The sequence below is a fragment of the Phocoena sinus genome, chromosome 6, assembly GCF_008692025.1.
Source record: "Phocoena sinus isolate mPhoSin1 chromosome 6, mPhoSin1.pri, whole genome shotgun sequence".
Lineage (NCBI taxonomy): Eukaryota > Metazoa > Chordata > Mammalia > Artiodactyla > Phocoenidae > Phocoena > Phocoena sinus.
The window spans coordinates 2,122,286-2,259,492 of NC_045768.1; the positions used below are offsets into that span (position 1 = coordinate 2,122,286).

At 59.8% G+C, this 137,207-nt stretch overlaps 5 protein-coding genes across 13 annotated transcripts in view; 2 read left to right on the forward strand and 3 right to left on the reverse strand.

The window, feature by feature from the left end:
- Positions 1–5,511: 5,511 nt before the first annotated feature.
- Positions 5,512–14,491, reverse strand: MYMK (myomaker, myoblast fusion factor). The gene is made up of 5 exons (XM_032634035.1): positions 14,246–14,491; positions 10,534–10,648; positions 9,529–9,677; positions 6,897–7,013; positions 5,512–6,269 (listed from the first exon to the last, which is right to left on the reverse strand). The coding sequence occupies exons 1-5, from the start codon at positions 14,378–14,380 to the stop codon at positions 6,120–6,122; spliced, it is 666 nt and encodes a 221-aa protein (XP_032489926.1). The 5' UTR covers positions 14,381–14,491; the 3' UTR covers positions 5,512–6,119.
- A 7,990-nt stretch (positions 14,492–22,481) lies between these two features.
- Positions 22,482–56,911, forward strand: ADAMTSL2 (ADAMTS like 2). 9 transcript variants are annotated; one of them, XM_032633992.1, is made up of 21 exons: positions 22,482–22,671; positions 24,401–24,491; positions 25,036–25,178; positions 25,986–26,061; positions 27,217–27,319; positions 27,544–27,702; positions 27,837–27,982; positions 28,116–28,239; positions 30,918–30,998; positions 33,315–33,490; positions 38,302–38,650; positions 40,077–40,449; positions 45,288–45,385; positions 49,292–49,418; positions 50,677–50,850; positions 51,120–51,333; positions 51,472–51,627; positions 52,046–52,216; positions 52,922–53,098; positions 55,369–55,513; positions 56,283–56,911. In XM_032633992.1, exons 2-21 carry the CDS (start codon positions 24,402–24,404, stop codon positions 56,399–56,401), a joined length of 3,201 nt encoding a protein of 1,066 aa, XP_032489883.1. In that variant the 5' UTR covers positions 22,482–22,671; position 24,401; the 3' UTR covers positions 56,402–56,911. The 9 variants fall into 9 exon arrangements, with proteins under 9 accessions (XP_032489883.1, XP_032489889.1, XP_032489882.1 ...); XM_032633998.1 differs by lacking the exons at positions 27,544–27,702; positions 50,677–50,850; XM_032633991.1 differs by lacking the exons at positions 22,482–22,671; positions 24,401–24,491 and having other exon boundaries at positions 24,624–25,178.
- Positions 56,912–58,594: 1,683 nt separating this feature from the next.
- Positions 58,595–89,226, reverse strand: FAM163B (family with sequence similarity 163 member B). Its single transcript, XM_032634042.1, has 3 exons — positions 89,143–89,226; positions 61,245–61,360; positions 58,595–60,533 (listed from the first exon to the last, which is right to left on the reverse strand). Exons 2-3 carry the CDS (start codon positions 61,335–61,337, stop codon positions 60,138–60,140), a joined length of 489 nt encoding a protein of 162 aa, XP_032489933.1. The 5' UTR covers positions 61,338–61,360; positions 89,143–89,226; the 3' UTR covers positions 58,595–60,137.
- A 19,720-nt stretch (positions 89,227–108,946) lies between these two features.
- Positions 108,947–129,875, forward strand: DBH (dopamine beta-hydroxylase). The gene is made up of 12 exons (XM_032634015.1): positions 108,947–109,265; positions 111,444–111,590; positions 112,902–113,159; positions 114,129–114,305; positions 114,913–115,015; positions 119,026–119,192; positions 122,368–122,511; positions 122,973–123,011; positions 123,549–123,608; positions 127,510–127,637; positions 128,108–128,267; positions 129,270–129,875. Exons 1-12 carry the CDS (start codon positions 108,948–108,950, stop codon positions 129,399–129,401), a joined length of 1,833 nt encoding a protein of 610 aa, XP_032489906.1. The 5' UTR covers position 108,947; the 3' UTR covers positions 129,402–129,875.
- A 5,217-nt stretch (positions 129,876–135,092) lies between these two features.
- The window catches only part of SARDH (sarcosine dehydrogenase), a 64,068-nt gene continuing 61,953 nt past the window's right edge, over positions 135,093–137,207 (reverse strand). The window contains exon 22 of the mRNA XM_032634003.1: positions 135,093–136,438. Coding sequence (XP_032489894.1) covers positions 136,313–136,438 — 126 coding nt within the window. The 3' untranslated portion in view covers positions 135,093–136,312. The remainder of the gene's footprint in view (positions 136,439–137,207) is intronic.

Sequence of the window (137,207 nt, forward strand, 5' to 3'; positions counted from 1 at the left end):
CTCCCCAAATTCTCCCACAGCAGCGATAGCTTTCTGGACCGTGGGCACCCAGGCCACCCACTCTCCACCTAGCCCCGCCCGGAGCCGTCCATGGGCACTCGGGCCCTGCAGTTCCCAGACGGACCCTGTTTGAGCTTTCACCCTCCCCCTGGACCGCCGCCCCTTTCTCCTTCAGGTCAGTGAACGGCACCCCCATTGCAGAGACTTTCCTGACCCCCGTCCCTCACTGCTCATCCCTGTCTCTGTGGCCCCCGCTAGACTGTGGGAGCTGGAAGGGCTGCCTGGTCCCGGGTGTATCTGAGGGGCTGAGAAGGCTGCTTGGTGACCAGCCAGGAAGGAGGTGACATTTAACCTGGGCCCAGGGCAGCCGGCTTCTTCCTCCACCTCTGGACCTTGAAGTCACCAGGCCAAATCGTCTCTCTTGTCCTGGTGAGAGAGACATGGTGAAGGGACAAAGTAGCTGATTAAATAGATAATCCCACTGGGGGATTGTACGGAAAGAAGAAAAGCACAGGAGACCCTGTAAGTTAATGATCGCTCAAGAAAGCAGGTTTGCTTAACCACAAAACCAAGCAGACTTGCTTAGTGACGAAACCATGCAACAGAAGCACGAGACGTGCCCGCAAACAATAAAACAGTGGTGGAATGAGACCCACCTCCTGTACAGTGAGGTCAGTACGTTACCGATTCCCAGGACATGCTCCTCTGCCCACGTGAAAAAAAAAATATAAGGAAAGGGTGACATTATACTGAAACCGGAGACGATTTTCCATTTTTAGTATGCGTTACTGCCTTTTCGGTCATTTCCATTGTGCCACGACAGTCCCGGCTTGACCACGTAGGGCCAAGAAAACTCCTCCGCGTGACGTGGAAGAGGAGGTGATAATGGAAGCTTGACGTCTACTCAACAGTGAGGCAGCAGGTGGTCTTCTCCCGCTCCCCGTTCTTCCTTTGGTTGTAAAACCGTAGCCCACCAAACTCTCGGGGGGAGCACCCTCTTGCCTGCCCACTTGTAAGCCTCACAAGTGTTTCTGCACTGAGACATAGAGAACCGGAGCTCCTTGGAGCCCCCTGAGAGGCACTTCAGCCGTTTTTAGAGGCACTCATGCCAGCAGTGGAAGCAGGGACGGCCCAGCCGTTGGCATCATCTCTCCATCGGGCCAGCGGTGGTTTTCTTGCTGCTGTCGGGAAAGGTGCAGGAGCTCAGGGAGATGGTCAGTACACAGGGGACGGTCAGGCTCAGAGCACGCCTCACAGGCGAGAACAGAGAGCCACGTGTCTGCAGCCTCACACAGTTCCGTCCACTTGGCTTTTCTAGTTTCAGTCTCAAACCTGCCTCTTCCAGGCAGCCTGCCTTGCTTAATTCCTTCACCCATAATAAACACTTGGTTTGAAGCATTCTGTTTCCTTGTCAAATGGGGGCGTTTGAGGGTGAAGTTCCCCGAGGGTAAGGATCCGTCTACTACATTCTAGAGACTCCCTTGCTTGCCCATAACCACTGATAATGAAAGTAACAATGATGCCATTAAAAAAAACTGCCATTTAAAAAATACTCTGCTGGGGACTGCCCTGGTGGTGCAGTGGAGAATAATCCATCTGCTAATGCAGGGGACACGGGTTTGAGCCCTGCCCTGGGAAGATCCCACATGCCACGGAGCAACTAAGTCCGCGAACCACAACTACTGAGTCCACGCGCCTAGAGCCCGTGCTCCGCAACAAGAGAGGCCACCGCAAGAAGCCCATGCACCGCAAGGAAGAGTAGCCCCCGCTCGAGGGCTTTCCCTAGGCAACGAAGACGCAACCCAACCAAAAATAAAATTAAAGCTTTAAAAGAAAAACAACTCTGCTAGTGCTCTGTATTCAATTATCTCATTTAATCTTGGCAAAACCCATGCGAAGTGGGCTCTACTACAAACGGACAAACTGAGGCATAGAGGACTAGGGGAACGCAGCGAACGTGCCTAGGGCCGGAGTGGGGAAACTAAAGCCGGGGCCCTGAGCACCCCACTCCTCCCAGCCCCGCCTCTCGCCTCCTGTTTCTGCCTTTATCACTTTCCCAGGATCTTTCCAGTCCAGCCAGCCTCTGACTTAATTCACCCTAACGGGCCCGAGTGCCTGGCGGGGAGAGGCAGCCACTCCCAGTCAAAGGTGGGGGATCCGGGTGCAGAGATGGGAAGAGCCAGGCCCCAGGGCACAGAGCCTCTGGGAGGTGGCCGGGACAGCAGCCAGGTCCCCAGGTGGCACGTGCCCTGGGTTGCTGCTAACCAGGGTGTTCAGCTTGCTTTGCTAACCAGCTAAGCAGCAAACCCCGGGGCTTCCAGCTGACTCTGCAGAATCGGGCTTGCCCACATACCTGGCCCTCCTCCCTGCAGCTCCTCCCGCCAAGACCCTGCGGCTGAGACCAGGACGAATTCCTAACACGGTGCCCAGCACCCAGCGTGCCTCGCTAATTACAATCACAGCAGCTCTGAGAGCGGACCAGGATGAGGCAGATGGGGAGCTGTAAAGCCTTTTTTAAAGGGGCAATAAAAGTTTTGGGTTTCAGATGGTCTTACTGGGGAAGAGAATAACAGAGACAGGAAATTTCAGTAGCAGACACGACAAAGGCCACAGCACGCAGACTGCCCTCAGATGAAAACACCTCCGCTTGTGCAAACAGAGGACGTCCTGGCGGGGGCCCAAGTATTCCCCCCACCGTGCCAACCTCACCCCAGCTCCTAGGGGAGGCGGAGGGGTCGCTACAATAGACTGTTTTGTCTACTTGTTGTAAATGTTTATAATACTTCTCCACTGGGGCCGCTGGAGGTGTGGGGCCCCCCTCCCCCTCCCCCTCGGGGCTCGGAGTGTGTGGGCGCCGGGAGGGGGCGCGTGTGCCTGGGCCTGGGGCTCCTGTGTGCTTGGGCCAGGGAATGAGCTGCTTCTTCTTCTTGCCCTGCAGGGTCTGGAAGCCAGGCCCAGGCCCAGGGAGAGTATTGCAGGGCTCCAGCGTGCCCCCCGCCCCCCCGCCCCTGTCCCCCACCAACCATGCCGAGGCCACAGCGTCAACCGGGAGCTGCAGCCGCTCTGCCTGTGTCGCTTGGTTTAACCCAGGGTGCCCAGACCCACATGTCCAGGGAGCTGCCCATCCTTTTGTGTTCTGTAGATGTGCTGCCCCATGGGCAGCTGCTAGCCACAGGGGCTAGGTGCCCCATAAAATACCGGACGCTGGGTTACATTTGAATTTCTGAGGAATAGTGAGTCATTTTTTAGTCTGTCTCCTTAAGTATATCCCAAATTTAAGACATACCGAGGCAAAATAATGATCTCTTGTTTATCTGAAATTCAAACATAACCAGGCATCCTGTATCTCATCTACGACCCTACACGTGTGGCTATTGACATTTCAGTTAATTAAACGCAACTGACATTTAAGGACTCAGCTCCGCCAGCCACATTTCAAGCGCTCACCAGCCTGTGCGTCAGGCGACCGCCGTACGGGACGGGTGAGCCTCTCCACTATTAAAGCAAGCTCTGTTGTACACACTGCTCTAGGCTTCCAGTAACATCTAGGACTACGTCTTCAGGCTCTCAGCCTCAGAAATCTCAGGACTCAGGGACCCCTGGTCCTTCCCCCATCGGGGCTCGGTGGGAAGGGCAGTCCTGTCTGGAGCCCAGGATGGCCCAGGATGGCCTCAGAGGTGCTTCCCGGAACCAGGTGCCTGAGTCTCAGATTCCAGGGACAGGAAGACCCCAGGGCTCGATGACACCGGGACTCGGAGGTGTTTGAGCCTGAAGACCGTGACCCTTGGCCCTTGTTAGTCTTGAGGTGTCGGGGTGACCGTTCGGGGTGGCTGCCTCCCTTTCCGTTCCCTTTCCTGGGCACTCCCCTCCTGGCCCTTGGGTAGAGCCCCCAAGATACCAAGTGGGCCTTTGAGCCAGAGGAAATGCCTCTGGGATGATTGGCAAGACCCTGGGCATGGCCACCAACTCAGTGGTTGGTGTCCAAGGGACGAAGGCCAGCTGCCAGCATCCCTGGGCCTCAGCGTCCTCCTCTGCAAAGTGGGCTCAGGACCTGTACCTGGACCCGCCAAGGGGTCTCTGTGGGGGCCAGCCCTGCTCAGGAGGGGCGCAGTCGGGCCCGGAGCCCGAGAGGCAGACAGGGCTGAGGGCTGGAGCGCGTCTCCTAACTGTCCATGACTTACAGACTTGGCCAGGCTCCCAGACAGCCGCATAAATCAGCGCGGCCACAGCCTGCTGGTGCGGCCCTTACGGCTTGGCGGGCCCCTTGCCTCTCCCTGCTCGGGAGCATCTGCGGCCTCCAACTTTCCATGTGCCGCCACAGAGCCGGAGGGGGGGGGATGGGAGGGGGGCAAGAGGGAGGTGGTGGGCGGGGAGGGGGGGTTGGGGGAGGGAGGTGGCGGGCGGAGGGGCGTTGGGGGAGGGAGGTGGTGGGAGGAGACCAGCCACCTCGCAGATGCCGTTTCTGGAGTAATGCCCCCTGGCTCCCGCCATCCCACCGTGGCCCCAGAGTCTGCCCCTTGCCTTACCACCTGCTGCTGAGACAGGAGTCTCCTCCCGTGGGTATGGGAGACGGGACCGGGGGGGACGTCCCTGGTACAGGGCCCCGGTCTCTTCATGTGTACACGTGCGTGGCGTGCACATGTGCGTCTGTGTGCGCATGTGTGTGCTCACGCCCCAACAAGAAGACCAGAAGCCAATCGAGGCAGCACCTGCACCCCCTTCGCCGGGCACAGAGCTGCTCGGTGGAGAGGCCCTTCCGCGCCCCGTGCCCTCCCGTGGGGACAGGTCTGGGTGATGGCCCTGAAGCTGTGAAGTCTTAGCTCCCGCTCTGCACCGCCCGCCCCCCATGGCTTGGTGAGGACCCTGATTGCTGGTGGGCTGCTCTGTCATTAACAGGCTGTGGGGACAGAAAGGGGCTGAGCCGGGGCGGGGCTGCCGGTGTCCAGGGCCCTAAGACATGGGACGGCTGCACACTCAGGGAGGCCGACAGACGCCGCCCCAGTCGACGGGTCCGCCTTGTCCCCAGCCCTTGGTGCTGGAGCCAGCTCCCTCCCGGCCCCCGAGGTGTGGAGGAGGTGACTTCAGGACAAATCCTGGGCCGTCCCACGCGGTGGGTGCGGATGTGGGTAACTGCACCGTCTGGCAACACGAAGAGGCCCCACACAGGTGTAGGGAACTTCTCGCCTGACGGATGTGCCCAGACCATTCGGCAGGCAGGAGGCTAGTGTCTGTGAGGTGATGTCTGGGAGGCCCGCTCCCGCCCGCACCCCCGGGCCGGTGCAGACAGGCCCTGGGTGGGAGCAGGCTGACCTCTGCCCTCGGCGGAAGGCGAGCCCTGCCCCGTGAGGCCAGCCCAGGGGTCCGCTGGCCTCCGCTCAAGGTCCTGGCACCCAGGCCCACCTTCCCACGCTGGGCCGGAGCTCAAAGGCTCTGAGGGCACTCCCACCTCTTGCTTGGATAACTCCATAGCGAAGTGGTTGCTGTGGTGTCAGACCGGGGACAGTGGGCTGGGGTCCAGCTCTGCACTCTCCAGCTCCGGGCCTCGAATATGCCATCATCCCTGACTTGTTTTGAGAATCAGATGAAATGACGAGTGCGAAGAGCTTGGACGTTCAGTACATGGAAATGCTTGATTCAGGGACCTGGCTGGAGGGACGCCAAGGGGCAGGCAGGCCTGGGCCGGGGACAGAGTGGCCCCGCTGGCCCTGGCGCGCTGAGCCTGAGGGCATAGGTCAGGGGTGGGAATCCCTGTTTCCAAGGGAAGACAGACGGCGTGGGGAGCACACGGGACTTGGGTGGCGGCAGACCCCCTTGGGGTTGGGACTGGGCGAAGAGGCGGGGAGGACAGACGCTGGCTCCAGGGTTCTGCAGACATACCCACTCGTCAGGACCTCGGCCTAGGAGAAGGGAGAAAGTTCTTTTCTTTCCAGCATGGTGCTTTGTACCCAGTAGAAACCTAAGAAGTGGATTCTCAAGAAGGCACTCAGTGGGGTGCTTCCCACAGCCCTGGAGACTTCTCAGGATCTGAGGAGGGGCGTTTCTCCAGGTCGGGAAGGACGGAGGCCTCTCGCCAGGCCTGGGATGGGGCAGGGCAGGGGCCTGGAGCCGGGGCTGCACAGTTAGATACAAGCACAGCAGAGGGTGGAGCAGTGCAGCTTGGCGGGGGGCCCCGCGCTTCCAGCCTTCTTGTTGACCTTGGGCAGCAGCAGGACGAAGGCCATGGCCAGGGCACAGTGGTAGAAGCTGTGGACGTAGGTGTAATCCCAGTCCTGCAGGGGAGACGGAGGACCGGTCTGCGGCCTCAGCCCCCGCCCTGAAGCCCAGCTTCCCTCCCACGGCCCCTGCCCCACCCTGGGTCCTCAGCTCTGTGCCTCGGCTGCAGGCCTGGCGTGACATGGCACCTGCCAGTAACAGGGGCTCCTCCCCAACCCCCTGGCTTGTCCTCGGGAGTCTGGCCAAGTCCCCTCCTCCAAGAAGCCTCCCTTCACCATCCCGCCCGTGGTGGCCTTTCCCTCCACCAAACCCCTAGATCACCGAAGGTCTGCGCCGATTCACTGGGCCTTTGATGATGCGGCTGGGGCTCCTCCCTCCCCCCTCCCCCAGCACATCCCTCCTCCCCGTCTCCCCTCTCCCTCCCTCCTCCAGGTGTGCCCCCTTCCGGGCTGTGCACCTCATCAGATGCAAGCCCTCTGTACTGACCCCCCCGACACAGCCCCGCGATGCCAGGGGTGCCAGGGAAGGACCAGACCGTGACTGGAGGGAGGTGCACCAGTGGGGCGCTGCTGGAGCCCCCGGGAGGGGCGCGGCCCCGTTCGGCACCCGGCCAAGCAGGCTGGTGCTGACCTGCTGACCGGAGCCCTCGTGGGTGGGCTGCTTCCCAGTCCCCCGCCAGGTACCTCAAAGAAGAAGCGCAGCATGAGAGCCAGGGCCCCAAAGCAGAGGCCGGGGCCTATCTGCTGGGTGTACACGCTCTTGTCAGGATACAGGCGCCTCGTCTCCTTCATCTGCTGCAGCTGCGGGGAGAGGGGCCAGAGGAACACTCTCAGTCCACAGCCTTGGGCACCTGCACCCTGGCATCCTCAGGTGGGAGATGGGGCTCAGGGAGAGGCCTGGACGCATCTGGCCCAACAGCTGCAGGACCCAAGGGAGACCCCGCCTGGGTGATCGGGCCGTGGACGCCCTGGGCATTTTGACCCCACAAGGACCCCCTGCCCCGTCTGCCTCTTGGGGTGAAAGAAGGCCACCCTTTCCAGCCAGAGGAGAACCCGAGGGGACCAGACACGTGGTTATCTACAGCAAAGGGGTATTGGCGGTGTGGGACCTGCCCGCCGGCGTGGCTGTGGCGGGTGGGAGATGAGTGCGGCCAACCCTGCGAGACCTCCAGTCACTTTCAGAGTCGACAGACTCATCGTAGCATTTACTAGACACACCCGACCGGCGTGTGGAACCTGCCATTCCTCATATGCTGATACCTAGAGTAAGGCTCAAGTAGGAGTGGAAACGCGTGGGTTCACATACACTAAAAAGGTGAAGTAAGTGCGGGTCCACATCCTGAAAACCCAAACCTTCGGGGCCAAGGCCTTTCAGCACACAGGATGTTTTGGATTTCAGCAAGGTAAACGGTCGCACACATCGTGGACGGTGGATGCCCAGGCGGGTGGGGCAGCTCCCCACAATTGCACTGCCCCCCCCGCTCCCCCCCTGCCAGCGGATCACACAGAGACCACGAGTGGCTTCATGCTGGGTCAGGGCAGGTTTTGTCACCGAATGAATTCTGAAACGATGCCTGATTTTTCAGTTTTCTGATATTTCCCATTGCTGGTGAGGAATCAGGACCTGCAATGTCACGGGTGGTGTGTGGGTGCAGCTAAGGGAGCGTGACTCTGGGGGCAGCCGGCTGAGGCCCGGAAGCTGTCCTCCAGCCAATCCTGCCCCAGGTGGCACCCGGGCCCTGCTCCGCAGCCCCTTCACCCATCTCTCTCCACTTCCTGTCCCTGAGAGTTGCTCAAGAAGGGGCAGGCCTCCGCGAGAAAAACTCAGCCCTCATTCCAGGAAACAACTGTCCTTGAAAAGCCAAAATCAACTCCACATTTAATGGTCTAGAAAACACCATTTGAGCCCCAGATGCAGGCAGCCAGGAAGCCCTCTCGGTTCCTGTGGTGCTTCGTGGGGACACTGGCGAGTGACCGCTCTTCTGGCTAATTAGAATCCAGCCCAGATTCAGCCCCGGCCAAGGTCTGCTGGAGGAGCGGCCTTCCAGGGCACAACTCGGGAGCCTTTATCCCACTTCCTGCCAGGGAGGGAGTGAATTATCAGCACGGAGAGCGCTCTGTGTTTACGCATTCCAGAATGTTAATTAACGTGGCCCTTCCTGGTCCAGACAAGTCAGACCCCAGCACACTTCCGCCCCTCTCCGAGGGGCCTCCTGGGTCAGCGCAGGGCCAGCTTGGCTTCCCCAAGATGTGGTGAGAAAAAGGCTCCTTCCCTTCTGCTTGGAGTCAGGACCTGGCCTCACGCTTGTCCTGCCGTTACATCTTGTTAAATTGCTGACCTCTGAGCCTTGGTCTCTTCACCAACCAACTGGCAGACTAAATCCTCCGCTCTCTGGGCGGAGAGAGGAGTGGGGCGAGTTTGGAACGCTCGCCACCAGAGCTTTATTTTCCCTCCCCGGTCTGCACCTTCTGCACCAGCTGCCCAGCCCCGACCTCTTTCCCCTGAGAACCGCCCTCCTGCTTCCCAGGGCTTTGTTCTGGTCCCCGCGAGGCTCAGCTCCTTCCCTGCCCTGGGGGCCCAGGAAGTACGCCTGGGAGCACCCTGCCCGAGCATCCCTCTTTCACTTGGGCTGGTCTGAGTGGGTTTCAGTCCTTGCAGCCAGGAGGGCCTTGTTATGACAGAGGGTGCAGGGAGGCCTGAGGACCACGTGTAGAAGTCCTCGTGGTGCCAGGCCCCTGGGTGCCCAGCCAAGGGCCATCAGTCTGGCTCAGCCTGCTTCCATGCCCACGAGCAGCTCCACCTTCCGGTCGGCCTCACACACGTCCTCCCTCTTCATCTGAACCGGGCTCAAGCCTCAGCCCCTCCAGGACATCTTCCCAGATTAACCCAGGCCACTTCCGATTGATACTGCTTCTCTAAACCAGCCATTCTCTTCAATAATAATAATCATGGCAATAATAAATAGCTCGGCACATTAGAAGCCAGGTTCCGTGCCAGTCCTTAAGTGCATTACCTCAGTTAGTCTAAGAACCAGCCCTATGAGGTCAGTACTGGACTGTAACACCCACTTTACAGATACGGAAACTGAGGCAGAGAGGTGAAGTAACTGGGGTCAGGTCCAGAGCTAGTGAGTACAGACGTAAAACAAGCCAGGTTTGCATGGCTGGGGCACCCGACGGTCATTTTCTATGTGTCAGCTGAGGCCCCGTGTCCAGCCTGCCAACCCACGTGGCGGGAGGTAGATGGAGACCCCAAGGGGGAGGAGTCACCGTCAGGGGAGGGTGCCCCTGACCGTAGGGCTCGCACAGTACGTACCCACTTGGCCGCGATGATGAGGACGGCTGTGCCGATGGGGCCCGAGTACACCCCGTAGCCCCAGCGGTCATGGTAGATCCGCACAGCGATGGTCAGGACGCCAAACATCACTAAAGCCGACCGCTTGGGCTCATCGAAGTCGGCCAGTGCTGCCAGGTAGAGAGCCGGGTGAGGTGAGGGGCCTCCCGTGCCCCTCCTGGCCGCTGCTCTCCCAGAGGCCCTCCCTTTGGGGTCCGGGTGTGGTGTCCCCTCCGCCAGGGAGACCCCGTGGCCCAGCCTGGGCCCCCCCAGGTCTGAATCGCAGCTGGTTTTAAAGGACAAGCTGACTGCTGCCTTCCCGTGGACAGAGCAGCCCGGGTTAGGCTGGCAGGAAGCTGCTCTAACACAGAGATCAACGGGTGGTGTCCGGGAAGGAATCTCTCCCACGGGACCACTGGGACGAAGACACGAAGACCACAGCTAGGACACGAGAAAGATTTGGGTCCTTCACGGGCCTGCGCCCGTAGCAGGAAGTCCCGCCGTCTAATGGGGACCGTGCGTCCCGACGTCGCCGCGAGTCCACAGTAAGTGAAGAACGGTCTCAGAACCACGTGGTTTTGAATGGTCCCATCTTCATGAAGACCTGAGCTAAAAATTGTGTGCGAGCCTCGAGAACAGTCTTGGGGGCGCAGACCCTGAACTACAAGTGGCTGCTCTCCGGGGGCAAAGGAGGGGGCCGAGCGCTTCCTTTTTTCCTCTGTACGCCTCTGCTCAGCCTGTCAAAACGAGCCTTTACTAAATGTGCGATTTTAAAAGGTTACGGAAAGTGGGAATCAAGGCACTTAAGTGCTGCGTCTACCTTTTCACAGACTGAGCACCACTCTGAACCTCCGGGTAAGGAAGGAGGTTCTCAGAGATGAGAGGTGGCTGGGAGGCGGTCGGCGGGCTCGGCTGGCTGAGTGCAGGGCGGGTGGCGGGGCCCCAGGTCCCCGGCGCGGGGCTGGGCTACCGGGGGCGGCCACTCACCCATCAGTGACACCCACATGCTCAGGGCCGTCCCGTAGACGCTGAAGTACTCCAGGATGTCGTGGCGCAGGAAACAGAGAACCGACAGGCCGGGCCCATTGCAGGCGTGGTAGAGCTGCCGGGAAACCCACAGACGGTCGCTCAGCAGGGAGAGGAGAGCTCTGGAGCCCCGGGGCCGTGCCTGGGCCCCGAGCCACAGCCCCATGAGCTGGGACCTCGGGCAAGTCACTGAATGGCCCCACGGCTCTCTTCCCATCTGAAACATGGGGACGCAGTGGACTACTCCCCCACAGGGTCTTGCGGATGAAGCCCGCCGAGGTGAGGACCCTCCCGTGTGATCTACATATTCCCTCAACATCCAGGTCTGCTGAGGCTGGAGCCTTTTTCCTTGGGTACTGCTCTGCCCTGCACGGGCCAGTGGGGCCTTCTCTCCCACAATTTACCCCTCTGACCACCAGGCATCTGAAGCCCTGGGGGGCTTGCGAAGACTCAGGTGCCTGAGCCTGCCCTGTGGGTTGCCCCCTCAGCAGGTCGGGGTTGGGGGTCGGAGGTTTGTTTCTTTAAGAGGGTCTCGGGCTGATCTCGGGATGCCGCCAGAAGGGAGCCCGCTTTGAGAACCACCGGCCGGCAGCCCTCAGTTTTTTTCTCTAAAGTGAGGACAGATCGCAGAGACACCACCCCCACCGCCCCCCCGGCCCCGGGCAGGTGCTGAAAGCAGCATCCTCCTTGCCCTCCTTCCTCCCCCACACTCCTATAGTTGTCTGCCAGATACCTAATTTAATAGCAATTTTAAAGCAAAATGTCTGTATTTTCAAAGCTGTCAACTTATTTCTGGACAACCGTCTCCTTTCGCTTACACATTTCATCATTTTAAGTAATATTTAATGACATGATGTAATTATTTTGACAAGCTCAAGGGCATAAACAAGCTTGGAGCCCAGCACAGTCGACGCTTGGTTAGCCCAGCTCAGCTGGATGGAGAGGCGTGCAGGACAGCAGCCCACATCTGGAGGTGCCAGGGATGCTACGGTGAGAGCAGGGGTGGTGAGAGCCCTGGGTCATCTGGTGAGTTGAGCAAGTTGAGGTCGATTTAGAGCTTCCACTGGCTGCAACTTCATGTGAACTAAAGCTAAGGTGCATCGAGGAGGCATTAACAGAGATGTAGCGTCCAGAACAGGGGAGGACACGGTACTGCTCCTCTCTGTCTGGTCAGACCCCCGCCCCCCCCCCCCCCCCCCCCCCCCCGCAGAGAGCTGTGCTGAGCTTCGGAAGCTGCACCCTTTGAAGTGCCACTGGCAAAGAACAGGTTGGAGGGAAGGAATCAGGCGGTGGACATGACTGTTTAGCTCAGCAAAGAGAAGCTTCAGGTGGGGCATGATCAAGGTGCTCACATCTCCAGGATAGAGGAGGGAGAAGAACACTTGTTCCCCATGGCTCCGGCAGGCAGAGCCAGGCCCTGTGAGTGACATGGATTCTCTTCTCCTGCCCTCCGGCTCCTTCCAGAACTACTTCTCCTCCACCCCCAGCTGAGCCCTGCTGTCTCTGTACCCATTGTCTCTCTTGCATAGCACAGATCACAATGTACGATTAAAGGCTTAATCACTCTGAGATTCTGGACGCGGTCTGTGCCCTGTCACCCGCCTCGTCCCAGCCTAGAGCTGGCTTACAATCGGCCAAGTGTTTGCCTGTGAATGCAGCGTCAGGGAGGCTTTGGAGCGGTTTGAAGGAGAGCTGGCCCAGGAGGGGCTTTTCCCCCCAGGCCCTCGGTTCACCCCTGCTGGAGACTCAGGGGGGAACCACCTGCCAAGGATCAGGGCGAAGCAGCAGTGGGCCCTCAGCCTCTGTGCCCGCGAGGTCTCCCTCCCTCTTCCGACCGAGCAGACCTGGCTCTGCGCGGCGCTGGTCGGGGGCACGGGGGGCAGGTGGCTGGATGCCTGGCAGGAGAGGGTGCGGCTTCCGCAGGCCGGCCTGGCAGGTCCCGGCCGTGAGCTCTGACAAGCGGCGGACTGCCCCTAGGGCTGGGGTGGAGGGCCCCTGTCAAACGGGGACGAGAGCCCCTGCTCCGTGGGGTGGGCCAGGGGACTCCATGCGACACGACACGCAGCACGGGTCCAGCAGCTGTCACAGGACGGTCCCGGTGGGAACACAGAAGACTCCACACAGGAGGCAGAAGTGGCGATGATGCCGCTGGGGGCTCTGGGAGAAGGGGCCTGATTGTGTCTTTAGGCCGGGGACACTTGTCGCCGGACGCAGCTGTCCCTGCCACTCTGGCTGGGCGGGGCAGGGCGGGGTGGGCCTCTGAGGCCAGCCGCAGAGGCAGCTGTGGGGTCAGCTCAGTCCCGGTGGGGAGGGGTGGCCTGGCGGTGACTGTGGTTTCGGGGGCGGGGTCCAACATGGGCCTGGAGGACAAGACCCCGGCTCCTCTCCCCGGCCCTGGGCCCTTGTACCCACAGAGAAGCCCCCTGTCTGCCCGGCTCTGGTTCCTCATCTGCCGGGCAGACCTCCTGGCCCTCACCCAAGCTGGGGTCCCGTGAGCAGCAAATGAAATGGCTTTCGACAAGATTCCTTGAAGGAGCCGGGAGGCCCTGCTGCCCGGGGAGGCCCTGCTGCCCGGGGTTGAGGGGGGCCCACGCACGGCTGGCACTGCCACACGGAGTCCGGGAACCCTCACCTTCCCCGAGCACGCTTCATCAGGGAGTTGGGTTTAAACCAAGGCTGGGTCTGATGGAAGATGATGGAGGAAAAGAGAGTGGGGCCCCTCTGGGGGTCCAGCAGCAAGGGTGGGTGGAAGGAGCCTCAGAGGCTCACAGACAGGGAGGCAGGAAGGCACTAAGATGTAGAGAGATGGTGGATGGCTGGCTAATGAGGCAGGTAGGGAGGTGATTGATTAGATATAGGTATAGATGACGGATTAGAGAGATAGGTCATAGATAGGTAGGTAGACAGACAGACAGAAGCTAGAGGGATGGATAGACAGGGCCAGAGAGACACACGAGGGCAACAAAGCTAGGGACGGACACCAAGAAATTTACAAAGAGAGTAAATTCCGTGAGGATATGGCTCCAGAAATCCAGAGAGAACCAGACACAGAGCGAGCCAGTATGAGAAACACAGAGGGAAAGAGACCCACAGGGAGACGGGGGAGGGGGACAGAGAGAGAGAGAGAGACAGACAGCCAGACATATAAATAGAAAGAGAAAGAAGGACTCAGAGAGAGACGTAGGCCCCAAGAAGGAGAGACAAGCCGACGTGAGCAGGCCCTGCTGAACTGAGGCCAGCTGCAGAATCCTGGAACCAGATTCCCCCGGCCCTACACGTTCCCTGAGCCCTGCGAGCCCCCTCCTGGGCCTGGAGTACCAGGGAGAGTCGTGTTGGGGGGCGGGGGTGAAGAGGGGAGCTGGAGCCAGGAGGAGCCTTGGGTGGTTGGCAAGAAAAGGGGGATCTTGGAGGGGCTTGTCCCTGGCACACTGTGGGCTTGGTCTCGCACACACCAATCCCAGAGTGACTTCCTGCCACAGCTGGGGAAACTGAGGTCCAGGAAGGTGAAGGGGGGCCCACAGCCCTCTCTCCTGGTCTCTGGGCTCTTTCCTCCACCTCCCCATCATCACTTTTCTTCATCACCCGATACAGCAAAGTGGTGGAAAGACAGCCCCTGTCCTCCGTCTCTGGGAGGGCCCCCGGGTGGGTCCTATCCCCAGGGCCCCGGACTTACCGCCACAAAGAACATGGTGAAGAGGTAGACCATGGCCTCCATGTGGAACTGCCTCTTGGCAGCAATGCTGACCGTGGGGAGGAAGACCAGGCTGCTGAGTGTGGGTAGGAGCAGTTTGGCCACCAGAGTCCCCATGGGCTGGGGGGGAGAGGTAGGTGCAGGCCTCCCGGGTCTCCAGGGCAGAAAAGCGAAAGGGAGAAGGCCCGCTCCTTGCACCAGGGGCTCCGGTGGCAGCTGTGGTTTAAATGCCCTGAAGAGAGGCAGGGGTGTGCGCACACGTGTCCAGCAGCACGTGGAGAGGGTTCAACAGCTGATGTACCATGTGATCAGCACTTGTCTCTGATTTTTTTTTTTTTTTTGGATAGGTCAGAGTTGTCCAGTCAAGGAGACCGTCCTTCTTTTCTCCGAGGCAGCAACTTCGGAGAAGAGTCCGTCCCCACGAGCACGATCGCCGATGTCCAGCCACTTTCCATCCTGGCCCCGGGCCCCTCCCCGAGGTGCTCCGGAGTCCAGAATTAGAGCGGACTCTGCCGCCTGAGTCAGGCTCCACAGGAGGCAAGAGGTCAGAGAACACAAGGTTCAGCAGATTCTAATCACTAAAAGGACCCTGTAGATAGGTCTCCCAATTTACCAGCCCACAGGCATGTCTGACTCCCCCGCTGTTGCCCCAAACAGGCTTCCTTGGTAACTAAACAGATGAAACTAACATTCTTTTCTATTTGGTTACATAGTTTCAAACCTGAAGTACACAGAACGGGACGATCTCTACCGGTGTCCCCAGCGCAAGGGGGATGCTAGCCCTCTCAGCATTCCTTGGCCTTCGGGAAATTACCTTCCTGTGTTGAAGAGGCCTGGGGGAACTGGCCAGCAGGGTCCCCCCTACACCGCCCCGTTATCCTCTGGCCAAGGAACGATGGGAGTGTGTGAGCTACCCAGGCCAATTCTCTCTCCCTGGAGGGACTGCTTGATTCATTGCTTGACTGATTAATTCTTTTGTTTATTTGTTGCCAGCAAAAGGACAGCTTTTATTCCGTTTTGTTTTTCATCACGATATAATGGTGTCGCCTACAACAAGATGCACAGATTTATCATGTACGGTTCGATGAGTTTTGACATGTGCTCTGTGACCACCCCTGCGTCCCCGTGACTCCAGGACAGCCCTCGAGGCCCCAGCAGGGGCAGCCACTGTTCAGGTTTCTGCCACACGCTTGACTTTGCCTGTATAAATGGACTCACGCGGTGTGCACTCTTTCGGGCTGGCTTCTTTCACTGCCCCGGAATGTCCCTGAGATTCAGTCACGTTGTGTCCAGTGGCTTGTTCCTGTGGTCGCTGGGTGGCTACGCGGGATTTTGTTCTCCTGGGAATTGGAATCTGGAGTATGGGAACAGCGGGGGCGAGGCCAGGAGGTGCCCACGCATGTCGGCGCCTCGAGGAGAGGCTGCCGGCTTGTCCCACGCCCCCTGGGCCCGCTTGACCCACCTTTCCTTCCATCTGGGAGCTCCCTCACACCTTTCCAGAAGTCTCTTTTTTTTATCATACGTTGGCTGGGGGCCATATCTGCTGTTTGCCATGAAAAGTCCCATTCAGGACGCGTGGTCACGTCATTCTTCTGCTCAAGCGCCTTCCAAGGCACCCTCAGCCCTCAGCGTGAAGTCCAAGTTCTCCGGGGATCGTGGGGCCACCCCCGCCCAGCCCTGTCCCCCACAGCGCACCCCAGCCTCCACGGTACGCTCGGACCCCGCCCCTCCTCCCGGCCTCACCCCCTCCTCCTCTGACATCTGTGGGGACGGGTCCCCACCCGGCTCAGGCAAGCTGGGGTGCTCTGCGCTGGCCCCCAGCACGCCACTCGTTCCCGTCCGGGCCTCCAGCTCTCTGTGTCGTGCGGTTGGTGCGGGGCTGCTTGGGGTGTGTGCCCACTGCTCGACTGGTCAGCTCACCACCCAAGTCCGGGGCCAGGCCTGGCACGTGGTGGGTGGTCAGCAGACACTGGCTGAATGAATGACTCTGTGAAAAGAATGAATGAAAGGCCAGGGAGGCGGGGCTGCAGGGCATTTCAGTCTGGCACTTAGGAGCCCCGTTCCCTCTCCAAATGGGAAAACGAGATCGTGCCGTGTGTGCAGCTCTGGGTAAGAGGCAGGCGACCCCCTGCAAGCTGGTCATGGGGGCCCCGATCATCCCGGCCCGCCTCTCCACACCCCGCTTCTGCCCAGCCCCAGCCCCCAGCCCCAGCTTCCAGGAGGGGTAGAAATCGTGTGGCGAGGAGATGGATTAGAGGTCAGGTGCTAGGAGAGAACTGTCTGGAGCGGTAACCCCGCTCAGGAGCAGGAAAACATTCCACAGTTGGTTTTGTGCATGACTCTGTGTGCGCGTGCGCGTGTGCGCACGTGTGTGTGCGCGCGCGCGTGTGCGTGCGCACGTGTGTGTGCGCGCGCGTGTGCGTGCGTGTGTGCGCACGTGTGTGTGCGCGCGTGTGCGCGTGTGCGCGCGCGCGTGTGTGCGCGCGCGTGTGTGTGTGTGTTTTGCAGCTGTAAACTCCAGGGCTGGGGCTGCAAGCTTGGGGAGGGGAAAAAGAGAAGGGGGAGGTGATGGAGGAAGCAGGAGGGGAGCCGCACATGTGTTGTAACCATTAAGGACCAAGGTGGCCGAGAGGGGCTGCCCCAAAGCGGGGAGACAGGTGGCCAGCCTGGGGGCGGGGGTGGCCCAAGGACCCCCCCACTGAAAGGCTGGGACTTGAGCAGCGCTTTGGGGGAGGGCGGAGCGTAGAATGGGGGTCGGGGTGCAGCCTGTGTGTGGCTCCCGTCGCAGACCTGGCCGCCTGGAGACAGGCCAACTGGCTCGGGGGAAGGCGTCCAGCTCTGAACAGGACTTAAAGGACCCTCGGTCCTCACTGGGACCAGGGAAGCGATTGGCCTGGGGAGCTGGGTGGGGCAGAGTAGAAGAAGCAGGCCGGTTGCTGTGGGGGTGCTGTGCCCCCAGGCACAGGGTAGGGGGAGCCGGATCGGGCTGCGCTGGGAGGCAGCAGAGACGTGCTCTGGCCTCCCCGTCTTCTGGGCTCCGGTGGTCCCGCCAGCCGACCGGCCGGCCTCCGATACCCGACTCCACCCCACCCACACCGGCTGGTGCTTGGGCCAAAGGGGATGCCACAGGCGGTGCGCCCTCCTTCTGCCAGGATGCCCTTGCCGGGCTTGCCTCCGCGTTAATATTAGCCCTGGGCCTCTCCTGCCCCCTGGTGCGGGGGAGCTCTCCATTCGAACCCCTGTGTGTGTCTGAAAACCATTTACACACACAGACATTCATTCAGGGCCAGCATGTGCCGAGCTCTCTTCCTACTTTGTCCCTTTGGGCCGTGCCAGCAGCTGGAGGCGGGGGGTGGACGTCTCTCTCTCCCCATTTTACAGAGGAGGAGGCTGAGGCCGGGAGAGGAGGGAGACTGGCCCCTGGCGTATGCTCCTCGCCAAGGCCCCCAGGCGCATCCCTCCTCTCCCCAGCAGGTGGCGCTGGTCCCAACGGGACCTGGCAGGGCCTGTCCCGGGCAGGGTGGGGGCCGCCGGCGGGGCAGCCACAGCCTGGGGAGCAGGGAGTGGGAGCCGTCCCGCCCACCCTCCCCTCCCTCGGGCCCCTCGGCGTGGAGAAGGCTGGTTTTATAGAGGTGCTGAAATGCCCGGAATGCCACACGGCTCCCACCTCCCGGACAGCTGTCTGTCTGCTCAGCCGGCCCAGCAGAGCGGGGCCAGCTGCTGCGTTTGCGTCCTCCACGTTTTGAACACCCGACCCGCAGCGCCAGAGTGCGGCACAGCAGCCCTTGGCTCTCTGTGTAGCGACCCACTGAGGCCCTCCTGCCCCTGGTGGGAGGGGGTCTGGGTATCGATGCTCCTGATTCCTCCCGTGGGGGTCCCAGGCAGCTGGAGTACCATCCGGGGCCTCTGCAACTGAGGTTGTGACAACATTCGTGTTGTCCTCAGCTAATGACTGGAAATGAGCAGCTCCAGCTGCCTCTGGTGAGCCGGGCAAGGGCCCCGCCCCTTCTTAGCTCTGGAGCACCTCGTCTCTGTCTCATAGTGTCGCGGAGGGCATAGGGACAGGCCCTGCGGCAGCGGAGGGGCTGTCCCGGCAGGAGGTGACCCCCCGCACAGCCGGGCTCGGCCTGCGCGCCTCGGCAGGCAGTGAAATTCAGGAGCTCAAGGACGCAGCTCCCGCCAGCCCCACTGCCCCTTGCCCGGCAGTGGTCTGTCCCTGGAGCGCCAGTGGCAGGCTTACTTCCCAGCCCTGACAGGGCCTCCCGGGGCCCTGTCCTTGCTCCAGATTTGGGGACAAAGGAGGCTCTTTCTAAATACCCCAAGTCCCCCCACTCGAACCTCGAGACTTGGCCTAATAGAAAATGCCAGTGCTGACAAAGAGGGAGGGGGAGGACTCTGTTTTGTGGTCTGGCCTGCTGAGCTCCAGTGGTCTGTGGGGGTGGGTCCTCCCTAACGGCCAGCCCAGGCCCAGAGCATCAGCCCGGAGAGTTCACAGGGAGGGACTGGCTGCTGGGCCTCCCTCTGGAGCCTGGGTCTCCTCCAGTCCTGGCCAACCACCTCCAGACGGGCCACATGGTCCCGCAGTGGCCCAGTCCCTGTTGGGTACAAGAGCTCTGCTGTCAGAAGGTGCCCAGGGTTGCCCCAGGCTCTGGGTGGGCAGCAGGACGTCGGGGGACAGGGTAGAGGTCGTCACCCTCCAGGCCGTGCTGGCCGGCCTCTGGGTGCCAGGGTTGAGGACCCACTTCACAGGGGCTCTGGCTCTGGTCCCCGTCTTTCTGAGCTCTGTTTCAGACACTTGGCTGTGCAGGACAGGGCCCAGCTCCCGGCGTGACTGTCCAACCACCGGGACCACCCAAACTGGTCATCCCATGGCCCGCTGCGCCCCTCCCCCACCCCATCCCTTCCCTTCCCCAAGTGGGCTCTTCCCCTTCCGCCTTGTTTTCCCACGCTTCACCTCGCTTCCCCTCAGAAATGTGCCCAATTTCCTGTTTGCAAGCTCTTCAGACATCCAGAAAGCTCCGGTGGAAAGATAATCTCCTTCTGAAAAAACAGGTGTCCACAGCATCTCTAGCCAGGGTCACACAGAGAGTGGCGGGGACACCTCACCGTCACCCTGAAGGACTGCCGGACAAATCCACCCTTCCATGCACTGAGCACCTGGCTAGAGATGCTGGGCCCTGGCAGGTGCTAAGATACAGTGTGAACCAGGAGTAGCCCCCGCTCTGTGGGGTCACAGCCACAGGCCGGGGAAGATCCCGCTCAGTGCGAGAAGCCAGGTCGAAGTGCTGGGCCACCTGGTGGGCTTCCTGGAGGAGGTGTCCTCAGAAAATCATCTGGAGGGCCAAGCACGTCCAGAAGGGTGTGAAAGAAGGGCTCCAGAGAGGGGACAGTGGGAACCAAGATGGGGGCTCCGAGCCATTTCTTTCAGTGACTCTCCAGGGAGCCCCGGGCATCATCAGGGCTGGCAGGCAGCCATTCCGAGGGCCGCTGGGTGACCTGTGGAGCTCAGTGCAAAACGGGGAGCCCCTTGTTCACCAAGCGGGACAAAACTTTCTCATTCCTCCAAGGGCCTCTCCCGAACAATAGGAGTGTTCTTATTTGCTGTTAATGTCGTGCTCCTTTGGGCGTGGGGAGCTTGTGGAGTGAGTGCCTGGGATCCCACCGGAGACTCCGTCAGATCCTGGCTCCCCAGAGGGCAGAGGGCAGTCCTGAGAGGTGCAGGGGGTAGGAGGTCCCCCAGCAGAAGTCTCTCCATCACTCCATCACCCCATCCAGTGTCGCTCCGAGAACACGAATTCTAAGATAACACGATTAAACCTTCAACACGGTGACGGCAGAGCCCGGACCCCAGGCATGGCCTCTTCGGAGCCTAGGCTGCTCTTCTGGTCACCCACTGTGCTGCTGGTTAGAAGCTTCTTAGATACTCTGGGTTCTGCCGTCCAGGCCTGGCTGCGACCCCGTGAGGTGGGTCCCGAGGGCATCTAAGTCCCCTCCCGGAGGCCCAGCCTGACCAGTTCTCCAGAACTGACGGTGGCTCCGCGCTTGGCACTTGATGAGGCCTTCAGAGGCACCTCCTGCCTGTGCTTGAATCTCTATCACCAGCCACCCCCCGCAATTCCTAGGGTCTTCACGGGCCCTGGGGCCTTCCCTGACCCCTGACGTCTCCCTCCGAAACCCCCAGACCACCAGTGGACCAAGCAGTGGTCACAGCTCCCTGCGGCTCTGGAGTCTGGGGGCTCGCTGGAGTCCTTCGGGGTGGGGGAGCACTGGCCGGCTTCTGGAGGTAGAGGGTGGGGTGAGGGTGGACGTGTGGCCCTCCCAGGTCACACACCTGCTAGAGGTCCCAGAGCTGGGGGTGGCAGCCCGCCTCCCAGGCACTGTCCCGTCGGGCTACGCAAATGCGCTGGGGTGTTTGCGTCAGCTGGCTGTAGGGTCCCTCCCACGGGAAACCGTTAGTCACCCTGGTGCTGGCTGGACGTGGATCCAGCAGTCCCCGGAGAGCTCGGGAGCGTGCCCGGGGATCAGAGCCCTGGCGCTTGGGGGGCGGGGCAGGGGTGGGGGCAGAGGCCCCAGAGTGCGAGTGATCAGCAGTGTGCCTGTGAGGGGTCGGTGAGTGTGTGTGCCTGTGTGTGCATTAGCGTGTGCCCCTGTGTGTGCCCGTGAGGTCGTGTGCGTGCGTGCACCAGTGCCGCGTGACGGGTTCCATCGTGTCTGCGCTTCAGCATGCTGACCCCAGGGGGCAGCGTGGACCTGGGTTTGAGTCTTGGTTCCACCCAGCCACCCAGGGGCCCCAGGGGGAAAATGAGACGGATGAGACCTGCCTCCCAGTGGGTCTGGGAAGGATGAACATGATACGAGAACCTGCCAGATGGAGAGGATGTGCTCAGTAAGGACGCTGGGGTCCCTGACGTGCCGCCCCAGACGTACGAGCCCGGGCGCCGCCCAGCGGTCTCCGGGCCTTAGTTCCTCCATCTGTAAAATGGGGAGAGCAAAGATGCTGACCTCCTAGCTCTCAGCACAGAGGGAGAGCTCGACGCAGGGCAGCAGGCCTTGTTGGTTTCAGGACCATCTCTGGTTGCTCTCCTCCCCGACCATTCCTGTTGGTGGCAGAACCTTCCCAGGGGTGGAATGATTCTCGGTCGCCCAGGGAGGCAACTGGAGGAGCTCACCACAGTTCCTTCCGGCAGGGAGGGTGCGGGGAGGGGGAGGGCTTTCCAGGCGCCACTGGGAGCCATCTGCAGCGCAGAGGCAGGGGGATGGATGAAATGGCTCAGGGCCGCCCCGCTTCCACCCCCACCGCGTGGAGGTGCCGGGAGGGTGGGCTCCAGGGAGCCTGGCGTGCGGGGCGGGTGCCTGGCGTTGTTTCCGGGGCAACTTGCAATGTCTGGGGTCCTCCCCGGGTGACTGGGGGCCGAAGTGCGTGCCGCTGGCTCCGTGCTCTGCTCCACACTCTGACTCAGCAGGAACACAGGCTGGAGCCCCACGCCGGCCTGCCAGGGGCTGCCCAGCTGGCCCGCGCCCAGCCAGGCCGCTGTGCCCTGCCAAGCTGGTGCTGAACATCTGCAGAGTTCCGCGCACCTCCCCCCCGACTGGCTCTGGCCATCCTAGCCGTCTGGTCCGCAGGCTGTGGGCACTTCTGTCCCTTCCCCAGAACCCTCGGCTGAGCCTTGCTGAGTCTCCCTCAGTCCCTCCGGCTGCTCAGGCCTCCGTTTCTCAGGAGAATCTCTCCAAGGCTGGCTGGATGACCTCAGAGCATGGTGTCCCCTCTCGACCTCAGTCTTTCCGTCCGTAAAACGGAGCTATTGGATCGGATGCCTCATACACCCCAGACTCCATTCTGGGGAGTGGCAGAGACTGGGCCCCCTCTGGAAGCAGAAATCCGACGGACCAAGCCTGGGGCTCGGCTTGGCCGCCGCCAACCTCCCCCGTGACCCCGGGCCAGTGGGCACTCCGTCTGGACACCCGGACACGCAGTCCCGTGTTCCGGACCTGGGAAGGCGGCCTCCCTGCTCGTGGCCGCGGCAGCAGTCAGCAGGCAGCTGGGCCGGCCTGGCCGGGCTCCAGAGGCGCGGAGCGGGTTAAAGTGTGCGCCAGGCCGGCCGGCGGGCGGCGGGAGGGGGGAGCAGCCTGGTGGGAAGTGTGAGTTCCTCCCTGTCTGCCTGACAGCTATAAAGGCCGCCGCGCCGCGGAGCTGCCACTGGGCTGCGCGCCTCCCGGGAACCCCCTCTCGTGGGTGCTCTTTGAAGTGGAGGAGGGAGGCGGCGAGAGGGAGGAGAAGGAAGGGAGAGAGGCCCAGCCCGCAGCCCTCTGCGCCCCGAGGCTCCCCCGCACCGCGCACCTGGCACCGCCTGCCCGCAGCAGAGGCTCGGCCCCTTTCTTCCGAGGACAACCTGCCGACCCCCGGCCAGGTAGGCCTCCTCCCCGCCATCCCGCTTCCCACCGCAGCCCTGCCAGGGCACGAGATGCAGCCCCAAGTGCATGCATGGCATCCCCGGGCCCCTCGGGGGAGCCGTTATGTAACAGGAGCAGGGCTGGTGGGGAGGGGTCCAGACCCTCCGAGCGCGGGCGCGGGGGGCCCCTCAGCTCCTAGCCTACCGCGCCCGAAGCCCTTGTTTGCACGGCAAGTCTCTCCCGCCGGCCGGTGGCTGTTTTTGGACCCCAGGGAGGGATGGGTCCCGCGTGAGCCGGGCCTGGCCTGCAGCCAGCGGTGTCTGGGAGCCTTAATGAAAACCAAGTGTGCAGCCGCTCAGCACCTGTCTTCAGCCTGCAGGCAGGAGCCGGGGCACAGACTAGCCAATGGGACGCCGAGGGGCCTCCGTGCCTGCGGGAGGCTGGGGGGTGTAGATGGAGGCCTGCGGGGGAGGGGCGGCAGCCGGCTGGAGCTGTGGCAGGCTGGCGGCCGGGAGGTGCGGATCTCAAGGGCTCTGGCTCCAGGCTCTGGGGTGTACTGCCGCCTTGCCTGGGGCAGAGAGAGGGCAGAGACATTCTTGGGGTGTGAGGGTGTCATTGGCGTAACTCTTGAAAATTTGCAGGTGCTTGAGCTGTGCGGAAACGAGGGTTTGAAGGAGGAGAGAAGGGGGCAGATGTGGACTTAGTTTCAGGGCTTGCAGGCATGGGGGAGGGGGGCTCTCCTGCCTACTTTCCCTGGAATTAGTCCCTGAGTTTGCTCTGGGGTCTGGGGGCTGGTCGGCCACCTGGCTGTGTTGCTTTGGGCGAGTTGGCTCCCCTCTCTGGTTCCAGGCTCTAGGGGGATGGGCTTGATGGCTTCGGAAACTCCTCCAACCCTCTGGCAAGTGACACTCAGGACCTGAGACAAACCCTGGACAGAGGCCACTGTAGGCCCCACTCCTCCGTCTCAGGGGCAGATAGGGGAGGCTGAGGGCCCAGGAGGCTGCAGGCGCCCCTTGATTTGACCCCTGGCGCGGAGGTCCAGTAGTGTTCTGGGCTGACTTCTCGGGAGACAGCCCCGTGGTCCTAGGCCACCCGCACTCCGACACTCCAGAGGCGCGAGCTGTGTGTCTTCTCTTGGGAAGGAGGGGGCACAGATGCCTGGGCTCTGCCCAGCGTGGGGTCCCTCAGGGCAGGGGGAAGCTGTGTCCAGGGAGGGAGAGGGCCTGGCAGAGTCTGTGGCGTCCACGGCCCCCTCCAGCAGCTCCATGTAGCCGCTGGAAAGGATCATTCTCCCGCGTGGCCAGGAAGTGCCGAACAGATAAAAATCCCAAGGCGCTCTTGCTTGGGTCGGGTCTACCGGCCAAGGTAATGGATCGACCCTCAGCTCCTTCATCCGATGGATGCAGCCTGGGCCTATAGGTGTCCCTGGGTTTCTCCCCAGGCGTTCTCCAGGCAGCTCAGTTATACAGAGGCAAAGCGTGGCCTGTGTCCCCAGATGCCCTCAGGTCAGGTGGTACAGGCTTAGCGTGTACACCACCACCCTGGTGTCTCAGGCCCGTGCAGGCATCTCTAGTCATTCATTGAGCCCTCCCAACAGGGCCACCAGACCGCCACTACCAACCAATCCCAGGCAACCTCAGGCCTCAGCACTGGGTGGGCTCCGGGAGCTTTTCCCCAAAGCGGACTCCGGCCAGCTGCAAGAGGAGCTGGACCTGGCCTGGCAGTGACTGTGCCCTTGCTTCCTAGGATGGATGGCAGATGGCAGCCTTCACGCTGGGCCTGGTCCCTGCTGGCTGTGGCACTTGTGGCTGGGGGTGCATCGTCCACGGGGGCCGTGGTGAGTGGGGAGCACGATCCTTCGCCCAGGTCGGCTGACGCTGAGGGCTGGGTGGCAGACAAGGGGCAGGGGTCCGGGGGTCCTGGAGTGCCTTCCCAGATCCCCTCCCGCTCCTGGGAACGTGCCTTACAAGCCAGTGAGGCCAGCCCCTGAGTGCGGGGCTCCGGCCACTCCGGAGTCCTTGCTGATTCGACAGGACAGGGGCTGGCTGCTCCCCTTCTGAGAGAAGCCCCGGAGTGTGGCGTGTAGACGGGCGGGGTCGGGTCCTGCAGAACCCAGGCTGCTCGGGGGAAAAGAAAGGATGGTTAGGGTCAGCCTCAGGATCCCGCCAAGCTCCCAGGATGTTCCAGATCCCCAGATGGGGCAGGACCTGAGGCCCACAGCTCCCTGGGAGGTCCCCCAGAGACCGCCCTGGAGATCTGAGCCTAGGCTTCGAGCAACCCACCCAGGGGGCTGTGTCCTCCTGTCCAGGGCACGGGGACGGCAGGCCCGTCCGGCCAGGTGCTCCAGCCTCCTTCTAACTGTCGTGGGGCCTCTCACCCAGGACAACAGCCCAACGTCCAACAGCCTGGAGGCGGGCACCGATGCCACCGCCTACTGGTGGGGAGAGTGGACCAAGTGGACGGCATGTTCCCGCAGCTGCGGGGCTGGGGTGACGTCCCAGGAGCGGCATTGCCTGCAGCAGAGGTGCGGGGCTTGAGCACATGGCCCCGAGGGGCTGGCGTGAAAGTGGGGCCGTCTGCACGGGAAAGGGAGGCCTGGGAGGTGGGGGGGTCTCGGGCTGGGACAGGGGTCTGCGGTTTGAGGCTGCACAGGCCAGGTGAGCAGGTCAGTCTTTTCACTGGCCTCCGTTGGGGACGTGGCTTCTGTTGGGTCCCAGGCAACAGTGTCCTGGGGTTCGTCCTGCTCCATTTCTAGGGCTCTTTCAGTGAGGGGTCAGGCCCACCCTGGGTTTCTCTTCTGAAGACCTGAGTTGAATAAACATGGGGAAAGCGTACGGTGCAGTGGTTACTGTTGGCCAGACCTGGGTTCAAATCTTGCCTCGCCTACTTCCTAGCTGTGTAACCTTGGGCAAGTCACTTAACCTCTCTGAGCATCAGTTTCCACATTTGTGGCGTGGAGATTATGCTCGAGCCCACCTGACATTTCTGAGAATACAAGAGACAGTGTGTGTGTATGCACTGCATACATGGTAAATGTTGTTATTTTATTACTAACTCTGTGTCCTAAGACCCTCTGCTGTGTGCTGGGGATAGAGAGGTGAATTGGATCTCACCACCGCCCCCCAATAAGGGACTAAGAAGCACCCTCTAACTACCTGAATACCTGTGACGTGAGAGGGCTCTGGTGCAGCAGCGGGGCTTGAGTGGGGAGGAAGGAGGCCTCGGTCAGAGGAATCAGAGCAGGCTCGGGGGCAGCATGGTGGAGGAGTAGCCCAGAGGCCGCCCAGGAGCAGAAGCAGGGTCAGGGCTGCAGCCCATGTCCTCCCGCCAGGAGGACGTCTGTCATGGGCACTGGGAACCGGACCTGCACGGGCACGTCCAAGAGGTACCAGCTCTGCAGAGTACAGGTGAGGCTCCGCCAGACGGGACCCCCTCCCTCCTCCCCCTTCTCTGGCGGGTCTCAGGTCAGCTTCCCGGTGGCCCTGGGCCCTCTGGACACTCTGTCCAGGACCTGCCACTTACACCCTGTTGAAGAGAAGGGTGGTGAGGGCCCCCGGGCTCAGAATACCCCCTTCCGGCATCAAATCAAATCTGTGGTGCCCACCACGGGCTGCGGGCACCTGAGGGGAAAAGAACCCACTTCTGCTGGCGGAACTCCAGCACGACCTCAAGGTCTGGGGTCTAGGGGTGCACGCGGCCCCTGCGCTCAGCGTGAACCCTGCTCACCGGTCTCCCCGGGGGACTGGAGTCACCGGCATCCCCCCTGTGCGCCCACCTCTGCTCTCTGCGCCCTCAGCACCCAAACCTTCTTTGTCAGTCGCGTGCCGCACCGAGGTGGCTGGGTCTGGGCAGGAGGTGCTGACTCTGGCTCACCCTCCCGTCACCTCTCGATGGGGCCAAAGCCAGTCTGAACCGGACCCCCGGGACGGGGGGCGGGGCAGAGAGATGATGCTGTGCGTGTCCCCATGTCCCTGCGTCCACGTGTCTGTGTGTCTGTGTGGGCACGCGGGGGGAGTTAGGGGCTGGAGGGAGGCGAGCGGCCACGACCTCTGTGCTGGCCTCACCAGTCAGCTGCCCTCCTGACGTGAGCTCGGGAGGGAGCCCTGGCCCAGTTCGGCTTCTGGCCGCGGCGTGAGCAGCTGGGCCCCGCACAGGCCCCTCCCCTCTGCCCCACGGGCTCCTCTTCTACGAAGTCAGGCCCACGCGGTCAGTGCCCGTGTCCCAGGCACTGTGGCTACGGCTGCGGACACGTAGATGGGCCCCTGCCCGAGGACGCGGGGCGAGTGGGGACCCCGCGCGAGCACCGCCGAGGCCGGTGTCCCTGCCGCTCCATGTGCAGCCTGGGAGAAGGCCGGGGCGGTGGGGCTGAAAGGATCCAGCCCAGAGCACAGGGAGGGCCAGCACACGTGGGTGCTGGAGGCCTGGTCCTCCCTCCCTCCTTCCAGAGAGCCCGAGAGACGGAGAATAAGGAGGAGAGCCACTTCCTGCTCTGCCTGGACAAAAATGCTTTTGTCGGGCCGAGTCCCTCCCAGAGCCTCCCGCCCTGTCTTCCCGCTTCCCAGGAGTGTCCGCCGGACGGGAGGAGCTTCCGCGAGGAGCAGTGCATCTCCTTCAACTCCCGTGTGTACAACGGGCGGACGCACCAGTGGAAGCCGCTCTATCCCGGTACTGTGGCCCTGGGCCACCCAGCAGGGAATTCTCTGGCAGGATCTATACCTGATGGTCACTTCCTGGGGCCTGTGGGAGGGAATGTCCTCGTCCAGTGGGTAGGCAGGTGGGGAAACAGGCCCAGAGGTGGCGGGGGTGGGGGGGGGTCTTGTCCAAGGTCATGAGTAGTTCAGGCGGCAGTGTAAATGACTTGGCCTCTCCCGCTCACCGGGTAAGTGCAGGGTCCCCAGGACCGGCAGTCCAGGGCCATCAAGTCGGCTCAGACCTCCTGCAGAGGGGACACTGCCCCCCACTCACAGGGCGGCAGAGGCTGGACTTCCAGAGCCTGGGCTGGGCCAGATCACCTGCATCTTGGTCCGTTTCTGCCACTGAGACCCCAGGCAAGTTCTTTCCATTCTCCAGGCCTCCGTTTCCCCATCTGTGCCATGAAAGAAGTGCCGTCTCAGTGCGGGGGAGGGGAGGTCCCTGACTCTGGCCCCCGCCAGCCGCCCTGAGACCCTGTCTCCCCCATCAGATGACTATGTGCACATCTCCAGCAAGCCGTGCGACCTGCACTGCACCACTGTGGACGGCCAGCGCCAACTCATGGTCCCCGCCCGCGACGGCACGTCCTGCAAGCTTGCCGACCTGCGAGGGGTCTGCGTGTCTGGAAAATGTGAGGTTGTTCAACATTGTAGCAGAAGTACCACCGGTCTCCTTGCGCCAGCCGCCCACGTGTCCACCCAGGCAGTGGCAGCCCCGGGGCCCGGGCCTCAGCACCCTCCCAGCAGCCTCTCCACCTCCCTTCCTGCAGCCCATCGGCTGTGACGGGGTGCTCTTCTCCACCCACACGCTGGACAAGTGTGGCGTCTGCCAGGGAGACGGAAGCAGCTGCACCCACGTGACAGGCAACTACCGCAAGGGGAACACCCACCTGGGTAAGAGCCCCTGCCGCTCTGGGTCCAGGGCCCGTGGGATCCTGCCGCCGGCTGCTAAGTGACAGTGCAGGGTCCTTCCCCTCCTGGGCCCCCCGATCCTCCACCCAGGCCCAGCAGGGCTGGCCAGTGGCTCTGTAAGGCCCCCATTGGCTACAGGAAGAGCAGCAGCTCTGTGTTGAGCACCTGCTGGATACCAGGTGCCGCGGTGCTCACGGGGATTGGGGACCGCATCTGACCCAAGCGCAGCCTTCAGGGAGATGTTAACACCGTCCTTAAAAGGGGGAAACTGAGGCACGCGTTCCGTCCTCACCGCTGATATGAGATTGAGGTCTGGGCGCACAGATTCTGGGGCCTAAGCTCTCAAACCCGAGTTTCGAGGGCTGTAGGGGTCCAGGCTCCCGCCAGCTCCGCGCCGGCCGCAGCGCAGAGCCGGCCCTCCTGGGGGTTGGGGGAGGGGCGGGCAGGGGGTCTGTGCCTGTGACAGGATTTTGCACTTTTGGAAGGATATTGCTTATAATACTCAGTCTTGAACTGAATACATTCCTGGGTCTCAGTTAATGCCTGTGGGATTAAACTGGGTTATCACAGCCTCCGGACTGGGAAAGGTAGGGCAGCTCAAAACCCATTTGACAGATGGGGAAATTGAGGCCCAAGGTAGGAATTGCCGGCTCGAGGTCCCTCAGAGAGGCCAGGTGCGTCTGGACTAGAGCCAACCCCTTGAGAGACCCCAAGGACCTGGCTGTCAGGACCCCCACGTGTCCTGGAGGTGGAGGGGACAGACAATTTCGGAGTTAGAGTTATAGGGCTTGGACGAGAGACCCAGGGATGGGCATGCCGACTGAGGAGAGGCAGGGTAAGGAAAGGAGGGGTGTCTTTAGCGGAAGCCCAGCCGGGCAGGGGTCTGAATAAGGCAGGGCGAGCACAGTGGGCAGAGGCCGCTTTCTTCAGAGGCCTCGCTGTGGGCGGGGCGCGGGCAAAGACATCGCGCCTTTCCTCCCTTCCTTTCACAAACCTGCTTTTGGGACCTTCCACCAGATCCCGGGGCGTGGAGCTGGCAGAGGCAGGGTTCAGAGGGTGCGTCTCTTTCTGAGCGCCTCCTGGGTGCAAGGTGCGGCAGTAAGGTTCATGCCCGCGTGGAGCTCTCAGCTTGGGGGCCCGGGGCTGACCCTTAACCAAGCCCACCTGTAACTCTACCAAGAGCACTGCACGGAGCTAAGTGCAGCACGGTTAACTCGCTCCCAGAGCTTGACTCCGGGCGGGGACTACCACTGCTGTCATTTTACAGATGTGGAAACAGAGGGTTAAGAAACTGGGTTAAAGTCACATAGCCAGAAGAGGCAGAGGTGGGCGTGAACGCAGACAGCCTGCTCCCGGGTCTGTGGTCCTAAGCACTGGCCCACATCCTCCCCCGGTGGATGTGTGCGAGGTAGCTATGGTGAAGAATCTCGGAGCTGTGTGCTAATTTAAAAACGAACACATATAAACCTTCATTTAAGCAAAGTCATCATTTCCTAATCGTTTTACCTCTATAACTCTTGTGTCTGTCGGCTGGAAATACTAGGGCAGCAGGTAAACGACTGTGTCCCTTTTCTCGACTCTGCGCCCAGCGACACAAGCTGGCAGCTTGACATCGGCCACAGTGGGTGGAAGTGCTTGTCCTCTGGAAATCGGCCGATACTGCAGGTCACAGCTGCTCCTGTCCTCCTGCCAAGAGAGCCAGTGGTTAGGCGTTTAGGGGCTCCCCGCGGGCCGGAAGGACCAGCTCAGGGTCTTCAGGGGGCTGTAAAGGGGGCGGCCGGCAGGAGCGGCTCACCTGGCTGTCGGGCCCACGTGCCCCTCGGGTGACTTGGGCATCGGCCCAGCAAACCTGATTCAAGAAGCCCCTCGTCACCTTCTCCCGGACGGCTTTTCATTCTGAGGGCTTTAAAAAAATCTCCCTCCTTCTCCCAGCAAACCCTCTACCACCTGCTGGCAGCACGGTCCCTTCCTCAGACCTCTGCCCCCCAAGACCCTTGGTCCCTTTGTGGGGAGCTCTGTGAGGGTCTCCGTGGCTGCCGCCCCACCTGACTGGGGCCTTCGATGACAGGCCCTGAGCTGGGGCCTCGTACTTCCTCATTTACACCTCTGAATGTAACAAGCCTTTAAAATCACCGTGATGGTATGACAACGTGGGTTTCTAAAATAGCACTGGTGATGACGTCCTCGGGGCCGGGCTCTGTGCTACCCAGACTCTCTTCCGTCACCTAGAGTGGGGGCCGTCATCCCTGTACAGGCAAGAAAACTGCTCAGGGTCACCTTGGTGGTAGTGGCAGAGCAGGACCCAAGTATGTTGACTCCAGCAGACTTACGGTCCCTGTGGCCTGTGGTGTGCCTCGGAAGGAACAGGGCAGGTACCAGGGAGCATCTCCCACAGCCTTGGTAGGAAAGTGTCTCGGAAGTGGGGAACGCTGGGGCCATGCCGGAGCGGTGGGTCAGCTCTCCCGTGGCGGGGCGTGTTCTGCCAGGTCCTGGACTTGCCTCTCGGGCCCCAGGTGCACAGCTCTGGCAGCGGGGAGGGGCTGCCCTTAGACGCTGCCCCTCACACGCCAGGAGTGCAGGAGGGTGGTGACTGCCATCCTGCAGTCGAGAGGCAGTGGCCACAGCCGGCCTGCCGCTCACCGTTGTTCCGTGTCCCCCAGGTTACTCTCTGGTGACCCACATCCCGGCCGGCGCCCGAGACATCCAGATTGTGGAGCGGAAGAAGTCTGCGGACGTCCTAGGTGTGTATGTGGGGCCTGGGTGGCTTCACAGGGGCTTATGGTTTTGCATGGGGTGAAATGTGTGGGTTATGAGTGGACAGGGGACACTTGACCTTGGGTCCCTTCTTGCAGGAGAGGGATGGCCCCAGAAGCCAGAGCTTGACCTGAGTGGGTGCCTGTGTGTAGCACGTGGTGGCGGTGGGGGGGGGGGGTCGTAGGGAAGCTGACCTCACCCCCATGTGTGCAGAGGTCTTGCACTCAGAGTTGCTTAATAATGGAGGGGGTCATGACTCAGGTAGTGAGTTCCCTGTCCCCGGAGGGCGAGGCACAGGCAAAAGCTGGAGGTGCTGGCGGCGGCCTCTCTGCTCCCCCCGCTGCCCCCCCAGGTCCGAGGAGTGAGACTCTGGGGCTGAGAAGGTTGAGGCAGAGCGAGAAGGAGTAGATGGCCAGTCTGAGGCCAAGGGTGACGAGAAGCAGGGGTGGGATTCAAGCTCCCATCTGGGGCCCTCGAGTTGATGTTTTGGCTACCGGACTGTCTCTGGTGGGAAGCTGGATTCAGTAGGGGTCCTTGAGGATCGTGGCGTCATTTGCATGGTGGCTGAGGAGGTGAGGCCCCACGTTGGTGACAATTTCTGGAAGGGCTCCCTGTGTAGTGGGAAGTTGGCAGGGCAAGGCACCTTGTCTGCACCCCCGGGGGAGCCCCTTCTGGCCGAGGAGGGCAGATACTGCCATCTGTGAGCCGATCTGCACAGGGCAGGTGGGGGACCCGGGCAGGGCTCACCTCCCTCCCTCTCAGGGCAGCTTCTCGGGGCCCAGGGCTGGTGGGGCGCGACCACCCTTCTAAGGGAACGCTGGGGTGGAGGGTGGGTCTTTGCTAAAGGTCCTCAAGGTTGAACTCAGCACGGGCTCTCAGCCCTTCAGGCCCCGGGGCCCCAGTGCCCCCAGCCGGCGGGTCTGCACGCTCCAGGCCCCAGCCCCTGCGGCCCAAGCACGGGGGCCAGGCCTCTGCCAGGCCGGTTGCTCTGTGGCCCGCTGGGAGGGTGGTGAGGCCAGGAAACACCGTGTTCCCAGAGCTGGCTGCAAAGCCATCGTTCTTGAAACAGACGCGTGGAAATACCAAGGGCCGCCTCAGAGCACTGGGAAAGCCGCAGGAAGGAAGGTCGTTACTGTCAGGAAACAGGTTTGGACTCGGGCCGGGGATTTAACCCTGTGCACAGGCCCAGCCCGTCCGCGTCCTCCTCGCCCAGCTCCCGCTCTTATCCCCGTTAGTTTTCAACGCTGCCACATGGAGGGTGTTTTTCCAGCAGACGCGTCCTGCTTGATAATAAATGAACCGCCCGTCTCCTCTGCTTGGAGTTGCATCAGAAGCTTTGGAAGCTGAACTCTTCCCCACCTTCGGGCCAGTTCCTGGCACGGGCTCTAAAGAAACCCTCTGGAAGACACACTGTCCCCGAGGTGGAGCCCCGCCCCACGGCCCCGGGGCTCCCAGGGAGGGCCAGCCGTCCCGCCTCTGGACAGATGTCCCAGCCCATTGCGGGGGGCCGCACGTGCGTTCCCGCTGTCTGGGCGTCATCGCGCTCCAGTTCTGGGAGTGGATGTCCTTCTGAAGTCCTTGGTTCCAAGTGTCCACCGGCACCCTGCCTCAGAGAGAGGCTGACTGGGAGCCACACCGGGGGGAATGGGCCGATCCGGCCAACGGTCAGCCGGGTCCCCCGGTCTGGGCGGCAGAATGTCATGCTCCCAGCGAGAGCACGGAACTGGTCAGCTTGGGGTCAGGTAGGGCCTGCTGGGGCCGCTGGGACAGGGCTGCAGTGTTGCTCGGCCTGGGCCCTGGTGGGGCACTACGGTCCCCTCCCCGTGTCACGGGAGGGGAAGCTGGGGGTGCCAAGTCAGTCCGGCTCACATGGGGAAGTCTGCAGTAGAGCCAGGCAGGGTGGCCCTGCCCCAACCCGGCGGACACCTGCTGTCCAGCGTGTGTCTCGACCTGGTCGCTTGGTCCCTATGCTCTACATCACCTCTCAGCCCCAGCCCCTTTGGAGGCGGCTGGAACGGCAGGACCAAGTGGGCCCTGGGCCAGCCACCCTCAGTCGTCCAGACAAGCCCTTGTTTATTTTAGGCTGATAGGAAGGAGGACCCACACCTCCCTGGTCAGGGCCACATGCCGTGTGCAAACAGAGCGTCCCACTCCCACGACGTGGTGTTTCCTGTCTTTGGGTGCTTGGGGAGGGTCACAGGGATCCACAGGTTGGCCAGAGGTCCCGAGTGCGAGGTCCTGCCCCCCCCCATCCCCACTCCGGCCGCTCCGGCTCAGGTGACCAGGCAGCTGTGCCCTTTCAGCTCTTGCAGATGAAGCCGGCTACTACTTCTTCAATGGCAACTTCAAGGTGGACAGCCCCAAGAACTTCAACATCGCCGGCACCGTGGTCAAGTACCGGCGGCCCATGGACGTGTACGAGACGGGAATCGAGTACATCGTGGCGCAGGGGCCCACCAACCAGGGCCTGAACGTCATGGTGCGTGGGCCGCGGCTCCGGGGCTTCCCCAGAAGCCGGCAGCAGGTGGGGGGCTTCCGGGCCAGCGCCTCCACGCATCTCGGGGTGGGCCTCATTCCTTCAGTCCCTCGTTCACTCACTGAGTCACTCCCTCAACCCAGCCCTCGCTCAGATTTTCATTCCTTCACTAGTCTCCCATTTACTCATTAATTCATTTACCTGTTCACTTGTTCACCCAAGCACCTGCTGACTCACACTCTCACTTGTGTGACCCTCCTCTCCCCTCCCTCCCTCCCTCCCTCCCTCCCTCCCTCCCTCCTTCCTTCCTTCCCTCCTTCCTTCCTTCCTTCCCTCTGTTAGCACCCCTGGAGGATGTGCACAGCAGGAGGTTCTGTGCAGGACATCAGGAACTGTGTGGGGAGATGAGGACAGAAGGCTGGATGGGGTACAGGGATGCAGGACCCACTCCCCACTCCCCAGGTTGGGGTTCAAGCCCCCCATGGAGTTCCCTAGCCTCGGCCCCATGGACACTGTGGCAGTCCTGCCAGGTCCTTGATGCTGAGGGACCATGGCAGTGCCTGTCACGGCTGTCCCCCTGGTGCTGCATCCAGGATGCTCATGGCCCCTGGGGGGAGTGCACGGGGCGCGAGCAGAGGGCAAGAGAGTTTGGCTTGTTATGGCCAGCTTGCCGGGACTTTTCCCGTGGCTACTGTCTAGAAGCGAATGGCATTGCCGCTTGGTGCCCCAGATCTGAAAATGCAGAGGAATTACCACTGAAATCAGGTGATGTCAAGCGGCTCTTGGAGGCCTGCCGGCTTTCATGGAGGCTGAGGGATACGGTGGGGACACAGCCCACCCACCTGACCAATGCCAGAGGCTGGCCCACGGCAGGTGGCAAAGACGTTCTATCTCTCACCCGTTTGTTTCGTGCCCCTCCCAGGGTGGGCGCCCTGTAGTGTGCGTTCACAGGTGATCCAGAGACCTTCACGTGTTACGTCTCCGCCACTGATCCAGCTGCGCGTGTCTTCTCCAGACCTCCTCGTGCCCGATCTTAAAGCCTTTTCCATCCAGGCTCCCGACCAACCGGCCAAGCCAAGTGCCCTGTCCACGAGTCAGTATTTATTCTTACTTAGGGCCACTCTGCCTTCCAAACAAGTTGGGTGGCCGCCTTACCTGCACGGCCTGAAGCCCTCTGGGAGGACTTTCCTTCACAGCAACTCTTCAGGGCTATCCCATGTTCAGCGCGCACCCCCAGACCCAGCTGACGCTGCTCAGAGCCAAGTCTTGCCATTTCGCTCCTCTCTGTCTTCACCCTAAGGGTACTCCGTGCAGCCGTAGCTGTGAGCTGAGAGAGGGATGCTGGCACCAGAGTCCCGGATGCTGGGAGGCTGGGTCACCCGCTTTTCTGTCCCTCTAGCCCCGGATTGCTGCTGGGCCCTCCTGACCCCGTAACTTAACGGAGCTGAGAGGCCTCATGTTATAATGTTCGGCTCTGGCTGTGTGGGTCACTTGATGTCCTGCGGTCAAAGGGTCATCTCTAGTAGGGTCTGATAGCACACCAGGGGTTTTTTTCAAATAACGTCTATTTATTTTAGGTGATATGGCCTTCCTCTAGGATACTAGGGGTCTACGTTATCATTTTCTTAGCAAAGTTTGCCAGAAACTCCACAGTCCATCTTTCCCCACCACAGACACCTTTATTACTGCAGGGGCTGCTGGGGATTACAGCCCAGGTGGTGGGCTGCTTGCATCACAGCCTGGGCCTCCTGCAGAGCCCTTTCTCCTCAGGACCCCACTCAAGGCAAATCCAGTATATGGATTGGACCAATATTCCCTGCTGCGGAATATGTTGTGTCCTAAATTCTTCACGACTGGGGGCATGAGATATGCTAAGTTTCCCTTTATTTTCAAGGAGAGGTCTTGTGCCGCCCTCGAGTACCGGACCCTGAGATTTTCACTGATGTGGGGCCAGTCTTCACAGGGGTTAATCTCCGATCCTCTGGAATACGTATGTTTTACCAAGGCCTCCAGTGCCCCGTCCTGCTCATCAGGTCTGCTAAGCATGATGTCGTCAATGTAGAGGACCGATGTCACGTTCTGTAGGACGGCCCAGACCCGTCTGTACCGCGTGTTATGACGGGAAGCGGGAGAATCAAGCATAGCCCTGGGTCAGAACTCTAAATGTGTGAAACAGAGCTCTTCTGCTTCTCCTTCCTGATGGGGGTAGAAAAGAATTTGCCAGACGGTCAACTTGAGGGCAGGTTAATCCGCTCTAGAAAGGATGCCGTATCTGTCCCAGAGCTGCCACTGGGGCTGCTGCTCGGCTGAGCTTGCAGGAATCCACTGTCACCCTCCTGGATCTGTCTTGCTTTTGTAGGGGCCAAACTGTGGAATGAAATGGGGGCTATGATGGGGTCAGCACCCTTGCATCCTCTAGGCCCTTGAGCGGCGCTAGTCTCTGTGCTTCCCCCCAGGATGCAATATGGTTTCTGATTTGCTCCCCGCCCGGGTCAAGGAGCCAACAGGAAAGTTCTGCTCTCTCCCAGTTATGCGTCTGGGGGCTGGGTGAGCCTTGGATCCAGCGGATAGACTGTCAACCAGACCTGGGCCTTGTTTGGGCCGTTACTTGTCATCCACATGCTCTCACCGTAAAGGGGACAGCAATGATGCTTTGGGTCCCTGGTTAACAATGACAACTCGAACCCTGGTCCTACAATGTCTACCCGTTTCTCCACTGAGCAGCTCACCAAGTAAATAGCTGTGGGCTCTCTGGTGGAAGAACTGGGGGGAGCATGACCATATCAACCAACTGGGGATCCTTCTTCCCGGGGACCTGGCTGTTCCATCCTCCAGCAGATTCTGGGTCTAAAACGTGGTCCAGGAAACTGGGCAGGGACTGTGACGTTTATGTGGCAGCTGCCGTCTGCTTTGCGATCATCCACCCGCGATTTCTTCTGATCATACAGATTGAGAAGAACCTTTGCTGGGCCCATGCATTTGTCCCCTAGGAGTCCTTTGTTCTGTCAGCTCTGTCCAAAGGCTCAAGCTCCCTGGCTACCGTGTCAACCTCATTGCTCGTTACGGTACCTGAGCCCCCTTGTCTGATTACCACGGGCAGTTCAGCTCCGTACTGGCATCTCCTGCCACCGGCCCTGGCCTAGGAGGACACCCAACACCATCCCTCTAGGTGTCCCTCTGAGTGACGTGGGTGACTCTTCACCACCACGCTTCATTTCACTGCGGCGGCCGGGACGTCCTCCGGGTGATTCTGAAGAAAATAGTCACCTGGCGGCTTTTCCAGCCTTTTCCTCCCTCTTCCGTCATCTGCTGTGGTGGTGCCAGCACGGGTCCTCCCCTTAGTGTGTTGGCCTCACCTTCCCCGGGGTGCTTGCGAGCGTGGTCCCTCCTCCGTCCTGAGCCGGGGCTCCCACAGGAGAGACTTCCCCCCATCCAGGCTCAGCTTCTGCCGTCTGCCGCGGCTGGTTCTGCAGGGTCGTTGCCGATGGCCCCGTCTCCCCCGAGCAGCCCCAGGGCTCCCCTGAGTAGGTGAAGAGGGCGCTTAGCGTGAGCCATCAGCCAGGTGGCCCGGGGAGGAGGTGGACAAGGCCCTCAGGGAGGCAGAGGTCTCCGTACGATCTTCAGGCGAGGGCCAGGTGCTGGCCTTAACAGTGAGGAATGGCCACTTTTTAGGCTCAAAGATTCAGGGGAATCTGAGATTTCAAAATTTTTAAGCAGATTGACTCAGACCCCCACGCCCCAAGTCTCCTCCCGGTCGGGCTCTTGGCGAGGTGGAGAAGCCAACATACCCCGGCTCTCTGACGTTCTTCTACCTTTTCTGGCCCTGCTGGAGGACATGTGAGTCTCTGTGTAACACCTAGGAGGTAACACTCTGGCTTGGCCTCAGGTTGGAGGTTTGGTGGTGATGTCACCCTAGCCTTTCACTGTCTATCTCCAAAGCGCCACGTTCCGAAGACCTTTCTCCTTTCTCAAGGTACACCCCAAGCCCAGCCAACTCCCAACACTTGAGACATGGCGCCCAAAGCACATTTTCTTCCTCTGGTGTCTCATTCCGGCCTGACACCTGGGGGGATCTCAGGGGTCCATGCACCGCCAGGGAGGGCTCGCGTCACCCCTGCTGGCAGGGGATCCCGCTCCAAACTCCCATTTGAGAGCTGCTTCCTGGGGCTTCGGACACCAGCTGACTTAAGCGGCGTCCCTCGAAAGACCCGCGAGCACTCAGTCAGGGGAGCCGGACAGTCAGGGGGGAAAGCTGGGGGGCGACGCAGTCTCGACAGAAACCTCAGCCCATCCCCCAGTCAGCTCTGATGCTGGGACGGTCCTCAGGGGCCTGGGCCCTGGTACTTGCGCTTGGCTGGCAGTGGGGGGGCTCCGGGGGGAAGGTGGTGGGGACGGTGCACTCTTATAACTTGGGATTGCTGGCACGTGGTGATAGTAAAATGCAGGTTGGGTTTTAATTGGTTTTATTACCTTTAAAACATTCTCTGCACCCCGCGCACCCTTCACTCCCTGTGCCTGGGGCGGACGGCTCCCTCTGCCCCTTCCCTGGCCGTGTTCGCCCGTCTGTGGACACGGACTGCCCCTGGGGCCACGCGTAGCCTTGGGTGGGCGTGGCAGCGTTCTTCGGTCAAGGGTGAGTCCCTGGGAAGGACGCGGCTGCAGGCCGCAGCAGGAAAGCCTTCTGCAGCTCAGGGACAAGAGTCTTCTGTCCTCAAGGGGCTTGTGGGCAGTGGGCCTCGGCAGCCACTCCAGGCTGGTGGGGAAGGGGCTGGGGTGAGGCAGGGCTTGGGGTCCCACTTCTCCTCCTCCCCCAGGTGTGGAACCAGAACGGCAAAAGCCCCTCCATCACCTTTGAGTACACGTTGCTGCAGCCGCCGCGTGCGCACCGCATCCAGCCCGTCTACTACGGCTTCTCGGAGCCCGCCTCAGACAGCGCGGAGAGCCAGGAGCTGGACGGCGCGGGGCTGGTGGGCTTCCTCCAGCACAACGGCTCCCTCTACGGCCAGGCCTCCTCGGAGCAGCTGGGCCTGGACAACCGGCTGTTCGGCCACCGGGGCCCGGGGATCGAGCTGGGTCTGAGCAAAGGCCAGGAGACCAACGAGGTGTGCGCGCAGGCCAGCGGCAGGGCCTGCGAGGGGCCCCCCAGGGGCAAGGGCTTCCGAGGTAACCAGGAGGAGGGGCGGGGTGGGGCGGGGCTTCCCAGGGAGAGGGGCCTCGGGTGAAGGGTCTTCAGAACCCGGCACCTGCAGAAGAGGGTGACAGAGGTGCCGGTTCCGTGCAGGCTGACCGGGCAGGCCCAGGGCCGGCCCTTAGCAGACATCCTCTGCACATACCTTCCTCCAGGTGGGTATGGTTATCCCCATTTGACAGGTGGGGAGACTGAGGCTTAGAGGGAGGGGTCTTGCCTGCGTCACACAGTCCACCACGGAGGAGCTGGGGGCAAATCCAGGATGGTCCGGCCCCATAGCCCGTGCTCTCACTCATTCGGTGGAGACAGACAGACAGACAGCATAGCGCACGAGGTGTGACCAGAGCTCTGGGAGGGAATGACGGGCAGCTGAGGGGCACAGAGAGGACCTCGAGTTCTTGGAGAGGGTGACCCCTGACCTGAGGGCTCCAGAGCAAGTATGGGTTAGCCAGGGGAGGGCACAGGAGAGGGGCGGGGGTGAGGGGCCCAGCAAGGGCCAGCCTGGCGGGACAGGCTCCAGGGGAAGCCGCAGGAGGTGCAGCTGAAGACGCAGCGGTGGGTCACAGTCCCTGACCCCATGCTGACAGCTTGGCTGTGCTCCTGAGGGCCGTGGAGTGACACGTCGGGGCTGGGCTGGACCATCAGCCCTGCTGAGGGGTGGAGGGTAGAGCAGACTTGAGAAGGCTCCCCTCACTGACTTGGGGGCAAGTTTCCAAGACCCTGAGAGTCTTCAAGTAGGAAACACTTTAGAGGCGGTATTTGTTCCCTGGGGCTCCAGCAGCAAACTCCCACCAACCGGGCGGCTTAAAACCTCAGAAACGTATTCTCTCCCCGCTCTGGCGGCCAGAAGTCTGTGGAATAAAATCAAGGTGTCGGCAGGGCTGTGCTCCCTCTGGAGGCTCCAGGGGAGGGTCCTTCCCGCCGCTTCCAGCTCCCGGTGGCGCAGGCGTCCCTTGGCTTGTGGCCGCATCGCTGCAGACTCTGCTCTGTCTTCACACGGCTTCTCCTCTGCGTCCGTGTGTCTCTGCGTGTTCTCTTCTTAAAAGGACAGCAGGCGTTGCAGGTATAGGGTCCGTGACGATCTCATCTGGAGATCTGTATGTCTGTGAAGGTCTTATTTCCACATAAGCTCGCATTCTGAGGTTCGGGGCAGATGTGAATTTCGGGGAAACCCTATCCAACCCACGGCAGAGGTCAAGCAGGCTCCCCAACAAGAGGTTGTCCAGGCCGGCTCGCGAGCCTCCGCCAGGCGATCTGTGTCCGCTCATCGGGCAGAAACCTGCCTCTGGACGCTTCCCGGTTCAGGTCTTTGGGGCAGCACCCCTGCTCCGCCCCTGCCCAGGGCAGCCCTTGCCCCGCCATGAGGGGGCACCGGAGGTTGAGCCACCCATCTCCCCGTAGACGGCAACGCCACCGGGACGGCTCTCGCGGGACACCAGGATGACCAGGAGGCCGGCGCCCGTTTTACCTCCCAGGAGCTCCTCTCAGCCAACGCCATCTCCGACCAGCTCCTGGACACGGGCTCCGACTCCAAGGAGGTCCCCCTCAATGAGACCAGCAACAGCATCTTTGCACAGGGCGCCCCGAGGGGCTCCCCGGCCGACAGCCTCTATGTCGAGTACGAGGAGAACGAGGGAGCCGGTGCTTACCTGCTCAACGGGTCCTACCTGGAGCTGAGCACTGACAGAGTGGCCAACACCTCCTCCGAGGCCCCATTCCCCAACGCCAGTGCCAGCCTCCCTGCCTTGGCTGGGAACAGGACGCAGAAAGCCAGGTAGGAGGCAACTCCCCAGTCCTGTCTGGGGGCTGCTGGGTGAGGGCCGGGACGGAGGTAGGTGGGAGAGAGCCGCCCCCGCCCAGGGCCCCCCCGCCTCACCCCGCGGATCTGAGCAGGGGGTCAGAGGCCTGGGTTTTAGCATCTTTCCCACAAGTTAGGTCCACGGGCTAAAGCTGGTGCCGAGTGCCCACGTGTGATGTGATTCCGGGAACTGGGGGGCAGAGGGGGGGAAGAGGTGGACAGTTCTGAGCACTTGGGGCTAAGTGTTCCATGTGCACAGAGACATGTTCTCATCACAACCAGCCTTAGCTTTAGGGAGGGGTATTGGGCTCAGAGAGGTAGGTAAGCGACGTCCTTAGGGCTCAGAGACTGGAGGCTTGGGGTCCTTACGTTCTCGGTCTGGATGTTCATTACACACGTGGTCGCTGTGCGTAAGGTGGGACAGCTCTTGCGGGAGACCGTAACGTTCCCCGAAGGTGGGGTGGCTCAGGACAACCTTCCCTGCTGGCCACGGAGGAGACTGGGGGACGGTTCAGTGGGGTCCCCAGACAGGGTCCAGGCCCCGAGTCAGGCACTAGGAACAAGGCCTCCTGCAGTGGGGCTGGAGCTGCCCTGGGACGGGCCGTGGGAGAGAGTCCAGAGCGAAGGACACGCGGGGGAGGCCTGGACAGTCACACTTGGGGACACCTGAGTCATGGCTGGCCCTGGAAGAGTCTGAGGCCAGGAGCCTCCCTGGGTTGGGGTCAGCTGGGATCAGGGTGGCTCCAGGCCTCCACTATCCCTACTAGAGGACAATTCCCTGGGCCAATGATGACTCCCCTGTTCTCTAGGCTAACAGGACAGAGAGGCTGGTTTAAACAGACTGAGCCAGGCTCAGCACCCCTGGTGGCGAGCGGGGACTAGAGGCAGGAACAAGCCCACTGTGTTTTGCCTTTTTTTTTAATTAATTAATTAATTAATTTTTAAACTTTTGGCTGCGTTGGGTCTTCGTTGCTGCACATGGACTTTCTCTAGCTGCGGCGAGCGGGGGCTACTCTTCCTTGCGGTGCGCGGGCTTCTCACTGCGGTGGCTTTTCTTGTTGCGGAGCACGGGCTCTAGGCGCGCGGGCTTCAGACGTTGTGGCACGCGGGCTCTAGAGCGCAGGCTCGGGTGTTGTGGCACGTGTACTTAGTTGCCCTGTGGCACGTGGGCTCTTCCTGGACCAGGGATCGAACCCGTGTCCCCTGAATTGGCAGGCGGATTCTTAACCACTGTGTCACCGGGGAAGTCCAAGTGTACTGGGTTTTATTTTATCTTGTTTTCTGAGGACCCACCCAAACCCCTTGGCTTTAGACACCAAGCCCGTGGAACCCTAGCCAGGGCTGAGGGTGCAGAGGCGGGCGTCCTCGGGGAATTGAGTTTGATGGAAGATTTGGGGTTCACTCTTGAGGTGAGGCAAGTGGAGATGACTCTCTCACCCTTCCCCGGGGACGAGAGCAGGGAAGCTGGACCCCTGAGCCCACAGGAGGTGCCCCCCTCTTTTCTCAAGCTGTTTTCCGAGGCCCCATGAGATACCCAGGGCACATCCGGGGCCATTCTGAGGCTCTGGGTGGAATTCTTTGCACATGTGGCCAGAGTGGGAGGTCTGGAGCCTCCTGCGGCTGCCCTTCTTCCCGTAGGGTCCATCTAGGCCATCTGCTTGCCTGGCCCGGGTTCAGAATGCAGGGAGTGGGCCTTGGGGGTGTGTGGCATCCAGCGGCCGGAAGGGCGAGACAGGCTCTGAGTCTGAGAGGGGGGTTCAGAATCAGCCGGCATGTGCTGTTGTGATCCGGGGCCAGTTACTCAGGGCTCTTCTCAGCCCCAGGGCCGGCCGGAGGATTGAGCTCCATCCGGTACTGAAGCGCTGAAGGCACCTGGTGAGGGCCCAGTAAACGGGAAAGATCATAAGCCTCCGGGGTGGGGGAGGAGCCCTTCTGGGACCACGGCCCCGTGCGAGGAAGGCCACCTATCTCATGGTCAGGAGCCCTCTATGAACGGGTTTACCAGGGGGGCACACAGGCTGCTGTTTAATTTGGCTTCAGGCACGGAAAGTGCCAGTGGGTCTCCATCTCAACTCTCTTCTCCCCGCCCCGTTCCCCTGGGACCCGGACCCGTCGGTGACCCTCTCTGGTCCTCAGTTCCCCGTCCCTGAGCGAGGGGCTTGTCAGACGATGCTTCAGGGCCTGCCGGTCGGGCACTCAAGGATTCTTAAGCCAGGTCATGGCACAGGCTTTTGGGTCCTTAGGTCACATTACAAAGAACATCTCCTGCCCCATCCCAGTTGACTCCCACCCCACCCCTGAGCCCTAAGGGGAATGATTGGGTTTCCGTTGCCATGTGGGATGCAGGAACTAATACAATGATGGTCATTACTCAGAAAGTCCTGACGTGGTGAGATGGGCGGCTCCCCCACCAGCTGCTTCAAAGTACACCGCGGACCAGAGACCAAAGATGGTCTTTGGAGATAAAGGGCTGAGGGAGGTGGCGGGGGAACCGCCAGGACAAAATAGCCCTGTCACAGCTAGTTGTCCAAACACAGGAAGTCGCGTCTGCTCAGAGAGGGCGAAATCAAAGGGGCAGCCCAGAAAGGAAAGGTTATTTTCACCTTCTCAGAACAGCCCCGAACAATCAAGGGACGCCCCGACACCAGACGCTGGCGTTGGGAACAAGCGTCCGAGACACAGAGACACAGGGTCCCTGTCTCAGCCTGGATCGGGGGTGGCGGGGAAGCAAAGCACTTTATGAGCCTTTTATAAACAAGCGTGGCGGTCCTGGGGAAAGGGTCCAGACGCGGGATCTGAGGCATCCCAGGGCTGAGGTGGTCCGAGCCTTTCGGATCAGAGGGCACTATCTTCCTTCCAGATGGAGGCGGGTGGAGGGTTGGTGGTTTCAGCGATTTCCTGGGTGTTTTCCTCCCCAGGGCCCCACTTCCGAGAACAGGGTCTTTTAGGCATTGCATTGCTGTGCAAATACACGTTTCGAGAGGCGGGACAGGCGCCTATGCGGTGCTCCCACGAGCAGTGCCATGTGGGCAGCCCCCCCCCCCCAAAAAAATACCTTTGGTGCTTAAAACCCGAAGGGTTATTTTGAACCGTTTGCTGTCTCTCCAGAATGAGTCACGCTGCCTGCTGGCCCAGGAGGGTGTAATTAGATAAAGATGGCTTCTCCATGGGTGGGGTGGCCGGGCAGGGGCTGGATCTTTTCATCCCCTTTTGTTCTTGGGGAGAATTTAAAGCTGTGGAAAGGAGGGTGGGGGACCCAATCAGCACATTTCAGAATCAGGCTCTTCCTCCCCGGGGAGGTTCCGCGGGTCCCGTGTTCTGAGATGCTTGGGTCTTGGGTGGGTGGAGCGCCCCATCTTAAAGTTCCCGCTCACTTTTAAGGAGGAAAGAGGGAGGACCTTCCCCTTCCCCCGTATGTGTGGAAAGGCTGGGGCAGGCTCCCGGTGGGGATGCCACCAGGTGAGGGGTCCCAGCCGCCCGCCTGTGGCCGGCTGCCCTCGGCTTTCCCCTCCCTCTCCTCACTCTCCCTCCTTCCTGGGTTAACGTAGCCGCATCAGTAAATTCGTTATTTAAGGTCCGTGGGTAGACTATTTCCTGGTTCTCAGAGCGTGATGTGTCTTCAGGGCAAAATTTATGCAAAAGTAAAGTGGAAGAGCCGTTCTCATCCACTTGTGAAATTCCAGAAGTTGGAAGACAAACAGTAAACTCCCAGTTGAATCCAAACCAACGTCTCTATCACAGAATCGACTGGAAGGCCTTTTAGAATGGATGCCCTGCAACCCTCATCTAAGCCTGACCTCCGGGGTGACAGAAAGCCCCAAGGAAAGGACCTGCGAGTGTGCTCTGTGAGAGGGTCTGAGCTTAGGGTGGTCTTCAGTCAGCCCCTCTGGGCAGGAAGGGAAGTGGAGCTGGGCGGTGGGGTCTCAGGGATGTGCCGTCCCCCGGGCCGTGGCACCACGTCCCCTTTGCCGGCTCTGGGGGTGGCAGGGTTCCACGGGCCGCATTCAGACTCAGCCGTCTGCATCTCAGAGCAGATGCCCGGGCTCTGGGAGCTGCCGCCACCTCCCTCTGCCCCTGCCGAGTCCAAAACGAGCCTGCACGTTGGATACGGAGGTTGGGCCCCAGCACACCGACTGGTTCAAAGAAGCAAACAGTCCTAACAATAGTTGGCTGGGCCGTCTGAGTTCCGGCCAAGAATCCGAGCCCGTCGCTGGCGGGGACCCAGCCCGGCGTTCCCTGGCACAGCAGCCGTTGCAGACCTGGGCAGAGGCGTCTGGAGGGGACGCGGCCACTCCCCCGTCTGCAGCTGAGCTTTTCTATTTTGATCATTGGAGGCCCAATGGCTAGTGTGCCCCATTCAGTCAGAATCCCAGCTGAGGGAGGCTGTGGGAGAGAATTCTTGTACCTTCTCAGCACACCAGGTGCTTCTCCGGTCCCTTCCCGGGGACAGGGCAGGAGGAATCTGCACGACCCTGCTAGAAGGTGACAGCGAGAAGGCTGTGTGTGTGGAAGGAGCAACTGCGATGTTGGGGAGCCCCAGATTCTTCACCCCCAGCCCCCGAAGGTGCTCTGATGGCTGCAGGCCAGTGAGCTCAGACAGTCATTGAGATGGAAAATGCCAACGTCCGTTCCTTCCTACAACCTGCCGCCCCGTGGGCGCTGCTTCCCTTGTCTCTGTTCTAGACGGTGGGCACTGGGACCCCGACAGGTGGCGATTCTGCCTGGAGCTCAGGACAGGTACACAACCACGCCCCATGGATGAGAACACATCCTCCCGTGAAACTCACCCCCTTCTCTGCTTCACCTGCTTTCAGGACCAGGCCCAAGACGCGCAAGCATGGCGTGAGTCCCGCGGACATGTACCGGTGGAAGCTCTCGTCCCACGAGCCCTGCAGCTCCACCTGCACCACAGGTACCCGTGACGGGTGCCGAAGGGCGGCACCTCCCCGGTGGGCGCGAGTCCGGGCTTCGGGGCCCATGCACCTGCTTGTAGCCCCAAATTGCCCACACGGAGCTTATCTAGCAGTTTCCTGACCCACGAGGCAGTGCGATGAGGTGGGAGTTTGGATGTCCTTGTGCTTACGACGTGCTGGACCACGGTAAGGCCCAGCCGCTTGGGGGTTAGGCAGCCCCCCAGAGGCTCCCTCATCATTCTTCGTATCACACCTTGTTAGAACAAACATCCTTCTGGTTAAAAAGTAAGAAATCTCAGGTGGTCAGGATCTTACTTTTGCTTACAGCAAACGTAGGAGGGGGAAATAGACCCACGTGGTCTGTGGCAGAGGGAACCGTTCGGATTCTAGGACCTCGTCCAGGGAGGAAGCAGGAGGGGAACAGAGACCCCCGGGGTTGCCTGGGGTTAGTAAGTGTCTGAACCTATGTCTGCTCACGTGGCTGGATGCCACCACAGCGAGCTTCTGGCTTACAGCCCAGGGCCTGGGGATCCATCTGCCGCCAGCTCTGGTCCCCTCCCCCTGGGGACTGCTGCAAGGTCAGACGCCAGGCCCAGGTCCGGGACCTGTGGCAAATGTGGGGAGACCCCGGGTGCCGCCTTATCTATACCTGCGACTTCGTGTGTGGGTTTGGGCAAGACGAGTTACTGCCACGCAAAATGTATGATGCCCCCGACCCTGCCCTTGCACTCCCACCCCCAGCTGGCCAGAGCTCTGGATGTCCCCTGCGTGCTCTGGCCAGTGTGGAAGAATTAGCAAGCCACCGACCGGAGCCTGGCCAACCGATGGTCTGGGCGTGGTCACACCTCCTGCAGCCCTGGTTGGCATCTCAGGAGGAGGGCCCGAGGGAGGAGCTGGGGAGGTGGCCCTGCAGGGCTCTGAATGGACCACAGGCTCTCCATCTTGGGCTGGAATCTGGGGCCCCTCCTTTTACATGCCCCTCCTCCCCCAGCAGGGCACGGGATAGACTGAGTTTGGCCCCCTGACATTCTGGAGGGCACGCGGTGGGCTTTGTGGGGTATGTGGTGAACGCTTGGGATGCGCTATTTGGTCTACCACACCCCATGCCCTTGGCAAATGCTTAATCTCTCCACGACTCAACTTTCTACCTGTAAAACGGGATGTCCGCCTTTCCAAACATGGTTACAGGGCTAGACACGAAACGAGAAGTAAGTTGTCATGGCCAAAGCTGAACAAGCGGGCGCCACGGCCAGCACTGCTGCTGCTGGTCTTGGGAGAGGACAGGGTTGAGCGCTGGGATGGGTGCTGGAGGAGCCTGCTTTGAGAGCCTGCTCCCCAAGGGCAGGGTCCTGTTCTGAATCGGGAGCCCCGATGTCGTCCCCACGCACGCCGGGATTGTCACAGACCACGTGACTGGGAGCGTCTCCTGTTCCTCCCGGACACATCGCTGCCCGGGGAGGCGGCGTCGCCTGAGATCCCTCCAGGACGAAGCAGCCTCTGTGGCGAGGGGCCTGAGCCTGGCCCTGGGTGAAAGATGGTCCCCAGGGAGGTCACAGCACCATCTCTCAATACCCACAGAGTGGCCAGGCAGGGTATGGGCAGACGTGCCCTGGGTGGCCCGAGGCGCAAAGTAGGACGAAAGAAGAAAGGAAGTGAGAAAGACAGATTTGGGCTCTGCTGAAAGGAAGCGCTCTCCTTTAGACGAGCCTGTCTGGGACTGGCATGAACGGCCCTGACGCGGAGTGGGCCTCCCGTCCCCGCAGAGGCACCAAGCTGCGCACAGGTGGCGCTCGGCAGAAGTGGTGGAGTCGGATCCCTGCTGAACGGGACCCCTGTGGCCGGCTCTCCTCCAAATCCCACTGTACCGGGGCGCCGAGGCCGGGCTGGCGTTGGGGGCAGGGGTGGTTTACAGACCTTCCGTGGCCCACGGTGTCTGTGCAAACCTCCACAGTGTCGCTGGCACATAGCAGTTCTCCTGTGTCTTTGAACTTCAGCCATGGCAGCAAGCAATCTCTCCTTTCCTGAAAGACGCTCCTGGGAGCGGTAGAAATGTAGGTGAATCGGTTTGGACTCTGAGCTTGAGCCTCAAGTGATGATTTCCAGCTGTTCTTGGCACCTCCTGGACGCGGGCTGAGGGGAATGGAGCGGGCGGGCCCCGAGCTCACGCACCTCGGGCAGAGCAAGCCCACCCGGCTGAGTGTCGGGCTTCTCTGCGCCTTTTATCTAGAGGAAGGGCTCGGTCTGAAAGGGCTCAGTAAGAAGGTTTGAAAAGCACCGCGTGCAAGACTGCTGTAGGGAGGTGGGTGTCCAGACGACTGGCGCTCTGATTGCCCTGCATCCCCGGGGGGCTCCTCTGAGCAGCACGCTGAGGCCCAGAACGTCTGACAGCGCTCACGTCACCCCCACCCCACCAGCGAGAGACTGGGCTGGGACCAGCATTCCCGTCTCTCTTGATCAGGACCTGCTGTGTTTCCACTCGATGATGAGGAGGGAATGAATAATCAGGCACTTGCTGAGGGTCTGCAAGTCCCTAAACTTGGACCTCCCTGGGCCCCAGAGCTGGTGTCTCTGAGGCCTGGAACACTCTGAACAGACCTGGCCAGGAAGCCAGTCTCCCCCTCAGCGACGGCGAAAGACGACACAGCCCAGCGCTGGCGGAGAGGCACCAGTGATTGCAACCTGGCTCGGCCCTTACGGAAAAAAGAAAAAATCCCCATGTGGGCTGCTTCCCAGGCTGTTTCATTCCGTCCAGGGCTGGGGCTTGGAGAGGCAGGAGCCGCCGGCTTTCAGACACGCGCTGCTGGGAAGGGAGCGCAAGGTGGCTGGGGCCCTTGGTTTACGGGGAAATCGACTTCCCTCTGGGGGAAGGGTGACCCCAGTGAGGAGGGTTCCATTCCCTCCATCATTCAGGAAGGCTGGGTCCCTCTCTCTCTCTCTCTCTCTCACACACACACACACACGCACACACACCAGTAATAACAACCACCACAAACCCTAACCTCACCTGGGCATTTCACCAATGTTAACCCCATGTTAACACTCTCCCTGAGCCATCCTGGCTCTTTGGCAGGGACCCACCCACTGTGTAGTGACTTTGGCCCACGTGCCAGCTCGGTACCGAGCACGGGTTGCAGGGGAGGAAGACCAGAGAAGCAGAAGGTGGAGCTGGGGCTCAAGGAATTAATAATTTTAGTTGAGGGCTGGCCCTTTACGTACTGTCCCCCGATGGGATTTATAGAGTACCAGGTATTTAATCACAATAATGATTAAAGAAAGTTTAAGAGGGAGTTTGAAAGGACTAGGGCATGCCACGGAAGGGCAGGGAGGATCTGAAGATCTAATATAACATCTGAGGAGTCTGCAAAGGGCTGGAATGGTTAGATTATCCATCCATCCATCCATCCACCCATCCATCCATCCATCCATCCATCCATCCGTCCATCCATCCATCCACTCATCCATCCATCCATCCACCCATCCACCCACCCATCCATCCATCCACCCACCCATCCATCCATCCATGGATGGGTAGTTGTTGAATGAATGAAAATGAGCGACGCTTGGCTGGCTTTGCCTCTGGGCCTCTGTAAGGGCCAATCTGAGTTTATTTAAAACCCAGGGTTTGTGACACATAAACTGGGTGCCCAGCCTGGGCTGGATGGGGTGAGGGTGCAAAAAGAAGAGGTCAGGCTACGGGACATGGACGGGGAGAGAGTTCAGATCCACAAAGCCGTCCTCGCTGGGCTCCACCTGCAGACCTGTCAGCTGGTAACTGTCACTATCCCCGATTTAAACCGGGAAGTGCTGAGTGGTCGGGTGACTCGCCCATGGTCACATGGCCTGTCTGCCGGTCACCAAGGTGCTCACAGTTGGCTCACCTGGCCCCTCCCTTGTCCTGAACCCAGGTGTCATGTCGACGTACGCCATGTGCGTCCGCTATGATGGCATCGAGGTGGACGACAGCTACTGTGACGCCCTGACCCGGCCTGAGCCTGTCCAGGAGTTCTGTGCAGGGAGGGAGTGCCAGCCCAGGTACCTGCCACCCAGGCCCCGAGCAGGGTGTGTGTGGGGGGCGGGAGGCGGGGGCCTGGGGCTCTGCTTTGCCCCTGCCTGCGGGAGGGGCGGGAGTCTGCACCTTGCTCCGTCACCCAGGCGGGCCGCAGGCCTGCGTGGGGGGCTGCACCGGCCTACTGTCGGTCCCTGCGTCATTTCCCACGTTTTGCGGTAAAATCTGTCACTATGCCTTGCACACAGTGGGCGTTCAATCAATGACTCCCACTGCAGGTTGAGAACCATTCTGAACATGACTCTTTGCTCCTGCCGCCCCCAGGTCTACTCGGTGCATCTAGAATTTTGAGAAGCCCAAAGGGATTATTCCCGAAATTCCAGGCTGATGGGTGTCTGGGCTGTGGGGGAGCCCCTATCTTCCTAGGCCCCAGGCCTCCTGTCCTGCCTCACAGATGGTCCGAGGCTGAGCCCCAAGCATGTCCTCTTTCTGGTCATGACCATGGTGGTCCCAAGATGAGCCCAAGGGTGCCCGGCCTTGGAGGCCAAGTGCATCCCGCTCTCTGACGCAGCTTCACACCCTCTTTTCTTCTGGCCTGCTGCATCCCGGGGCCTCTGCTGCATCCCGGGGCCTCTGCTGCATCCCGGGGCCTCTGCTCCATCCCGGGGCCTCTGCTGCATCCCGGGGCCTCTGCTGCATCCCGGGGCCTCTGCTCCATCCCGGGGCCTCTGCTGCATCCCGGGGCCTCTGCTCCATCCCGGGGCCTCTGCGCCATCCCGGGGCCTCTGCTCCATCCCGGAGCCTCTGCTCCATCCTGGGGCCTCTGGGGCCTCTGCTGCATCCCGGGGCCTCTGCTGCATCCCGGGGCCTCTGCTCCATCCCGGGGCCTCTGCTGCATCCCGGGGCCTCTGCTGCATCCCGGGGCCTCTGCTCCATCCCGGGGCCTCTGCTGCATCCCGGGGCCTCTGCTCCATCCCGGGGCCTCTGCTGCATCCCGGGGCCTCTGCTCCATCCCGGGGCCTCTGCTGCATCCCGGGGCCTCTGCTCCATCCCGGGGCCTCTGCTGCATCCCGGGGCCTCTGCTGCATCCCGGGGCCTCTGCTCCATCCCGGGGCCTCTGCTCCATCCCGGGGCCTCTGCTGCATCCCGGGGCCTCTGCTCCATCCCGGGGCCTCTGCTGCATCCCGGGGCCTCTGCTCCATCCCGGGGCCTCTGCTCTCTGTGCGTTTGCTCCTTTGTGAGAAGCTGAGTGGTCAGCCATGGGGGGTCTGCTCTTCCCCTCAGAGAGAGCCCCCATGGTGGGGCTCGGGGCTCCAGGACACTGAGGCAGGATCCCCAGTTGGAGGAAGAAGGGCAGCAGTGGCAGGAGGGGAAGGCACTCTGGGAGGAGGGAACAGCGTCAGCAAAGCAACAAGGCCGGGACTTTGTTTCCCTGAAGTGGCTGGAGGTGGTCTGGAGGTGAGAGCAGGTGGAGGCTACAAGGGCTCCTGGGCAAGCCGGCCAAGTGCAGGCTCGGGTGCCCACTCACCACCCTACCCAGGTGTTTCCTACAGCGGGGGAGGCGGGGGTCGTCACGGCAACAGCTTCCCTGTGGGGCCTGGCCAGCTTCCTGTCTGACAGCCCGTGGTGGATTTGGACCCCACGCGGGAAGGAGGAGCTGGGCCGTGGGGTCCCGGCCAGCGGGAGGAGGGTGGGGGTCGCTGAAGGCCGTGCCCGTCCCGAGGCAGGTGGGAGACTAGCAGCTGGAGCGAGTGCTCGCGCACCTGCGGCGAGGGCTACCAGTTCCGCATCGTGCGCTGCTGGAAGATGCTCTCGCCCGGCTTCGACAGCTCCGTGTACAGCGACCTGTGCGAGGCGGCCGAAGCCGTGCGGCCCGAGGAGCGCAAGACGTGCCGGAACCCGGCCTGCGGGCCGCAGTGGGAGATGTCTGAGTGGTCAGAGGTGCGCATGCGCAGAGAGGGCCGGGCCAGGCTGGGAGGTGGGGGAGTCGGGGGGTTGGGGGGCTGGGGGCCTGGCGCAGGGCCCTTACGCCGCGGCTCGGGCAGCTGCGGCCCCGCCCTCACCCCGGCTTCCCCGCAGTGCACGGCCAAGTGTGGGGAACGCAGCGTGGTGACCAGGGACATCCGCTGCTCGGAGGATGAGACCCTGTGTGACCCCAACACCAGGCCTGTGGGGGAGAAGGACTGCACGGGCCCTCCTTGCGACCGCCAGTGGACAGTCTCCGACTGGGGGCCGGTGAGGGCGGGCGGGCTGTGGGGGGCGGCGCTCAGAGGGTGTCCCCGCGCGATTACGAGGAATCAGAACCTTTATCCCGAAACAAGTGGTCACGTCCCGATGCCCTTTTATAAGCTCCCTGCCTGTCTGTGTGTCTGTCTCTCTTGCCTCTTACCTGGATGAGCCATTCAGATGCTCACTGGGGTCCCCTCTGAGTGCGGGGTGTACAGATGAGCTTTTCAGGTGTCTTAGGCGTGCTTTTCTCTGTGTGTCTTTCAATGAGCATCAGTCTTTCTGTAATTAGAACAGAAACTGTTATTTAAAACATGGTTACCATGGCAACCCCTCCCCCTCCCCCCAGCTGTTCTTCTCTCTTGGGAACGATGTCTGGGGGACCTGGGAGGGGGCTCTGCCTCTAACTCCGGGTGTCCCCTTGCAGTGCAGTGGAAGCTGCGGGCAGGGCCGTATGATCAGACACGTGTACTGCAAGACCAGCGACGGACGGGTGGTGCCCGAGTCTCAGTGCCAGATGGAGACCAAGCCTCTGGCCATCCACCCCTGTGGGGACAAGAACTGCCCCGCCCACTGGCTGGCCCAGGACTGGGAACGGGTGAGTGCCCCGAGCCCGAGCCGGGTGGCAGGGCCCCCTCCGTCTGGGAGAGCATTTGGCCGAGAGCCAGGCGGCCAGAATGACGGACTGGCCAAACGAGGAACTAATTGGAAATTAGGACGACACAATTCACTAACCATCAATTTGAAACAGAAAAAAACAAAAAAGTAAGAAAACCTCTTAAAACTTCCCAAATCCAAATAGCAAATGTTCAACGAGGCATGCAGGGCTGGTATAGTTCCCATGACCCCATGTTCCCGAAAGATGGAAACCCGGGGTTGGGGGTCCTTCTGCTGTACTTGCTCTTGGCTCGTGGGCCCTGTACATCCCTTTGTTCTCACGACCCCTAGACCTGCCAAGGTCACCAACTTACAATTTCAGACGAATTGTTCTCGACCACACTGCTTTCAACTACTTGTCTCAGGCAGATAACTTGGAGCTAAATCATCTGACGTCAAATTGCCGTTGACCATTTTGTTTCACAACAGATGGTTTTATGCTAAATTACTTGTCATCAGATCTGTCTGGGGCCACATGGTTATCGACCGGAGAGTTCTCAGCCAACTTGCCATTGATCTAAGCGTTTTCACCCACTCGCTATTGACTGAGACATTACCACTGGCCTGGCTCGGGGCTCTGTGCTCTGGTCCTCCTGGCCTCTGGCCCTTGACCCCTGACCCGGCCCCGTCTGTCACCCTGCCTCAGTGCAACACCACCTGTGGCCGAGGTGTGAAAAAGAGGCTGGTACTGTGCATGGAGCTGGCCAACGGGAAGCCGCAGACGCGCAATGGCCCCGAGTGCGGCCTGGCCAAGAAGCCCCCGGAGGAGAGCACGTGCTTCGAGAGGCCCTGCTTCAAGTGGTACACCAGCCCCTGGTCTGAGGTAAGCGCCTGGCTGGCCCCCCGCTGAGGTCACCTGAGGCCAGGCCTGAGTTCTGGTCCTGCCAAAGTACCTCCTCTCCTGCCCCAAGTGCCCCTCATGTCCCCCTCTCAGCCTCCGTCAGGGCTTTTCATCCCTGGAAAGATTGTCAGTGCTACCAAGTCAGCTGGTGCAAGAGCCACCTCCTCCAGGAAGTCCTCTCGGATCTCACCTCTGGGATCCCTGCCATGCTCGTCCTGGGCCTTCTTTGGGCCCAGGTCACTTCCGGCCTTGCACTGTAGCCTTTCAGTCGTGCATTTGACAGCACGTGTGCCTGACACCCAACACGGGGCAGACAGATCCCAGGTGGGTACCGGGACTGTGTGGGGCTGACTCAGATATGGCCTCGGTCCCGGGAGCCAGAGTCAAGGCAGGAGGGACACAGGATAGGAGAGGCAGAGGGGATGGCAGGACATGTGCTCTGTGGGCAGAGGGAAGCCAGAGGAATGGCCGCCGCTGCCCTGACACAGGCCTGGCCCCTCCGCGGCCCTGCGGCCTCCTCGGCCTCAGGCTGGTGGGTGGCTTGGAGTCGAGATCTCCCTGCTCTCTACAGCCGGGAGCAGAACCCTCACCTCCCAGGCCCCGAGGCCCCTGTGGGTGGGCCGGTCCCAGCACTTTGCCAGATGGGCTCCTTTCCTCCGCCCAACAACACCCCGGGAGGGGGCTCCTCTTCCCATCCCACCGGGGAATAAACCCAAGTTCAGAGAGAGAGCTGACCCCCAGCTCCTGGGGCGTGAGCAGACATTGGACGGGCCGAGAGATGTGCTCCGGGCGGGCCGAGAGACGTGCAGAGTGAAGGGAGGCCCTGAACCGGCCCATCCTAATGAGAGCAGGGCAGGGCGGGCCCTGAGGCGCGTGGGGCTGGGCTGAGCCGGGACAGCAGCCCTGGTCCGCAGACCCCACCCCGCCCCAGTTCCCTGGCCGAGCAAAGGGGGTCCTTTAACTTCTGCTTTTTCTCTCCTGGCCCCTTTCCTTTCCTGTGGAGGCCTCCCGGCGGGATCCCAGGGCACCCGGGGGCTTGTTAGCATCCTTCAAGCCTTTCTTACAGCACAGGGGCGGCTATGTCTAGACTTGGGTTTTTACTGATTCATACCGTCTCCCTGATGTCTCCTTATAGCAGCATCACCGGTCCTGGGCCCCAAGTCCCCTCTGCACTTGGTGGTGCTGTAGCTCCCAGGAGGCCGCAAGTAGGGAGGCCCACAGTGGTCTTTGCACAGGAGCCTGGGAGCTTTGGGGGAGGGGCGCCCCTGTGTTGCCCTGATGATGGTGGGTGGGCAAGGGGTGAGCGGCCCGTGGGGATGTGGACCTCTGTCATTTTGTCCCTGGTTGGGGTGGTGTCTGCTTCCCCTGTGGCTGCCCCCTCCCGGGATAGGGGCTTAGAAAGAGTGCATCCTCCCAGCTGTCCCATCTACTCAGGTGCAGAGCTGTGTTCTCACTGGGGCCGAGGGACAGCCAGAGGTTCCTCAGGGCACCCATCCAAGGCTGACTGTTGTCTGTGCTTGGTGCCTCCAGACTGGGCCAGCCCCGACCAGGCTGGGAGCGGGCATTGGGCAGGCAGCCCTCCCTGTGCCTCTGCAAACAGAACCAGAGGGTGGGCCCAGGGCCAGGGCCTCCCACCCCAGACCCCACTCAGGAGACCGAGGGCTCGGGTCCCAGATGTGCCTGGGTGACGTGGGGTCACGCACATCAGGGGCAGCCAGAGGGAGCCACCGCCTGTAGGATCTTGGCAGGAGGACGGCGGGGTAACTGGGGTCAGCAGATGGCCCTGGCGTTTTGGGTAGCTCAGCGGGGTTTTCCAAGGGGAACATCTGGACTCTGGGAGCCGGTGAGGCGGTGGCTTTGGAAGATACATTTAACTGGTCCACTACAAACACAGCTTGTTATTGGAGTGGGAAACCAGCACTCTCCCTGGGCCGTGGCCCTGTGTGTCCTGAGCATTCGGTAGCACAGGACCCAGGAAAGCTAGAGCGGAAGGACCCACCCGGCGGGGGGTGGGGGTGGGATAGCTGAGAGAGGAGACGGCCACACCCTCACGGTGCAGACGGGGAAACTCAGCAGCCCCGGGGAGGGGGGACGAGTATTAGCGTCTCCTGGCTGCCAGCCAGTGCCCTTCCACGTGTCCCGTGTCGGGTGAGACTCGGCAACCAGGTGACAGGGGTGGGATCCCCCCACCTCTGGCCAGAGCCCTCGCCTCGCCGGTGGGGGCTTTGGCCATGCCCTCTCTCCCCGATCAGTGCACCAAGACCTGCGGGGTGGGAGTACGGATGCGAGACGTGAAGTGCTACCAAGGGACCGACATCGTCCGAGGCTGCGACCCGCTGGTGAAGCCCGTTGGCAGACAGGCCTGTGACCTGCAGCCTTGCCCCACGGAGCCCCCAGGTGAGGGGGAAGTGGCTGAGGGCGGGGCAGGGGCTTTCCCGGGAGAGCAGAGGCTGGGCTGAGCCAGGGCCTGCAGGATGGGCAGGCATCGGTCAGGGTGACCGGGAGGGCCCAGTGGCTACAGGGACCAATGCATGTCGGGGAGTGAAGGTTCCTCCTGGAGTGGCTGAGCCCAGGCTGGGAGGTGAGGGTGGGAAGGGCGGCAGGTGAGAGCTGACTGGAGCTTGGGGTCCCCAGGAGCCATGCCAAGACCTGCACTTTGGAGAGAGTGTCCGGCTTCAGAAGATGGGAGGGCAGCTGTGGGGCAGGGGACCAGGGATCCAGGAAGACTCAGCCAGAGCACGCTCGAGCTGGGCACGCAGGAGCCGGGAGGCGAGGGGCTGAAGCAGGGTCTCTGCTCGGGCACCTGGAGGGCGCATGAGGGTACTAGGCTCCGAGGGGGCACCAGGGCCAGGTGATGAGCTCTGCTTTGGACCTACTGAGTGGAGGGGGCAACTGTGGGCCTCCCGGGGATGTTCAGGCCTCCAGGGGTGAGATCGGTGGCTCTTCCAAATCCTGGGCCCTGGGCATTACCCTTCCCTGTGCACCGTTCACGTCACTCGGTGGGGTCTGTGACATCCCTGGAGTGGGACGGAGGCAGGGAAGCAGTGGCAGAGAGGTAGAACTCAAGGAGAGGAGGCGGTGGGGTGGGGCAGGCGGGGGTCCTGTTGAGTCGTCACCCCTGACCGCCTCCTGATGCCCTGCGCCCCCCGCCGTGTCCCTTCCCCAGACGACAGCTGCCAGGACCAGCCGGGCACCAACTGCGCCCTGGCCATCAAGGTGAACCTCTGCGGCCACTGGTACTACAGCAAGGCATGCTGTCGCTCCTGCCGGCCCCCCAACTCCTAGGCCCGGCAGCCGCTCCTCAGAGACCGAGCACCCCATCCCTGGGGCCGCAGCAGCCCCTCCACGGACACCCTCCCTGCAGGGCGCCCCGGCTGTGAAGACGTGACACTGAGCCCCTGCTCTCTCCCTGGGCAGGAGAGCCCCTCCCCTGCCCCCCAACCCCTGAGAATGCCCGTCGGCCCTCCCAGGACAGAGCCGGGAGGACTGGCGTGTTTGTGGCTCCCACCGGGGGGCCTGGGAACATCCTCTATCCCTCCAGGGCTGTGGGGGTGAGGAGAGGGGGATGGGCAGCCAGGGAGACGGGGCGCCTGGGATCCTGATGCTGTCTAGGTGACTCTTTCCGGAGGAATTTTAATCTCACGATGTAGCATCACTCGCCTCCCTGATATGAAGCTCTTGGCACGGAGGGACCCACCGCACTTTACACCTGGGAAGAGGCATTTTTCTCATGGCACCATGGCTGTGCTGTCGTCCGTCAGTACTCTCTGTATGTTAATAAAGTGGTCCTATTTATGGCGGCATCACGGGGTCTCCGGGGTCTGCCAGGCAGGGTGGGGTGGCCGTGAGGCTTCAGGAGCTGGGGTCGCTGTCTAGCTTGCCCATTCGGAAGGATCTGCTGTGGCCTCAGGTCTGGGACCAGGTGGGGCTGGGGGCCGGGCTGCAGCGTCTCCCTGAGGGGATGACAGGGGAGAGTGGACAGAAGGTGACAAAAAGAGTGGGTGGCCTGCGGGGAGGGGTCTCAGGGGCATCAGGACTCGGGCGCTGGAGTCAGAACCGAGCCAATCTCGCACCTCCCAACTGCTGTGGGGCTTGGGGGACAGCGGAGCCCAAGGGAACTCCCTCACCCGAACCGCGGGAGGAAGAGGTGAGGCAGGCAGGGTGGGAGGCGTGGTGTGGGCCCACATGGAGTGCTCAGGAAATAGCCATCACTACTGTTCCTGGGCCTCTTAAAAGGGCTACTTAATCTAGACTTGTGGGTGCCGGGACACAGGAGGGCTTCCTGGAGGAGGTGATGTTTAGGCTGGTCCAGCCGCGGGAGTTCTTCCAGATGAAAGCGAGGTGTGGGGGGCCGGGTGGAGTGTAGAAACGGAAAACTTCCAGGGACGATGCTGGAAGCACCTTGGTTTGGCTGCAGTGGAGAAGGGACAATGGGGATGTCCACCCGCCGAGGGACAGCGAGATGGCACAGGGCCGAGGATGCCGCAGGGAGGGTCTTTGGGGACAGGGGGCAGGGAGGCGAGGGGCTACCTGACTGCTTCCCCGGGATGCAGGGCCAGCCTGTCCCCAAACTGGGACCAGAGCGGGGTCCACCACAGTGTTTAGGATGGCATCAGGGGGCTGCAGGTGGGTGAGTGGGGCCTGTGGGGTGAGCTCCCTCAAGGTCAGCGGCTCAGTTCTGGCAGAGGTGGGTGGCCGCACTGCAGGGTCTGGGGCTCCCTGACACACCGCACCGTTGTGCCCTGTCATTTCCCCCCACCCCCATCTTTTCTCTCCTTATGACCTTCCTCCCCCATCCTCCTTTCCACCAGCACTTTTTGTGCGCATCCTGTACGCCAAGGTCTGTGCCCAGTGCGTTACCAGCACTGCCTCTTTAACCCTAAGAGCCCCGTGGAGTCGGTATCATTGTCACCCATTGTGTTGATGCTGAGACCCGGGCCCAGAGAGGTCAGTCACTTGCCCCAGGTGGCTCAGCCTGTCACCCCCCACCCACCCTCCAGGAGCTCAGGCTTTAGGCCAGTGGCTGCCAATTACGGAAGACTGACACATCCACCCCGGGAAAATCTAAACCAGACATGGCTGCGGCCGGGCGCCTTTGGGCAGTGCCTTGACCCCCGGGGCTGGATGGGAGAGGAAGGCCAACTCTGCCCGGTGCTGGGCTGGATACGGCCCCACCCAGGAAGTGCCGGAGAGGGGTCTGGGCTGGCCTGGAATGTCAGGCAGACCAAAGACAGCACATGGTGTCAGGAGTTTTATTGGCTCTCGAACCTGTCGGAGAGCAGGCGCTCCCGGCAGGTCTCCGTGGTGGAGCCGGGGGAGTTCGGATGGATGGGTGCATGTTGATGTCAGATGGATCTAGGAATCTACACAGCGGCCAGAGACCAGAAAAGGAAATAGGAAACCGAACAGAACAGCCGCAGGAAGTGCCACCTCCTGACCCTCACCCCCCTCCCCACCCCCACCCCCCACCCCCGCCCACCCTGCCAAGCTAATGCATCAGAAACAAACTCATGGGCTTTGACAAAGGAAGGGGAAGCTTGGGGATGAATTCCATTAGCAAGTCCAAACTGAGGCAGGAGAAAGGAAGAAGGTGGGGGGTGGGGGTGGGGAAATCGACGATGCCAAAAATAGTAAGCCTTCCTAACTCTGCTGATGTCCGGAGTCACGGCTCAGCAGCACTTTGGAGAAAGAGCTGAAGTGCGGTGCTGCGGCCGCCCACAGCTCGGGGACAGCCACGTGCCCCGAAGGTTTGTCTGTCAGGAAGGTGGCTTAGCTGGGGGGCCTGGTCCGTCTTCCTGGGCAGACGGGGCTGCCCTCCCAGGGTGGGGGCTGGCTCTATGGCTGGGCCCAGAGGCAGAGAGAGCCCGGGAGAGGGCAGGGGACTCTGGGGGCCATGCTGCCGAGAGGAAACGGTGCCTCTGCGTGGACGGGGCTGCGTGCCCCGCGGGCGGTGCCCCTGGGTTTGGGGCATTTCTTGAGCTGGACGGCGGGGGAGGCCCCTAGCCCTGCTGGGAGCGTGCGCACGGGGCCGGAGCAGGGAAAGGGCAGCCTGGGGCCTTGCTCCCAGGTCCTCCTGAGAAACTGGGCAGGTGGCAGAGCTCAGGGGTCTATGCCCCGGGTCATGAAAGCAGGAGGGCTCCGGGGGCGGGGGGGGGGGGGGCTGAGGCCCAGGAGTGGGGGGGCTGAGGCCCAGGAGTGGGAGGGTCCGTCCCAGGTCTCACGGGGAGTCAGTGGGTCATTTAGCCCCTGGTCCATGGCTGCGTCCGCCCTACCGCATCGGGGCTGAGGACCGGACTGGGTATTTTAGTGTGGACACTGCCGACGCCGGGGGAGCAGCACATGGCCTCCTCCCCACTCCATTTTCACCAAAAAGCCAGTCGGGGCTGTGCATCCCAAGGGAGCTCCCCCTTCTAGGGAGATCTGCCCAGCTGGGGGCCCAGCTCAATCAACCAGTGTCTCAGCCTCCTGGCGCTTAAAGCCAGGGTGTGTGTGGGAGGGGTGGGGGGAGGCCCTGTTCTGGGACGAGGTGCCTGGTCCCCAAGTCGCCAGGCGACGCTTGTGCTGCAGGGCCCCTAGCATCGCGGCTACCACCCCTTCTTTGAACAAGTAGGTAGACTGAGGCCCAGGGAGGGAGGGACACGGCCAGGCGGTGAAGCCAGAGATGCCGACTCGCTGGGGCTGAGACGGAGGCCACCTTCCACGGCCCCCTCCCTAACGACAGCATTGGTAGCGACAGCCTGGCGTCTATGCTCTGGAGCCCTACCTCACCCTGCAGCCTGCCACCCGGATGCTACCGCACACCTGTGCCCACATCCTGCCCGCCGCCCTTCCGGACCCAGGCCCCGGGGGCCACCACCCAGGGCGGCCACACTACTTTCACTGGGTCTGACCACCGCAGCGAGCCCCGGAGCTCCCCAACGGGCCCCCGCGAGGACGCGGTTGTGAGGCAAGCTGGGCCGAGGCTGGGACGCCGTGGGGCCCCCACCGTGGTCTCAGGGCCCGTCGGCGGCCGGGGGCGCCCTCAGACGTCGGTGCTGATGCTGCGGCTCCGGGAGAAGGCCTCCCGCATGGCCGAGAGGCGGCTGGGGTTGAGGGCCTGCAGGGCCCCGAAGCTCCCAGGCGGCAGCGCCACGTCCTCCCCGCTGACGCTCTTGCGGGCGACGCGCTCCCCGCCGTTGCGCACGCCCTCGTCCTCCTGTAGGAAGAAGGTGGGCGGCTCGTAGTGGGAGCAGCTGCGGCAGAGGGCGCGGGCCTGCGGGGACTTCTGGCCGAAGGAGGCGGCGGCGGCCGGGTGGAGCGCCGGCCCGTTGGTCAGCACGAGGCTGCGGTGCGAGTGCGGTGGGGGCAGGTGCGAGTGCACGGCGAAGTCGGGCTCCTCCTCGTCTTCCTCGGACTCCTCCTTCTTGCAGCAGTAGTACTGCGGGCAGAGGGCCACTGTGACCGCCGGCTCCCCGGCTCCCCTCGCTGCACGTGTGCGGCACCCAGCTCAGACACCCGCGTCCCTGTCACCACCACTCACGGGAGCTCGTAATCCAGGCACCCCGCACTCCCGGGATCCCTAAGTGAGGGATTCGCTCGTTTCAGCCCACGGCAACTGGGGGCAGGTGCAACGGCCAACTCCATTTTGCAGGTGGGGAAACTGAGGCACAGGGGGTGCAGGCAGCCTGAAAGCGGCAGAGCTGGGATTCGAGCCCAGGCAGTCTGGTCCCAGTCTAGTTCCAGGGCACCAAGCCGTGCTGCCTTGCCCTATGCACGTGGCTTCCTGTCCTCCCTCGGGAAGAAAGATGCGGGGGACCTAGGACAGCCCTAGAGTGTGGGTGGGGCAGGGAGTGCACAGGTCGTGGAGTAGCACCGCCCAAGGGCTCACCCCTGCTCTCCGCTTGGCAGCTGTGTGACATCTGCAAAGGCCCTTACCCTCTCTGAGCCTCAGCGGACTCACCTCGCAGGGAGTCTGGGGAGCCGTCATCACCGAGCCCTCACAGGTGAAGTCCGGGGGTGCCATCTGCCTTGCACCTTCTCGGAGACCTGACTCTTCCGCCTTCCTGGGCCCTGCCTCCCTCCCTCTGCAGGGCCCCCTCCGGGCTTCCCTCCCACCCCCCCCCACCCGCCGCCCCAGCTCCCAGAGTACCTGGAGCCGGCAGTAGCACAGAACCGCGATGATGCAGAGCAGAATCACAGTCGCCAAGATGCCCCCGGTGATGACCACAGTTCCGGCTGTCATCCGCCCCCTTCTCCATCAACAGCCTGCAATGCACAGCACCAGCTTCACCGCGTTGTCAGCTTGTTGCAGAGGGAAGCCGTTCTAGGTTAGGAGGTTGAGGAAGCGCTCCGAAAGGGAAAACAAAAAACCCGACTGCATGCGGGAGGCAGCGGCTGGGCCTGAGGGTCAGGGGGGACATCCCCCTCTGCCTCTGCCTCTGCCAGCAGTTTCCACATCTGTAGGAGAGGATGCTAACAGCACACCCCCTCGCTCTCGGGGTTCCCTGTAGGTTTCTTGAGCACGTACGTGAGCGCTCAGCCTAGCACACTTTCAGCCTGGGCGACGAGCTCACGCATTTAAAAATTTATCCAAACGCAGTCAGGCTGAACGTATGGTTTTGTAACCTGCTGTGTCACTTCACCAGCTCATCCTTATTTCTCCTTACCATTAGGTTTTCTTCTGTAACATAATTTCGAACCATATTCCATTTTATAACATAACTGATCCCTTTTTTAAAAACTTCAAATCACCAGTAAAATACACGACATAAAATGTACCATCTTGACCATTTTTAAGTGTACAAGTCAGTAGTGCTAAGCATATTCCCTTTGCTTGCAACCGACTTCCAGAACTTTCTCATGTTTCGAAACTGAAAACCAAACTCCTTTTTGGGGTTCAGGCTGTTGACATTAAAAAATAAATCTTAAGCCAACGTTTCCATACGTGCTTGTGTAGCTAAAAACGGAAGCCACTTGAATCGCAGGACCGACTTCAATTCCCCGTCCAGGATAAGTTCTCAGAAGTGGGATTTCTAGGCCTAAGGATGTGCCCCTCGTAAACTACTGTGGAAAATTTCAAACACACACAAAGTAGAGAGGACGCACAATGTGGGTCACCAGCGGCGCTCTTGTGAGCGCTGTCCGGCCGGGTGCTGATAAACTCGTTCTCGGAGTGAAAGCACCCTGACCTGCGGCATTTGCTCATGCTTGTGCCGTAAATATTCTCACTGTGGCCCATTTCAAGGGACCAGGCTTTAATAGCCGGCTTGCCTATCCCTGGACGGTTAACAGCTCTGAGGTACCAGCTGCTGCTGAGTACACCCTGCCTCAATTTCCACCCCCTACCTTTTTTTTTCTCTTCCGCCAGGGGAATAGCATGGCGCGGGCGATTGAGTTCCCTAAAGAAATCCCAGAGTGTCTTAGTTTACTCATAAATACTTCAGTGCGGAATCCGACAGGTGAGGACCTTTAAAAAGCCTCCAGTCATCTCCACAGTGTCTTCTTACAGTTGCTTTTGCTCAAAGCGGGATCCAGTTTGCCTCTTTTGACTGTAGAAGAGTCCCCATCCACTCTCGCCCCTCCCCGCCCCATGCTGTTTATAGAAGAAACTGGGTCGTTTATCTTACAGAATTTTCCATGTACTAGAACTGGCTGCATTTCTCCCAGCACCATTTCATATGTCCCTCCATCATGGTTTTGCCCTCTAAACTGGCTTCCTGTCGCTTCACCTTCAGGGCCCCCCACGCTGTCCTTGTCGTGATGTTGAGACTTGCCGGTGGGTTCAGCTACCGTCAGCCCAATCCTCCCACCGTAAAATTCCCCGTCAGCCTTCCACCTCGTCCTTTCAGCAGCCGCTGGAAATCATAGCCTACGTCTGTTATTTCATTAGGAGCTGCAAATAGCGACTTTTCAGATGCTATCATCTCTTCTGCGTGTATCAGCTCTGGTTCTTCTCTAAAGAACCTTCCCCATTACCTATCCGGTAATATTAAAAGACAGTCTGCAGAGGAAAGGCGTAGACACTCAGATCGTAACTTTTTCAATTTTCAGAATAAGTTGGTGCCCCATGAGGTCCGTGGTTGCTTTACAGTATCATTGTGACCTCACTGACTTGTATATACGTCTGATGTGTTTCAAGCCACTGCAGTCATTATTCTTTTTGATGTTCAGATGATCCCACTGGGACCGTGGGTTTGGAAGCACCTCCAGGTTGACTCCGGTGTCATTTTGGTGGGGCCCCGCTAACCCTTGGTGGCATGTTGCTTTTAGGCATAAGATGTCCCAGCTTATCTCCTGGGACACCCTGGTTCTCTTGCTGGGAAGTGGTTCTAGAGAACACAGTCTGGGCCCTAGGGGTGCTAGCTGCTCCTGGGTTTCCAGGTTTTTCCGGTGGCCAGAGCTCGGAAAGACTTTTTTTTTTTAAGGAACAGAAAAATGAACATGAGTTTATACTGATATTTCCATTTAAAAGTAGAGATGAAAGGGTTTTTACATGTTGAAACGCGATGTCTATGTGACTTTTACAGGGCAAATTTTATTTCCTAATAAAACATGCACTTCATTATTTGCTTTTTCCCATCATATATAATAATTTAAAAGTAGTGTTACCGATGTTTTTACTAACAAGTCTACTGAACGGAATTGGATATCTGTTATTTTTTTTGTTCTTGGCCCCTTAGGGATGTGTAGTAGAAAGATTGTTTCAAAGTCACTTGAAATAATTCTTAGTACGGTTTTCTTTCCACCACCTCGATATTCAGGTTCATTTATTCTAGTTAGTTTTTACTTTCTTTAAAAAAAAACTGATTTAGCTTTGCTCTCTAATTGTAGAAGACATTTGGTTCCAAAGTCAAAAGCGTAAAACCAGGTGCATTCAGAGAGGTCTTGCATGCCCAGCCCCTCCTCCCCCGAGCCACCGCCCACCCTGCTCTGTCCAGAAGTAACCATTTCACTTAGTTCTGGGTTTATCCTTCCGTTGCTTCTCTCTAAAAATATAAGCAAGTATAGATTTCCTTCTCCTAAGCGAAAGCGGCATTCTAGCTACACCCTCCATACCTTCCCTTTTCACCCAGTAGTCTCTCCCCAGATACACCACGTTTCCCTAGGGGCGGGATCATCCCCAGGGGCCCCTAGAGCTCGCCCCGCTGCGTGAAGGGGCCCCACTCACTCAGTCAGGCCCTGCGGGCCGGGATCTGCGTTACCTCCCACGTCTTGCGATTACAGGAACGTGCCGTGAAGCACTCTGTGCTGTGCACGTTTCTAAAGCTGTTGATACGCTTTGCCAAAGACTTGATGGAATTTGGGCCGATTTGTTCTCTTCCAGGAATGCGTGAGAACTGACAGACGGGGTTTTCGTTGGGAGACTCGGGGGGTCTGGGCGGTCGGTGGGTCAGGAGTGAGGGAGGCTGTGCCCCGCCTGGTGAGGCTGGCTGCTCAGTGGTTCCCCACAGGCTCGTCTGCAGGGTCAAGTGGCCTGGCAGGGAGTGGCCGGGCAGGGACGCCGGGGACGCTGGTCTATAGGTGGAGGAGGACATGGACGTGTGCTCACAAGGGGGGGCGGGGAGCGTCTTGTGTCAGAGGCACAGCTGGGATGGGAACCCAGACCCTGAGCAGACAGAGAGATGGACTGAAAGGTAGATCCTGACAGGCCCAAAGCGACGAGACAACGAGACCCAGACTCACAGACAGCTCCAAATTCAGACACACAGATCCAGACAGCTGGACCAATAGGGCCCGGTCAGGAAGACACAGTGCAGGCCACACAGACAGAGCAGCAGCCCCAGGGACCCCTGCATTTCTGGGCACCCTGCCGGGCAGCTCCGACCTTCCTCGGCCCCCAGGGTGGCTGAGGCCAGCTGGCCCACCAGCCCTGCCAAAGGTGCAGGCCGACCGGGGCCGGATCCAGGGAGCTGGGTGTGCAGAGGAAGCAACCAGCGGGGGACGCTGGGCAGGGCCAGCCCTGCTGTCCAGATGCGTTTCACGCTCTTCACAGAGGTGAGGCAAAGCAAAGCACGCAGCTGCTGGCGGAGCGCTGCGCCCCACGCCCCCAAACCCTTCCCTCCTGGGGGCTCACAGGGACACCCCGGCTTGTCTCAGCCTGACCCTGGAGTGGCCAGAAAGCGGGCAGTGGAATGGACCCCTGACAGCTCTCCCTGGTCTTTGTGGCAGCTGTGGGAGGGCAGAGCAGGCACTGGGACCCCAGATTTGCAGATGAAGAGACCAAGGTTCGGAGAAGGCCAGGGTCACTCCTGGTGATCCAGCCAAAGCCCAGCCCCCCATTCAGGGCCACTGATCCACGTGTGTCATTCTGGCTAATGGCCCCATCGCAGCTGAAAGCCACGTGTGACCCACCGCCTGCCACGGGAAATCCAGGGCCTCCCAGGCCCAGAGGGCTTCGGCAGCCTCCGTACTCCCTGCCGCTCCGCTGGCCACAGCTTGCTGGGGCTGGGATGGAAAGGCACCAGCCCCCCCAAGCTGGGCCAGCCCTCTTCTCTCTCCAGGGAAGTGGAACCAGGACCTGGAGACTGGCCGGTCCCTGCTGGTCCCTTGACCTTGGGTAGAGACATGGGCACTCAGGCTGCAGCCAGGGCGGCATATGTGTGGAGGCAGGGGAGTTGGTCCAGGAGGGAAGAGAGGAAGGACACAGGTGCCCAGAGAGAGCCAGGCTGTGGTCCCAATTCACGGGATTCCATTTCCCTCCCTGAGATCCGCAGAGTGACTCTTGCCGTGAACACATCAACCTTGAGTGTGGTTCTGCCATTTGTACCCGCAAAAAGATCATTATGGCCCTACTTCATGGATGAGGGAACTCACTAGGCTTGGGAAAGGTCAAGGAGGAGGTCAAAGTGCAGGAGTTAAACTCAGCGCCCCCAACAGCCCAGCCGGACGGACTCCTGGGAGCCAGCCTGGCTCTGCCCCCAGTTAGCTGCAAGCGTGGGGCTTCGAATACCTCCATTTCTCTGTGCCTCAGTTTCCCCCTCTGTAAAACGGAAGAACATGGAGGATTCCACCCCGCGGCAGGTGTGCTGTGCTCACTTTCCTATTGTTACTGTCTCCCTCTCTGCCTCTCAACCCTCTATCAGGTCCCTGAGGGCGTGGCCACGGAGCCTCTCCCCGGGTCTGAGACACAGATGGCCCCTCGCTCTGCCCGGCTCTGGGTGGGCGGCCTCCAGCCACAGGCAGCCTGGCGGCGCGATGGGAAGGACCCCGGCACCGGCCGGGCGCCCAGGACTGTCAGCAGGCACAGCTCCAACGCTCTTGCCCCGTCCAGCTGGAGCGTCTCAGCCTCACTCTGCAGATACACGCACGCCGACGGGCAGCAACGCCCGAGCCGGGCGCCGCTCCCGGGACCAGGCCCGGGCAGCAGACGTGCACGCACACCACTGGCAGCTTCGCTTAGGCCCCAGCCTGACATCAGTCCACGGTCAACTCCGAACTGCCCCCGAGAGTGTGACATGGCCTCCCTCACCCCACCCTCCAGCCACCCCTATGCCCTTACTGTGCCCCACCCCAGGGTTGCTCTTCCCTCTGCCTCTCCAGGCCTTCCCCTGCCATCAGTGCTCAGAACATGCCTTCTCCTCCAAGAAGCCTTCCTGGACTTCTTTAATGCAACTCACAGAACCTTGAAGTGCCAGTGCTGGGAGGGACTACGTCCCCCCCGTCTGTTTAATGGGGGGTGTAGGGGGAAGCTGAGGCCAGTGCAGGGGTGGTGACCGTCGCGGGGGAGACATTCGTGACTTCACACAGCAAGTCAGTGGAAGAACAGCGGCCAGAGGACCCTTTCCCCAAGTCCCACACCTTGCTGCCCTCGCTGAGCTGTCGCCTCTCAGACCTCCTTCCTGTGCCTGGGACGCTGTCCAGCTGGACACTGAGGTAACCAGGCCTGAGGGGCCCTGGTCCTGCCCTGGAGGGTGGGCTGGAGGGGGAGTGTCCCGCCATACACTTGCCGGTAACCCTGGGTCTCAGGCCACTCTCTGGGTGGGCCTCAGTTTCCTTCTCTGTAATATGGGTATGGGAGGATTTAGAAAACCAAGTCCTGCCAGCTCTGGACTTGAAGGATCTAGGTCTGTATCTTTAACCAGCCCTGCCTGTGAGGGGTCCGGATAACTGAGATGCATGACAAAGTTTCAGAATCACGAATGTGAAAAGAATGCCAGCTGCTGGTCCAAGCGATAGGTCAGGATGGCATCCCGCAGGGGGGCAGAGAAGGGGAAGGACTGCAAACGCTCCGATAAACTTGCCTGGGAGCTTAGAGGGAAACCGGGCTGATCCGGTGTCCCCTGGACACTTGTGTCCCGGGAATGGCTACGCCGAGTGCCCAGAGACCAACGGAGGGCTTCGGGGCTCAGGGGACAGTGTCGCGTCAGGGAAACCGTGGGGGGCTTCCTGGAGGAGAAGGCTTCTGAGCCGTCCTGGAAGGATGGCCATCTGATGGGCCGGGCCGGGTCGGGCCGGGAGAGGAAGGAGAGGGGCAGCGAGGTGCCGGCAGGTCCAGTGCCAGCCTGGTGGAGGCTGCCGCCGCCGTCCCTCCTCCAGCTCCCTGGCCCCAGCCCCCGCCCCAAGTCTCCACGCACCGCCAGCCAAGACGAGTTGGCGAGGATTGAGCTGAATTGTTAATCTGCCCCCCGGGACCATAAACGGTTTTAAAGCTTTATAAGCGGCTTTGCTTCCCCGTCCCCACCCCCGATTTTTACAGGGACAGGCTGTGAGATGGGGCCTCCCTGGGCACCCCCGGCCCCAGAGTCTGCGGAGGGGGGCTGGGCGGGCCACGGCCCCTTCCGAGACCCCTGCATCTCACGGGGAGCCGCCGCTTTACGAGCTCCGGTTGCCTCCTGCGGCGAGGAGATCCAGTGGGGTGGGGGGGGGCAGGAAACACCTGGCAGCGGGGCAGACGCCGGCCCACCTGCCTCCCCCTTGCCCTCACGGAGCCCCTCCCCTGGCAGAGGACCCCCACATGGCTGCCATCTGGACCACGTGTCCTGCACTGTTTCAGACTCTCCTCTGTTCCTGTTGCTCCATCCCACCCCACCCTGCCTTGCAGACCAAGGATTGAGTCTCCTCAGTCTGCCTGTCTTACGCCGCTCCAGCACCCCCCACCCCTTCGCCCGTTCACCTGAGATGCCCGGCGCCCCTTCTAGGAGCCAAGGAGAAGCCCAGCCCTGCACCCTCCACACTGGCCGGGCCTCAGGCTCAACCAGCCCAGCGACTCCTAAACCCTCCAGGGACGGGAAGCCGGGAAATATGCAGAGGCCCAGGCCTCAGTGGGTCTGCGTGGGGCCCTGGAATCCGCTTGCTTCACAAGCAGCCCTTCCAACCGGGCGAAGATGGTGCCGTTCATTTCCAGACAGGGAGACCGAGCCTGGGGCAGCAGAGGTCAGAGCTGGGCTTGGGACCCAGGTTTGCCGCCTCGCTGCCAGGCCTTTCCACATCCCGGTGCCTCGTCGAGGCTTATGGAGAGCCAGCACGCTTTTCCTCCACAGACGTCTGTCTGGTTACCAGAGCGCTCCTGCTACCTGGGAGCCCAAGGGCCCCGTCGTCCTCGAGCGGGAGTGGCCCGGAGTTCCTGTCTAGACCTCCTCCACATTTGGTCCTAATTTCACGCTCCGCGGGCTCCCAGATTCCTGCGTTTGGTAATAAGTAGACGGCGAAGTGCTCCGCATCGCTGGGGCTGGCCTCGGAGATGTTATCCAGAGCCTGGCTGGGGGTGGGGTGGCGGAGTTGGGGCCTGGGGCCCGGAGAGGCAGCTCCCAACACCACCTGGAGTGTCCTCCCGCCAAGCTCCATCTTCAGCCCGGATCAGCTCAGCCCTGAGAGCGCTCGGGCCAACCAGGTGCGGGGGACCCAGTAAGCCAGGCGTGTGCCCGCCTAGGGTTCCAAGGCCGGAGGACGCCTGCAGCAGAGGGCTTGGCGCCGCCAGGTGGGCTGGGTTGCTAATGTTTAGGCAATGTTGTGGATGCCTCTGGCCGGCCGGCTTTGTGGTCTGGACTCCTCGAGGACCCCCAGAAAGAGCACAGGGGCTGTGCCATTTTGCCAGCCGTTTCTGGGGTTCACAGTATTCCAGAAGCTCTCCCCATAGCCCTGCTGAAGAGCCCCTTGGGATGAACAATGCGAGAGCAGGGCCCTACCTGGGGTCCACTGCTCTGTTCCTGAAGCCCAGCCCAGAGCAGGGCCCACGGTAGGGACTCAGCGCCGACTGGGAATGAATGACCTGCCGGGGTCCTTGAGCTCTTGAAGGGTGAACCGGAATTTCCTAGTGGGACCCTGGCAGAGCTCTCGGGGGGCGGGGAGGAAGGCTGGGGGTGTGATGGGGAACGGCAGGTCCCTCCTTTCTCTGGGCCTCAGTTCAGCAACATCAGGGTTAATGAGAACAGCGTCAGCGCATTGATCTCATTTCTCCCTGTGGCCGCCCCAGGGTGGAGGGTGGGACACACCCACTCTCCCAGGCCACGTGGGAAGCAGGGCTCAGACGCATCTCTTTGCTCGATTACCCCACTCACGTTTTCTAGGGGTGCACTGAGGCTGGAGGAGTGAGTCAACCCACCGAGTAAGCAGAAAACCCGACTGGATGGACACCCCATCTTTGTGGACCTGCCCGGCCCACCGTGGATATGGCTGGAGCTGAGGAAAGGAGCTTGCAGCTCTGTGGTCCAGGAGGGGAGGATCCAGGGCAGACCCCAGGGCCTGGTGGCTGGGCCGTGGCCAGGAAACTGGAGGGAGCAGGGCTTTGCCCCACCTGGGTGCGCCAGGGGGCTCCGGGCACCTCCAGCTGGGTGGCCTTCCTGCCCCCTCTGGCACGGTCCCCAGGGAGTAGCAGGAGGAACCCCTCCTGGCCTCCATCAGAAGCTGTGCCAAAGCCGCCCGGGGCCTCCCTGGTCCTCTGGGGCAGCGGGTGGCACCTGGGAGGGCCCTGGTCATCCTGGGGGGGAGGCCCGGCCCAGAGGGGCCTTTCGTGAGGCAGGCCCGTGGAACCGGCTCCAAAATTAAACCCTCAGTTGTGGCTGCTGCTGTCTGGCCCGGAGCCCCTGCCCTGCTCATCCAGATGGGCAGAAACTCGGGGTGCACTGGGGTGTGTGGCCACACGAAGTTGGATCCCCCAGCTCCGTGGGGGCATGGCCGGTGGTGCGGAAGTCCGCGAGCATGTCTCTGCCCCTTCGCGTGCAGACGGGCAGCTGTGCCCCAGAGAGGGAGCCTTGCCCAGGGTCACCCCGACCTCTGCCACAGAGCGAGAGCTGGGCACAGGCTAGCGACCCTGGACCGCCTCCCTGGGTCCCAAGGTGGTGGCGGGAGGAGGGGAGGGGTGGGAGGAGGGCGAGGCCCCCCGCTGCCGGACGTTGAGCTCAGCAGCTCCCAGACCTCTCCTGTCCACCCTCCTCGTGGTCTGAAGTAGTACACACGGCTGTGGAGAAGCTCACGGTTCACGCCCATCTCTCCGGCTGGCCCTCCAGCTGTTGACCCCAGCACGGCACAGAGGCTGCCGGGGTATCCCAGGACCTGGGGTTCCTGCCCCGCCCTCCTGCCCATGCTGCGCCACGGGGGTTCCTGAACCCAAGTCTGGACCAGTCACCGCCTCCCTCTAACACCTTGCGTGGCTCCCCAGTGCCTCACAACAGCAACAAGCGCATCGTCCCGTCCTGAGCACCTCCTCTGTGCCAGGCAGGGCACAGCACCCTTGACCAACATCTTTAATCCCTAGGAGAGCCTGAGCAGGGTCACCATGACCCCATTTTAACTGGCAAGGAAACGGGCAGAGAGCTAAACGTGGCTCACACGATTAGGCGTGGGGACCAGGGGGTGAACCTGGGTGCGCCTCCCAAAGTGAGCGTCTTGTCTTCTCCCTCCTTCTCCCACCCCGCCCCAGCTTGCCTACGGGTGTCACGGGCAGGGGTGCACCTGCCTCCTCGCCCGCTGCCCGACTGGAAGCCCCGTGAAGGCAGGAACCTGGCTGGCGCCAGTTCTGCGGTCCTCCTGCCACCAGGGGGCAATAGAGCGCAAGGACACAGCAGTGGCTGCAAAATGCGGGCAGATGTGAACTGAGTCGGGGTCCGTTTGGCAAGCCGGCGCTGAACAGGCCCCCTGAACGCGGGAAGGGGAGGCACGGGGTCTTGCGTCTGTGGCCCCCACCTCCCGCGCTGCCTGCCCGCAGCGTGCCCTGGCCAGGCCCGCGTTGGGTTACCCGTCAGAAGGAAGGCAGCTGGCATGCACCATTCCGGAACTTTCTGGGCTGTGGTGGGATCTTTACGGGAGGGCGGGTTGGAGACCCCGAGGGAGCCCCAGCTCAGCTGCAGGTGCCGCGGGCTTTTTCTCTCCCTTAAAATAACCACGTGCAGAAGCCGGGTTTGCAAAACCCTTTCTGCTCCTTGACATAACTTTCTTCGCCGTTTTTTTCTTTTCTAACTTCCTCTTCCAAGAACTGGGCACGGCCCCTGGTACCAGCTCGGAGCTTGGCGGGCGCACAGGACGGGGCTCCAGGCCAGGGCTTCCTGGGACCATCAGAGCACTGTTCATTAAGCACAGACCATGTCCGGCCGCTGGGCAAGGGCTCTCCCCTGGGTGTTTCACTTCGCCCTCACGGTCACTCTCAGCACCGGCGAAGAAACAGGCGCCGGGGGTTGCGGGTTAGGGGGGCTCCGCGTCTGGAGGGGCAGGAGGGAGGACGCACAGGCAGGACCCCATTTGGCCTCTGCCCGTCCCTGCGGCTCAGCCTTGACGTCCATGAAACCCTCACGACTCAACCAGACCCAGGGGGGCAAACAGAGACTCAGCAGGGACGCCCCGGTCCCAGGCGATTCAAGGGCCACCTGCCAGCGCAGGCTGGGCTCCTGACCCCTCGGCCACGCGGCTGCCCCAAGCATGGGAGAGGGGGCTTTCGGGGCCAGGCGTGACCATGGCTCCACCGTAGGAGGGCCTGCCTGCCGGGGGGCTTTCTTGTGTCCACAGGGCACTGGCCACTGCCCAGGCCTGAGGGGATGACAGTAACGTGCCCCCACCCCGCCAGACCACTAAGGCATCCAAGTGAATCAGCCATCCCACTTACACGGGGGCTTCCCACCCACTCCCACTGCCTGTCCTGGCCACTTCCCTGCCCGTTCCTTTGACAAAGCTGTTGTCTGTTACGTGCCAGTGCTGACCTCAACTTCCGAGAACTCCTCTCTCTGCCAGGGGCCCCTGGGTGCCGAAGGGCCAACAGAGCAGTACCATTCTGGGTTGGGGAGACCCCCAGGCCTAACCTCAGGGCGCTGTCCCCCTGGCTGTGTGTTGCGGTCAGTAACCGTGGCTGAGACAGCACCATGGCCTCAGTGCTTCATCCTGTCCTGTTCCCGCCTGCCTCCCTGCCAGAGCCTGGGCCAGGCCGGCCCCCCAGCCAGTGCCAGCCCCCTCCGGGGCCCCCATCAAATTGGAGATTCTCACCTGGGCTGCACCAGCTTCCCCGGGGCAGGCGGCGGCGGGGGAGGGGTGGGGGGGCTCTGGACAGTGGGGATTCCCCTGGAAGTTTCCGCTCAGAGGTCCAGGTGGGCTGAAAATGCTCATCTCGACAGTTCCCAGGGGATGCTGAGGCTGCTGGACCAGGGACCACGCTTGGAGAACTACTGTCCCAAAGGATGGGCCCCCCAAAGCAAGTCTGGACCAGCAGTGGCTCCCAGTTGGCCCTGAATAAAGCCCACGCCCACCAGGACCAGCCCAGATGCCCCACCTCTGCTTGAGGATGGGACTGCGTTGCGGAGGTGCACGCTGGCCTCAGGCCTGTGCTTGCCCCACGGTCCCTTGGCTTGGGGTGCCCCTGGGACTATGCCCACTTCCTTCCAGGTGGCCGATGCCTTCTGATCCTAACGGCTGTGCTCAGGCCTCCCCTTCTGCAGGAAGCCTGCTCTCTCCTCTGTGCACCGGGCTGTCCTCTCCATCCCTTGCGGTTTCATCCTCAGCCGCTTTCCTGCTAGTCCCCGCAGTGCAGTGGGAGCCAGCCTCACCTTGCTGCACAGACCCTGGTAAACAGCAGGAGCTCTATATACGCCTGTGGATCGAGTCACTGGCCAAAGCAGAGCCCCTGGGGGCTAAGCACTGGGGGAGGGGGAGGGGGCCGTTGGCGCCATTGAAGAATTTACAGGAAGAAGGTCAAGTTGGCTGTGAAGGGCTCATGCAAGGAGGGTGAGGGGAGGAGGGATGCTGAGCCTGTGAGCCCAGGGGACCCCAACCCAATCTGTCCCCGCTCCATGCCTGCAGTGTGACATGGGGAAAACCCCAGTGGGTTTACCATCTGTGCCTGCACTGGCGGTGCTCTGCAGAGAACGTGCACATCACTCCCTTTAAGCCTCACCATCGCCCTAGGAGTCGGAGTTATTAACCCCATTATACAGATGGGGAAACTGAGGCTCAAGGAGATACCGTCACCTGCAAGGTCGGTGACAGGCAGAACCTGGGGCCAGGCTGGGGGTCAGGAGGCTTTTTCAGCAATGCCGGCTGCCTCTGGCATCTCACAGCGATTGGACGAGCACCCAGTCAATCACCAACAGCCAGTCCCACTCTAGGACCTGGAGCGGGTGGGGAGACTCGGCAGCAGCCCTGCGCTCCGGGGAACAGAGGCACGTGACGGTGAGTGCAGTTCAGGACAGAGGTCACGGTCAGCGCAGACTTCAGCGCTAGGGAGCAGTTAGCAGTGCCGGGTGTGTGGGGCGTGATTTCCCTATTAGAGCATAAATACCTCCCTCTCCGGCCTCAGGACCTGCCTCTGCCCACTCTTGGCCTCTCTCTTCGCCCTGCAGCCTCGCCCACAATCACTGGCCTGAGCTGCTCCAGGCCTATGACTTCTTTGCTCAGAGCATCCCCAGTGACACCCAGGGACTTGATGAAATGCAGAGTCCGGTCCCGCCCAGACCCACCGAGTCAGAAACTCTGGGAGTGGCCCAGCGAGCTGTGCCTTAGCCTCAGGCAGCCCATCAGGATCGCCCCCCAACCCTGCCCCCCAGCCCACCCCAGGCTAAGGGCGTGAGACCCTCGGGGGTCCAGGTGTCTCCGACATACAGCTCAGGCTGAGTTGGGAACACAGACATCTATGGATGCAGTGCTGGCAGGCGGATCTGCCCCGAGAATCCTCACAGGGGCTGAGGGACCTGACTCGGGGTTCACCCCATAGCCTGCACGAGTCCTCAGAGCCCCGTGCGGTTGTACCCGGTGGCAGTGGAGGCAACAGCGGGATGCACCTTGCCGCAGCGCAGCTTGCAGGGGGCAGACGCCCCCATCTCTGGCTCGCCCCGCTCAGCAGTCCAGACAGGATGCTGCAGCCAAGTTCCCGCCAATCCTGCCGGGGACTTTCCTGGCGAGCTCTGGAGCCCAGAATTGGCCACTTCAGTCATGCCCTCTGCCATCCCCTGGCTCGGGCCACCCTCAACCATCTCATCTGAGCAGCCGTGGTTTGTTATATACGTTCTCTTGCAGAACCTTCACTGCAGCCCCTGAGGGATTCCTGCCACCCAGAGGCTTGGCTCCGATGCAGCCCGGGCTCATGCCTGGCGGTGCTGGCTCTCTCTCCCAGCCCTGGTCTATCTGCGAGTCAGAAAGACTTGGGTGTGAATCCAGGCTCTCCTCCCTCGTGCCAGGGTGACCATGGGCATCAGAGTCCTCATCTTTAGAGCAGGATGTTAATGCCAGTCTCCCAACCTCCTTCCCCTCCTCCCTCTTTTCCACAAGCATTTATGGAGCGCGGGGTGTGCCGCGTGGTGGGCACAGCAATGAACGGGGCCAGGGCCCCTGCCTCCTCCGCGGGACTTCCGGGCAGCCTGGATGCACACCCCTGCCCAGAGCCTGGTCTGGAGACGCTGGTAGCCTCAACGGAGCCCCCGCTGACCTCCTCGCCTCTGTATTTTGATTTTTTTTTTTTTTTAAACAAAATGCGCCCGTTCCACATAGACTGTGCTGAGCTTTGTCTCCCTTCAGGTCAGCACATTCGGGCCACGGCTCTCCCTGCAGAGCACCCCAGCAGTGCAGCCAGCATCCCTCTGGAACGAAGCTCTGAGCGTGACTCTCCTGGTCCAGGCCCCAAACATCTGGTGTTCCGGGCCTGCTGCACTTGTCCCTGATTTGCCTTTCCAGGCTGGTCGGCTATCCCTGCAACGCTCCCTTAAACGGGTCTGGCTCAGGTGTTTTTTCCCGGGGCCTTAAGACCACAAACTTTACATTGTCTTGCCTCTGGGCCTTTGCTGGTGCCATTCCACGGGACCCTGAACTCCCTTCCACCTCTGCTTATGAAATCCCCAGCCATCAGTCTGCACGCTCCTTGAGAAAACCTTTCCTGACCCCCAGCCCCTGGATACGACTCCTTCTTTGGGATTTAATAGCACTCGCTGTCCAAACTAGGCACCTGGCATTTATAATTTATCAACAATTCAACGCAAAAATTCACTGAGCTCCTGCTGCAACCTGGACTCTGTTCTGGGTCCCTGCCTTTGTGGAGTTTTCAGTCTTGTTGGGGGACACAGATGGGGCGTATGGAGGGAGCATTCCGGGTGCTCGTTGGCGGGGGGTGGGCAGCTGGGAGAGACGGCTCCTAGAGAGTGACCCCGGTGCCGGGACCTGAAGGATGAGAAGGGAATGACAGGAAAGAGCATCGACAGAGGAAACGGCACATGCAGAGGCCTGGGGGCAGGCAGCGTGAGGTGGACTCAGGAGCCAGAGCGCACGAGGAGGAGGAAGCACGAGGACGGGGCGCGGGGGGAGGTCAGCAGGGACCTGGCTGCGCAGCACGTTCCGTCTGCACCTGGCTCAGCCTTCACGGAGCCCTGGTCCTCACGTGGCGCGCCTGCTGCAGCTCGGGGGCCCTTCCTCCCTGAAACGACTCCTACATCGGCCGTCCTCATGTTTGGATGAGCATCCAATCGCCCGGGAAGCTGGTGAAGCAGCTCTGACCAGTGGTGTGGGGTTGCTGAGACGGAACACGTTTTTGTGTTTTTTTTTGCGGTACGCGGGCCTCTCACTGTTGCGGCCTCTCCCATTGCGGAGCACAGGCTCCGGACGCGCAGGCGCAGCGGCCATGGCTCACGGGCCCAGCCGCTCCGCGGCACGTGGGATCTTCCCGGACCGGGGCACGAACCCGCGTCCCCTGCATCGGCAGGCGGACCCTCAACCCCTGTGCCACCAGGGAGGCCCCAGAACACGTTTTAGCAAGCGCTGGGTGGTGCTGGCGCTGCCGGTCCGCAGGGCACGCTTCGGGGGCAGAGCGCCAGAGCCCGTAGCTGATGCTGAAGCTGCCGGACAGGTCCTTCCTTCCCGGTTTCCTGTGCGGCCTCCTCCCGGTCTCCTGACCTCTAAGTGTCCAGGGCCCAGGGGTCCAGGCCTCACACTCCCTCTCCGGTACACAACCGCTCCCAAGGTGACCTTCCCCAGCTCTCCACACCTCTGGACAACATCCAGATTGGTAGCCCCGGCCCCGCCCTGGCCCTGCTCCGTGACTGCCGGCCGGCCTCGGTCCCTGCAGGCGCAGCGCAGGGAACACTGGTGTGCAGGAAACCCAGGTCCCGATGCGCCTCCTGCAGCGCCGCCGCCCCAGGGAATGGCGTTTACACCCTTCCAGCTGCTGGGACCCCAAACCCCCTAGTCCCCCGGGGCCCCCTCCGTTGTTCTCACTTCACACCCGATCTGTCAGCAGATCCTCCAACTCCACGGGGAGTCTGACCGCTTCCCATGCCTCCTCTTTTTCCAGGCCCCTCCCCTCAAGCCTGGGCTGCTGCCTGAGTCCCCACCCCCACTCCCACCCCCGGCCGCCTGCTCTCCACACGGAGGCTTCAGGCTAGAGCTCTCTCCATCCTCTTCTCAAACATCCCCGTGGGCCTGTGTCGCTTAAAATAAAACACGACATCATGGCATTGCTGCACGCACAAGCCCCACAAGCCCCGCCCAGCCCTTCTTGGACCACGTTTCCTGCCTCTCTCCCCTGCTCACACCAGGCCCACTGCAGCCTCAGGGCCTTTGCACTGCCTGTTCTCTCTGCCTGGGATGCGCTTGTCTCATGGGCTCTTGTCCTCGTTCCATGCAGGTCTCTGCTCAAATGTCTCCTCCTCAGAGACCTTCTCTGACCATCTATCCGAAATAACCCCCTCCCTACCATGGCTGCCCTTCACCCGGTAAGGCTCATCCTTCCAGGAACTTGAGTCGCCGAGGACAGGGGCTCCATCTGTTTTGCTCCTTGCTGTATCCTGGCGCCCAGAACGGTGGCTCATAGTAGGTACTTGGTAACTGTCAGCTGAGTGAATAAATGAAGCCAGGGGGAAGGCATGGAAGGGTGCTGACAAGGACGGTACCTGGGTCAGTTCTGCTTTTTAAAAACGCCTCTGTGGCTGCAGGGTGGGTGGGAGGGGCCGTCCAGAGGCTGTTGTAGGCATCAGGTGACAGGAGAGGGTGGGGCTGGAGAGAAGGGGAGGGGAGGGGGTGACTGGGAGGAGTCCTGGGGACCCCGAAGCTTCCGGCCTGGGCAGCTGTGTGAGAGGCAGCGCCGTGTAACACGGGGCTGGTCTCCAGGCTCTGCATCACCCTGGCCAAGTCACTTAACTCCTCTGTGTCCCGGTTTTCTCAGTGACAAAATGGGGGTGACGCTGGGACTCCGCTCATAATTGGGAGCACTCGCCCACATCACGAGAGCAGCATTAGCTAATCAGAGTCCTGGTCAAGGTGGAGGAGCAGGGCCCAGATTTATCCCACAGCCTGAAACAACTAAGCATCCAGGACAAAAAGCTACGAAATAATAGCTTCCAAGGCACTGACATCAGATGATGAAGGACCATCCTCAAGAGATGGGCAAGGAATGAGGAGAGCACAGGACTGTCCAGGCTCCCCACCTGGTGACGGTCTCCAGGCTCCCCACCTGGTGACGGTCTCCAGGCTCCCCACCTGTTGACGGTCTCCAGGCTCCCCACCTGGTGAGAGCCTCCAGGCTCCCCACCTGGTGATGGTCTCCAGGCTCCCCACCTGGTGAGAGCCTCCAGGCTCCCCACCTGGTGAGAGCCTCCAGGCTCCCCACCTGGTGAGAGCCTCCAGGCTCCCCACCTGGTGAGAGTCTCCAGGCTGCAGAGCAGGGGAACCCAGGCAGGGCCTGCCGGTACCCCCCGAGTTGAGGAGAGAGAGCTGAGAGTCCAAGGACGCTGAGTGGCCAGAGTGCACAGGGCAGGGTCCTGTGCACGAGGAGCTGCACAGAGAGAAGTACAAATCTCTGTAGAGGGTCCCCTTGAGTAGTCAGCTGAGTACTGATCAGCACACGTGCTGTGAAACTCTCAGAGAAAGAACTTTTTATTTTTAAGAGAAAAAAACATTTGAAAGGGTTCTAGGGAACAATACTGGAAGCTCACACAGATCCGGGAATAGTTCCTGCTCCTATCAGAGAGGAAAACTTCATAATTCCTGGAGCATTGGGTAGAGAACTCAGAAGGGCTTTGGCTAAATGTGCTCTGGTCTTGCCTCCCAAAGCATAAGAGCTGGGGCTGAAACAAACTGTTTCCAAGTAACAACCACACCCCAGAACAAAGTTCACAAATATATATATAGGGGTCTAGCACCCAACAAGGTAAAATTCACAACATCTGGCATCCAGTAAGAAATTACTTGGCACGCAAAGATGCAAACAAATACAATCCACAATCGAGAGAAAAATCAACTGAAACTAACCCGGAAATGGCAGGTGATAGAATTAGGAGACAAGAACATTAATGAAAACGGTTACTATAACTGTCGCCCACATGTTGAAACACTAGAGAAGAAACTGGACACATGAAGTAGAAACAGAGAAGATGTGAAAAGGAACAAAACCAAATTTCTTGAGATAAAAAAGCTACGATGGCTGAGATGAAAAATACACTGGATGGGGTTAACATCAAATTAGATATTGCAGAAGAAAAGATAGGTGAACTTAAAGACAGCAATAGAAACTGTCCAAAATGAACACACAGAGATAAAAGACAAAACATAAGTAAGTAAGCAGAGCTTCCGTGAGATGTGGGAAACTTCAAGTGACCTCATATATGTGTAACTGGGACCCCCAAAGGAAGGGGGATGCAGAAAAGTGAGTAGAAGAAGTACTGGATGAATCCAAATTGAGTGAAAACCTATGGACCTACAGATCCAAACAGTCAATGAAACACAAACACAAGAAGCGCGAAGCAGACGACACCGAGGAACATTATAATCAAATTCCTTAACACCAGCGATAAAGACACAATCTTAGAGAAAAAGTCACGTGCCACATGTAGAGGAACAAAGACAAGAAGGGCGGCCGACTTTGCACTGGAAACGATGAAAGCCAGGAGACTGAAAGAAGACACATCAAACTAGAACGTTCTATCCAGCAAAAAATCTTTCTGAAATTAAGATGGAATCAAAGACAGTATTAGTATTGTTTCCCCTTCTTGACTATGATGCCCCAGAGGGCAGGGCCCATGGCTCAGCTCCTTGCCAGGGCATGTACGCTATCTGGACCTATTACTGGAGGAGTCTTATTTTCTCACTGGGTTTGGGTCCCCAGTGGCCCTACCTGAGCAGTGGGTTGGGGAGCCATGTGGGAAGTTCTCTGCTCATGGGGGACTGGGTGGAGTCTGGCTTGTCTTGGGGGAGGCCCATGTGGAGGGGGCAGTGGCCCTGCAGGGGCTCTCCCTACTGAGGACCCCAATTGCTTGGACCCAGGCCCTGCCAAGCGGGCACAGGGGGAGTGGGTGTGAGGCATGTTTTGCACGACAACCTTGTGCTTTGCATTCCCCTCACTTATCCCTACAGGAGTGTAAAAGTACAAAGGAAATCTGTATGATGCTTTTAAAAACAACCAAGCAAAAAGTATATACATTTTAGCTGTTCACAAGGTTACAGAAGTTTCCATGGCTACCGCCGCAAGCTGCGTGCACTGAGGTGAGCAGGTGGGGCTCCACTTAACCCAGTGTATTAGGGCACCTGCCCAATTTCTGCCCAGGAACCAGGTGCCTGGCTGCTGGACTGGAGGGAAGGAGGCAAGCAGGGAGCGAGTGAGAACGTCACTGCCTCTCCCCACTCTCGCCCGGCACTGATTTCAGCGGCTAATTAGAATAACACCTGGGTCTCAAGCCGAGTTTTCAGGTACAGCATCTCCCGAGCGCAAGCAGCCCTGTGCGTTGGGAAGACGGCATTGTCCCCTTATCCACATGGGGGCACAGGAGACCAGGGGCTGGCTCACCCCGGCAACTACAGTCAGTGAAATGGAGGCCTGGGCTGCTGGTTAACTTGTAAACTCCCAGGACGCCTTTCTGTGTCACCACTCAGCACACCCTGGGCGGCCCTGAATTCCCGCCCCTGGAGACAGCCCAGAGTGGAGGGAGGGGCCAGGGCCAGCTCTTCCTGCTGAGTCCAGGCAGTGCCGCCTCCCCCCAGGGCTGTGTGTGTGGCAGGGGGCGGTGGTATATGTGTATGTGTTTGTATATGGGTACATATGTATGTGTGTGTGTGTATGTATCTGTGGGTGCATGTATGTGTATGAATGAACAGCAGAGGAACAGGGGCAAAGGTGAATCAGGCCGCCTGGTTGTTCCAAAGACAATGACTGGACCGCCCAGCAGTGGTGGAGGGGTGTGCTACCACCGCCCTCTCTGGACACACCCTTTAAGTTCCGGGGACCTGGCACCCACCGGGGACCCGCCTGACCCTACCCTTGCGTGAGATCAGCGCAGCTCATTTAAATCAGGCCCAGCTTCTGCCCTGCGGCTTTAGGGAGGGCCTACAGCAGGGGTGGGGCTGGAGGAAGGTGGGGGGCAGGGGTGAAAGGGTGGGTGGACAGCCAGGGAACCCGTGGAGTGGGTTGGGGAGAGGTCGATCTAAGGTGGTGGAATCAGGGACTCCCAGAATCTAAGCACCCACGTCCCGGAGTCCTAGAAAATCAGAACATCCGAGCAACGGATGCTTAGAATCTGAATCCCCTGAATTTTTTCTCTTCCATTCAGAAGGGACTTTGGACGTTACCTGGCCTAATCACCCGCTGGGTGAACAATAAGGGAACTTTTTTTCTTCTTGAAATCACAATTCACCCAAGATGGTCAACCCGATCAGTGGGATCTCCAACTCTCCCTCGGGAGGGAGGAGGGCGGTACCACCTCTGACTCCCGGCCAACTTCCAAGCTTTCCGCTCCTCCCTGGAGTCGCCCCAGGTTCTGTCCCAAGGACAAGCCTACCCGCCTGTGCACCTTCATTCTGGGGGCAGAGGCCTCAAAGGGCGGCGGTCAGCCCTTGGCCCGCCCCTCGCCCCTCACCCACTCACTCACCTCTTCATTCGTCTGACGGTTTACGGAGCTCTGCCTGCTGGGTCTGCAGGCACCAAGGCTGCAGACTTGCTACGAGCCCTCTTCCCAGCCTTGGCCATTGCAGCTGACTCAGAGACTCCCTTCCAAGCTTCTGGAGGCAACTTAGCTGCCCTGGGAAGTCTTCCGTGGCCCAGGCTCCAGCAAAGCCCGTGCCCGGAGCAATCTGTTTACATCTATTTTCCTTTAAAAAAAAATTGGGCTCAGCCATTTTTAAGTGAGTGTAGGCGTGTTGTTGAAAGGGCCCGTCTTGCAGATTAAATGATTTTTTCAAAACCGGGAGTCGCTGTCAATGAAGAGTGGCGGCGTTAACCCCTGGGGCCTGGCCAGGAGCCCAGGTCCGACCAAGGGGGGCCGCCAGGTCCAGAACCACCGACCAACACTTCATCTGAGGATGACATTCCCACACTGCATGGAACAGAGGATGGTGGGCACTGCATAGAACAGACCCTGCTGATGCCCGGACCCCCGGGCACTGGCCACGCTCCTGCCCCGTTGGCTGATTTCCCATCTCTGGGACACTCTGAGCCCCTCCTTTCCTGAACAGGTTTTGATTGTTTGGGAGGGAGACCCGGATGGGAATACGGATGCCGTTTCTGGCTCGAAACGCGGGGGGTCTCAGGCCAGGGAGAGCCGGGCAGAGGCCACCGGCCCCCCAGCAGATGAGGCTGGCCCTCAGAACGGCACAGAAATATCCAGCCGTCCAACAAAAATCTACAAGTGCCCCTACCCGGTGCCGATCCCGAGCCACTGAGGAGCCAGACCGACAGGTACCATTCTCGACGGGCTCCCAGGCCGTGTACGGAGGGTGGCCGGTGGGAACGAGCCACAGAGCTGGGTGTGGATGGGCTGAGAGCGTGCCCTGGGCCTGATCTCCTCGCGAGGTGGTGTGAGGTCAGGGATGCTTCCCTGAAGGGCAGACCCGTACTAGCCAGGAGGGATCTTTCAGGCCGGGAGGTGAGGAGGTGGGAGGACCCCCAGGGATGAAGGGTCTCGAGTGTTCCAGAATTGGAAGTAAGCAGGGTGATGCGAGTGATGAGAGGCGAGTGATGAGGCTGGGGGTGGGGGCTGGCAGCGTCTATTCCCTGCAGGGCCCCCTGGACCATACCAGGGGTCTGGGATCTAGCCTCAGTGGGGATGCCTTTTGAGCAGGGTCCTCAGCCGCCCATGACAACAGAAAACCCGAGTTCCAGCGCGACGACCATTCCACAGCCTCCAGCCACCAGGCCCAGAGACCCCAGAATCTAGCACCAGGTTGCATTTGTCATGCTCCTCTGGGTGTGCGGGGTCTTAGCTGGGTGATGATGAATCCTCACGACGAGAGGGGTACAACCATCCCCGTTTGTAAGGACCGGGAGACTAGGACACAGAGAGGTTTGATCACGCGCGCCCAAGGTCACCAGCTGGGAGGAGCCCTTGCCGGGGGCTGGGCTGAGCTGCGGGGTCCTAACCCTTGTGCCTGTTCCGCGCATCCCGCTAGATCAGCCCTGCTGGCCGCCCCGTCCACCTCCCCCTACGCCCTCCTCCTCGCCCTCCCCTCCCCTCATCCTCACGTCTCATTGTACAGATGCGGATGATCCCAGGAAAAAAAGGGCAAATGGCAAAAAACAAAACACAGCCCAGTGGTGACAAAAACCACCACAAACGTGATCATTCAAGATAACATGTTGTAAAGCAAACTATTTTTTGGAAATAGAAATCTGTTTAGACGGAATGCTCGTGTGGGAAGGTCCATGAAGGTACAATTAAAGTTGACTCTATTTTTAATTTTGGAAATGGGTTCGCACTGAGCCAGAAGCCTTCTGCACGATGAGTGTTTTAACCAAACAAACCCTAGACACAGGTAGATACCAGAAGCTCACAAGTCGACAAAAAGAGAGGCTGCTACTCTTTTCTGGTGAAATATAAGACTTTTTTTCACTGTCCTCCTTCAAACCAGAATTGGATCATCACATCTTGGGATCGGCCCTCTCAAAGCCGTGACTGGTTTTGCAGTGTCTCGAGGGGATACCCTGGCAGGAAAAGACACGTGGTTTCTCGCTCTAAGTGTGCGGCCTTCTCTAAGCCAGCGGCTCTGCTGGGCTCCGGGAGCAGTGGCCGGTGGGGCGGGAGGGCCCCCTGCAAAGAAAGGCTGGGGTGATGGGTTGCGTGCTCGCCTTGACCTGGAAAAGGGAGCATTTTTATTTTGTCTTAGGAGAGAGTCCCCGAATGTACGTACGGAGTGAGGGTCATTTGCCAAGGCCAAGCGGAAGAATTCGGAAGACAGGATGTAAAACATGGCTCTTCAGACTGCAAGGTGAGGCCCTCGACAGTGTTCCGGATAAACTAATGACGCTTCCCTGGCTGCCTCCTTCTTCTGCTGGGCCAGACACATTTCCCGTGGTCCCCGCTGCAGCCCCGGGCTTTCCTGCCTCCTATCACGCTTGGCAAAATAATACCAGCTAACACTAGGGGACGCGTTGGCAGCAGCTGCAAACCCGTCTGGCGCTGCTGGGCCCCGGGGCGGGGGCGGGGGCTCTGCAGTGGGTCCTTCCTTTGACTGCAGCAAAATCCCCTCAGCACAGGGGGCGGAGGTGAGCCTTTTTAAGCCTGGCAGAGAGACCAGAGGATGACAGAGGGGGCCACGAGCCCGGGAAACGGACTTCAATCACAGAACAGATCTGAGTGCTCAGGGCCAGTGAGACCACCAGGAAGTAGCCCAGCTGGTTCTCACGGGCAGGAGAGAGATGGGGAAAGCCGGGGCATCTTCAGTGGGTCACCAGCCAAAGTCAACAGACGGTGCCCCTGCGTCCCCGTGACGGCAGAAACGCCCCATCTCCCCACCACGCCTGCTCCTCCCCACTCCACATGCGTCCCTCGAGGCTCAGCTCAAATTCCACCTCCAGGAAGCCTTCCCTGACTGCTCCTGCCCACGGGGTCCCTCCCTCTGAATCTGGGACACCTGCCGCCTCGCACCCAGGTTACAATCCACCGAGAACTGCCCTTCCCTTGCCATCTCGTTCTGTTCACGACTGCGTGTCCCCCCGCCCCACCCCCCATCCCCGGCCATGAGATCCTTCCCTGTAGGGATCACGTCACGGAACAAATCTGTGAAAACTAGACAACGCAGAAAACCCGGATGACCTACATACCTGTTTACGGGTCCAGGTAAATAAATGAGAGAATGGGGCGCTGGTATGGAAAGATGCTCCAGATTGGCTGATTTTAAAAGGACAAGGGAGGAAGACAGGCAGAAGAGCCCTTGGTGATGCCCAGTGTGGCCACAGCAAATGACTGACAGCTAACACAGGCGTGCGGGCTGCAGCTGTTACTTTGTGACAAACAGAGCTGGGTGTCTTGGTTTTTCTTTTGCAGCAGATAGGCATTTATTTTATTTGAAAACCCTTTAATGTAGCTTAAAATGAATAAATGTTCATTAATAATGTGAGTAGCATAGAGGAGACAGTCACCTACGACAGCTTTCTGCGGGTAGAGCCCTTTTTCTGTTTCGGTGTAGGGTATGTTTTCTAGAACAGTGTGATTCGAACTTCACGGAGCTGGAGAATCACCCAGGGAGCTTTTCAAGCAGGTCTGGAGGGGGCCTGAGAATATCTGCGTTCCCAGCAAGCTCCCAGGGGTGTTGAGGCTGCTGGTCTGGGGAGGACCGCCGCTCCACATTTATGCTTGTACGGTACGTGCAACTCAATATGGCAAACAACCATAAAGATAATAAGAATACAGAGAAGACTATTTTCCAGGCCCAGCTGCCAGACAGGACCGGCCTGGGAGTGCCCCGAGGGGCCACCTTTGCCACTGCCGTGGCGTGCATAAGCCGTGGACCTGATCGGGAAGAATCAAGATGCAGGTGGCGGTCGGGGAGCCAGAGTGGTCCCAGGGTAGGGTCTGCCTGCTTGTCAGGGGCAGCCCCCAGGCCAGCCTGTGGCCAAGCCAGGAAGTGAGCACCAGTGGGGGCTGCCCTGGGGTAGACCTGGCCCAGAAGAGAGGTTTTTGCTGGGGCTCATCGCTGCATGGGCTCCCCTGCCCGATCGGCTGGAACATCCTATGAGGCGGATGTCAGTCATTTTATTGCCGTTGGATGTAATATTGTTGTTTATTTTATTGTTGTTGGATGTTATTATCATTTTATTAATGAAGAACCTGGGGTCCACAGAGACTAAGTAACTTCACTAAGGACACACAGCTTGGACACAAACACAGCTCCGGTCAGCCCCAAAGGCTGTGCTCTTATCCACTCGGCCGCACTGCCAACCTGTCCTCAGCAGTCAGGGGATGTGGCAGGCCAGGCTGCAGCTCCGGGAGCCTGACTTGTTCTGGGGTCCCTGCCCAGGTCCCTGATCAGCCTACACCTGGGACTCCCAGCCGGTCCAGCCCTCTCCCACCCCTGCAACCTGGGAAAGCTGAGCCTGACATCTGTCCCCTTCTCACTCTCCTGGTCCAGGCCTCCCTTGTTTCCCTTCCGTCTGGATGCAGCGGTCTCCCCCCAATCCTCCCTGCTTCCAGCCTCACCTCCTCCAAGGTACCCTCCACGTTGCACTCTGGGGAGCATTCTCTAAAGGCCATATCTGGCCGAGGTCCTCCCAGGCTCTCGCTGCCTGTGGTTCCTGGGGACCTCGGAGAAAGCCCACCCACAGAGCTGGGCTTACAAGCCTTGCCTGATCTGACCCCCACCTGCTCCCCACTTCCAAGGTCCCAGGGCTCTCACCAGGATTGTTTATTTAATCCTCCAAGGCCCCCAGGGAAGAAGGGGCCACAGTCTCCACTTCACAGCCCAAGAGCCAGAGGCCCAGGGTCCCATGGCCAGGAAGCAGCAGCGCTGGGCTTGGAACCCAAGCCTCCGTCTGAGTTCAGGGCTCTAGCTCACCCTCCACCCAGGACAAGCTGGCCCACGCACCTGAGAGTTTCCCCTTGCAGCACCCTCCATCCCCGGGAAGACACCAGCAAGGGGGCGGGGCCAAGGCCTGGGGGAGGGTTCACCAGCTTGAGTCTGTTCAGGGAGGGGGCCTGATTCCAAAGGGAACAAAGAGCTTTGCAAAGAGAAACGAGCGCGCACTCCGTACCCAGGAGCCTCTCTGCTCAGTAGTGGAAGGAGAGCAGCTGGCAAACGCCGAAGATTCTGGGCTTGTCAGATCCCCTCTGGAGCAAATAAGAGGGACCGACACACCGCCAGGAAAGCCAGTGCCGAGGAAAGCAGCAGAGCCAGGCTGAGAAGCCCAGCCGCCGTGGCCTCGGTGGCGCAGACCCCAGAACAGACTCCGGGTGCCAATGCCGCCAGCCAGGGCTCTCAGTTTGTGCCAGTGGGGAAGGCAGAAGCACCCCCTTTTTTGCACATGAGGAGGCTGAGTGCTCTGCCCAGGGTAGCCCGGAACCCTGTCTCTCTGCCACGCAAATTGCCTTTTTACTCATGTACAGGAGAGGGTGGCGGGGCTGGGAGCCGCGTGGAGGACAGGACTAGGGCCAGCTGCCACTCTGCCTTGCCTCCTGCCCGGTTACTGAGCCGTAATAAATCTCTCCCGCGGCTCCGCCTACCCCCTCGCCCCTCCTGAGTGCTGTAATTATTCCTCGCGGATCCCGCTGCCATCACTTCACAGCGCAGGCCCACGTGGCAGGAGCCCAGAGCCGCTCTGCAGGAGCGGGTCCCGGGGCTGTGCAGCCCACCCAGAACCGGCAACGGGGGTCAGCAATGTACAACCAGCCCCCAAACATGCAAGGCTGGGGTCCTCCCTGGAGTGGGAAGTGGGGCTGGTGGGATTGGGGGCTTGGGCTCACGTCAGCCCTGAGATTGCAAAACCCCTGCAAACTCTCCCAACACTGCAGCTCGTGCCAGCCTTACCCACTCCATTCGGGGCTTAGATGAACAGAGCTGCAGTGGCCCACGGGGCACGTTACATGATTCACCCCATCGTGTCACAGATGGAAACTGAGGTCTAGAGAGGGGGAGTGACTTGTCCAAGGTCACGCAGAAAGGTGGACAGAACTGGGCAGCTAAGTCTTGGCTCCAGCAGCCGTGCCTACCTTTCCCCCAAGCGCCCTTATTCATGTTGGACCATCGTGCTGGCATAAGCAACGCTCGTCTGGGGCTCAAAGCCTTGGAGCCTGGGGTGGGGGCTCTGGGATGGGCACTCTCCCCTCCCCATGCTGGAGAGGCAAAGATGGAGAAGCTGCAACCCTTCCGTGTGCCAGAGCCTGGAGCAGAGCATCGGCTCCCTCCAGAGAGGCCAGCAAAGCTCCCCAGAGTTCCCCAGCCTGACTCCTGTGCATCCCTGGGGCACCGAGGCTGGGAGAGCCTGTGGATCCTGTTCAGACCCCAACCCCTTCGGGAAGCCACTTCCAAGCTTTCCGAGTGAATCCGGACCAGTCAGCCCCACCGGAAACGCAGTCAAGGGGAAGACCAGGGCTCAGCAGGAGTATCACCCTGTCTTTTTCATCCTGCTCTGCAGGTGCATAGCAAGCCACCGAATAAAAGAATGAATGGAGAAAAGCCCACACTGCCTTGAGCCCTAGCGTCAGGAGCAAGACAGATTTTTCACAAGTTCCCAGCACGCAAGCTTCGTTAGAAAGCTTGTGGTCAGCGCACGTAAACAACCTCTTCCCCAGCACAGGAGGTGCTTGCACCCACCTGCTTAGATGAGAAGAGCTCTGGTCACCTAGACTCCATCCTCAATGCCGCCAGAAAAGGGGGAAGGTGGGGAGATGGGCACATGTGCTTTCCCGGCGAGCCCGAACTTTTGGGGGTTGGAAGTTCTCATTGTTCCTGGAAGCCCCCCAGAAGCCTGGCCTGGCCTGAGTGGAGGGGATCGCTGGAGGAAGGCTGGCAAGGTGTCCCTTCTGGCATTCCTGAGCCAGGGGGCATGTCGGGGCCGTGGCCTCCGGGACGCCCCCTTATCTTCGAGAAGGGTCAGTGAACTCGACCCTCAAGATTCTAGCCTCAGAGCTGCGGGGGGCTGTACTGCTCATGCCACGTGGTCCCTGGCCTTGGGAGTGGAAGACATGGAGTGGGGTGAAATGGTGGCGCTTGGGGGGTGGACAGGGCACCTCTCCTAGATTTTTGGTGTTTGGAGAGTCCTTCCACCCCCGACTGGAAAAACCCAAATGCCAGTCTGGCGCTCCCCTCCCCCACTTAAGCTGAGATTTCAAATAGACGAAGATTGGGTGTGAGGCGGGTGGCAATGACAGAGGCTGGCATGTCTGAGGCCAGCTCTACCACTTACTGGCTGTGTGACCTTGGGCAAGTGACTAAACTTCCCTGAGCCTCAGTTTCCTCATCTGTCAAATAGGGCCAATGTCCCCCTCCTCGTGGGCGTTGGGTGCATTGCACGGATGGTACCGCAGGTCCAGCACCCAGCATGGTGTCTTGCAGAAGGCAAATCTTGGTAAAGAAAGGTCTCAGCCCCTGGCAGCAGAGAGAATGGGGGCCAGGCACCTCCCGGAAACTTTCCCTCTCCAACATCCCTCCTCCCCTGCCGGGAGAGAGACAAGGCATCCCTCGGCACAGTGGGTGCCCCTGCCTTTCCCTCAGGCCCTCACTGCCCACTTCGGTCTCTGTCCACAGCCTCCTCGACAGGGGCGTACTTTGAGGGCGGCCGGAGATGGGACGGGCTTTCCAGGTTCCGGCAGCTGCCTGGGACAGGGACCTGGCGCAAGGCAGCCCAGGCAGGCTGCGGTGGGCGCTCCAGACAAGGTGGGCACTGAGCCGGGGCTTCCCCGCTTGCGTCCTCTGCCCCCCACGCCCCGTGACCCGCGCGCCCGCTCGGCCCTTACCTTGAACCATGGGAACGGCGCTGCCCGGGCCGGCCGAGGACTTGGGCGCACGTGACGGGGCGGTCCGGCGTCCGTCCCAGGCCGGGCGCAGTTAGTGGCGGCCGCTCACGCCCAGGCCACAGCTGCGGCGCCTCCTGGGGCCCGGCGGGCGAGGCGGGCAATGGAGAGGCCCCGGAGGTCCTCGGGAGGCGGCTGCGTGCCCAGGCGGGAGCCCCCTGCCAGCGCCGGCTGCGCCGCGGCTCCGGACGCCCAGGCTGGCTCCCGGCGAGCGGCACGCGCGCGCTTCCAGCCCAGTCCCGGGCGCGGGGCGCGCGCGCAGTCGGGGAGGGCGCGCGCCCGAGCAGGGAAGGAAGCGCGCCGCCGGCCCCGCGCGCGCCGTCGTCGGGGGCTGCGGGGAGCGGCCCGGGAGCTGTCCCTGGTGCTGACGGCTCGTCCGCTCAGGGCCGAGGCTCGCGACCTCCCGCCGGCCTGGGGGCGACCCCACTCCCGCCCCTTGCTCTCAGCCTGCTTTCCTGGCGCTCCCCGTCTCCACAGCGTTGGGATTTGGAGTCAGGCCGAAGCTGCTGTTTACCAACAGTGCAACCTTGGGGCAAGTCCTTACTCAGGAAGTCTCTGGTTCTCATCTTCAAAATGGGCCTAAGAGCAGGGCCTGTAAGGTTGGTCTGAGGGTGAAATTCAACGACGCCTAGGGGCTTGGCGCACAATGAGTGCTTAGAAAATGCTTTTGCCTTTATCATGATTCCACCCCCACCCCCACCACCATTTTCTTGTTTAGCAGCCACGGAGCAAGTGAGAGAAGGGGGCAGTGCTGCTTCTGGGCTGGGCTGGCCAGTGTTGGGGACTTGGTAGCTGCCTCTGGACCTCTTAGGGCATCCATAGGGGAAGGGAGTACACTTCTTTCTAGGGACTTCAAAGCACAGACTTAGGACCAATGGACAGAAGTGAAAGCGAGGCGGATTTGGGCTGAGTACTTTCTGATGGAAGGTCCTTCCGCCTGAAATGAGCGCTCTGTGACCTCTGTCCTCACAGACCTTCAAGAGAAGGCTGCACCCACAGGGACCCTGAACTGAGAAAGTTCTGGAATTAAAAGGGCTTTGAATCAAAACATGTTAAGCAATAACAACCATGCCAGCACACTGAAAGCACGGTTTGAATGTTTGCTTCATTGACCCTTAAGTTCTCTAAAAGAAGCTATACCTTGGCAGGAAGAACGTGTAACTTCACCCCCATACTAGAGATGAGAATACTGAAAACAGGGGGGAAAGTGACCTCCTGGGAGTCCATTCCCATCTTACAGATGGGCTGAGGACAGAAGGGTAAGCAACTTGCCCAGAGCCACACCGCAGGGCCAAGGGACCAAACAGACAGGCTCAAAGTGTCCAGCCCGCTGTCCAGCCTGTCAGGTCCCCTGGCAAGGGTCACAGTCTACTTTTCCAGAAGTATTCAAGCTATTTTGAGCCTGGAGAGTTTCCTTATAACAAACCAGACAAGTACCTTATTCCTCTTAGCTAATGGGAAGAGCTGGTGCCCGCCCCTCGTATCTCTGTCCCTTCTAAGCAGGATAATTAAACGTCACCTGCCTCATTTCCCAGGGGACCAGTGGTTGTGTTTGATTCATTAATTAACTGTGAGCCGTACCTGCTTCCACCAGGCACTTATCTCACGATAAACATCACTCATTATGTGCTTAATATGTTCTAGACACAAGGCTGAACACTTGTCCTGCGTTGTTTCGTCTAGTCTTCTCAACGGTCCAGTGAGATAGATACTGTTGATACCCTGAGTTTGCAGCTGAAGACTTTAGGCTTAAGAACAGTAGACTGGAGGTGAGCTGGACCAGTTCTCAGGTGTGTGGTCCTAACACTCTTCTTCCAGATTTTCCACGTTTTCCCCAAACTAGGAAAAAAGATGGAAACATTAATAGAAATTCCATATAAGGAGTCAGAGAAAGAGAGGGGGAGGGGGGAGAGGGGGAGGGGAGAGAGAGAGAGAGAGAGAGAGAGAGAGAGAGAGAAAGAGGAAGACACGGAGAGAGGTGCAAACTAGCCAGCCAATCAATGCTCTAGGAGTCGGCACAGGAATCCTTTAAATCATCATTTCCAGTCAAAATCCCCGGTATGACAACTGAGCAACTTTTTTTTTTTTTTCCCCAAGATTTCTTGGATCCTAGCAAATGTGTGTCAGGAATTTTAAAAGGAGCATCACTGCCAAACCCTCTTTACCAACCCGCTCCCAGGCCCTTCCACTGCTTCCCATGCCTACTTTTCATTCATACTCTGCAGAATTTCACCGCCGTGGGTCTGCACAGCTGCAGACCTCTGACACCAGTTCGGGCTGTGGAGCTCCTGACCTCTGGTTTCTTTCCTGTGCTGTGGAAGGAGGTGGGCTCCCGGTGCTTGTGATGGTGTAATCGAGACCATCTTATTGAATCCAGACTGAATACTTCCTCCCAACATGTAAGGTAGATGCCTTTCTTATCTTCACTTTACAGATGGTAACAGAGGGGTGAATTGGCTCGCCCATGGTCACACGACCAGCAAGGAGGTGGCTGAATGGATTTCATTTGGATAGCGATGTCCCATCGTCACCACCAAACTTGGTCTTTGCGTGACCAAAGCGTGGCTTGATTTTAAGCAAAAACCCCATTTCCAAAAATAAAAATGGGGTGGGGGAAATGAAGAGCCACTAGTCTGACTTCATAGAAACAATTCACCATCAGATTTCCTTAAATAGCACTTTCTCCTGCGCGTGAAGAAAAGGATTTGAGCTACACACAGTTCTTTCAGGTTGGCCAGAAACAAGCCTGGGGGTGGGAGGAACGTCATGGCGCCACCCCACTGGTGTTCCTTCCACTACAATCTGCTTTTCAGTTGCATGGCAACTGCAGACTACGGCAGCTACTACGTCCCCGGCACCAGCATCTTTCCGCAACGCAGAGCTTCATGGGTATAACTCAAATCCAACAGATGGCCAAGTTGGGTGAAAAAAATCCCAACACGTTGGATCATACGTGGCAATTTACAAAGGTTCATTTTCCACTGATAGCAAATGGGGCTTTCGTAAGTTGAGCCTGGCACAATAAAGACGGGACCTTTATGGCCACATGTTTCTTGGGGGCAAGTGCGACTAGCCTGTAGGGGAGGGACCATGGCTTGAGCGTGGGGACTCAGCCTTCTAATCACAGCCACACAATACACACGGTCACATATAAGTTCAGGTGGAGTGCATTAAGTTCTCGGGGGCAAAGGACATTTACCCAGCTGCTATTTCTGACCCGAATCTGGTCCTGCAGAGAGACAGAGAAGCAGAGCGCTTGGCGGGTAAAGTTTCTGCCGGGATGTGAGAATAACGGCCAACTCTCTTTCTGGGAACCTTCAGGAGGGGGTGAGTTTGCCATCTCCAGACGTGTCCAAGCAGCAGCTGGCCATCACTTAAAGCAGAGATGAGCTGGCCGAGCTGACCCCGGGGCACAAATCCAACCTTGGAAGTCCGTGAGATTTCAGAAGGGGCAGCCGATGGCTGCTCAGAGGGGGCGCCCCCTTTCCCCAGCCTCTGTTTCAGCTGCCCAGTGGATCTTGGGGCACCCAAAGGGGCACCCCGTAGAGTTTTCCAAGCTTACGGGCGCTGGGCCAAATGACAGAAGTGGCCGCCGTTTCCACCAGTGAGTACTTATGGAATAGCCTGTACCTTCGGGCAATTGCTAAATGAACCTTCGTTTGGTCCTTGAATTGTTTTGTTTTCCCCATCTGCACTCCTAAGGGGTTCCGCCTGATTGAATGGGCTGGTGGCAGATCCGCTGATGTCACTAAATCTATGTCTCCAAGCCAAGCCCATTTAGAAAACAGATTAATTAAAAAAAATAATTGTGGGATGGGCAACACCATGACACTGTGATTATTTTGTGATGTTGGCTAGCAGCGTGTACTCACATCCTAGACTAAGGACTTTGGACTGGGTGTCATTTGGACGTGACCAGGAGAATAACAAGACATCAGAGTGTGTGAGAGTGAGAGGGTCAGACAACCAGGCGTGCAAGGGGCCGGGAATGGGCGGGTGTGTGGTGTGTGTGCCAGCGGTCAGGCACACGCAGTGGGGGGGGATGATTCCAGTTGCCCTGGTGGGAACAGACAGCCTGGTCTGTTTGAACAGACATCACTGATGGTTTTTAATTACGGCAACATTTGAAAACGTTGTGACAGCAAGCTTGGTATGTTTGTTCTTTAGGAATCTTCGAGGTTGCTGGACGAGGAAACCATGGTGATGACTGAGGTGCTTGGGACACAGCCAAGGGTCCCTCAGGGTTCCGTATGTGAATCTCAGGACAAGTCCTGCCCAGGGTGGGGGAGTGAGATGGGGCCCCAGGGGATTCTTATTTGCTCCATTTCAGAGATTTGTTCCTTGTTGAGAAGCTTTAGCAAGAGCTCTCGGGGTCTGATCTTCAGTTTCCCAGCCAAACCTTCCCACAAGAAAAGCAAACCCAGGCAGTGCTCTCATTCATTCACCCATCCATTGATGCGCCGTGCCTTGGGGAGGGGTGCAGAGACAAGGGCAAAAGCCCCTGTTATCTGCATCGGGTGGAGCTGGACCTGGGACCGTACTATGATTAGCTAACACTGAGCCCTCCTGACAGCCCTGAGAGATGAGAACTCTTCTTTTATTTGACGCATTTGACGGTAAAGGGCCTGAGACTCGGAGAAGGGAATGCCTGCCTGGGCTGCGCCACGGCCAGGATCCCACTGGCTCTAAGTCCACACTGAGCATGTCCCATGCTGTTGGGCGACCCCCGCTAATCCTGCTAAAAAATAGGAGATAAAAATAAGAGATTGCCTGTTTGGACTATGTGAACCTATTGTGAACCTTTCCTAAAAGGAGAGCCATCTCCTGTCACCTGCCTGCTTCTATTAGCACAGGCTGCCGAGAACGCTGAAAACCGTTCATTTTAATAAGAGATGAAGACGGAGGCCCCTCTGTGACTGGCACTTACAAACGTCATGACACGACAATAAGGTCTGTGTGAGGCTGGAGGCCTTTCACCCCAATAGCGAGGGAGCCGTTCCTTCCCTCAGGAGGGTCTCCGAGGTGCCATGTGAGCTCTAGCCACCCAAGCCCTACAGCAGATGACCTCCTCTGGGGCACAAGGACCGGAAACGTGGACTTGGCCGTGGCTCTCCTGTCAGAATCCATCGCTGCCGCCAGCTCCCGATGGCAAGTTTGGGGGGGATGAGGAAGGGGGAGGCTTTGAGGGGAGGGGGGGAACAGCGAGGTTAAGTGCGGGGAAGCAGAGCTGAGCACGCGTTCCGGGGTGGCGGGGCGCAGGGGTGAGGGGTGGGCTGTGCCGAGCTGAGGCTCCCTCCTGTCCTGGCCTGGCCGCTGCCCCCAACATCCCCGCATCTGGGGGGCCTGAAGCGACCTAAAGAGCATCAGCTACGGTCCTGTGCTGAAGCACACTGCTGCCCGAGCCAGTCCCCCACGGTAAAATGGGGAGATATGTGTGGTGTTTTGAATTCCACTAAAGAAGCTGGGAGAACAGATTTCATCCTCAGCCTCCCTCGCCAGGTCCCTCCTTCTCTGTCGGGCGTCTGCTGCCTTTCTTCGTGGCCCCGATTCTCGGGTACCGTCTCATCTATGGCTCCTTCATCCTCTGCCTCTCTGTGCTGGGAAGGAAGGTCCACGAGGGCTGAGCTTTGTCTCTCTCGGTCTCCGGCTCCCAGCCCCAGCCATAGCGACTGTTTGTTGAATGAATGAAAGACCTTTGCATGAGAAAGCATTTGTCTGAGGCTCTATGCTGGTCCTAGATTCTCAGCCTTCCAGACCAGGAGCAGCCAGAAGCCGAGCCTCCCTCTGCGCCTGACGCCCCACTGAGACCACTGGCCGTGATGATCCTTCCTGTTGGATGGATGAGGAAACCGAGGCAGTGAGGGGCAAGTGACTGCCGGATACGGAGCTGAGGCACAGCTCAGGGGTGTGCCCAGAGCCCTTCCCCGCCACCAGGCTCCCCAGAGAGAAAAGGCAGAGCCCATCTCAGCCCATCTGCCCTGGGGACACTTGGACCACTGCAAGACCCCTAAGTGGAGCCTCCCACCCCACTCCCCCCGGCCTCCATCCATCCCACGCACGTCTGGGCCCCTCCCCAGCGGGAATTCCCTAGCTGTTACCCTCGGCCTCCCGGATGCAGTGCAACCTCTGCAGGGCAGGCCAGTCCCACCACTCTCCCCAGACCTTTGGCCTAGGACCACCCCCAGATTGGCTGATCCCAGGTGCACGTTTTATGTCCGTGCCTCACTGCCATTGCCCATGCCGGTGCCTCTGCCACAGATGCTCTTTCCACCCGTCACCATTGGACGAACTCCTACGCACCCTACAAGTCCCAGCTTGAGTGATGCAGCCTCCGGGATGCCAGGAGGATCACATAACACTTTGATCAAAATTCTAATGTCCCCTTTTCTGCAATTGTTTACCTCTCTTTGAGCATGAGTGCTTATGCCAAGCCAGACTGACTCGTTTATTGAGCACCTACTGTGTGCAGCACAGGGATGGGTGCTGTGATGCAGGGGTGGACAGGACAGGCCCAGTCTTGTCCTCTCAGAATCTACCCCTGGGTCAGGCTCCTGGTCTGGGGTGGTCCAGAATTTGGGTCTGGACCTGTAGATCTGGTCACACTGCCCTGGGGCAGCACAGGGGGAAGACAAGGGCTTGGAGGTGGACAGAGCGGGGCTCGACTCTGGTCCCCTGCTTCCTAAGTGGGTGAACTTGGGCCCTCAGCTCAGCCTCAGTTTCCCCATGTGCGGCTCTGAGCCACATGAGTCTGCTTACCTCCCAGGTGAGGGTGAGGCCACCCCCGCCCCGCCCCCTCCAGCATGGATGCTCTGTGAGGAAAAGGCTGTGGCCATCCCAGCAGCAAGGGCTGCGCTGGGCATGAAATCCCACCTGTTCCTCCTGGTGGTCCGGCCTGGCGCCTGGGTGCTGATCTCTGGAGCCCCAGTCCTGCCGGCTTTACCCATCCTAGTGGGGGGGGGTTGGACTTGGCCAGACAGCTTCCTTGCCTCTGATGGAGCCTGGAGGGGAATGGCATTCCACCCTCGGCCCCCGCCCAGGGCACTGCGCCAGCCGCCCCCTGGGCTGGGAGTGTGCTCCCTCCACAGCCCCGCCTGCGGTCCTCCCTCCTCTGCCGGCTATGGAAAGGCCTTTGCTCGCTTGGTCTGTCCCTTGGCAATGATGGCCCCAGGAGGCTGGGGGCAGGGGGCAGCAGGTGCCAGGCCGGGGGAGAACATCTGGGTGCATTAGCATGCAGTGCTGAAAACCAGGCCTTGTCTCCAAACCGGGGCCAGTGGTGCGCTGGCAGCAGGAGACATGGCAGGGAGGGAAAGGCCCGCCTCGGACATCTCACCGACCCATGTCACCCCCAGATGGGTCAGTCTGGGGGCATGAGTTCTCTCTGCTGGTGGTTCCTGTCCGCACAGCACCCTCCTTGCCCCCTTTCTCAACGCCTGGGGTGCAGTGTGGCTCCCAGGTTGGGGAGGGACCCTGGGGCCGCCGTCCTTGTTATGAAACTAGAATCACCCACGAGGACACTGCTGCCCTTCCCGACGCCTGCCGGCCTCTCGCGCTGCACTGTTTCCTCTAGCCTTGCCGTTCGTGTTCTGATGAGAAGTTTGGGGTAGTCGGGTGACCCTGTGCGCTCTGAGACCCTGCCCCGTTTGTGCGCCACGCATCTCCCCTCGGAGGAGCCTGGGACGGCCGCACCCTGCTGCCACCAAGCCTGCCCCTCCCTTGGGGGCTCTCACCCCGAGCATCGGGGGCTCGGGCCAGAGCGGGCCTTGCTTGGCCTGAATGTCGGTTCCCTCCCTTTTACGGGGGCGCGCGTGCGGCTCAGTAGGGTGGGTGAGAAAGCCGTGTGTGAGAAGTGACCACAGCTGCTGCCTGTGCGGACACAGGCGACAGGCACCTTCCAGTCTCCCCCCAGGCATGGTCAAGGAGGGGGCATGGCAGGTGAGCGAAGGCCGAAGCGGGGTGGGGGGGAGCTCTACACCCCGGGCCCCCTCTCTGTAGGGTTGCATCTCTCCATGTCATGCTGGCTCCTGGGACCCAGCGCTCTCCTTCTGGGGCCTCTTGCCTTCATCCCAGCAGTGAGAACGACAGCTCATTCCTGCCCTTCACCTGGGGCCTCTCGCTGGGCCCACCTCTTCACAAAACCCCTGTTATTAAACCCTCCTTGAACACCCTCATCTGAGTGACCTGTCATCTTCCCTCCGGGACCCTGCCCGATGCTCCTTCTCCCAGACACACCGGGACTCATACTGGATGTGACTAAATCGCACAATTTCTCGGCGTTAAATGACGTCTCTGGTTGACTATGCCTTTGCCCACCCGCTGCCGTGGCTGAGGATCCTTTCTTACACCTGCTCATTTCGTTGGCCCGTTTCTTCCATTCCTGAGGCTTTGTGTCTTCATACTGATGTGTGGGTGCTCACTACATATTCAGGATACGAATCCTGAATCTCTTTTATGGGTGGCAAACATTTCCTCCCCGCTGCTGTCTGTCTCCACCTCTCTTTGTGGTCCATTATGCTGAAGCTGACAGTTTTCAAGGGTAGATCTGTGGGGCTTTTTCTTTAGGGCTTCTGGGAGGCTGATAAAAGTACACGATATTTTCCCTACTATTGGTGCAATTTTGACTTTGATGCTTAATTTTTAGCCCATTGAGGAATTTTGCAAATGTGAGCCAGAGGTTTGCTTATTTTTATTTTCCTTTTGTTTTGACACACGAAGAGCCAGGTGTCACCTGTTCACTATCCAAGTGAAAATCACATCCATCGTAAATCTCATTCCATACACGCAAGGGTCTGTTTCTGGACCCTTTGCTCTCCTGTTTGCCTCTCCCTTCCCCAGCATGTGACAGACAGAACTTTTACGGCTCTGTGGAACCACTGTTCTCGAGAAGGGCAAAATGCCTGTCAACGTTCCTTTATCTTGCTGCCAAATTTTTCTTAAGTTTTTTCCTCTTCTGAATTACGTGTATTATCAGCTCGTGACGTTGGGGATCCTTGGGGGGCTTTAATTGAGATAAAACTGAATTACAGATTAATTTGAAGAAACTCAACGTCTGGAGAGTAGTGCAGGATGGTAGAAGCCCTAGGACCAGACAGCCTGGGCTCAAATCCCAGTTCTGTCTCTCCCCAGCTGGGTTCCCTTGGATAAGTTGCTTGACTTCTCTGTGCCTCAGCTTCTTCTTGTGTAAGATGGGGTAATAATCACACCAGTATTGCTGGAAGCATTAGTGTAAAAAAATAAAAGAGCTAAGATATGGAAAGCACGTATGAAATCAGACATCATCTGTTTTAAGATAAATCGTTATTGAAAGTACTACTAGGAAGGAAACAGCTGCGAGTTAAGCTGTGATATGCCCTGAATTGTAACGCGTATGTCAGTTTCAGAGATGTTCAGATGTGGAGAATATACCTATTACAGTCAATACAGGAGAATATTGTCTTTACAATGTTACAGTGTCTTCCCATCAAGGAGCCTGGGTCTTATCCTTAAATATTTACTGAGATTTTCATTTTCTATCCTTCAGTAAAAAAAAAAAAAAAAAAAAAAATTTAAGTGCTTTTATTTTTATTTATTCTTAAATTTATTTATTTATTTTTGGCTGCGTTGGGTCTTCGTCGCTGCACGCGGGCTTTCTCTAGTTGCGGCGAGCGGGGGCTGTTCTTCGTTGCGGTGCGCGGGCTTCTCACTGCGGTGGCTTCTCTTGCTGCGGAGCATGGGCTCTAGGCGCGCGGGCTTCAGTAGTTGTGGCACGTGGGTGCTAGAACGCAGGCTCCATAGTTGTGGCGCACGGGCTCAGTTGCTCTGCAGTATGTAGGATCTTCCCGGACCAGGGCTCGAACTCGTGTCCCCTGCATTGGCAGGCGGATTCTTAACCACTGCGCCACCAGCGAAGTCCCTCCTTCAGTAAAATTTTATAGCATTCTTCATATGAGTTCTTTAGGGTCTTCAATCATTTTTAGGAGGGTGAAGGGGTCCAGCAGCCCAAAAGTTTGAGAACCACGGCTCTGCATTAACAGAAAGGCAGGGAGACCTTAGGATCATCTTAACAGAGGTGGGCAGGGCAGCTAATCACAGTCAGCATTTATTGCTATTTGAAAAGAGAAACTTGCTCACCTCAGAAAGGATATCTGACGGCAATCGATGGCAGGCCTCCCGCACTTGGGGAAATACGGAAAGTGCTCGCGGGCACAAGCTGGGCTGCGCACCCTCGCGCACCAGGGTCTCCGCCGCCAGGGAGGCCTGGCGAGTCTGCATGACGGAAACGGAAAGAAAAGACACAAATATTGAACCGCCGGAAGCTGAAATGTGACTACTCGCTGACACTGGAAAATTCCACTTGACAAAACCGAGCGAACCCAATGAAGATTTATTAGGGCAATTACAAGTTCAGCAAGTCCGCCAGCTACAAAATAAACGCTTTTAAAAATCAATGCTTTTGTACCCATTACCATAATCCAAGTAGAGATGTGATGAAAAACTGATTCAATTTGAGGAGAGGGACAAAGGGAGCTTAATTGAACATGTGTTACTTATTTATTTTGTAAAACTAAAGCAAACACGGCATAATGAGCATATGGAAGGTCTGAGTGGTGAGCACGTGAATATCTGTGACACCATTTCTCTTTAATTTTCTCATATTGGAAATATTTTAGAATACAAAGATGACAATGGATCCCATTCCTGACGACAACAAAACTACCCGGACTTCACCGTATGCTGACTCTTGTCTTCCCAACATTTCTTCTGTCCCCTGTCCTCCTCTTTCTTGGGTTAAGGTTTTTGTTTCTTTGTTTCGTCAGAATACACCCTTGAGTAATCCTGTCGGAAAGGAGGGTGGTGGCCAAATTTATGAGTCCTTGCGTGCTTGAATGTTTCAATTTTGCCCCAAAAGCAGAATGCTGGATTTGGAATGGTGGACTTAATAACATCTCTCAGAATTTTGGAGGAGAGATCTGGGTCCCCTGTCATTTCGCGTTGTGCTTAGGAAAACTGGCATTGCTCCAGCATGTTCCTCCACAGGGCAGCGTTCTCCCCCTCTCTCACTCTTTTTCTCAATTTTGCCCTCAAGTGGAAGTGCTCACTCGCTCTCTGGGAGCCTCTTCACTCTGTCCCTGGTGCTCTTTCTGGCCGCCCCAGGTCTGCCGGCCTGTGTTCATTGGCTCCGAGTCTGAAGATGCATGTCTTTCCGTAGCTCTGGGTCACTTGGCTGTTTTCTCCCTTCCGTCCTTGCTGCTCCACTTTGGGATGTCCCTTAGGGGGCTGTGGGGCATCTGGAGCTGTCCCCCAAGTCCCCACTTTTCCCTCCTGTTTTCCATCCCTTTGCCCTTTAAGATGAATTCCTCCGGCAGTGCCTGGCCTGGTCTTCCAGCACCGATCTGCTCCTCACATGTCTCCTGTCTGCTTTCAGCCCGTCTATTTTAAATTTCCAAGATCTCTAATTAGTTCTTTTATATCAAGGCCCATTCTTGCTTCATGACTACGATAACCCCTCTTATCTCTCTAAAGATAGTAATTATACTTATTTTAAAATCTCTCTGCTTACTCAATCAATACCGCTTTCCAGGGAGCTGGGGTTTGTGTTTCTGAGATGAAGCCTCTGTGATGGGCTAGCTTTTCCTCACTCGCTTGGTCTGGTGGGCAGTATGCCTATTTTTGCATTCGATCTGTCTGCCGCTGCTGCGTCGGTTCCTGAGCCTCTGACGGAAGATGGGGTGGTACGAGCATCTGGGCAAGGTGGGTGGGGAATTGCTTCCCTGGACTGGGGGAGGGGGTCCCTGTGTTTCATCAGGGACAGTAGTTCCCTGGTCAATGTCCTGCAGTGGTGACCACTCTCTGCTTTAATCTGGGGACTCAGGAGCTCTCCGCTGCTTACCACGTGGGGGAGGAGCAACTGGTCACGGGGCTGGTCCGCGGGCAGCAGCTCGAGGAAGCACGCTGACCATCCTCCCACCCCGCCACGCGCCTTGTCTCCGTGACTCTGAATCTGGGGCTCAAGCCTCTCTAGCCGTCCCCTCAGAGCACCTGCCGGGAATGTGGTTTCCTCTAATTCTGTTTCTTTGCATCTTTCTGTGATCCCTACAGAATTCTGATCCCCTGAAAAGACTCCATTTTTTAAAAAAACCAATCCTGTTATGAATTTTTTTCTTTTAAAAACATCTTTCTGACACTTGGTAGGATTTGGGGGGTGGGGAGTATGCATCGCTTCCCATTTGACTGAAGCCTCAGAATGTTATTCAACACACCTGAAGAGCATGTTTTGCCCTGGGTACCCCCACGGGCCCCCTCCAGGGCAGGTGAGGCGTCAACAGATCCTGGGTACCGAGTACCGGATCCCAAGATGCAGCAGCATCCCTTCGTTATGGATGATGCTTTTGGATTGAGACTAAAGCCTGGGTCTGCTTGACATTGTGAGACCACACAACAGAAAATAAACTGCCGAAACCACAAAAGTTAGTGATAACTTCCAGGGCTTCCCCCTGAGCTGGGGATGATGACGTCTACATCCCAAAGGAGACACCAGCTTACGTGGAGTTCCCCTTTGTCCCTCCAAGTGCTGTCCTGAAGCTTCTGTTTGTTCAGATGTAAGAAGGTGGTTGATGTTTTGGTTTTAAAGGACACCCCTCTGTGCCGAGATGGTGTCAGTGGCAACAGAGGATCTCAGCCGGGGGGGTGGTAACATCAACCAGACTAGCCAGGGAGATGCCACGCGATGGGTTCCTCAACAGACCCCCTGGAATGTACCTGGGACCCTCAGTAGCGAACGCACAGTGACCTCCCACCTCCCACCATGCAGGGGACTGTCAAATGCAGACCTGTTGTCCAGGGGTGGTAACGCCCAGCCCAGCCCCAGCCCTACTGAGACATCTTGTCACTCTAGATATTGACCAAGCATCCCCCCGGAAAGATGTCCCTGTCCACACCTGCACCGGGTCACGCCACCTCCTCACCTACGTGTAGCATCACCTCTGTTCCTACGTTTAATTCGCCTGGACCCCCGCCCGCTGTTGGGCAAGTCTCTGTATAACTTGATCAGTGGAGAGACAATTGGATCAGGGCGTGCAGATCGCTGCCCCCCTCTTACCTCGTGAATGTCAGAGGCCCCCGGGCACCGGGACCTGCTCCTTCCAAAGTCTTTTCATCTTTGAAAAGCAGATGGCGAGCTTCAGGCTTTATTGAATTTGCGTTTATGTATGTGATGCATTTGACTGTAGCCGGAGGGCGGCTGCCCGGCCCAATAGCGAATCTGGCCCATCAACAAGGTTAAAACCTACTTACCTGTAAGAAACTATTTGTTCCAGGGAGGGGGTTTTGCCTTTGGTGGTTGGCTCCCGGCCAGCGGCTGACAGTCTTTCTTGAGGAAAGCCTTTTGGACCTCGGGAGTGACTTCCGTGAGGAAGCCCAGCTGCCTGCCTTTAGCCCCACCATTCCAGTTCCGGGGGCTGACCCTAAGGAATCACAGGCACGAGAGCCTGAGGATGGACGTGCGTGATCGTCATTGCACCGCTGCCACTACCGGTTTAAATGAGAAAGCAAACAGCCCACGTATTTAACCAGCAGGGGGTGGGCTCAATAAGTTTGCACATAGTCGCACAAGGGAATATTGAGAAAGGAGAGAGGCTGCGTGCCCAGCCCCCTCGGAAACAGACGCTTGTGCTCTGTGCAGTCTGTGCCCCAAGCGGGACCTCAGACGCTCGGCGCTCAGGCCAGGTGGAAGCTCCACGGAGCCAGGCAGGCTCCGCCCTGCAGCATCTCTCAGATCTGACCTCCAGATCTGCCCTGCCCCAAGGTGGGCGGGGCCCTCTGACCTTCAGGCCCGAGTCACCTTCACTTGGCTGTGGCTTAAGGAAGGGGGGGCAAGTCAGAGGGTCCTGGACTGGGTGGCACCAGCTGACCCACGGTGCTGGGCGGCAGCTGGCAGGGACAGTTGGGGTCACGGGAGGTATAGCAGCCCCGAGCTTCAGGACCACGGGACGGTGTGGCCCTTGACCTCTGAACGGGGTGTAGAGGGGCTGGTCATCCGAGGAGCGGCGTGGCCGGACAGCTGAGTTGACCGCTGCCCGCTGGCTCCCTCGTCAAGGCCGTCGTGTGGGCGGGCAGGGCCTGCATGGAGCTGCCCGGAGGATCAGGAAGGCCCGCCCTCTCCTCCAGCCTCCGTGAGTGCCTCCAGCCTGACCGCCGCTGCCTGTGGCCTTGCCTGTATCCGCGTGTCTCTAGTCTGGGGTCCTCACCTGTGACGTGGCGGTGGTCAGGGCCCTGAATGCTCGAGAACGCCCCGCACGTGCAACCTCACATCAGAGCCGGGCGGGGACTGGGCTCAAGCACGGAGCATCTCGAAGTATCAGGAGGACCCAGACCCCAGCAGCATGACGGCTGTCACCGACCTGGATTGGCCAACTCTGGGCCAACAGTAGGTGGACTGACTTTCGGGTGACGTGGTGGCTGTCCTCAGAGGTGACTGGGCTTGTGGACGTGAACTAGAGGTGGGCACAGGCCTATGGAGGTGAGCGGGGCAGCCTCGTGTAGAGACAGAAGCAGCAGCCCCCCCCGCCAAGGTCACAGCCAAGTGTCGGCACTGGGCCCTGGGCGCTCACCCCTCTGGGCACTGTTCCCATTCTACAGATGAGGAAAGTGAGGTTCAGAGCACACGGCTCCGTCCTGACCACACAGCAGCCGAGCTCAGGGCTCAGGCCCCTCTGGGGTGGGGAGTGGTCTGGGTGCCGCCTGAGGACCGGCCACCTTTCTGGCAGTGGCCCCTTCGGAAAAGCTAAAGACACAGAAATGGCACACCCACACCTGCCCCCAGGGTCCCCAAACTCAGGAAAGAGGACAGTGTCCTCATCCTTTTGGAGGATGCAGAGAGCGCAGAACCTGGGGAATGTTCCCCTGGTAAGATTCCTCAGGGCCCCGCAGGCCCCACCCCAGGTGTGTGTCGTCACCTCCAGGCACACTGGTTAGGGGTGTGTGTGTGTGAATGTATGAGTGGCTGGGGTGCAGGCCTTGGATCCGAGGACGGGCAGACTGAGGCCGCAAGAGGAGTCAGGAGACCTCACTGCTCTGGCCCAGGGAGCTCTGGGACCAGTGGGGGCTCTGGCCCAGCCGCCAGAGAGGGAGTGGGCGGAGGTTGGAGCTGAGATGGCCTGGGGTGCCCTGGGCTCCTGCATGCCCCCAGCCCTCAGGCTGTGGCCACACCATCTGATGCCCTTGGCCCTGGGCATCTCAAGTCTTGGATGTGCCGTCCTAATCGCAGGGCCACCAGCTTTAATGGGCAGACACGGGAGAACATACTGGGGCGGCAGATGGATTAGCTGGGAGGGCGTGCTTCTTATACCTTCACATCACAACCAACCATGCTCAGGACAAGGGACGGAGACGTGCCCCCCGGGCATGGGGGTGGGGGGGGGTCTCCATCTCCAGCGGCCCCCAGCAGCCCTTCTCAGCCCGGCTTTTGCCCGGCTGTCAGCTAGATCGCTGGATTTTTTGGGGGGTGGGCACTGCCTGCAGCCACCTGGGGTCGTTGGGGGCGGCCTGGCCTGACCTGTCTGGGTCAGGTCCCTAACTGGCTTCAGTCTGGTTGCTGTGGAGCCAGCCGGAGCGGCCTCACGTGGCAGAGGCGATGGGGGATTACAGCGTGAAGGATGACAGTGTCAGAGAGATGCGGGAAAGCAAAGGGCTTATTAAAACGCTGAAATTGGTTCCAAATGAGGTCAGCCGTCGAAGCGCCTTGGAGGAGAGCCAGGCACTGAGCAGTGAACAGTGTTTATTTCCTGACAGGGTGGCAGCGACGCCCAGGGTGCCACCTCCCACCCCCGCTTCTGGAGGGCACAATGCACCCAAACACCAGAGCCGAGCCGGGCGGGGGGGTGGAAGCAGGGGCGCAGCACGCCCACCCCCGCCCTGAGAGCACCTGGGGCGGGACAGCACTGACAGTGCCCAAAGGGCGCCTGGGGTGGGCAGGAGGCTCACTGACACAGGCTGGGGCAGGACCGCCGAATACTGCTTCCTTATTCCAGGTCGGATTGCTTGTTTTTTAAAATCCATTAATGCAAGGAACGGCACATCGTGGCAGAGGCCACCTGATTGGACCAGCTCCCTCCCACCCCCAGCTGAGCCCAGAGCCTCCACAGTTTTTCTCCCTGCTTGAATTTCTCCTCCGAGCATCCCTTCCTTCTGACTCCAGTGGAACTTCCCTGACCTTGGCCGTCTCTGGGTACAGCCCCCCTGGCTAAGAGTGCACTCTGGGGTCCTTGATCTGGGCGCCAGGCCGGCCCTGTCCCTGACGGCACGATGCTGCCGCTCTCCGAAACATCGTCTCATGTCTGAGGACAGTCACAGATCGGGCACCCAAGGCCGGTGGGGCTGAAATGAAGCAAGTAGGTGAAGGAATGGCCGTGGACACGATTTCTATCTCCTGTTAACTACCTGGACCGCGTTCCAGCCCAGTTCTGAGCTGGAGAAAGAGAATACCTTTTGAATCCTGTTAAGAATAAACATGTGTTCATAGCGCGCTGCTAGGAGCCAGGCAGACCTTTTCTCCTCAGCTCTCGGAGTGACTGTTGATCTCACCTGCATCCGGAGAGGAATGGGCCTGAGGTCCGCCGCAGGGCTGCTGACTCCAATCCTGGGCCCTTGCTGCCAGGCCTCACACCTCTCGATTCCCAGCTCCCTGGGGGTGAAGGGAGGCGGAGGGATAAACTGTTGTGTTGTCCAGCTCCTCCGTCTCCAGATGGGCTGGGGATGTGATGGGGAAACGCTTCTGTGGGGAGGCCCAGCCAGGACTCAGCAGGGGTGGAGCGGGGTTCAGACCCAGAGCTCCGACCCTTCGGTGGTGTAGGATGAGCCCTTGGGGTCCCACTACCCCGGGAGAGAGCTGGTGCTCGTTCTGTCTGTCTTCTGGCCGGAGCCACGTGGATGGCCAGGAGGCTCACCCAGAGCCAGGGCTGCCGTGGAGCCCAGTCACCCTCGCTCTGCACCTGCTGGCTTTGTTCCCGTGCCCGCCGGGAACACGGTGCCCGCCTGAGCTGCCTGTCTCACCTCCTCCCCGTGGCTGCTCCCTGATCGTGGCGGGGGGTGGTGAAGGTCCACAGTCTCACGGGATCCCACCTCCTCCCCGTGGTTGCTCCCTGGTCGTGGCGGGGGGTGGTGAAGGTCCACAGCGTCACGGGATCCCACCTCCTCCCCGTGGTTGCTCCCTGATCGTGGCGGGGGGTGGTGAAGATCCACAGTCTCACGGGATCCCAAATGCTACACGCCTGCTTAGGCGCTATAGACGAGGAAGTTTGGGCAACATTTTAAAGAATGAGGCGGTGCCCTGTGGGACGAGGCCTTCGGAGCCTGGTCTGGGGTCTCCCCTGGCCCGTGCCCGCCTGTCTTCTGTGCAAGACAGCATTACCTAAAGGCCTTTGGGATTGATCCTGTAGCCTGATAACCCTGGTGGCCCCCCCCCCCCCCACAACCATGGGAACACTGTCCTGCCAGGCTCTACTTGAGTCCCTGCCCGGGCTCCAGGAAGCGCACCCGCCACCCCAGGTCAAGGGACATCCCTGGGCTCTGTGCTGTCACTTGTGCCGAGGGTCTGCAGCTTCCACAGCCCCAGAGGGCCTGCGCTGGCGGCCCATTATCCTTCCACATCTTTCCCCAGGCCCAGGACGGGGGGCCCGTGGTGGCACCTGCACTCATTCATGAATTCATCCGCTCACCGGCTGATTCACTCACTCAGCCCTTTATTTTGCTCCAGCTCTGTGCTGTCCTGGGGAACGGGCCCCAGCAGTGGGTGGGCAGGCAGCCCCTGCCCCATGGAGAACAGCTACTGCGGTGTCAGCTGCATGAGTGACGTGCCCTGTAACACCTCCACCCTGTGTGCAGTCAAGGCGGGGGGGTATCCCGCAGCCTTTTGTAGCATCTTTCCTTCTTCGGCCCCGTTTGCAGGGCAGCCCGGCCTCTGGGAAGCAGAGACCAGCGCCCACCAGGACCAGGGGAGGGGAACTTGCTGCAGATATACTTATGCAGGGACACAGTCATTCCTTCCCAAGGAACAGAGCTCAGAGCAAAAACAGAGCCCGCTGCTGCAAGCTCTGGGCTAGCCTTTGTCACTATTTGAGGATCTGTGGGTATTTGAAGACGATATTGTGGACACTGAGGATATTGGTCAAGTTCTTGGTTTCTCCAGAGAGAAGAGGAATTGCAGGAGGAAGAAAGAAGGAAGGGAGTCAGATTCCTGGAAGGAGGAGGCCAAGTTCAGAGCAGAAGGCAATCAGGGACGACTTCCTGGAGGTGACAGCACAAGTCAGGTCCACTCTGCACAGAGAAAGACAGGAGTGAGCTGGGATGCAGACAGACAGACACATGGGGCTTGCGGAGCTGTGAGTCCCAATGGCCCTGTGCAAAGGCTCTGTGTTGCGTGCGGGAGAAACCATGCAATTGGCTGGCTGCCCTGGGAGGGTTCCAATTCAGTTGGGGTCTACTCCAGGCTAAAGGACATTGTGGACTTAGGGAAGCAGGCCTGTCACTCACACCCCTTTCTGCAAAGTCTGTCTCCCCAAAGAATTGTGCCCTGTGATCTACCCCTCGGCAAGGTGTCAATCAAGAAGTCTGCTCCCGTGAAGTCAGTCAGAAAGAGAAGGACAAATACCGTATGCTAACACATATATATGGAATTTAAGAAAAAAAAATGTCATGAAGAACCTAGGGGTAAGACAGAAATAAAGACACAGACCTACTAGAGAACGGACTTGAGGATATGGGGAGGGGGAAGGGTGAGCTGTGACAGGGCGAGAGAGAGGCATGGACACATATACACTACCAAACGTAAGGTAGATAGCTAGTGGGAAGCAGCCGCATAGCACAGGGAGATCAGCTCGGTGCTTTGTGACCACCTGGAGGGGTGGGATAGGGAGGGTGGGAGGGAGGGAGACGCAAGAGGGAAGAGATATGGGGACATATGTATATGTATAACTGACTCACTGTGTTATAGAGCAGAAACTAACACAGCATTGTAAAGCAATTATACTCCAATAAAGATGTTAATAAAAAAAAAAAAAAGTCTGCTCCCCAGCAATGTAGCCTGCTCTCTGGGGCCCCCAGAAATCCACCTGCAATCTGCCCCCACCCCAGCAGTACAACCACTCCTTCTGGAGCAGCTGTGGCACCAGCTGGAGCCTGTGGGGAAATCGAGAGAAGACAAAAACGGGAACAGCAGGCCAAGGAGAGAGTGTTTAAACACAGGGACTATTTGGGGATCGTCTTTTATTTTTAGTTTGAAATCGGTCCACCCTCTAGTATTATATTATAGAAAGAGCTCCCTGGGCCTGCGGCAGTGAGGTCTCATCACTCACTGGTCACCTTGGAAATAACCCCTCGGAGCCTCAGTCTGCCCATCCACAGTGGAGCAGCACATGGGCCCAACCCGTCAGCTCTGCGGGGACAGGCCCAGGCAGCCAGCCTGGTGGTCAGCCCAGCGCCTGGCTGGAGGCCGCCTGCAGGGAGGAGCCCTTTCCGGATACTTCTCGGAGACTATTCAGAGCGAATGAAACCAGCCTGTCTGCTTCAATTCCCACTGACGATGTCCATGTGTCATTAGTGCCAATTAGGAGAAGCGAGGGCAGCAAAGCATTTGGCCTGGGGCCCGGCCTGGTGGGAGGGTCACTGGGACAATTGAATTCCCCACCAGACAAATGTGATTACCGGTGGAGCCCGGGCCCACCCCCTGCGGGGCCGAGACATAAATGGCCAGGTGGGGCGGCCAAGCTCACCCAGCCATGCAGGTCCCCAGCCCCAGCGTGCGCGAGGCCGCCTCCATGTACGGCACAGCGGTGGCCGTCTTCCTGGTCATCCTGGTGGCCGCACTGCAGGGCTCGGCACCCCCCGAGAGCCCCTTCCCCTACCACATCCCCCTGGACCCCGAGGGGACCCTGGAGCTGTCGTGGAATGTCAGCTACGTGCAGGAGACTGTCCACTTCCAGCTCCTGGTGCGGGAGCTCAAGGCCGGCGTCCTGTTTGGGATGTCGGACCGTGGCGAGTTGGAGAACGCCGACCTGGTCGTGCTCTGGACCGACGGGGACGGTGCCCACTTTGGGGTGAGTCTTCCCTCCGCAGTGCTCCTGAACCTGCCTTTTCCTCTACACTCACCGTCCTTAACCTGGCAAAGGAAGTCTCCCTTCTGCCTCTCTGGTCACGTTTACTCTGAGCATCCCTTGTGCCCCAAGCTTGGGCATCTCGGGGATGCTGATGTGAGGACAAAATGGGAAGTAGGTGACTTCCACGGTCCTTGACTGCACACCCCAAATGACAGAGCTCAGCGCGCCCAAGGAGCACACCGCACGCGAAGGACACACTCGCCACATAAACACACGTCCTCCACCGCCCCCGCCCTCGGGAGGGCGGCCCCCACGTACCCACCTGCGCGAACAACGCCCAGAGGTCACATGCGGCCAAGCACGGTGGCTGGCCTGCCTGCCCACTGCCAAGGACGCGGTGCTGGCTCATGTGGGTAACCTGAGCAGGTGCAGACTCCCCGGCCCCCAACCCAGGCGTGGAACGAACCGTCGTGGAGTTAAGCCAGGACGCTGAGGGCGTGCGCTTCACTCCACGCCCGAAATTCACCCCCGTTCTTGCCAGAAAGGGAGAAGGAGTGGGGGGAGGTTTCCCTTCAAAGGAGAGAGGTTTTGGGGGCCCTCGACAAGCTGAAGGGAGGCCCTCTGGGTTGGGGGAGCCTAGCCATCCTGCCCTGAGCCGCCACCCTACATTCTTCCACCCCGACCTCTCTGGGGACCAAACCCAACTCTCTCACGGAAACAGACGCAGGAGGCACTTTACCTGTGAGCAGAGGGGCTCTTCCTTCAATTAAGTGTGGGAATCCAGCGGCGCACCGAGCCAGGGTCAGGACAGGCCCCCGGCCTCGCGTACCCCATCTGCAGAGTGGGTACAATAATCCCTCTCCACCTTCTTGCGATGTGTGAGTTCACATGAGCTGGTCTTTCTGGAACCCGGTGGTGCTCTGTCCAAGCCCTGCCACAACTCTGCAGGCAGGAAGGAGCTCTGCCCACTTCCCAGGGGAGGGTGGGTGAGCCCGACCACCAGCCAGATGGGGTGGGGTCTCCCGGGACCCGGCTGTCCCACCTCTCCTCCACCAGGATGCTCAGTGGCTACGGGTCACGGCCAAGAAAGACCTGGGCAGCGCGTCCCAGAGGAGCCGCCAAGCCCGGGAGCAGCTTCCCCGGCTGCCAAGAGAGCTGGGGTCACTTGGCCCTCCAGCACAGGCAGGATTAATTTGCACAACAAATTCCTATGCAAACAAATGTCAGACTTGTTTTTCCTCCTTTAGCAAATATGTTCAACAATGAATTCTAGACTTCCAGCCGAAAGCTCACAAGCTGGCTTTCTGCTTCTGTTTGAAATGAGCCCTTCTGCAGATCAGCAGTGCACCCCAGCACGAGCTCCACTGTGCTTTTCTCTAGGGAAAAGGTGGCAAAATCTTTTGCAGGTTTCTTTTTTGCTCAAGGAAATGAGGAAAACATGCTTCGGCCCTGAATGCAGGGTTTAAGAAAATCCTAAGGCCAAGGGCTGGTGGTCCCGTGTTCCTGAGCTGGAAGAGCGGGCCTGCTGCTCGGGGGCAGGGTTTCCCTCACAGCCTCCTTGCCAGGTGGACGGCTTTCCGGGCCCTGGCCTGGAGCCCCGGCGTGGCCGAGCCTTAGAGCCTGGTGCCAGGGAAACAGCTAGGGAGAGGGGAGGGCAGGGTCTGGCCAGAACCACCACCCTCGGACACCCTGGGGAAATGCAGCGGGTCCGTTTCCTCCTGGGCCTCGGTTTACCCTCTCGGGGCAAGGCTAAGACTAGGGCGAGGTGGGCAAGATGCTGGGGGGGGCGGCGTTTCAGGCGGGCTCACTCTCGGGGATGTGCAAGTGCGGGGTGGGCCCCCCAAACCCTCTCCGGGCTCTGTGTGCTGTTAGGGTCCCTCCCTCCACAGACCAAAGGCGATTCTTTGTCTAAGGCTCCTGGGTCCCACCCAGAGGTCTGGGAACCTGCATGGCTAACCAGCCCCAGTGAGTCCTGGGGCCGTGTGTCAAGGGCACAGAGGAAGAGAGTGGGGTTGGAGGTCAACTCCACTGTCTCAGGCAGACACCGAGTGTGGGCGTGACGCCCACCCCGGGCAGAACCCCAGGAGCCCCAGGGCGAGGTGTGTCCAGGGGCTGCACGGCGGGCGGCCAACCCTGAACTCGGTCCCTTGTGCTCCGAGCCCGCCCTTGCCTCTACAGGACGCCTGGAGTGACCAGAAGGGGCAGATCCATCTGGACGCCCAGCAGGATTACCAGCTGCTGCGGGCACAGAGGACCCGGGAAGGCCTGTCCCTGCTGTTCAAGAGGCCCTTTGGCACCTGTGACCCCAAGGATTACCTCATCGAGGTGGGTGGCAGCCCGCTTGCCCAGGAGACCGTGGGCTGCGTGGGGCCCTCTCGCATACCAGGGCGGTATCCCTGGGCCAGCCGTGCACAGAGAGCGTGGATTCCAGAGGCGGCTGGGTGGGGACAAGGCAGGTGGGGAGAAACCAGCTCTGCCATCGGCGTCTGGTCCCTCAAGCAAGCAGCTCTTGGTTGACAAATAGCTGACATGTTTCTAGATGTTGGTCTCGCCCCGAAGCTTTCAGACAGGGACCTGAGTGGTCTTCCTCCTGACTAGTTCTCTCTTCCTGGTCCAGCATCTTCAGGAGAATTCTGGAAAGAGCCCAGGAGACTTGGTTTCCCCAGACTGGCTCTGTGGACAACGGGCTGTGAGGCTCAGGGCAGGTCCCCTCCTCCTCTGGGCCTCAGTTTACCTGTCTGTAAAAGGAGAAAAGGGAATTAGATGATCTGTAAGGCTCGACCTGCTCTGTCTAGGAATTCACAGCCGCAACAGATCTAAAAATCCTTAGGCTTCTCACGCTGCTCCAAGACCCTTAGGGAAAAACAAACCAGTTATCTCCCGAAGGCAAAGTCCTTTCCACTTTCCAATGCACCTTGACACCCAAAGTCTGTGTTATCTTTATGACGTGTCAGCGACATGGGTTGGCCCAGTGCTACACGAGGAAACTGAGGCCAGACAGGGGAGGACTTGCCCAGGGACACACGGCAGAGAGGGGACGGAGCTGGAGCCAGAAGAAGTGCCCTTCCAGAAGGAGGTCTGAGTCCTTACCCTCCTGGCTCACCTTCCCCATGGACAAGGGCAAGGGCAGGCAGAGGACCCTCTCCCAGAACTTTGCATGGCATCTGGTGCCAATGTGTGCTCAGCTCAGAGCCTCCAGCCTGGGTGTGGGGAAGCCTCCTGCCTGGAGCTCTGAGACACCTGTGCAGAGAACAGCCCTGTCCCCAGTGACCCTGGGGGTGGTTGAGGGAACACATGTCCCAGGTGAGCCAGCCGGCCTGGTTCACAGCGACCCAGCAATGGTTAGTTGAATGGATGCTAAGCAAACATAGATAGAAAGCATTTAGGAAGACTTTTGTATTCCTAATGGCTGTATTAATGGCTGGTGCAAACCGTGGGCTCTGGGCATGGTCGGCCTTGGATTTAATCCCAGCCTGGTCCACACAGAGCCTCAAAGCTCCCCTCCTTCAGAGAGGTGAGAATCGGGCATGTCACTAGCCAGGCAAGTGTGGGTAGGGACCTGGCATCTCCCCGGTTACCAGGAGCCCAACTCTGGGGGTGTGAGTGGGTGAGTGCCGGGCCCTGTCTCGCCTGCAGGACGGCACCGTCCACTTGGTGTATGGGATCCTGGAGGAGCCATTCCAGTCGCTGGAGGCCATCAACGTCTCCAGCCTGCAGACGGGGCTACAGAGGGTGCAACTGCTGAAGCCCAACATCTCCATCCCGGCCCTGCCCTCGGACATGCGCACCATGGAGATCCGCGCCCCAGACGTCCTGGTCCCAGGCCAGGAAACCACGTACTGGTGCTACATCACCGAGCTCCCGGACGGCTTCCCTCGGCACCACATCGTCATGGTACGTGGGCCCAATCCTATCCCAGCTCTGCCTCCCGCCTGGGGCCTCAGAGGTGGCCTGCCCTGGGGAGCTGTCCACGGTCCTGCTTGGACCAGCGACCTCTGCGGTGTGGACCCCAGGCAGGGTCTGAACTTTCTGCAGCCACAAGTGTGCTCTGCCCCGCCCCCCGTCACCCTGCTCACTCCCCACCCTCCCAGGGCTGCTTCACCCCAGCTTCCCAGCCTGGACCAAAGGCAACTGATAATGTCTTGATTTTTGCATCTTATCTTGGGACTGGAACTGCTGTCTAGCTATTTATCTGTCCGTCAGGACGCCCTCCTCCTTCATGAAATAACAACTTAACTCAGAGCTCAATTGCTCTAAACACCTTCCTGGAGATATAACAGTAACGACAGTAGCTGTTGAATGTCCCCTCTTTGCCTGGCCCGGGGGAAAGAGGAGGTGGTTTACCCCCTCCATCACTACAATACTACACACACAGTGCTAGATATTATCACTCTTATTTCCATTCGAGGACGTGCAGCCCAGAGAGGTAGTGTGAGTTCCCAAAGTCACACAGCAGGAAGTGGTGGGCCTGACTCAGTGCTGCACCTGCCCCTTAGGCTCAGCCTTGCCTTGGGCAGTCTCCGTGCGTCTGTGCAGCCACTGCCACGTTCACACGAGGACTGCTGCCTTCCTGTGCCCCAAGCCCCTTATCGGGAAATGACTGGCCTGGGTCCCCTTCCCTTTGCTCCTGAGCTCACCGTGAGCTGCTGGCAGATTCTGGTTCCAGGGTGGTGGCTCCACCCGCAAAACCCTGAGCCCCAGAAGCACCCCTGGAAATCACCTGGCTCAACCCTCCCACTTTACAGAGGGGCAAGCAGAGGCCCACGGAAGGGAGCTGCTGGGTGAGAGCCCCACCAGTGGGGGTGAGCAGGTGGGTGGGCGGGGTCCACTGTCCCAAGTCCAGTGGGTGCTCTGCTCCCGCAGTACGAGCCCATCGTCACCGAGGGCAACGAGGCCCTGGTGCACCACATGGAGGTCTTCCAGTGCGCAGCCGAGTTTGAGAGCTTCCCCCACTTCAGCGGGCCCTGCGACTCCAAGATGAAGCCGGAGAGGCTCAACTACTGTCGCCACGTGCTGGCTGCCTGGGCCCTGGGCGCCAAGGTGCGTGCCCTTCCCAGCATCTCCCCAGGGGGCCCCCAGTTATGCATGAGAGCCTTCAAGAAATGAGGCCCCCAGGGCAACCCAGGCCCCGAATAACCCCGTCTCCCCACCACCCGTGCATTGTTGGAATCCCATGGCTCTTTTGAGCCACGAACGCCTTCTCCAGCCTCCGTTACTTTCCTGGAAAAATGCAGGAGCCCCACGACCTAACATTCCTCGTGGGCATCACTCTCATTTCCCCGATCAAGTTCCGCTGGACTTGGAGGGGTCTGTGCACAGGGTGGTCCCGGGGCTGGCCTCCCTGGGCTGTGTCCAGGGTCTTCCAGCAGCTTCCTCCACCGGCTCAGAGGAGGGGCTTGGGCGGTGGGCTCGCCTGGGGGCATGAGCTCTCCCCACTCCCTGACCCCGAGTCTAATAGGAACATTGCATGGGCTGGTAATGAGCTGCCCGTCAGGGGGAGAGTCCTAATCTGGCTGCCCCACCAACAGCACTCACTGCAGCTCAGGCCCCAGCACATGGGTGGGTATGCCCTGACCGCCCCAGGACCCCTCTCTTGACACCCCAGTCTGTCTGCCTGGCCTGACCCCACCCTCCCTGCTCCCTGCAGGCCTTTTACTACCCAGAGGAAGCCGGCCTTGCTTTCGGGGGCCCTGGGTCCTCCAGATTTCTCCGCCTGGAAGTCCACTACCACAACCCGCTGATGATAAAAGGTAGGGAGCTCCGAGGTGTGCTTCCAGCCTTACCGTCCTCCCCTCGGGAACCCTGGGCGCGGCCATACCCAGTTAGGAAGATAGCCGGGCTGGCGGGGCTTAGCACCGCATCCCTCTCCCCCCAGGTCTAGCCTCCTTGTCGCGTGGCCCACCGCGGCCTGCGTCCCTCTTGTCTCTTGTTCACTGCCCGTCTCCTGGGCCTGCGGTGGGCTCCCCAGGCAGAGTCTCATCGGCTGGCTCATCCGCACGGTGGGGGCCCAGCATCTTCACCCCTCCCCCTTCACAAACACCAGCTGCCATCCACACGACGCTGTCCCAGGTACCACCTGGGAAAGGCAGGTAGAGGTTTCTTGTGTGCCTATTTTGCACAATTAAGGCACAATTAAGAGCAAATTAAGGCCAGTGGTAAAGGGATGCCTCCAGGGCCACGAAGCAAGGAGGAATTTAGAGCCAGCAGGTCTGGTCTGACCCGTCTGCATGGCCTCGGTGGTGCAGCCACGCTAGGCCGAGCCCACACTTGAACCTGGCAAGCTTGGTCTGATTCTGAAGCTTTAAGGAATCATTTAGATGTCGGGTCCATCTGAGTAAACTCAGCTCACCCCTCCTCCCACACCCTTTCCTCATTGGCACCCGACAGAGCAGAAGGCTAGCATCAGGTGTGCCCACCAACGGGGTCACAGACAATGGAGGGAGGTCACAGGCCGGAGTGGCCGCATGTGCCGTCTCCCCTGAAAATCTAACTTCTGTGAGGCTGCTCAGACCAGGAGATGCCCCCCCCATCCCTGACCTCCCCTCCCCAAAGGGGTGACTCTCCAGCACCCATGAGAGGTGGCTCTGCTGTCCCCAGAACAGGCTGGGCCAGGACAGGGCACATGGCAGGATGGCAGGATGCAGGCCACTCCAGAGCCAACACGATCCCTGCCTAGAACCCAGCAGCCAACGGTTTGACCGTTGGGAGGCACGGCCCCAGGACTGTCCTCAGGGCAAGGGGAGTGCCTGGCTCACGGGGGGGCGTTTCTGGCTATGAACTTCCCTCCTGCTTCTCAAAACCTGTCGCAACAGAGCAAATGCATGCCTGGAGTGTGAATGTGTCGATGGGATTTTATTTCCATGTGCTCTGTGTCAGGGTGGCAAACAGTTTCTGCTCACCGGGACTCCTCTGACTGACCCTCAGCTGCAGCTCCAGCTCCCTGCTGGAAAGGCAGCTGAAGGCCGTACTGGGATTGATTAGCGATGTCTGCCCTGGGCACTGGAGGGGTGGCTCTTGCTTGTTTCGCGCTGTTGAATTTATACTAGGCAAACAGAAATCCACAAGACCCCCTCCTGTGAGATGCAGGATCATGTCTCATTCCCCAATTTACCACACCAGACCTTAGGTCCAGAAAGGTGCAAAGGCTTTTTAGGAGGGAGACACAAGCAAAGTGCAAGAAGGTATGAAAGGAAGGGTCCACACGGCCTGGGCGGCATCATGGCGGCTCGTGACCTGGGCCTCGGAGGGCAGGAGCATTTTCACAGGGGAAGCTGACAGGTGCTTCATTCCAGATGGAGGGATAGGCTGTGCTGTTCGCAGACACGGAGCGGGGAAAGGGAGACAGGCGGTCCAGCCTGGCTGCAGTGTAGGGGATGGGAAAGCGAGGTGGGGGCAGATAGCAGGGACTGCTGGGTCATCCTGTACCTGAAGGAGGAACAACCAGGGTCAGTCTTTAGGGCGATGCTGCCAGCTGATACTGTATCCGAAACGGACATTTTCCTCTCTCTGTTTCACCAGCATCTCCTGCCATATATTGTCACGTAGCCCTCTTCCTCTCACTCACACTCTCTTTTTTTTTTTTTTTTTTTTTTTTGCGGTACACGGGCCTCTCACTGTTGTGGCCTCTCCCATAGCGGAGCACAGGCTCTGGACGCGCAGGCCCAGCGGCCATGGCTCACGGTCCCAGCCGCTCCGCGGCATGTGGGATCTTCCCGGACCGGGGCACGAACCCGTGTCCCCTGCATCGGCAGGCGGACTCTCAACCACTGCGCCACCAGGGAAGCCCTACTCTCTCTTTTTTTTTTTTTTAAATGACATTTTTCATTTGTGTAAGTGAGGGGCAGAAATAGTCTGAGAGATGAGACATCAGCTCCCGGCCAGGTCCCAGCCTGTGTCTCCCTCGCTGCGGGACCCTGGGTGGGTGACCCCTACCCCTGCTTCCTGACCTCCCTCAGCTGTCCTGAGGCTGGGAAAGCTCGTGCATGTAACGCTCCCAACTGGATGCGGGCACCGGGCTGTGCTCAACCAGTAGCCACCAGCGACTTCTTCCTGTCGGCATTAACTAATACTTCCTGCCGCCGCTGGAATTATCTCCAGAGCACGCAGAGGCGTATACGTCAGCCTGGGCCTTGGCATGACACGGGATTTATTGCTCATTTAAAGCGTGAAAGCAAATGGATTTTTGAAAACTCCTTAAGCATCAGGGAAGTCTGTCTCTTCCTGATTACCTGCTTGTATTTATGGATCTTTTGCCAGATATAAGGATGCCCCTGTCACTTTGCAAATCTGGAGATGGGTCTCTTTTCTCTAAATATCAAAATTCAACAATTATTTCACTATTTAATCCCCATCTGAATTTTAACCAATTGCATCTCCCTTTTTATTATTATCCTCTGATGTAATCGGCCCAGAGATACAGAGGCTGAGTCTGGACATTGCAGGAGGAGAACGGGGCAGGGAGGGAGGGAGGCAGAGGCAAGACGGTGTGTCCTCTGCTCCACCTCAGAGCAGCTGAGCAGGGAGACAGCCCTGCCCCCAAAGGTGCCCTGGGCTGGGGTCCCAGCTCGGCCACTTGCCAGCCCTGCAATCTTGAGCAGGGTCTTCAGCTCAGGTTCCTGGCCTCAGTTTCCCCATCTGTCATTGCGGGAGGATGATTCTTCAGTTACACGGGCTCCCCCGCCCAGCTCCCAGCTCTCCTGCCCATTCCGAGGGGATGGGCCATGTCCAGCCGCTACTCCTCTCCCATGGGACCAGCCCCGAGACGCTCAGGGCCTCGCTGACAGACTCCTGGCAGGGAAAGGGATACTCGAGACCTGTGGGTGCCGGCATCCCCAGACCTCCGTCCGTCAGCTTCGTATGACCACTGGGAGGCTGCCCAGGGAGCCGTGGACTCTCCAATTTGTCGACTACAAGAAGACCTGGCAGGTGTGGCTGGAACATGATGGGCAGAAGCACCAAATTCTTCTTTGGAAGAGGTCCTTGACTTCGAGCCCAGAGAGGGACAGCAACTTGCCTGAGAGCACACAGCGCACGGTTGAGCAGATGGGACCCGGGACGGCGTGTGAGCCGGGGGGGCTACGCCCTTAGCGCTGACCCTGCTCCAGGGGTCCACGCTCCTGCTTAGGTTTCTCCTGCGATGTCCTCCCAGCATACGCAGCCCCTGGGTCAACCCTGCAGGACAGGAATCAAAGGAGGAAGGAGGGAGAGAGGCCACGAGAAGGATGTGCCTTAGATGCTTCTTGCTGACTTCACCACACAGACTCACGCTCACCTGCCCGATGGGGCCGAGGCTCCTCTGTGAGAGCGGCCACGCCCTGCTGTCTGCCCAAACCTCACCGACAGGTGTCCTGCTGGTCAGTTCCAGCTCAGAGCCCTTTGAACCAGCAGGAAGAACATCAAAGCACTTCCCAAGCCCTCCGAGGTGTTGGCGAGCTTCCTAAATGCACTGCAGGCATCTCACCCGACCCGGTTCAACAGCACGGTTTGGGGTTTTCTTTCGTTGCCTTAATCAAGTCTTTCCAAAGCATTCACCTCGTTTTCACAGAAACAGTGGCCCTTGCCTTGCACGTGGGAATTGCACAGGTGAATTGGTCCTTGTAACCATGGCGTCCGCCTGGGGTAAACAGGTGTGGGAACAAATGCAGGTGGGTGCGGGTGTGGGTGACTGCTGCCTCCTGGTTGAGGGTGGCTAGTGGGGTCCGTGTGCCAGGCGGGGGTGGGGGCGAGGGGCTCCGCTCACCTCCGTCCCTCCTCCTCCCAGGCCGGCGCGACTCCTCTGGCATCCGCCTGTACTACACAGCCACGCTGCGGCGCTTCGATGCGGGCATCATGGAGCTGGGCCTGGTGTACACGCCTGTGATGGCCATCCCCCCGCAGGAGACGGGCTTCGTCCTCACCGGCTACTGCACGGACAAGTGCACCCAGCTGGTGAGTGGGCCGGACATGGGGCTGGGCCTGGCACCGCCCTGCTTCCCCTGCTGAGGCCCCGAGGGTGGGGGCCGAGGTCGGTGGCTTGTGGCTTTGCTTTCCCCATCCTGCAGATCCACCAGCGCCACCCCCCCCCCCCCACCTCCTCTGGATGCCAAGGAACCTTCCCACCGGCCGGCGTGCGTCTGCATCTTCCTCTCCAGTAACAGCTGGCTCCCATTTAGTCCAAACCTGAACCAGTGTTTAAAATACATGTTCATCCTATGAATGAGATAGACAACGCATTCACCATGAGAAACGCAGGCAGTGCAGCTAACACCCCTTGGTCCAAGCAGCCTCTCCCCCTCCCCAAGGTAACCAGTTGCTGGATCTCTTGTGCCCCTTCGGACTTTTTCCCTACCTGTTTCTACAAGCCCTTACATGCGGCATGTTTAAAAACAAACTGAATAGTGAACGTTTGTCCGTGACGCCCTTTAACCGACGCACAGCACGGATTCAGTGGGAACTTCACTGGCGCCAGACCAGGTGAGGCCAGCGAAGTGCCTGGGGCACAGGACACAAGGGAGCACTGATCCCCAGGGCTGCCGTGCGAGGGCAGGTGTGGTACAGGTAACGCTTAGACTCGGGGGCAGATGGAGGGACCGAGCTTCGGGAGGAGCGGAAGTGACTCCCCAAATTCTGGGCCCTCGGTTCTCCCCGGCCTCCCCCCATCACGGCCTGTGCTGAACTGTCCCCTCGTCACCAGTATCCAGGCTGCTGTCAACTTTCCACTAACAGGAAGAAGCCCTCAGGGAAATTCTGTGCCCGCGGGAAATGTGTATCAGGTGTATTCTAGAGGTGGAATTGCCACGCACAGGGATGTGAGCTTTAATTTGAATAAATCTGGCAAAAAGCCCCCCAGAAAGCCCGTTCTGGGGCTTCTTCCCCCCACAGTACCAGAGGGTGCCTGGTGCCCCAGACTTACTGACCCACCATATTATCAATGCTTAAAATATTTTCTCAATCACTTGGGAGAAAAACATCACTGTCGTTCAATTTGAATTTCCCCATTTGTGGAAGTTGAGGGTGTTTGCACCTGTTTCTTGGCCATGTGCCCTTCCTTTCTGCGAATATCTGTTCATAACCTTGTCCAGTGTTTCTAGTGGGTTGTCTGTCTTACTACTGGTAGAAACCAATAGTAAAAGAAACCCAAAGTTCTTTTTATATGGTGGCTGTTAACGGCATGGTCTGTTGGGGATGCTGCAAACACTCTCTCCCATGTGGTACCTTTGCTTCTCACGATGACCTGCAAGGTGAGTGTTAGCGTCCCCACTTCACAGATGGGGAGACTGAGGCTTGCCGGGGCCACAGTGCCTCCAGCTGCAGAGTGAGGAGTTAAACAGGGGTCTCTCTGACTTCACACAGCAGCCTGCTTTGTGATGTGGTTTAAATGTGGATTTGTCTTCTCAGTGAATGGATTCCCTGGGATTTGCTCTTCCCGGGAGCTCCCTGAGCCTCCAAGTCTTAGGCAAGCAAAGGGCCCTCGAACTGAAGGGACAGAGCTGTCGGACTGCACTGGCCTCACCTGCATCCACGGTGGGTCAGCTCTTATCTGAGACCAGGGGTGACAAACCGTAACCACACCAGCATCTGACACTTTCCCGTGTCCCCAGAACGTGGTGACACCTTGCCGTGTGAAAGTCTCTGTGGCCTGAGCCTGGAGCTGGGGCTGCAGACTCACCGGCAAGGAGGGGCCCCAGGCCAAGTGACTGACCTTTGCCAGGGGTACACGGGTCATGTTGACCCGCTGACCTTGAGAATATGCCTGTCACCAGCCTGGGAATGCAGACCTGCCTTCTCTCACCAGAGTCTCTAAATACTTTACAGCCCAAAATAAAAATAACTCAGTTTTCTTGTTCCCCTTTAAATGGTACATTCTTTGTGAAAATCGCATTTCTGTGGACTCTCATGGAAGGGCCTCCGGCAGAGTGGGGGATCTCATCTCCGTTAGCAGACCTCCGAGGGGCGTAATTTCTGCAGTCGGAAGTCTGGCCTGGTCTAGGTATCCTCACCCAAGACAAGCCAAGAAGAAGTACAGTGTTTTGGACCACAGGCCCCAGGACAGCAATCCCCCTGCACCTGTCACACACCCGCGACTCTAGGCCAGTGGTCGGCCTCTGGGGACCAGACGGGAGAAACCCAGGGCCCCATTGGTCAGCGGGTGCTCCCAGGCCTGGCCCCAATGGTCACAAATGTGGCCACAAGGTTTCCCAGTCCTCATAATGATGAGGGCAGGGGACAGTAGCTGGAGGAGAACAAGATAGAAGCCAAATGTGAAATCGGGTGACGTGCAGAAGTGCAGCAGCCTGGGGTTGCTCAGTGACGGGACGAGGGCACCAGGACCTCCCTGAGCAGCTGATGGGGTGGACGAACACGGCGGTGTGTGGTCAGGGAGATGCCCACATCGAGCAGAAAAAGCTTGACGTGTGTAATCCGTTTTAGGAAACGTTCTGTCTAAATCAAGTGAATGTTAACGCGAGGGAAGCATCTGGAAAATGGCCGTCTGCCCTGGTGGTGATGTGAGAGCTGGCCTGTTTCCTCCGTGCCGCCCGCCTGCAGCTTCACGGTCCCACCACGGCTGTAGTACCAGGTGACGGTGACAGCAGGGAACAGCGGCCTGGCTCTCACGCGGATGAAGGGAGGTCGTGCCGAGGGCAGCTGGGGACCTGCCGGTGCTGGAGGCTGGCAGAGGCTGGACAGGACGGCCGGCACTGCTGTCCCACGTCATCTGCTGGACGTGAGGACCCTAGAGTCTGTGGAATAGAGGCAGAATGAACCGACCAGCCTTCGGGGGCTCAAGAGAGGACCCAAAGGGAAGCCGTCGGCAGCCGGACAAGCCCAGGCTTCTCTCCGGTTGCGGCGCGCGGGCTCAGTTGCCCCGAGGCACGTGGGATATTAGTCCCCCAACCAGAGATTGAACCTGCGTCCCCGGCCTTGGAAGGCAGATTCTGAACCACTGGACTGCCAGGGACGTCGCTCTACTGAGTTTTCTGATGGGGGGTTTCACCGATCCGGGAGAAGGAAGGGCCTGGGTGATGCAAACAGTCCAGGGAAGTACTCACATGGCCGTTCTCTGGCCCTGGGGGTGCAGACAACCACGTGGCCAGGCCCTGACGCCCCCCCCCCATCCCCGCAGGCTCTGCCTCCTTCCGGAATCCACATCTTCGCCTCTCAACTCCACACGCACCTGACGGGCAGGAAGGTGGTCACGGTGCTGGCCCGGGACGGCCGCGAGAAGGAGATTGTGAACAGAGACAACCACTACAGCCCTCACTTCCAGGTAGGGCCCACCACGCCGCACCCCTTCCCCGCCCCGCCCCACCCTGCCGGCCCGCGCAGGGCATGGCTGTGGGCTGTCCGACCCTCTCTCTCCCGACGGCCATAGAAACGTCCCCTTTCCGGGGCTCCCTCTCCTGGGCCAGGCCCAGACACCCGAGGAGCACACACAGCCAGCCGGTTCCTCTTGCGGATTTCATCTGGGGGAGGGACTCCAGTGGGGGATCCTGGCGTGTAGCCGACTGAGGGATTTGGGGGACCCTGGCAGCTTGACGGTAACATCCATCTTAGATGGCCACCTTCTTCTCCTAATCTGTTCCTGACCAGAGGCCAAACTTAGCCAGTCCTGGCTTCCCATAGAGGAATCGGGGGGCTGTGTCTGCAGTACTCTGAAGTCTCCCCTCCCCACTGCTCTGCCCCTCCCCCTCTCTGCCCCTCCCCTCCCCCCAACTCTGCCCACCCCAGGAGATCCGCATGTTGAAGAAGGTCGTGTCCGTCCACCCGGTGAGTGCCTGGTTAGGGACGGGGGGCGGTGGGGGGGGGCCAGGAGTGCCAGGAGTGCCGTCCCCAGCGGGGAGGGACAGGAAGCAATGGGGGAGGGCAGAGGCTGTGGAAGGCCTTCCAGAGCCAGGTCCGTGCAGGACAGGGGCTGGGGCTGCCCCACCGAGAGACTCACCGGGGCTGCACGGAGGGGCCGCAGAGGGGTCAGGACCAGACTGCTCTTGGGGTGCCAAGCATCCCCCCGCCCGACCAGCTGGCCGCAGACCCGAGAGCTTTAGGGAGAGATGAGGGCGTGGGGGTCACTGTGGGTCCCTCCAGCCCCAGGCAACCACCCTGTAGGAGGGGGCCACAGAGGCCGACGAGTAATCACCCCCTGGGACACTCAGAGAGGGACCCTCACGTGTGGGTACCCTGGGCCCACTGCTGGGCTCCTCAGTAGTGGACTGACTACCGCAGTCAGGCACCAGGTGGGACGGGCCCAGTGCACCTGGTACCCGACGCGGGCCGGTGCTGACGGGCCTTTGTCGGCTTGGTTCTCAGGGAGACGTGCTCATCACTTCCTGCACATACAACACGGGAGACAGGAAGCTGGCCACCGTGGTAAGTCACCTGGCTTCTTGCCATCTGCTGCAGAGCACGTGGACAAGTCTTATCTCCTCTAGACCAGAGGGCAGGGCTGCCCCTCCTTCATTCATTCAATCAACCAGTGGCTCTCAGGGTGTGGTCCCTGTACCAGCAACGTCAGCATCCCCTGGGACCTTGGCAAAAAAAAAAAAAAACCGATGGTAAACTCATTGGTTCCTCCCCAGACCCATCGAGCTGGAGCTGGAATTTGGGTGGTGACACCGGCGACCCGTGGTTTAACAAGCTCTCTGGGTTATTTTGATGGCTGCCCTAGGTAGAGCGCCACGGCAATAAATATCAACACTAGAGCTGGTGCTGGGGAGCGGCCACAGGCATGAGGTTGCTCCCTGCCCCCAAGGAGACAGGCCTGCCACCAGCGACAAGCAGAGTTGGGATAAAACTAAAGACGGGGTGGAAGTGTTGGGAGCAGGGCCAAGAGAGGCGATTGTCAGACAGAGACCAAGGAGGGGGAGAGGCGGGGAGGGCCAGGCAGAGGGGAGGTGGGCAGGCAGGCAGAGGACAAAGGGCATTCTCACACCTTTGGTAACAAACCTGCAGCCGCTTTTCTAACACACTGTTAAAAAAAATAAAGGGGCCTCAGAGACGTTCATTGTCACGCTGCCCCCTTTGGGCTTCGTGCTAAGACAATCCCGTGTAAATGTAGTTGACTCTGCTCCGGAGGGATGGGGCTCGGGTTCATCTGGGCTGGGCTGTGGGCAGCCCAGGAGGAGGATCTGTCCAGGGCTAGGCGTGCGGGCAGCGCCAACAGATAGGTGGCCACGTGACGAATCGAACAGCTGGGGCACCTCTGAGAACAAAGGGCGACCCTGTTAACAATCATCCCGGGTCAACAGGCACAGACCAAGACCGCCCGAGCGCCCTGACCACTTGCCGACAGAATCTCTGACTGTCTCGGTAGTCAGCGTAGGTCCCAGGAATCACCCCGGGAGTCACGAGGTCCGAGTGCACCAGACCCGGTGTTGCGTCCCAGCCTGCGCTGTCCCCTCCCTTACCCAGGAACTCCGGTCTGCACCCGGCACTGCTCTGTCTTTTCATGCAGCTGACGTTCATTGAACGTCTACTCTCTGTCCCGTTTAGTTTCCTTTAAGACAGCTTTATTGAGATGTAATTCACACGCTGTACAATTCACCCACTTCAAGTGTGCGATTCAATGACATTTAGAATATTTGCTACGTGCAACCGTCACCGCAGTCAATTTTAGAACATTTCCTGCCCCCAAAAGAAACCCCAAATCCTTCAGCCCCATACCCTCAGCCCCAAGCGATAACTGATCTACTTTCTGTCTCTACGGATTTTCCAATTCTGGGCTTTCAGATCAATGATATAACCTGTGCCCTTTTGTGACGGGCTTTTTTCACTCAGCATCTTGTTTTCGAGGTTCATCCAAGCTGTGCCTCACTCCTCTTTCTGGCTGAATAAGACTCCATCGTGTGGATGGACCACAGTTGTTTGCCATTCACGCGTGGATGGACACTGGGGTGTTTCCACCTCTTATTTAGGGTTCACACCAGTCTCCAAGGTAGGAATCCTTGTCTCTGTTTTCATGGGTGAGAAACTGAGGCTCAGAGAGGGGAGACACTTGCTGAAAGTCACACACCTGACAACTAGGGCTGAACAGGCATTTAGCCCCGGGCTGTGTGCCTGTAAATTTCCTGCCTCGTGACCCCTCCCTCCGTCTGGATTTAAGGTGACAACTGCTCTGGGTCTATGGTCACAAACTTGGTGGGGGGGGCCGCAGGAGAGCTTTGCAGGCACGCACCCCTGCCCTAAACCCCAGCATCTTCTTTTTTTTTTTTGCGGTATGTGGGCCTCTCACTGTTGTGGCCTCTCCCGCTGCGGAGCAGACGCGCAGGCTCAGCGGCCATGGCTCACGGGCCCAGCCGCTCCGCGGCACGTGGGATCTTCCAGGACCGGGGCACGAACCCGCGTCCCCCGCATCGGCAGGCGGACTCTCAACCACTGCGCCACCAGGGAAGCCCTGCAGCACCTTCTTTATGAGACTGCAAGGGCGGGCTCAGCACATAACACAGCCGCTAACGTGGAGCGCCTCCTAACCCTAGCCCTTCTCCACGCGGAGGACTTGCTGTAATGACTCAGCCTGTCTGTGCGTAGGAACGCTTGAAGCTTGGCCAGGACCCTCTGAGGCAGCTGTCCCAGGAAACAGTGAGATGGAGCAACTGGGGGCACCCAGCTGGCAGGGAGCAGGGCTGGTCCAGGCGCCAACACTGCACGTGCTGCCTCTCGGTAGGGAGTCTATGAGCTGAACAACGGCCCAGGCAGGACCGCAGCATCTCCTACCCTGTGGGCGAGGCCACTGGGGCTGAGGGTGGGAGATGTCAGGCACCTGCTTGGCATCCAGCCGGTGAACAGTGAAGGGGAGCCCCCAAGGCCAAGCCCTGCTCCGTGCTGCTTCTGCGAGGGCCATGCTCCCTGCCCCACCCGACCTCATCCGGGAGAAATGGTGTCACGTCCAGGGATGTTCTGGCCACGTGAGTGTTCCTGAGGGCTTCAGGCCACCGCCCCACACCCTCCTCGGGGAGGTGGCCCTGTCACCAGGCGGGATGACAGCGGAGGGCAGCAGGGCCTTCCCACACTCTGACAGCCCCGGGCCTGGAATGTGATTTCCATCCCAGGGTGGAGACAAAGGGAGGTCTTCCTGAGCACAGCCCACAGAGGGTCGGGACTCTCTCTTTTGATGTCTGAGACAAGCAGTAGTAGGAGGTACAGGAATCTGTGGAATTCCAGGAGGGAGGTTATCTTCCTGATCTGAGGCCAGGACAGGCCGGCCCAGAGGCCTTGGGAAATGGGGGGTCAGAACCAGGGAACAATACAGGTGAAACCCTCCCCGGAGGTGCCGCTCGGGAGTGGGGCAGCGGCTCCTGGGGAATTTCCTTTTTAAACAGTCATCCTTGAGCAGAGCTGCCCAGGCTCCCTGTCCACTGCCTGGCGTGAGCCCTCAGCTGGGCTTTTTACGGCGCTTTTGTTCACCATAAAGAAGCAGATGCCTTTCTCCCCTCAAACTTTCCCACCAGCCAAATAACCACCCCCTCCAGGCCCACTCCATTGTTCACAAAGAGCTGGGAGCCTAGGCAAGGCAAAGGTGGGCCGGGGCCACGCACCCAAACCTGCCCCTGCCCTGCTGGGGTCTGAGCCGCTGCCAGGCGGACCTCTGCTCCCTCCAGCCTGGCCCCTCTGCTGCCAGGTTCCTCCTCTTCCTGGGTCTGGGCTCCACGTTCAGCGGCTCTGAGAGCAGGGACCTGGCCAGGGGCTTAAAGCTGGTGGCACGCTGCTCCCTCCCAGGATGACAAAGCCACAGGTTTCCCTGGGTGGCTTGTGACAGCCTCTAGTCACCGGCGCCTCTTCTGCAGCCCCTGCTCCTCCCAGAGCCGAGTTCTGGAAATGACGGGTGGCCATGCGGGGTCTTCTGTGAGGGGAGGCTTCCCCTGCTGTCCCCAGTCCCCAGGCTCACACCGCAGACTGAGGGGACAGCTCCCCAGCCAAGGTCGGGAGCCTGCATCCACTCAGGCCTTGCCCTTTACCCTCCCTGGGACTCAGTTTCTGCATCCATAAAATGGGTACACTAATACCCCTCTCTGGTGCCTCCGTTGTAGTTTGATTCCTAGCAACACTTACCACCACCCGAGACGAACGTACTGGCTGACTGGTTTGCTATTGGTCTCACCTGCAAAGGCTGGGAATTCCAAGAGGGCAGGGACTTTGCTGGCTCAGAACATGGTCTGGCACCGCGTGATGAGGGAACGAATGAATGCATGAATGCGGTGAATATATGAGATGCTGAGCGGCAGCGTCCAGGAGTAAAGCGCCGGTGCTGACGGGCGTCATCTCCGTCCCGCAGGGGGGCTTTGGGATCCTGGAGGAGATGTGCGTCAACTACGTGCACTACTACCCCCTGACGCAGCTGGAGCTCTGCAAGAGTGCCGTGGACCCTGGCTTCCTGCAGAAGTATTTCCACCTTGTGAACAGGTGATGGCTCCAGGGGAGCACGTCTGCTGTGCCTCCCATCCCTGGGCATGGCAGGGGAACCCCAACCCAGAACCCCCGAGGCCCTGTTCGGCAGCTGGGCGAAAGTGAGGAATCCAGGAGCACGGGGAGCACAGATGTGGCAACCATGTCTCCACTCCCCCTTGAGGTGTCTGTGGCAGGCATCACTAATCGATCCCCGCACTTGTTTCCTAGTGAGTCTGGACTTGGCCTGAGAAGCCCCCTCCACCCAGCCCTGGAGCAGCCATTCCCTACTGATCCAAGCTGGCAGAAGAGATGAACCTATTAGCCATTGCCAGCAGGGAGTCAGGGCCAAGGCAGTATGTTAGGAGGCTGGTGGCCTGAGAGCTACTCTGGGGACCCCACCCATCTACAGGGAGGCGTCATTTGTCCTGCTGGGCTCCCCTCCCCTCTGCCATACCCTACTCTGGGCTGTTTCTTCCCCCAACAAGGTTCAACAGCGAGGAAGTCTGCACCTGCCCTCAAACTTCTGTCCCTGAGCAGTTTGCCTCTGTGCCCTGGAACTCCTTCAACCGCCAAGTGCTCAAGGCTCTGTACAGCTTTGCCCCCATCTCCATGCACTGCAACAAGTCCTCGGCTGTCCGCTTCCAGGTATGCCTGCCCTGTGTGTGTGTGTGTGTGTGTGTGTGTGTGTGTGTGTGTGTGTGTGTGTGTCAGGGGCACGCCAGCCGCCGCCCTTGGAAACGCCGTAGCCCCTTCCCAACCCCCAGTGGCAAGTTCTGTGGCTGCCCACCCCTTAGCGCCCCAGGCCCCTCAGAGGACCCCGGTGTGGGTGACAGGGCTCCACCCCAAGGAGCTGGCAAGACGCACTCACACAAAACAGTTGAGTAATCTGGTGGTGAAAGACGGGCCCAGACAGACAGCTGACGGTCTGCAGAGGGAGAAACTGACAGCCACCCCAGAAGGGCGCTACCCGCTCTCTGATGCCGTCACATCACGGGACTAATCTTGGTGGTGTGAGCAGGCCGCCAGCAAACTCCCCCGGAGCCTAAAAATAAAGTGCTTAGGGAGGGGCAGGTGAGAAACCATACAGTCTGAAATGGCAGGCTGGTTTCTCTCCTTATCTGAGACCCACTGGGATTCAAAGGCATCTCATGTATTCCCCGGGCCAGCCGCCTGTCTGAGGCCAGGGCTGGTGCTGAGTTAGGCGTGGAGGGCTCTGCAGCCCGCAAGTCTGGAAGGCAGGTTTTCTGGAGGCATTTGGGAGCTGGATTAATTGCTATAAATCAAACATTCCCGGCACCAAGGGCGGGCCTCCTAATGGCGCGTCAGAGAGCCGTTTAGGGCAGACGTCTGATGCGGTTAAAATGTGCCCTTTGATGCAGCCTCGTCATGGGGCGGGGGGTGGGGATCGCTAAAACATCAGCCTGGGCCCAGGGCTTCTGACTGCTTCTCTGAACGAAGTGAGGGGCGGCCAAGGAGGCAGATGGGGGCCTAGGATGACTTCCAGGTGAGGACCCCCAAGTAGCAATGGGGGGTTGGTTTGGGACGAGGTGAGTTTAAGGGAAAGAGGTCATTGGGAAAAGTGCCTGGGGTGATGGCCTCCGCTTCACCCCTCCAGCCTCAGTTTACCTCCTGGTCCCTTCCTTGCAGGGTGAGTGGAATCTGCAGCCCCTTCCCGAGATCATCTCCAAGCTGGAAGAGCCCACCCGCCACTGCCCGGCCAGCCGGGGTCAGAGCCCCGCCGGCCCCACCATGGTCAGCATCGGCGGGGGCAAAGGTTGAGCGGGTGTGGTCTCCTCGCTCCCCCATCCACGCCGTCCCTGTGGGCTCACGCCAGCTCTGCGCACCCCCCTACTCTACGAAGACCCCCATGGAGCAGCTCTGTGTGCCCAGGATGAGGGGCTGGACCAAGCCACTGCCTGAGACTAGGGTCCATTCCAGCATTCTCCCCCGGGGGAGTCCCTGCATGGCTGAGAGGGTCCCGTGACAGCTCCCTGTTGACCCACCGAGGACTGGGTGGACCGAGACCCTTGCGCACCCTTTTGACGCAGCGTAAGGGTAACCTCCCTCGGAGGTCTAGAGTCCAGTGCCCCGAAAGCCCTGCCATCTCTCTTGGAGGGGCCAGCCTCCTGGCACACGAGCCATGCCTGGCCGCCATCACCCGAGCTGGCCCCGCGTCCCCGGCCCCAGCTGATGGCGATCTGTGTGGGCATGTGACAGGTGAGAGCGCTGCTTCAACGTGTCCCTGCAGACTGGCTCACGTGTCGCAGTGGGCGTCTTCCCAGCCGACAGAGACAGGACAAGCCATTTAGCTAGTTAGAGACTTGCCTGGGGAAACGGCTCCATTGCAGGGTAAATAGATATTTTCGCCCACCTAAAGGGAAACCCTAACAGCACCTCTCACCACCACCAAAAGGTGCGACAGCAGAGATCCAGACAAGGATCTGGGCGCCGGCTCCTTGGGAAGCGGAATTAATAGCCCGGGTCGCTTCTCTCTGCGGTGGGACAGGCAGCTGATGGAGCCAGCGGGCCCTGGAATCAGACCTGCGTTAGAAGTCCAGCCCCACCTCCCTGACCCTTGGTCTCCTCATCTGTAAAACGGGGCCAGCGCCGTGCGGGTTACTGAGACAATAAAACTCACGCACAGGGCGGCACCCAGCGACGGCTAGTACAGGGTGGTGCCGCCTGGCCAGGCACCCTGTCCCGGGCGGAGCAGAACATGCCTCACGCCTCCTGGGTCAGTCTTCACGTTCCTCCCTCTTTCTTCGCTAACTCTGTTGAAGGCCAAGTTCAGCTCTTGGGTGGTTTCTGCCAGGAGTGACAGATTCAACTCTGTCCAGCCAGTTCAGCAAAATTCTGTACAGCCTCTAGGGGAGAGAGAGGGTGATGGATGGGCCTCCAAGTCCCCCCACAGCCCCGCCTTACACCCCAACAGCCGTCCGCTAAGCGCTGCCTCTCCTCCTGCCAGACACTTCATTACAGACGGGGCGAACGGGCCCAGGCACCCTGCACTGCGTCATATAAATCATGGCTTCCCGCGCAGTAAGTCACAGGCCGTGATGGCTGTGAGACGCCAGGCCTGACAGAGGCTGCAGGGCGGCCAGCCCTCTGTCATCTTTAAAGCCCCGGACGACAGCGGGGAGAGAGGCCCCTCCCCTCAGGGCGCAGCCCTTGGGAGGGCAGCTGGAGCTCGCCCAGCCTCCGGCCCTGGTCTTCTGGCCCAAAAAGACCCCTTCCCTCGGATCGTGTCCACCTGCCAGCCCAGACAGGGGTCCCCGTCAGCCCAGAGCTGTGGCAGAGGGTTCGAGGTTGACCCCCGGGCCTCACACCCACCAAGCCCCTCCTGGCCGCCATTGCTTTGTTCCCCAAACACACGGGACACACTTGTGGCACCCCAGCCTCACCAAGGAGGGAGCTGAGGTTCACAGAGGAGAAGCCCCTCCTCACCCGGGGCCCCGGGAGGATTAGTGGAGATCAGGAATCACCAGTTCCAGAACCTTCCGCCACCCACACCGACACCCTCTCCCCTTCACTCACTGTCGCTCTCAGGCTGCTCACTCTTTTCCTCGTGGGCAGCCTGCGCTTCTCCCCCATCCCGCCCAGATTATCGCCCCCGTGTCACTGATAAGAGTACATACCCTGGTTCTGGGCTAACCCTCCCACGAACCCACGAGGGACTGTTTCTGCTCCCACGGACAGATGGGGAAACTCAGAGATCTAAAGCTAGGTGCTGAGGTCACCCAGAGTGAGCACAGGGCCAGGAAGTGACCCCGGGCCTGTGTGACCGCAAAGCCTGGGCTCGCACCCTCCATTTCCTTGCTTAGGACCCAGGCACTGTCCCGGGGCCTCGTGGGGACTGAGCAATGACAGCTGGGACAAATGTTTACTACCTGAGCGCTGTCCAGGATCCCCCATCTTCTGAAGGATTGGGGCGGTGAAAAGAGGGCGGTGAGGGTCCAGCAGCCTGGGTTCCCAACCCTCCCTCTGCTGTGTGGCCCTGGCCAATTTACTTTCCTTCTCTGGGCCTCCATCTTCCCATCTGCCCATGGAGAAGTTTCCCCAGCCTCCTGGGGACAGGAGCTGCTCGGGTGACATGCCCAGAGTCCCGGGCTGAGGTGCGCCCACGCGTGCTCAGTGTTGAGAAGGCCTGGGGCTGGGTGGCGGGGGCCGTTTCCAGGCTGCAGGCTCCAACGGGAGCAGGTGTGCCTGCCTGAGCCGGTCCCGGGAGGCTCCAGGGCTATATTGCCCGGTGGCCATTAGGCCCACGTGGCTGTTTAAGCTTAATTTTAAATGAATTAAAATGATATAAAAAAAAAAAAAATGATATAAGATAAAACATTTGGGTTCTCAGTCACACCGGCCACATTTCAAACACTCGATAGCCACGTGTGGCCATGGCTACTGTACGTGCAGCCCGGGTATAGAGCATTTCCATCAACGTGGAAAGTTCCACCGGGCTGCACTGCGCCACGGCCGGGTCCCAGACAGCACCAGCTTAGCTGAGCTGCCTGGGCTGGGAGCCACGTGCATCCTGGCATCCCAGCAACCCTCTTGACGGGCCCGGCTCCGGACAGAGCAGCTGGACCACCGCAGGGGTGCAGGAATTGTCCACGGAGGCATTTGGGGCAGGACCAGTCTCCCAGGCTAAGGATGGTCCCTCCTGCTTCGAAAGGTCCAGCCCCTTAGCCCCAGGGCAAAGCATTGGCAGCTTCCCCCATTATGACCACTGTCAGGCCTCCAAAAGCCCAGTGGGGACAGGCTCAGGACGGAGATGCTTCGATTCCCCCAACCGTCAAAGGCTCTCTCAGTCCCCGGCCCCCGGCCACCCATCCTGTGGTGCAGATGGAGAAACAGAGCCCAGGGGCTCCTGGGGGTTCCTACTGTCCTCTGCTCCATTGCAGCGAAAAACAAAGCTTCTCGTTATTGCAAAGAACCCCCGTTTCGTCCCCCTCCGGCCCTTCCAAATGCCCTGAAAACCACGCAGGGTCTCCCGGGGACACGCACGGCTCTATTTTCTCCCGTCTGTCTAGTGCCCCCACCCTCACCCACCCTCAAGCATACACTCCACACTTCCCTGCATTTTCAAGAGGTTCTTGGGTGGAAGGCAGCCCACTGTGTCCCACGAATCCCAGGCCAGAAACTTCTGTGTTTGTGGCAGTTTCCTAATAAGGACTTGGGGAGCCTTCAGCGGGAGATTCTAGACTAGACCCCAGGAAGCCTTCCCCCTGTGCTGACATCATGGCCCAGGAGGCCTTCCTTTGCCTCTGTGTGGGGACCCTCGCCCTCTGTCCCCTCGCCGGTCAGAAACCAAAGCTTTGCCCTGGGCTTCCATCCTGCCCCTTCCTCCTCTGGAGGTGAGAGGAGGGGCGGTGGGAGCAGGAGGGGGGAGGCGACAGGAGACAGTTATTAGGGTCCACGCAGGTAGTTCCTAGGAGATGCCTGGAGACCTCACGGGAGAGGGGAGGGGCGGCCCAGGCGGAGCCCCGCGTGGGCAGCCGAGGGGCAGTCACCCCCAGGCCCGGCCTGGCCCACAGACCCCTAGGTGCAGCGTTTCGGGGGTTAGCGTGTTTGCAGCGGGGGCCTTGGGCGACGAGCCTTTAAACTGGAGAGACCGAAGAATAAAGCTGAGAGGGAACAAAGGCAGAACCAGAAGCAGCTCATGCTGGGGGTGGTCTGAGGCCTTCCAGCACTGCCACGGGGCCCTGAGCCCCTGGAGTGGCTGTCAGGTGAGGAAAATCGGCAGGCCCCCTGAAGGGCCGCCTGGCACCCCTGGTGACTGCACCCAGCCCCATGGCCACGCTCGGCGAGGCCCCTCCCGGCCACGGCGTCCACGCCTCCCCGCGGCCCACTGCACGCCCCACTGTCTCCCGCTCGTGTAGTGGGGCAAGGACCCTGGGAGGAGTGAGGGTCTCGCCAGGATCCCAGGGATTCCGCCTGGTGGACCCTCTTCAAGCGCACTCTGCGCGACCCCGAGCCAGACGGCTCAGTACCTTCCTCTCCGGCAGTGACCTGGGCGGGTGGTTCTGGCCGCCCAAGGGAAGCGCTTTGTTCCACCATCAGCCCATCCAGGCCAGACGGTGCTTCTGTCGGGCAGGGAGGGTCCGCGGCAGGCAGAAGCTCCGCTAGGGTGTTCTCAAGCAGAGGCAGGGCGAGGGAGCCCAGGGGCTGTGCCCCCACCGCCCCCTTGCAGATGGGGTGGCTGAAGCCCGGATGGGTAAACACAGCCCAGGCCACGTGGCAGGTCAGGCTCACCCCAGGACCTTAGCACGTGACGGGGCTCGTCGTCCACAACCACTCAAATGTATCCCCAGATCCTCTCCTTTGCCGAATGCTTTTGTTGCCCCTCTTACCAGCTCTTCTGGAGGGAGGTGGGCCCCACGCCAGCTCCGTGTATATGAGGTGTCTGGGAATCGAGCGGGCTGCGAGTTGCCTGGGGATTCCACTGCCAGGGCTCTTGGTCCTCACTGAGGACAGGGGCCCCTTGCTCCCGCCAGCCACGCAAAGACCAGAGGCAGGGTGCCAGCGGCTCTGATGCAAATGTCCTTGCTGGGTGCAGGGGTCTGGGGCCCCCTGTGGTCCCTAACAACCTGCCAGGCTGACAGACAGGAGCTAGTGAGAGAGTCGGGGCCTTCACCGTCCCGGGCCCCTGCAGGAGGCTCAGAGCTCCCGGCACGGCTGGAGACGCACGCAGGTTGAGTCTGAGGGCGCAGGGGCGTGGGGGGGGGGGGCACCCTTCTCCTGTGTCCAGCCAAGCTCGGTACTCAGAGCCACGGTGAGGGCCACAGTGCTCATTCTGTCCAGAAAAGCCTTCCAAAATAGATGCAACAGGGTGTGTCCGGAATGGGATTAGGAAGGACGGGCTGAGGTCACTGGCTCCGAGGGGAGGGTGATGTGTTCTAGCCCTAAGCGACCGGGCAGCCTGCTGAGGACCAGGCAGTGGCCTAGACCTTCCCGAGCTGCGGGATCAAGCAGGTGAGCTGGGGAGTGGCCCATGACAGCCTCTCTCGTGTCGGTGACCCAGTGCCCTTTCCAGAGGGGCCAGAGCTATTTCTCTCCAGCAGAGGAATAAACACAAACAGGGAGGGCGAGAGCGAACGTTTGTGTTTCTGGGTTCAACCCCTGGGGAAGGAGTCGGGCTGGAACCTGGGCCTGACCTCCCTCGTCCAAGGCCTCCCCCCAAGGACGGCTGTGGAATGAACACGTGCACAGGCCCCGAACAGAGGTCCATGGCCAAACCACAGGGCCCGGGGAAGCAGCCCAGGCCATCTGGGAAGCCAGCTACCCTCCTCTCCTCCGCTGGCCCTACGGGGTCCACTCGGGGTTTCCCAGGCCCGTCCGTGAGCAGGGTGGTGTGGGGGACTGCAGGTGTTCCTTTGCCTGAGGCTTGGGAAAGACAGAGGTCCCCGCCCCCTCAGCTTGCGGTCTGGCGAGGGGGCCAGATTCTCTCTACAAAGGTCACCCGAAACCCAAACGTCTTCCCATGGCCTTAGCTTTATTAGCCTGACCTGTTCCAGCCCCGTCTGCAGTGGGGCTGAGTGGTGTGTGCGCCTCTGAAGGCAGCCTGGGCCCTCCTCCGGCACCGCGTGGCTTCCCGCCTGTGTCTGCGGGAGCCTTGTCTCTCCTGTCCCCTGAGCACCTGCCACGCCTGCTCCCCACGGGGCCGGGCTCGCCGGGGCACAGCCGCGTGGTGCCGCTTTGCGGCGGCTGCCTGGGCCCTGGGCTGGCCCCCATCCCGGCAGGGAGGCAGGGTTCCCCCTGATGCACGGAGGACAGTTCTGGAAGCCCCACGAAGGGAGCAGGGGACTCACCCCCTTTCAAGGGCCTGTGCGAGGCCCATCCCCAGGGGGCCGGAAGAGTGGGAGACCAGGACCAGAGCTCAGTCCTAATCAAAGAGTAAGGACAGGAGAAACCCACCCAGGCAGGAGGAGTCTGCCAGGTTCTCACCCAGCAGCATGCCTTCCTCTCCAGACCTAGAGAGCGAGGGGCTCTCGGGGAAACCAAGCCAGGAGAGGGAGCTTCTGCACAGGGGAGGGAGGGTGCTGATCTGAGACCCCTCCCATCCCTGCTTCTGGCACTGCTTTCAGGGCTGGGAACTCTCAGGAGGCTTTCCCGTGTGAAGAACTGAGAGCTCAAGGCAGGAAGAGCTTGCTGTCTGGATCCACCCGCCACCCTTCCTGGGATCTGGGAACCAGACCATTCTGCTAAGCTTGACCTCAGGGACCGGGCCAGTCTGGCACACACGCTCTCTGCCTTCCCTACTGCGCCTGAGGCAGACAGTACTAATCAATCCCCACACTGTCCCCAGTTCCAGACACACCTTACACCTCTCCGAGGCTGCTCTGGGCAGCCTTCCAGTCAAGGCTAGGAGCCCAGGGTAAAGCTCCCTGCCTCCCTGCTTTGACACGGGCCTTATCGAGTGTTTCCTAAGCGCCTTCTCAGAAGCTCTCATGGGCTACAGGCGTGGTCCCTGAGCCTTAGGGGTTATGGGTGGCTTTTTTAGGGTGTGGGTGGACTCGAGACCACCCTTTGGTCAGTGACCACAGCACGGGCCTTCCGGGTCCTCCTTCCACCCTCTCAGTTTGCATCTGTTTGGGGGGGGATGGTTCGCAGGCCTCGACTGAGGGCAGGGGGAGCCCAAGTTCTGGCCAGGGTCCTCTGGCCTCCGGATCGGCTGAGGCCCCGCCCCCCGCCCCTCAGTAGATCCCTTTCATCCTCTTGTTGTCGGGATCGAAGGGAGACTTGAGGTGAGCCTGGGCCGGATAGGTCACCCCCATCCTCTCCAGGGCGTACTCTCCACTCTTCACAAAGTCCAGCGAGACCTAGTAGCAGAAGAGGAGGGACCTTGGTCACTCGTTACCCAGTGGGTGCTGGGCTCACGCTACCTGCCTCTTGGGACGGGGCCAGCTGTCTCGGCCTCACGCCCCTCCATCGCTGTGCTGAGGGTCCTCCCTGAGCCGAGGAACTGCCCTGAGCAGGTAGATTCCGTGTCCCCGTGCCCCCGAGGTGCACTTGAGCACCTGGGGTCCAGCAGAGCCGAGGTCTGGCAGTCAGTGAGATCTCTCCTGCGGGGCAGCCCCCCTCCACCCTGAACTGCAGGTCCCTGGGAACCGGAGCACGGCCTGGACACGCAGGGCAGTGGCGGGCGGAGGCAGAGTGGGCTGGCCCAGCGTAGGATCCTGTTCTCCTGGTGCAGAGAATACACCCAGGGCCGGGCCTCACGGAGGGGTTCTGCTCGGGTTGTTAAATGACCTCTCTCGGCAGCTCAGGGCTGGACGGAAAAAATACCCCAGACGAGGCTTTTTACGTGACGGCAGTGTTGGAATGAAGCGGCTTCTAGACCAGGCTTCTGAGCCGTGGTGGGCGCTGGCCGGGCTCAAAGCTCCACGCTGGCCCACTGGGCCCAGAGGCAGGAGGCAGAGACCACTGGTGCCTTCAGACGTCTGAAGGACGGGTTTGCCCAGAGCTGGGGCGTAGTCCTTGCTAATAAACAAACACCCCGGAGGCCACCAATTCTGCCCCCAGGTCCAGAGCCTTTCCTTTCAAGGGCAGTTTTCCTATTTTACAAAGGAGTCTTGGTTATCCCGCTGC

Excerpts from the sequence above, each read along its gene's own strand:
- MYMK (XM_032634035.1), bottom strand. The coding sequence starts at position 14,380 with ATGGGGACTCTGGTGGCCAAACTGCTCCTACCCACACTCAGCAGCCTG. Across the intron at positions 9,678-10,533 it reads CATGTGGGTGTCACTGATGG|CACTGGCCGACTTCGATGAG; the intron begins GTGAGTGGCCGC and ends TCTACCTGGCAG. Across the intron at positions 6,270-6,896 it reads TGCTGCGCTTCTTCTTTGAG|GACTGGGATTACACCTACGT; the intron begins GTACCTGGCGGG and ends TCTCCCCTGCAG.
- ADAMTSL2 (XM_032633991.1), top strand. The coding sequence starts at position 24,793 with ATGGTTAGGGTCAGCCTCAGGATCCCGCCAAGCTCCCAGGATGTTCCA. Across the intron at positions 26,062-27,216 it reads ACCAGCTCTGCAGAGTACAG|GAGTGTCCGCCGGACGGGAG; the intron begins GTGAGGCTCCGC and ends CCCGCTTCCCAG. Across the intron at positions 40,450-45,287 it reads AACAGGACGCAGAAAGCCAG|GACCAGGCCCAAGACGCGCA; the intron begins GTAGGAGGCAAC and ends ACCTGCTTTCAG.
- FAM163B (XM_032634042.1), bottom strand. The coding sequence starts at position 61,337 with ATGACAGCCGGAACTGTGGTCATCACCGGGGGCATCTTGGCGACTGTG. Across the intron at positions 60,534-61,244 it reads TGTGCTACTGCCGGCTCCAG|TACTACTGCTGCAAGAAGGA; the intron begins GTACTCTGGGAG and ends CTCTGCCCGCAG.
- DBH (XM_032634015.1), top strand. The coding sequence starts at position 108,948 with ATGCAGGTCCCCAGCCCCAGCGTGCGCGAGGCCGCCTCCATGTACGGC. Across the intron at positions 113,160-114,128 it reads CTCGGCACCACATCGTCATG|TACGAGCCCATCGTCACCGA; the intron begins GTACGTGGGCCC and ends CTGCTCCCGCAG. Across the intron at positions 127,638-128,107 it reads TATTTCCACCTTGTGAACAG|GTTCAACAGCGAGGAAGTCT; the intron begins GTGATGGCTCCA and ends TCCCCCAACAAG.